The 128,384-nt window shown below is 40.6% G+C and overlaps 1 protein-coding gene and 1 pseudogene across 1 annotated transcript; both read right to left on the bottom strand.

Annotated features, from left to right (window-relative positions):
* Window positions 1-9,947: 9,947 nt before the first annotated feature.
* On the bottom strand, window positions 9,948-69,717 carry kpnb3 (karyopherin (importin) beta 3). Its single transcript, XM_072578013.1, has 26 exons — window positions 69,557-69,717; window positions 57,314-57,394; window positions 55,240-55,432; window positions 53,128-53,230; window positions 50,609-50,705; window positions 47,877-47,981; window positions 46,335-46,457; window positions 44,989-45,109; window positions 41,564-41,651; window positions 40,821-40,927; window positions 36,759-36,883; window positions 36,303-36,392; window positions 35,885-36,058; window positions 33,953-34,171; window positions 32,484-32,567; window positions 29,895-30,027; window positions 28,323-28,444; window positions 26,359-26,455; window positions 23,863-24,035; window positions 22,653-22,764; window positions 22,462-22,517; window positions 19,635-19,757; window positions 19,321-19,540; window positions 15,235-15,463; window positions 12,139-12,280; window positions 9,948-10,922 (listed from the first exon to the last, which is right to left on the bottom strand). The coding sequence occupies exons 1-26, from the start codon at window positions 69,635-69,637 to the stop codon at window positions 10,836-10,838; spliced, it is 3,285 nt and encodes a 1,094-aa protein (XP_072434114.1). The 5' UTR covers window positions 69,638-69,717; the 3' UTR covers window positions 9,948-10,835.
* Window positions 69,718-70,565: 848 nt separating this feature from the next.
* Window positions 70,566-127,228, bottom strand: LOC140481700 (10 kDa heat shock protein, mitochondrial pseudogene; annotated as a pseudogene).
* Between the last annotated feature and the right edge of the window lie 1,156 nt (window positions 127,229-128,384).

Below are 128,384 nucleotides of genomic sequence, written 5' to 3'. Positions count from 1 at the left end.
TAGTTAATTACTTACTTCGAAGATGCATGGCTCCCTTCAAGAAATTACAAGGGAAGTATAAGAGTCAGGATGTTCAGCTATCACTGTACTTGCGCTCGGGTTTGATGGACCACCTATCCAAATTTCCAATATTGCTTTCTGATTTAGTGTTAGGGTCACACAGCGTGGAAACAGACCCTTCGATCCAACTCATCCGGACTGACCAGACATCCCAATCTAATCTAGTCTACTTGCCAGCTTTTGGCCCATATCCCTCTCTACTCTTCCTATTCACATACCCATCCAGATGCCTTTTAAACCTCCACCATTTCCCCTAGCAGCTCATTCCATACACACATCACCCTCTGCGTGAAAAAGTTACTCCTCAGGTCCTTTTTAAATTTTTCCCTTCTAACCATAAACCTATATCCTCCAGTTTTGGACCCCCCAACCCCAGAATTTGACATCCAAGGAAGGTGTTGTCACAACGTAGGCAAACACATTGGGTCAGTCCTTCTAGTAAAGCCCAATGGCAGACAGCAAGAGTGGGAGATATTCCTGAATGGAAAGAAAACAGAGCATCTACCATGACTCAGAAAGTGGCTATTGGCACAGCAAGTTGGGACTCCATGAAAGGCTGGCTGATTGAGTTGGCAGAATGACCAGCATGGTCTCATAGTGGTGCTCCAGTACCAGATCCAATCTCTATTCTGGCTGGACGTTACTTATGGTGGAGAATATGGAGCTTTGAGTTGGACTTGCCTTCAGACAAGAACTCAAGAAGAACATTCTCTTCTCTCAAAACCTTCCTCGTAACCGTCTTGACCAAGCTCAACATCTCCATCTTCCAACCAATGCAGTACAGCTTGCTTTAAGCTCCTGCAAAGCATCGTAGGACCATAACAACTTAAAAAGGTGCTATATAAACAGAAGTATCTAATAATAAATTGAAAAGTAGAATTTGACCAGTGGGGGGAAAAAAGTCAACTGTGTCTTTGTGTTTCCCTGATCAGATTAATAGGTCTGTTGAATGTTTACAATGAACTGCCTTAACAGAGCTTTCATAATTATTATAATTTGACAAATTTACTGTCTGGCAGGAAATTAAAGGCTGGAATGTAATTTTCACTAAAGCACCAAATTATGTTTCACCACTTATTGTAGATCAGAGATAGTGCCTACTACTTAAACAGCTACATTTTAAAAAGGCAGTTGATTCTTTCAAAGGGTGATAACATTATCTATTTGCATCAATGATTAATATCAAAATTGCTGTTAATAGCACCTTAAGTGCAAAGCCTCATTAATCCAGCTCCATAAGCAGCCCTTCCTTCTGCTTTGGCATTCTTTGTGTTGCACCTTTGCAATCTGATCTTGTTTGCCAATCTAAATTCCTGGAGTTTTAATATTATCACTAATTGGCAAAAAAAAAAATTGCTCATTCTCAAATTTTGTTTCTCCAACTTTTGTTGGCTGTCACATTGTAGAAAGAATGATTCCTGGTATAAAAATGGTCACACTGAAAAGATCACCAATTTTATTAATCTTATTCCAATTTTTAAATGCCTCCATTGCCTCAGACTTCCCCATCTTTCTAACTGCCTCTAGCCCTAATACTGTCAGATCAGCATTCCTCCAGTATTGGCCCCTCAAACATCATGATGGAATTGTCCTCACTTGCCTGGATGAGTGCAGCTTAAAGAAAACTCAAGAAGTTGGATACTATTCAGAACAAAGCAGCCCACTTACTCAGCAACCTAATACCTTCAATTTCCACCCTCTCCTCAACTGACAGTACTATAGCTATAGTACGATCTACAAGATGCACTGCAAGAATTCATCTAGGCCCCCTCAAAAGCACCTTCCAAACTAGTGACCTTGACCACTTAGGAGAACACCAGTAGCAGATTCAAAAGGGAACACCACCATCTTCCAAGTTCTCCTGCAAACCCCACCATCCTGACATGGAACAATAATTACCACTGTTGCTGGATCAAATTCCTAGAACTCCCTCTCTTACCAGTACTGCATATGTACTTGTACTACATGAACTGTAGTTTTTAAGACTGCTCAATCACCTTCTCCAAAGTTTCTCCACTTGTCTCCCTTTAAGACACATCCTAAAACCTATCAAGCTTTCAGTCACCTATCTGTATACATAGTGGTTCAGTGTGAAATATTGCCTGATAATGCACAACCAGAGTATCTTTGGATGTGTTATACTAAATTCTTCCTCAGTCCCTCTCTCCTTGAAAGAAACCACCCAGAACTGACTTCCAGCCACTACAACACAAGTCGGTCAGTTATCAAAATGTTAGCCCTGCTGCCTCACAGCACCAGGGACTCAGGTTCGATTCCAGCCTCGGGCGACTGTCTGTGTGGAGTTTGCACATTCTCCCAGTGTCTGCGTGGGTTTCCTCCCAAAGTCCAAAAATTGGTTACGCTAAATTGCCCATAGAGTTAGGTGCATTAGTTAGGGGAAACGGGTCCAGGTGGGTTACTCTTTGGAGGGTGGGTGTGGACTAGTTGGGCTGAAGGGCCTGTTTCCATGCTGTAGGGAATCTAATCTACAACAGAGATATAAACATAGGAATCAGGACCAGAAGCAAGCTGCTTGGTCCCTCAGAGCCTGCTTCACCATTCAATAAGATCATGGTTCATCTTATTACTCCATATTCTCACTTACTCCTGATAAGTAGAGGGTGTAAGGTTATCAAGAATCTATCTGCACCTTGGAAATATTCAAGGACTCTGGAACTTTCAAAAGCAGAAGCAACCATCAAAATAAATCTTTATCTCAGCCTTGAACAGATGACTCATTTTGAAAGTGATCCTCAGTTGTAAATTTTCCCACAACAGAAAACATCCTTTCCACATGTAACCTGTCAAGACTCTGCAAGACTCAATCAAGTCACCTCTTGCACTTCAAAACTCAAGTAAATTTAAGTCTAGTATAGTTAGCCTTTCCTAAAAGAGACACTAATTTAAGGAATTAGCTTAAGTAAACACTCTCTAAAATACTTCCAACATATCTACATCCTTTCTTAAATAAAGGTGACCAATACTGTGCAAAATACTCAAGTTATGGTCTCACCAATGGCCTGTATATCGGAAGCTAACCTGCGTTCAATCCTCTTGCAATGTGTGACATTATATTAACTTTCCTAATTAACTGTTGTGTGTCTGCATATTAACCTTTTGTTATTCATACACTAGGACACTCAGATCCATCTGCATTGTTGAGCGCTATACATAATATTTTTTATTCTTCCTGGCAAACTGGACAATTTCAACTCCTTTTGCCAAATATTTGCCTACCCAGTCATCCTAAACAAAAAGTTACCTTCTGAAAGTCAAACGACTTAAGCTAACAGATTGAACTGGTTTGCTGGAAGTCACGTCTTCAGTATGTTCACGGCTGTCAGGATTTATTACTATTTTGATATTGTTTGGGAGTTCAGTTGTGGTGTATCCTGTGAAGAGATAAGACATAAAACTCAGCCTTTGCCACCTTCCTGAGGGCCTCTTCAGAATCCTGGTAGAGCATTGATAAGAAACTGCTTTCTCCTGAGAGGCCTGTAGATAAGTTCCCCATGACATCTGAATGAACTGCTTCTGAAGAGATCCTAATTATAACTGTGAACACCAAGTAATCTGTGCACCTGGACACCAGACTGAAAGCCAGCTGGAACATTTCATATCATCCTTTTCCCTTAACGAGTTAACAAGTATTTGGCTTAAAGACCTTCTCCCAATCCTCCAAACATCAATCAAATACAAGCAAGTTTCTTTATATTTCCATTACTGCATGTCTGTGTACATGAATTTGGTGACTTCAATATTTAAACTGTTAATCAGCTTTGCATATTTGTGAAACGTCTTATTTAATAAACAATTATTGATTTTAAAAAGAAACCTGGTTGACCTTTATTTGGAATCTAAAGGTGAAGGACTGATCATATTGATAACTAAATAAAATATTTAAATATTTATTGTGGGCAGCATGATGGCACAGTGGTTAGCACTGCGGCCTCACAGCACCAGAGACCCGGGTTCAATTCCCATCTCGGGCAACTATCTGTGGAGTTTGCACATTCTCCCAGTGTCTGCGTGGGTTTCCTCTGGGTGCTCAGATTTCCTCCCAAAGTCCAAAGATGTGCAGGTTAGGTGAATTGGCCATGCTAAATTGCCCATAGTGTAAGGTGAAGGGGTAACTGTAGGGGAATGGGTCTGGGTGGGTTGCGCTTTGGCAGGTCGGTGTGGACCTGTTGGGCTGAAGGGCCTGTTTCCACACTGTAAAATCTAATCTAAAAAAAATGGAAGTCAGACTAGAGTGCATCTCTTCAACCTTGACCGTAATAGTTCCTTATAGCCTCTTCACAACTTACTTCCCTGAGCTACATGCATCATTAAATTTAGCGACCATTCTTTCAATCTCTTCAAATTAATTTATAGACAGTAAATTGTAAAACATTGAAGCACTAGCTGTTAATCCTCTGATATACCATTTATGGCTTTCCAACCAGAAAGTTAGAAATGTGTTGTTGGAAAAGCACAGGTCAGGCAGCATCCAAGGAGCAGGAGAATTGACATTTCGGGCATAAGCCCTTCTTCAGGTTTATGCCCAAAACGTCGATTCTCCTGCTCCTTGGATGCTGCCTGACCTGCTGCGCTTTTCCAGCAACACATTTTCAGCTCTGATCTCCAGCATCTGCAGTCCTCACTTTCTCCAACCAGAACGTTACCCAATTATGCCTACTTTGAGGTGGTGCGTTATCAAATGCCTCCTGAAAATCTCAGTACATCTACCTGTTCCCCTTTGTTGAGTATATTACTTCATCAAAAGTAGTCCAAATACATTTTGCAAGACTATTTCCCTTTTCACTCCTATTGAAGAGGTTAGAAATCAGGTTTCTGTAGGTAATTTGTTTGAAAGGGAAAAGGGATACTACATCGGCCATCATGTCTGCACTAGCGTTTTGAAAGTGCCATGTCATTAAATTTCACTTCCACTTTTCTCCCAAGAATGGCTGCAATGCAGGGCTATGTCCAAATGCATTCCTTCAGCCATCATATGAACTATTTCATATAGCATGAACATGGTTAGTGTTAAATGGTGGGAACTATATTTAGAAAAGCACCATACTTAAAATCATTACAATTAGTTGTGGGAAAAATATACTGCTTGACTGAAAATTGGATGCTGCTATATCACGTCACAAAATAGCAAACTACTTTTTTCCCCTGAGACAAAATAATGCAAACGCTGGAAATCTGAAACGAAAACCAAGAATGCAGAAAAAAACTTAGCAATTAGGCTGCAACTATAGTGAGTAACAAAGTTAACATTTCAGGCCAATGACCTTTTTCCATCTTGGGGGAAAAATTAAAAAGTGATACATTTTAAGTGCAGGGGAAGGGCAAAAGTTAGAATAAACAGGATAGTGGAAAGTAGGAAGACAACTTACAGCAAGAGCCAAGAACAATTCTCCACTTATAAATTTCCCAAAAAAACTAAAACTCAGGCTTTTCATAAAGGTAACTTACTCAACATGAATATGAAACAAAACCATCCATGTGATCTATTCTCCCTTGTTCACCAATGGGAGATAGGGAAATCTTCAAACAGTCCCCGATACAAAGCTAGGATTCTTTGAAAAAAAAGAAATCTAGACATACTTACTCTGGGCAAAGAACAACTGGCAACTTGATGTAGGGAAAACAACAAGTTCAAACTGCTCACAAATATTTTGGTGCATCATCATCCTTGGTCAAATTGCTGAGTAAAGGATTTGATCAGATACATAAAATGCAACAGAAGCCTCGAACCAAATTTAGTAACCATACAAAAAGCTTCTTGCATATTTGCCAATCTGTTTGTAGAGTGGAAATTCTAGCCTCCGTGAAGGTCTGGTGTGATACTTTTTGTCTAAAAAGATCCTGACCCTGGATCTAAGTTCACAGACATTTCAGGGTAAAGGGAAGCCTGTAAAGGAGTGGTAACTTTTAAATGCAAGAGTTACACCCAAAATCACTGGCTCGCATTTCCAGCAACCTTTTATGCTGACTGATGATTGAATTTGTCTGGCCAGCATGGTCTACAAAACCGGCCATGCTCCTAGGTCAAAGTCTGAGAAATTGCACTGGCTGCAGTGATTCAGGAAGGCTCTTCAGATTGCATTCATCCACCTAGGCATATTTTGAAAGATCTTTTGTATAATAGAATTGCTCAAACTGAACAATGTGTAACTTCAAAACTACTGGAAGGCTTGAGAAGTCCTTCTCAATTTTAAATCCTTTATTCTTGGGACACCTTAATTAAAAATTTATTCATATAAACTGAATTAGGTGGTCACAAACTTGTAATTACATCAAAAGTATACTTTCTAATGCAAGTTTAGGAGACTACTTGACTTTGCTAAAGGAAACCTTTAGCTGTGAGATTGTGCAAATGCATTTTAGCAGAAACTTGAATTGCAATTTAAGCAAAATGTTTTGAGGAAATTGACAATGTCCAAAGGGTAAATTCCACCCCATATTTACAATGCAGGAATTACTCCAACTTGCCCTGTCAGTACAGTTCAGTGTTATTGAGACGATTGCTAAATGTAAAGTATTTTCATGGCAGCATTCAATGCTTCCATTGAAATTCCTAGTCTAGTCACCTTAGAGTTCCCTCCTTTAAAAGGCTTTGAATCACTCTGACCTTCACTTGAATAAGTTGAAAGTGATTTTAAATGCTTAAGCTTTGACAACATAATTGAGATTATTATATAATGCACAGTAACCAACACAAAGTAATTAACGCAATCCGATCCTGAGTTCCATCCTCAGATAAATTTATCTTCCTGCAGCATTACTGAAGAGGTACATTCTACCCCATGCAGACATAAATCTAACATACCTTGCTACTGTTCACATACATACATAAGGTACCCAAGCTCTACCTCACCATCATCTCGCTCATCACTTGACGTAATCACCAATTCAGTTCATCTGCTGCTGAAACACTCATTCTTGCCTTCATTAACTTTAGGGATAACATCAAACACACCCTTGGCTGGTCTCCCATATTAGACCCCAGAGTTCATCCCATACCCTGCAATCCATGTCTTAATCACAGCATGTACCATTCCCTAATCATCCCTCTGTTCACTGATTTATGTTGGCTTGCAGACAAGCAATGTCTTGATTTAAATTCTCACTCATTTCAAATCCCTCCCCTTCTCTATAGTTTCCCCCAGCTCCAAATCTGCAAACTCTATGCTCCTCTAATTGTGGCTTCTTGTGCATTTCCAAATTATAACTGTCGCAGCAATGGTGGCCAGGACATCTTGAAAAATGGCCATATTGCAGAAGAGGAAATGCTGGATGAAACAAACAAAAGAGGATAAATCCCCAGGACCTGATCAGGTGTACCCTAGAACTCTATGGGAAGCGAAATATTTTTATATCGATGGCCACAGGAAAGGTGTCAGAAGACTGGAGGTTGGCTAATGTGGTGCCATTGTTTAAGAAGGGTGCTAAGGACATTTGTGGGAACCATAGATCAGTGAGCCTGATGTCAGTGGTGGGCACGTTGTTGGAGGGAATCCTGAGGGATAGGATGCACATGTATTTGGAAAGGAAAGGACTGATTAGGGATAGTCAACATGGCTTTGTGCATGAGAAATCATGTCTCACACACTTGGTTGAGTTTTTTGAAGTAACAAAGAAGATTGATGAGGGCAGAGTGGTGGAACATAATCAAAATAGACTTCAGCAAGGTGTTCGACAAGGTTCTCCATGGGAAATTGCACAGTAAGGTCAGATCTTATGGAATACAGGGAGAATTAGCCATTTGGATACAGAACTAGCTCGAAGGTAGAAGACAGAGGGTGATGGTGGAGGGTTGTTTTTCAGACTGGAGGCCTGTGACCAGTGGAGTGCCACAGGGAACGGTGCTGGGACCTCTACTTTTCATCATTTATATAGTGTGAGGATAAGACGTACAGTAAGTTTGCAGATGACACCAAAATTGGAGGTGTAGTGGACAGTGAAGGAGGTTACATCGGATTACAACGGAATCTTGATCGGATGGGCCAGTGGGCTGAGGAGTGACAGATGGAGTTTCATTTAGATAAATGCAAGGTGCTGCACAGCATGACTTATACAATTAACGGTAAGGTTCTCGGGAGTGTTGCTGAACAAAGAGACCTTTCAGTGTAGATTCATAGCTCCTTGAAAGTGGAGTCACTGGTAGACAGGATAGTGAAGGCAGCATCTAGTGTGCTTTCCTTTATTGGTCAGAGTATTGAGTACAGGAGTTGGGAGGTCATGTTCCGACTGTACAGGACATTGGTTAGGCCACTGTTGGAGTATTGTGTGCAATTCTGGTCTCCTTCCTATTAGAAGGATGTTGTGAAACTTGAAAGGGTTCAAAAAAGACTTACATGGATGTTGCCAGGGTTGGAGGATTTAAGCTATTGGGAGAGGTTGAATAGGCTGGGACTGTTTTCCCTGGAGTGTCAGAGGCTGAGGGGTGACCGCATAGAAGTTTATAAAATCATGAGGGGCATGGATAGGTTAAATAGACAAGGTCTTTTCCCAGAGGTCAGGGTATCCAGAACTAGAGGGCATAGGTTTAGGGTGAGAAGGGAAAGATATAAAAGGGACCTAAGGGGCAACTTTTTCACAGAGGGTAGTGCGTATGTGGAATGGACTGCCAGAGGAAGTGGAGGAGGCTGGTACAATTGCAATATTTAAAAGGCATCTGGATGGGTATATGAATAGGAAGAGTTTGGAGGGATATGGACCAACTGCTGGCAGGTTGGACGAGATTGGGTTGGGATATCTCGTTGGCATGGACGAGTTGGACCGAAGGGTCTGTTTCTGTATTGTACATCTATGACTAAATATCTTGGCCTGGGCTCCAAGCACTGAAATTCTTTTGCAACACGTCTTAGCCCCTCTACTTTGTTTTCCTCCTTTAAGGCATTTCCTAAGGTATACACACCTGACCTACCTTTTGGTCATCTTTTTGTAAAGCTCTTATGATACACTTTGGGATATGTTATTACATTAAAAGGTGCTCTACAAAGGGGTGCTGTTGAGTTAATCACAAACTGACTTTCTGTTCCACTCTAACACAGGGAACGAGGAGCAGGAAGAGAAAGAAAGGACTGAGAAGCAGAAGAATGTACCATGTGATAAATGAATTAATGCTGTTGTGGGATACAATGCTGCAAAATACAAAGAAACACCATGCTATCCTTTTCAGATTTAAAGAAAAGCACATCTAAAATGCTTATTTGGCAAATGCAGATAGTCAAAGAATAAAATGTGAGCTACAAACAAACATTACCAGAACAAGACAGGTTTTGCATCATTTATTCTGAAATTGAATTACATTAAGAGTTGCTTTCTACAAGTTAGTAAAATCAAAATTTAGCAGTGTGAAAAATGAAACGGTCTAAGAAAATTAACTATAAATACTTTTAACACTGCCTGAGCAGCTATTAGTGAAGAAAGGTCTGCCAGTACCAATTAAACTTCCAGCTACTTTCAAATATTACTTTGATTCCTTTTAAATTTACTTAACTTTCTTAAAGTTGCTTAAATGTAAAGGAAATTAAGTCTGCCAGTTTTTTGTAAAACATCTCTTCATTTGCCCTAAAAGGTTTTTAACAATTAAAACTGCTTTACACCTATGTATTAAGTGTACTGCTGTTCTCTTGCATCTAAGCAGTCAGCACCATAATACCATGCAACACCAGCTCTAAAGTTTGCACACCCCAAAAAAACTTTTCAATCTACTCAAAGGAGTGCAGATGTCACTGTTTCAGATTCCGGTTTGAATTTCCTATAAAACATATGTGAAGGTGGAAGTGGGCAATGCACCGAAATGTGATTGAACATCATTTAAAGCAAATGGTTGCAGTATAAACCATGTGCCTTTTGAATGCACAGAAATTGGTGACACCAGACAATTTAATAATGCCTTTTTTATTATTGCAAGTTTGAAGTCGCATAATAAAGCAAGGTACAATCACTGATTTTGTCTTTAGAAATTCCCCAATCTCCTTTCCCACACACTGTTTGAATCAAATTTGCACTGCCCAAGGACTGTCCTTGCAGGAAGATGGTATCCTACAACAGCTCAAACACTAAGTCACCACTAAATTCATCAGATTTATCTGTTGATTGACAGTGGGACATCAAATGTAAGCTGTGTCAAAATGGATTTGCCACTGCATTTCAAGTTGTTTTATTAGACTAAGAGGTACTGCTGAACAGACTAATGAAATTCACATTTCAGAATTTGCAGGACAGCATTCAGCACTGAAAAGGAAAAGAGGGCAGGATTATCAAAAACAATAGCACAAATGAGAGATCTTGCATGCTGCTGTTTAACCGGTAGGTGAACCTATTGCCTACCTTGAAAAGGAAAACACAGTTTCCACACTATTTAGAAGTACAGTACTAGATGTATAGAAATATCTTACCAATTTAATGCAAACCAACACTAGAGCAACCTGTTTCAAAATAGTTATGGTTGATATGAAAGTTTTTGAAGTTTAAACGGACTGCATTTGTGCCATGTTCTGGTGATACAAGTAGAAAAATAATTATCAGTGCTGCATGGGCCGGCTTTCTGTTTTAGGGGCAGGATGGAGGTGGGGGTGGTGAGGGGAGATGAAGAAGATATTTCTCTGTAATATGCAGATGTCTTAACACAACATACTGAACCACAGAGCTTCCTGGTACTCACTGCGGTCTGCATAAGTGACCCACACAACAATTCTCTCACAGAAGAGGGAGAAAAAGGACAAATCATGAATGATTTTTGTTTTTTGCATGTTAATATTTAAGGCCATTCAAGCAGAGTTCAACAGATTTTGTATTGCTGCCTGCTGGGCTTCGTTAAGCGATGTCATGCATTCAGTCCACAGTCCTCCCGAACCCTGAAATCAAAACGAAAACAGGCTTTTCATCAAGGTCAACACAATATTTTCAAATAATAAATCACTGGTAATAAAGAACTTGAACACTGTTGAAACTTTGTCTTGCACTCATCAAGAAAGCTAAATTTGAAACAATCAACTTATTCAGGAAAAAAAAAGGGGTGCTGATTTGTTGGTTAGCCGAGCGACTGGTCAAGGCACTGCACTTGTGAAGGTCGACATGCTAACTATTTGACACCATTTTATCCTTCGATGTCAACTGTTGATTGTTTAAAAGTTGGCATTCTTAAGTTTATTCTAATGAATGCAAGGTCAAAAGATTTAGCAACATCTCTTTTCAGAAACATACAGCACAGCAAACGTCTTATTAACCAGCACCTGTGGCACCAAGAGTGTGCTGTTTGGTCAAGAGTTGAACATAATCAAATCAATGTGAAAACACATGCCAAGTAACAGAAACATAATGCAGGGGGGATGCACACATTCTATTTACAGTATAAATCACTTAAATTATGCAACTTTGCCTTTAATAAAATATACCTCAAAGAGCCATCTCATTTGCATCCTCAACTCTTGACATTGTGCAGATTGTGATAATACACTAAACTTCAAGTCGTCCTTCTTCACATTGGGGGAAGTTTATGCCAAAATTTAGAGAGCTGTCTTACAGACCTCAAAGTAATAGCCTCACAGCCAGATTCATGGACTCTTATACTCCAGAAAATTTCTTCCGACACGACCTTCAACACCTTGTTTAACAGTCAGGCCAGACCCATGACAGGTGGCATGTTCACTGTCTCATGGCATCAGGACAAGCAAGAAAGAAACTTCCTGCTGAATCCCACCTACTGTAACACTTCAAGATGATGGCTCACCACCAATTCCTCAATGTTAATTAGGGGCAGGCAATAAATATTGGCTTAGCCAGTGCCATCCACATTTAGTGAACAAATACATTTTTAAAAAATGTTAAGTCGTGCATCCTGCAAGCACCATCTTCAACTGAAATGCAACTGATATGACAATGTTACTTAAGTGCACATTAGAATACACATGGTCCAAGCATGCTTAGAAATGTTTGCTATAGACATTTAAAAATAGCAGCACTCAACTTATACAACATACATTTAGTTGGTACTCAGGTTTTGATACAACATGCACAATATATTTGAAAGAAAAGGCAATTCACTTGATAGCTACGCTTTAACAAACATACCTGTACTTGTCGAATTACATTTGCCAGACGTTTGCTACAGGCATCTTCGTTCTTTATAGCTTCATTCGTGATACCATCAGCGATGATAGCAAACACTCTGGGAAGACTGGAATTATTAGGTCCAAGAACGATTGGATTATTACTGTGGATGAAACATAAGAATGAATTTGCTTGTGATACAAATTATTTCAACTTTAGACTGCGCATCTTACTTCATTGCAAGGTATGACTAGCACAAAATTTACGTTTTGGCCTAACTAAACAAACTGAGCATTTAATAATCAGTTTTGCCCCGGTTCTAAATGTCATTCATCTATTGCATTGTTCCATTCTGAAAATAAATGTTTAATCTGAAATTATATCCCCCCCCTACCTCTGTTACCTCACCCAAACACTCAACCCCCAAGTGCACTGAGCTCTTCTAATTCTGGCCTCACGTATATCTTCTCCCTTTAACATTGCTCTAGTAATAACATCCACACTTTCAGCTGTCAGTCTCCTTAGCTCTGGAACTTCCTCCCTCAGCACGAAGCTCTCACGGCTGGTCTTTCTCTCCTTCACTAAAAAAGGATTTTGTAAATATAAAAAAAAACTGGTTTTTGCCCAATTTTTGATTACCTGTTTCAATACTATCATTGCTTCAATGTCAACATCTTAGAATTCCTTTCTTGACAGCACTGAGAGTGTACCTGCACTACACTGTGTGGTTCGGTGTGCCACGGTTCAAGAATGCAGCTCACCATCTTCCCTGGGAAAATTAGATTAAACATAAATGCTGCCCTAGCCAGTAAGTCCCATAGTCTGTGAAAAAGGAATTTTTAAAAACCTCAGTGGCTTGATGACAAAGTTTAACTCCAGAGATGTCTCTTGGGTGACTTTGCTACTTTAAAGACATATTAAGGTAGTTGTTCAATAATCTACTGACTCCTATTTTCTTGACAAAATATTTCTAAATTATTGCTTCTTTAGGATGTTAGAACATTAAAATGCAATTTGAAATGCTTACCAAACCCTGGGAAAATGTGGCTGGTGCTATGCATAGCTGGATACATGGTGTTGTAGCACCATCTAGAGGCTCACATGCATATACAGTAGCAATTAACTTTTAATCACTACGACCACTAGGACTTATAACAGCACACAAACCAACAACCACTCTTGAGCAAAACCAACATAGTGTACAAAATCCCATGCAAGGACTGCACAAAACACTACATAGGACAAACAGGAAGACAGCTAACGATCCGTATCCATGAACGCCAACTAGCCACGAAACGACACGACCAGCTATCCTTAGTAGCCACACACACAAATTACAAGCAACATGAGTTCGACTGGGACAACACTACTATTATAGGACAAGCCAAACAGAGAACAGCCAGGGAATTCCTAGAGGCATGGCACTCATCCACAGACTCTATCAACAAACACATCGACCTGGACCCAATATACCGGCCACTGCAGCGGACAGCTGGAACTGACAACCGGAAGCGGCAGAGACAAACCACTATAAATGCCGGAGGAAACAACACAGAAGCGCTTCACAGGAGGATCCCAAGCACTGAGGATATCACCTCGACAGGGGACAAAACGTCTGCAACACAAATTCCCAGCTTGGCGAACAGAACCACAACGAGCTCCCGAGCTACAAATCTTCTCTCAAACTTTTACTCACAATCACTTCAATTTTCAACATCCCTGTCCCATAACCAAGCAAAGGTCACAGATTATGTGCCATTAATGCAGGCAGCAATCACAAAGGAGTAAGAAACTGCTCTGAGCAGCTTGAGTACTTCAGATGATTCAAGCTCCTGTCCAAACCTCCCTGTGCAAGTCTAAACAAGGAACCAATGGTTGCCTTGTCCCATAACTTACTGATAGTCAGTGTTCTAATAAAATAGGAGGGAATACAACAACACATGCTACAGAGAGAGGGTAAACCTCTGGCCCAACCCCCTCATTTCAGCCTAGCTGCCTCCCTAAACAATTTTAAGACTTGAATCTCAGCAAAATGACCTGATTCAATGTAGGACTACCAGCACCAAGTTTCATCATTATTTTTGGATTAAGGAAATGCTTGGATAAACCAGTGAGATGTGGTCCTGCAATATAAGGTTATCCTATACATCTGACTGTCCAGTGAGAGCAATCGAATTGCATAAGGGTGAATGGACCCAGTGTAAGTAATAGGGGCTATAGACAATTTCAAAAGCATTCAATCAACATCACTTCAAAAACGTCCTTTACCTTCATCTCTTGACTACCTTGTAAAGCAGCCAAATCATTATACATCTCTAAAATTTTATTCAAAGTCACATATTGCAAACATGCATCTCCAAACCAGAGTTTTAGTATGCAATGTACAGAAGCACAAGCAAATCTCCAGTTAATGCCCACCACCTGAATACTATCAAACATTCAACTAATATACAACTAGCTGCTTCAACAATAAACTCCTACCATTTAACATTTCAGGGAAAGTTGTGGCAACTTTCCTATTCAACTGTTGCAACCTCAGCAGAAAGGCCCCACAGGTGGGTAAATACACCTCCTACTGAATCTAATCTCCCACAAAATTTCCAGAAGTTGATTGAGAAACTCATCCCTCTCCATAAAGGTGATCCCTGTTCGAACACTGGTAGAATTATATGCAAATTAAGAGCAATCTGGTTATTCAGTTCAAGTTCAACTGGTATCATTTGTGCTCTGCTCAGATTTACTTTATGATTAAATTTGTACCTTTGAATTCTCTACACAATTAGAGAAGAGCAAAAGCAATTTGTCTGCAGTTGGGGTGGAAGGCAGGCAAGATTCAATGGGCAAAGAGGTAATGGTGCAAGGCAAAATGGAATAGTAATAAGGGGTCTAAAAGAGGTGTGAATGTGATTTTTAACTCTTTAGCCACTAGTAGCTAAAATTAGTAAACAAAAATAGCATGATGCAGAACCACATAACATAGCCCATTGTGTCTGAAAATGGCAATTCTTTCAGGGAGTTATGCAATTAGCCACAGGTTTCTGCTCGTTACCCCTCAGCCTCACAAATATTTCACAAGTTAGATTTAATTTGAATCAGACAGTTAGAAATAAAACTTGCCTTTCAATAAGATCACACAAATAACTGAAAGTGTGAACTGCTTCTTCTTTGTCTTCATGCAGTGGTAGCCATGACAACCAGTGAGGTAAAATCTCATTGACATTTACACATTCAGGTCTACACTTCATGACTTTCCCAACTGCAGATATACAGTTTTCTGTTGCATTAATATTTTCTTTGGTTCTGGACCCTTCCATTTGAATAACTCCCACCAGGAGCGGAATTGCCTCTGTTGTGTAAAAGTAAAATACATTTTTATTTTGTTCAAAAATGACACACAGGAACACAAAAGTTAACAGCATATCTTTTAGCCCCCAAACCTGCTCCAGCATTGATGTAACTGTAGCTCAATTTCACTTAACCGTCTGCCCCTCATAACCTTTGACTTTCTTGCTCATCGAAAATCTAACTCAGCCTTTAATAGATTTAATGAACCAATCTCCATGGCTCTCTAGGGAAAGGATTCCACAAACAACCCTTAAGAAATAAATTCTCTACAGTTCAGTCATAAGTATGAAACCTCGAAATCTTTAAATTGCATCCCGTAACATTTGTTTCTCCTGGGGAGGCCTATCTCTCAGCATCTGCCTGAGAAGTCCCGTCAGGATCTTAAGATACTTCAATAAGATCATTTCTCATTCTTCTAAACTACACTAAATATAGGCCAATTTGGTTACCTTCCCACTTGACCCTTTGCCAGCAACCCTGTCCAGGATAATCGGACAGGGAAAATTCACACAACACCAGGTTATAGGCCAAAAGGTTTAAGTGGACCACTAGCTTTCAGAACACTGCTCCTTCATCAGGTCGTTGTGGCACAATCCAATTAAACCTGTTGGACTATAACCTGGTGTTGTGATTTTTAAACTTTGTACACCCTAGTTCAACACCGGCATCTCCAAATCAGGGTAATCTGAAGTAGACTGGGTACCATTCAGAACTAGAGGTAGTGGATATAGACCTTTCTTGAGAATTTTTGTGATTTACAGCAAATGATGATTTGATCAGGATCGCAATTATAATGCAGAATAGCTTTGATACCATGTCAGAATCAAGCACACATGGTGAGCAGATGGCTTCAGGTGCCCAGTCCTCCTCAGAAGGGAAAGGGGGCCTACAGATTTGTCCAGGTAATGCTAGCCACCTCAGGCTACAACTTTGCAGTAAACCAACATATTGTTTTCTCCAACAATTAAGAGAATGCTGCCATCAGGCCAAACCGATGTCTTGCTCATCACATAAGTGAGCCATGGGATGCAAGTAGTCCAGTGCAGGTATGATGCCAAATATAATTTTATAAGTCTCAAAGGGGGCAGACCATATCTAGCAAGACATTACATTGACCATTCACAACAGGCAGCATGTCAGTGTGCTGAACCAGCACACACTTGCAGGCCTTAGAACAATACATATTTCACCTTTGACTTCCATGCTCATCAAAAGTCTAACTCAGCTTTAATCTATTTAATGAACCAACCTCCACGGCTATCTAGGGAAAGCCTTTAAGAAGGAAACTCTCTTCAGTTCAATCATAAGCATATTGGACACATTAAATAATCTGAATTAAGAATTATACCTTAAACGAATGTTGGACTAGCAGTTTGGTTTGCAATGTTATGCACAGACATATGACAGAAGCTACATATATGAACACACTGCACCCTATTTTATGTAGGGTAAAGGAATTTGTACATTCATCCACCCTTTTCACTGGGAAATAAATAGGGGCCACGGAGACTGCCAATTTCCACTGTACCCTCATGGCAATACCCTGACCAGTCTATCTGCTGGGCCTGAAAAGAAAGATTGACAGTCAACTGCTCTTGCTGCGTCTTCATCCCAACAATGGCCCAACTAATTAGCAACCGTGTTTAATGCAGTAGAAACTGGGGTCCTTTTCTCAACCTTGTTTCTTGTATCCTATAGTGAGTGAAAGACAGAAAGATTTTACTTTATGTCTACTTTGAACGTTTAATTTCTGAACTACCAAGCAACTATTTAATTCAACAGACACCAAAGCATCTTAGAACGACAGTGTACGAATTATTCTGCAAAATATGACATCAGAACACAATATGCAACCAATGAATCTTTGGATTCAACTCAAACACAACCTATGAAAAAGATGAAAAGAACTGAACAAATTTAAGAAAATATGGTGGGATTAGAGCACATTATCTGAATTATATAACACTTATGGCTAACCATAAAGCTGCACAAAACTAGGACAGGAAGCTCCACTCACAAGACACATTTATAGAAGTTTACAATTTCAAGCTTTGTGAACCAGAATAAGTGCAACATATGCAGAAAATATGCCTGTTATTCAGATTATAGATGCTTGGGGAACAAAGCATTTATTGTACCAAACGACAATATTGCTTGCTGTAAAACTTCATAGTCAAAATGTTTAGTTATCTAGTCTAAAAGTGAGAAACAGAAATTTTGATCAAGCATATTTCCTGAAAAGGACAACGTTGGAAGAACAAATCAAATATTTAGATTATAAAGCACATATTAAATGAATATTCCATATTACTATTATGGAACCCAAAATCAAAATCACTTTTGGTGCAACTTGGAAGTTAGAGAATCCTTTTGCAACCTGCATTCATTTAAAATAACATGTCAGCAAAGCTAATATTTTAAAAAAACTTAAGTAAAATCTACACTACAGCTACTTATCAAAATAAACTAATGGATGGGCTGTAAGGGGCACTGACAGGGCCAGCATTTCTTTGCCTACCCCTAATTGCCCTGGAGATAGGTGAATGGTCTTCTGGAACCTCTGCCTCCTCCTTAGGAATGGAGTTCCATAATTTTGAGCCAGAGATAATGAAGGAAGGGCAAGATAGTTCCTAGTCAGTATGGTATGAGCGCGAGAGGAACTTGCAATTGCATGTATCTGCTGCCCTTGTTCTTGTACATTAGATGTTGTGGGTTTAGAATGTGCTGGCAAAGAGGCCTTTGTTAAGTTGCTGAAGTGCCTCTTGTAGATGATGCACACTGTTGTGATTCAAATAATCACTGAAGACAATGAATGGGGTGCCTGTCAAATTGGCTGTTTCATCCTGGAGGGAGTGGAGCTTTTTGGGTATTATTGGTGTTACACCCATCCAAGCAAAAGGGAATATTCTATCACACTCCTGACTTGTGTCTTGTAGATGGTAGACAGACTTTTGTTTTGGTGTGCACGTGCCTGCATCTTAACATAAAGAGTCTCTTAAAATCTACACCAGTTCTTTTACCATATTTGGCTAAAGACTGTAATGAAGCCAGAAGCCCAGAAAGCCCTGGTGGAACCCAAACTGAGCATCAGTGGACAGATTATTCCCTTGTAAGCCAATTAATAACACTGTCAACAATACCTCCATCACTTTGACGATAATTGAGAGTAGACTGCTATGGTAATAATTGACTGGGTTGGACTTTTCCTGCTTTTGAGCCAAGGACATACCTGGTTAACATTCCATATGATTAGATAGATGCCAGTTTTGCAGCTCTTATGACAGTTTGTAATTAAATGGCAGCACCTTTGAATCCGGCTCCCTTTCCATCACATTAAATAGTAAATAAAGTCGCACACCCAAGAAGGTAACAGAAAAATATTACCGATAGAAGTGCGCAATCTAGATTATCACTAATTTATAAACAAAGATTAGAATTTTTACTTTTGAGGTTAGATTGACACAAAACTGCACCTTTCGGATAAGACTATTCATACTACGAGGAAATACTCAGATCAGGGACTGTGATAAGATCAACAAATTGAGGTTTAAAATGATCAGTCACTTCTACAATGTCAATTGCCTCCTTAAGTGCAAATCTATGCTGAAATTCAGTAGGATGTTTTGGAAACCAATAGATACATATTTTAACCTTTCAAAATTGGTATAAAATTTGATTAAAGTGATGCTACAGGTCACAATAGAATCCTGTAGGAGGTCATTTCAATATAAATTACATTCACAGCTAAAAAGGGCATAAATGTCATGGTCTAAATTTCTGCTTTATTCTCACGTTGCTTGTAACTTTATGGTTTGTTGTTCAAGTTACAAACAGAAAGCCATAACTAATTAAACCTACCTGTACAGAATGGTCTGTAATTCTCTCCACCAAACTGCGCCATAACTCCAACGCCATATGCAGCAGCTTGCCTGACCTCAGGACTGTTGTCACAGATGTATTGCAACATGGGCCTCAAGAAGTACTCTGCGTATTTAAAAGACGTAGGACTGCAATGCTCAATTACATCATCAAAGATGCACAAACCCCACTGCTTGTCGGCCCACGGCCTGTGCGGACACTACAGAAATGAAACGTATGCATCAGTTTGAAAGCATTGGCCAAAATGAAGTTAATGACAAAGAGTCGGGGAAATTCAATTGCTTTAAACTTACGATTAGATTGACTATTAGTGGTAGAATTTGTTCAAACCATGGCAGTACTTTATCTTTGTAACAGCTGAACATCGAATGCAGTATGTCCGAAATTTTAGTCAAGATGTAAACATCACTATCATCCTGTAAGCAAATAGAACACTGCTTACAACACACAAATGATAAATTCAATTAGAATAATACATGGTAACACAACAAGAATTCAGTTTCTTTAAAAAAAAACACCCTGATCAATACATTTCGAATCATAGAATCACTACAGTGTGAATGCAGGCCATTTGACCCATCGAGTCCACACCAACCCACCAAACAGCATCCCAACCAGACCTTACCCTAAGCCTGCATTTCCTATGGCTAATTCACCTAACTGACACATCTCTGGACTGTGGGAGGAATTTGAAGTACTGGAGGAAGCCCACGCAGAGTTGAGGAGAATGTGCAAACTCCAGTCAGCAAAATCCTTCCCAAAAATCAAATTATTTTAACGTAATAGAAATTGCTGATCTTGTGCAACCCTGACTTTTGCAAACAAAAAACCTGACTTTCCATATACCTTTATACCATTATAGGTTGACTTCACTGCTAAAATAATCCAAACCCTTTGGATCAAATTATCCAATCAGCCAGAAACTTCATTCTAATCTTGATTAGACAAGAAGAAAACTCCACACTTATCTTTAGATGAGCTTTGTGCAAAATCTTCTGGGCCAGGAATCTCCACTGCTAGCAGTGGAGTGAATCTGTGCTGAAAACCCTCCACGTTTCTCAACACTAGTTGCCGTATTCCAAGATTTAAAGTCCCTGCAGTCATTTACGTTCTTTTAGCCGCTGTAAAAATGCATAAGGTACGGGAGTGAGGCCACAGGTGCCAGATGGGGGGCTGGTAAATGGCCAAATGTTATGATAAGTCAGATGGGAGAAGGCAGCAGGTTGTTGGTGCAGCAGGGGGAAATAAAAAAAAGAAAACAAGGAGTAGTGTGGCATCTCAGGTTAGAAAAAAAAATCAGGAGAATTTTGAGTCTGTGGGTCAGACAGCCCTACTTGTCAGATAATTTCCTGGGCAATATCTGTGCATGAGGACTTCCATATACAGAGGAACCTCGATTATCTGGCATTCAATTATCCAAATTTCAGATTATCCAGACAAGACCACAAGGTTCCGATGGTTGGCTAAGCTTACCTGGCATTCGATTATCTGAACATTCCATTACCTGCCCATGTCATCTGGATAATCAAGGTTCCTCTGTAGTCCTCCTCATCAGCCAGCACACTTCTGGTCTCCAACTATAAGACTGAAAAATCTGGGCCTTGACGCTGACCAGTCACTTTGTGCTAAAGTCAAAAACTGCCCTGGTGTTCACCACTACAATTATAAAGTAGCATACCATTGAAGTCAGCTATTCAGCTCCACGCATCTGTGCATTTCAACATATGTCAAGCATACCAGCTTACTGCATTCCCACCAATCCCATTTTCTCATATGATAAAATAGCAATAGAAGGAATGACATATACAGGAAAGTTAAAACTTAACTTGTTGACAGTTTATAATTTATTCACTTGTGGGATTTGGGCATCATTGGATAGCCAGCAATTATGGACTCTCTCTCATTGCCCTTGAGAATTTGGTGGCACATAGGCAAATGCAACCACACAGGAAACAATCGCTGTGAGATCACAGTCATATCAGCCATGATCATACTAATAGAGCCGCTCCTAGGTCCTAAATGACTATGCTAGGAGGTGCTTCACGTTAAGGATGGATGGGTGCTCGTGGTAAGACTACATGGCTGAAGACAGTTTGGAGCTTCCAATCAGGTGAATCAAAACATTTTTAAAAAACCATCATGTCACATTTTCAGATGGATCACACCTTATTGATGATTTTGATGAAGTTATGTGGCAAAATCATGATAATGCAGTAATTTCTATAAAGCTAAACCATTCAAAGTTAGCTTGAGAAAGAAAAACAGAACGACTGGACGATTAGTGGACAGAAGACATTCAAGGGGAGGCTGCTTCCGGGCTCCAATGTTTGCAATCCAATTTGAGCGAGTTTAAGAGGCCTAGAATGACATCAGAATGGAGACTGCTATCAAATCATTCAAGGAATGTGGGAAATGCAATACACTTAATGGGATGAGGTGATTATCTGTAAAATTAAATGGCCAGTTACAACTTGAATGCTGATTAAGGTGATAGTGATGCAATTTTTATAAAGACTCCATTCAAGCAGTAAATTTGTACAACTTATTTGGTTGTAAAGACAAAATGGTGGACATTTAACATACTTAGTCCATGGTCAGCTGCTAAGCTACATTCTTTTCTCCACTGTGAAAAGACTGAGTAAAATTATTGATTTTCGTGCACAAAAGATCTATCTCCAGGGAGCTAGTAATTTTGACTGCATTTGGAAAGGTGGGACCAATCCCTCTTGTTCCCACCTTCCACAACTTCCACCTCCAACCAAACCCTATCCTCACTCTCTTCCCACCATCTGCAAACTCCATCCCTCACAAGTGTGCATATTAGCAGATACTTATTTTTAAATGAAATTAATAAAAGCACATTTGGCTCAGTTTGTTAGATTTGGGAGCACAGATGGTGGGAATGGCCTCTGACATAGTAGCTACACTATTGAGGTAAAGAGAAAGGGCAGTTTTCAACAATTCCAAAAATATCGATCATGTATAAGTAAGCCCTTAACTTTGTTAAAAAATTTAGTCTTGTATGAATACATATGGTATTACAGCAGATATTGTATATTAAATTATCAAACATAAGTAATATTCCTTCAATAAATATACAGTAAATACAATAAATATTACTTCATCTTGCAAGTTTTCTTCAACTTGTTCATCGTAGTCTTCATCTTGTCTTTTTGCTAAAGGCAAAAACAATTGAACTGCAATGTTAGAAACCTACATTTAAAAATCTTAAAAAGATTGAGAAAACACAAGTCAGTCAGAAGAGATAGCAACATACACAGAAACATCTCGAAGATGTGACAAATGGTTACCTTGTCGTAATTCTTGATTTTTGAAATGTTCCTCTAATTTCCCCTTCATAATATTTCCCAGTTCCTCAAGATGTTCCTTGTTTAAGCAGCCTTCACCCATCAACTCTATACACTAAAGATCAAAACAGAGAAACACTATGCAACTGAATAAACAAAATAAATGTACAAAAACAACAAATGAAATAGCCCATATGAGTTAATTTCATTACAGACATTCCTGTTAAGTGACTCTAACTTTGCTGTAGCAACTGCAGTTGACATTATCGCCAAGTAGTTTCTTCCTCCCTGCCCCTTCCTCTCAAGTTCTGCACCAGCCTATTTTCAGGATTTCTACTTGGGTCACCTGCGTGTATATGCATTTGTAATGTTAGTCATTCAGGTAAATACTTCATGAACTTATGTTGTTTAGGGATTCTTTGACTTTGAGAACTTCAAAGAAAAGCAAAGAAACTGCTTTCGCAAAGATGTTGGGTTTTTTTGGGACATTCAAAGCTGAACATTCGGTGCACTAGCAGGTGGTTTTTAAACATACAAGAACAGCATGGTTTTATTTTTCTACATATTTTAAAGAACAAAGTCACCAGCAATAGCTGATATTCAGAAAGGTGCTTACACCAGATGCGCCTGAACTCTACCGGTCATTGAAGGTAGGCATGGAGGTAAGCAAGTGCTAAAATGAGAAAAACTCCAACCTGGCATGGTCTTATGTCATGTAAACTGCCCAAAGTGAGTTTATATACATGGGATTCTTAATTTTTTTGTACATATACAATCTTAAGCTTTGTTTGCATTCTCTGTCTCCCTTAACATTCAACATTGAGTATGTTTTAACAGTCTTATTTCACTGTGATTAGTGATCCAAAGATAGGATGTTGCAATTGCAAAGTTAGAGTCAAGGTTACTCAGGAAGCAACTAACAATGCAGACCGTAGTATCCTACAGCAGCATAGTCAATTATTTTATGGCTCAGACAGAGATCAATGGGTCTATGGATAAAGAGAATCAAAGGGAGGGTGATGGTGGTCAAGGCAGCAAGCTAGAGTTGTGGGAGAAGATCAACCATAATTTTACTGAATGACAGCAGACTCAGAGAGCTTTATGCTACACATCACATGATGCTACTACCAATCCAATATGATATGAATCTTTAGAAGCATCCCTTTTTCATGCAAAATAAATAAAGTTCCACTGCTCTATATAAAAAGATTACCTTCGCAAATGAATGCATAATTTCAGAAAGAACATCAGAATCTGGCTCTGTACCAATTCCTTTGATGAGGGAATCACACATAAAATGCCACATGTGTGTCACATACTCAGGTCCTTGGACACGAGCACATTCCAGTAACAGAGGCATTGATTCAGCTGCAGCAACACGAACACGTCTCAAGGTCAAGGAAGAAAACAGTATTTTTAATTAAAAAAAGAGACAAATCTAATTCACTGCCATTGGAATTTAATGTTAAAAGTATAGCTTATAATGACCAAGATAAATAAACAATACAGAAGAGAATATCAGAAGCTGGGAATAATGATAAGTGAGTTGGCAAATGACAGAATTGGCTAAGTGGTTGAAAATAAGGGAGTCAATAAGAAGATCGGAAGACGATAGGAAGATATAGACAGATTGGTTATTTGGGGACATTAATGGCAAATGGAACATAAAAGGTGTGAGGGGGATCCAATTGGAATTTAGAAAATGTTGGATTGCCTGGACAGAATAGATGTGAAAATGTTTTCACTGGTTGGAGAGACTAGGACCCAAGGGCACAGCCTCCAGTAAAGGGAAGACCGTTTAGAATGGAGATAAGAAGAAACTTCTTCAGCCAGAGAGTGGGGAATCTATGTCATTGAGTACACCTAAGATGGAGATAGATAGACAGGTTAATAGGGTAGTTCAGAAGACATATGGGACACTTACCTTTATAGTTGTGGCATAGATTATAAGAGCAGGAAAGCTATAATGGAATTGTACAAAACTTTGGGTAGGCTAGAGCTGCATGCAGTTCTGGTTACCACACTATAGGAAAGCACTATAGGGATTGAAGTAGAAGGGATGCAGAAGAGATTCACTAGGGTGTTGCGGGTGGTGGGGACCTTGTCAGAGTTGTATAAGATTATGAGGGGCATGGACAGAGTGGATAGAAAGAAACTGTTTCCCTTGGTTGAAGGGGACAAGGTGGCATAATCTTAAGGTGAAAAGCAGATTTAGAGGGAATTTGAGAAAACCTTTTTTTTTCCACTGAGAAGGTCATGGGAATCTGGAATGCACTGTCTGGGAAGGTAGTTGAGGTGGAAAACCCCAATTTTTAGAAGTACTTGAATGAGCACTTGAAATGTAACAACACTCCAGGATATGGGCTAAGTGCTGGGAAGTGGAATTAGTGCAATTTACAGCAGTTTTGTCATTACAGACACGATGGACCGAAGAGCCTCTTCTGGCTTGTGTGAATCTATGACATATCCAGGTTGGCATTTAAATAGCAGCTCTTAAAACCACAGGAGATCTCAAAGCACTTCAAAGTCAATGAAATGGAATTGTTGCTGTCAAGTAGGAAATACTGCAGTCAACTTTCACGCAGCCAAATGCTATATACAGCACTGTGATAATGACTAAATAATCTGTTTTAATGACTATGACTGAGTAATGGATATTGGTCAGGCCACGAGGGATACTTTGCTTGCTCTTCTACAAAACTGCATCAATTGTCTTTTACATTTTCCAAGACACATCGACAGTTTTGGTTTTACTCCTCATCTGCAAGCAGCACCTCTGACACTGCAGCACTTCCTCAGTGCAACAGTATAGTGTCAGCCTAGCTTTTGTGCTCAAGTCTTGGCATGGAACTCAAATCTACAACCTCTGATGCAGAGGCAAAACTGCCACCATCTGAACTACTGCTGACGTCTGGTTCTAAGTCAATTACTGCAAAAAAATGGTTAGTCAGCTTTTCGCCAAATTTAACTGAACGTAAAGGGTGTCATCCCAATTTCAACTGTATTCAAGAAACAAAAGGATACTGCAGTTAAGCCAACTCAACAGCATGTAACATAACTTTCTCAAATAGAAAGCATGAAGAAAACATTTAATTGTATATCAGAACATCTTATTTTTGTAAAATTGTTAAATGGGAACAAGATTTTTCCCTTTATCTTGTTAGAGGGAGTTTGAAAAGAAGGGCTTGCATTGATATAGCAATTCACAACCAGACTACAGGGGTGACATGGTGGTTCAGTGGTTAGCACTGCTGCGTCACAATGCCAGGGACACAGGTTCGATTCCACCCTTGGGCTGTGTGGGGTTTGTATGTTCTTCCCATGTCTACAGTGGTTGCCTCTGGGTACTTTGGCTTCCTCCCACAGTCCAAAGATGTGCACATTAGGTGGATTGGCCATGCTAAATTGCCCTGTAGTATGTTGGGCTGTGCAGGTTAGGTGGATTAGCCACAGGAGTTGTAGGGTAATGGGGATTAGGTGCAATGTGCTTTAGAGGGTCAGTGCAGTCTTGATGGGCTAAATGTCCTCTATCTGCATTTTAAGATAAACTTGCAAGTAATACCCCAGGATCCAGTGAGAACAGCTTACAACGTAACTTCTAAATGTCAAAGCACTTTACAATGAGCAATAAATTATTGAAGAGTAGTCACTGTTACATAGAAAATAACAGCCAGTAGGCACCGAGCAAAAATAAACTTTGAAAGGATATCATCATGAAAATAGAACTTAAGAAGAGGAACCATCAGTTTCACCACTTGCTCGGTGTATTCAGCAAACCCTTCCTTCAACTCCTTCGCATAACATACCTAAGGACAGAAATTATAAATTACACGTGCAGTTAGATCAGCGGAACCAATACAAATCACTATTAAAGAACACATTCACTACTTTAAAAGCTAATTATTTCACTATCTGAATTTGGAGATTTTTATTTGAAAAGAAAACTGTCACTTTTAGTTGCATTTAAGTGACTGAGATATTATGGAGTAGGTAAGTACATGGAACAGCAGTGCTGATTTACCAGGAGGATTGCTCAAAGATGCAAAAAGTCATATCTGTCTGGTTAGCACAAGTGGAGCTACTTAACAGGATGGGATTTTAAGTTGTACTGAAATCCCAAACATCAATGTCAATGCCCATGACAATCAGAGCTCAATGTTGTTTTTCAACAGCTGCAGTGCTTCCAACACTGCACACTTGGAGGAGGGGAGACCAGACAATTTATGTAATGAGTGACTGACTTTGAAAGCCAAGCCGGACTCCTGAACATGGATTCCCTGAATTTAGTCATCAAGATTGAAGTAATCAAGTTAAAATAGTACTCAGGTCTCAGACATAGGAATTCCTATGGTGTTAAAAAGTATACAGCTATGTATACAATGCTCCCGTTCCTTTGTTTGGGAGTTTTGTGCCGAGCATAGCTGTTTTGTATTTTGTTTTTTTGCTTTTCTTTCTTTTTTTGGTGTTGCTTTGCACTGTGTTAAGGTTTACTTTGTATTATAAAGTAGGTTAGCAGATAGTAATTGTATTGTAATTTGTGTTTTTTCTTTTTATTATACTGATACTTGTGATTGTTTTTTCTCAATAATTTCATATGTTTGTAAAGTTAAAAAAATTGCTAACAAATATATTTACAAAATAAAAAGGATACAGCGTTGCAGCTTGTACAATTCTTTCCATCCTTATATCCTTGGGTGCTTTTCCCAACTGTAACAGGATATGGTATTAACATCAATGCTAAGTACAACAACTTTAGATCCTGACCACTGCTCCCAAGAGTGATTGGGCTGTTACCACTTGCACCACCTCTGGAACCATCATCACTTGTTTCTTTATTTGCCCATTGTCATACAGAAGAAAGGGGCAGTAATAAGAAATAAATTCTGTTTATAATTATTTTAAATTATTTGTATTTATTTTATATGATCATTGTATTATTCCCTTTTGCCAATTCATCACTCCTACCATCTCCCCATCAAACTTGACCCCTCTTCTTTCTTTTCCAATCCCAAACCTCGGTAATTGTTCTTTTACATTTCTGGCTTTCTTCCAGTTTGGCGAAAACACCATTACCCAAAAACATTGCATATAGCACATTGCTGGAAATCTGAAAGGAAACATAATATTCTGGAAACACTTTGTAGTCAGGCAGCATTCTATGGATAGAAAAACAGTTAGCATTTCAAGTCATGAAACATTAAATCTCTCTGCAGAGTTTTCCATTAATTCTTATTTTAATAATGATGGCGATCTTCCTGATCAGATTCAGCATGCACTCCATTGACCACATGACCATTTGGGTAAGTATTGATGTTAAATACACATTTGTATTTGCTTTACAGTAGACATTTTAGTAGAAACAGCCACCCTGACAGTTTCATTATTTTTAAAACAACTACACTCTTAAAAAATGCAAAAAAAAATAAAAATTCAGGGTTTGCTCTTAAAGACATGAATTTTAAATAGCACACATTGAGTGAGCTTAAAAGGAATAAAATACCACTGTGCAATAATGTAGACTCTGCATTTTATTCCACCCACGATGTTCAACTGATCTAAACCTGATGTTAATTCTTTTTTTTAAAAAAGATTGCACAACGCACTGACTCAGCTTTTTAAAAGGAAAAATGGTTTAATGTGGGCAGCATTAATCAAAGCCAAACTACCACTCACCAGCATCTGACAAGCTGTTGCCTTCTCCTCTAAACCTGCAGTTTTGATTCCAAAGCTCTGTTGATCTCCAAGGTTTACAAACTCCCATCCATCATCCTCACTCATGTTCTCCATATCCTGGGCTGATAAAAAAAACTGCACATTACACTTATGCTCAAAAACTTGTGTTCATCTTTAAGTTATAAAAACATCCCAAGTAATTTTACCAAACAAAATATGATGCCAAGCAACAGAGATATTAGGTAGTAAAAAAAGATTAAAAAAAGTGAACGAGTTACGTTTTAAAGAGTCTTAAAAGGAGAGATTTCTTTTGAGTTGGCGGGATAGTAATTTTAGCCATCAGAATCTAGACAACTGAAGGCACAGTTGACAATGGTGGAGAGATTAAAAGGTAGAAGCCAGTTTTCAGCAACTTTGCAAAAGTCCATCATTGCTGGAAAAACAAAGTTACTGCCAAAATATCACAGCTACTTTATTACAAAACCATATGGTCACGCCTCCTTTTTGATAAAAGTTTAATGGTTAACTCAAATCGATCTCAACCATTACTTGCCTAATTTTCAAATGAAAATTCATATTGTTTCCATGTCAGAACATTTGTTTCGTGCCAGTTGGTTTATAACATCTCAACGCTCGTTCAACAATGGGATATTTCTTCCAGCATAGCCCAGTGTGATTAAATGCATGGATAGTGTTCAATGCAATCAATGATTGCTATATCTGAACTAAATAGCAGTTTTTCAAGATACATAAATGTTTAATCGGTTTCTTAAAAAATGATTTTGCTGCTCAACATTTTCATTTGACTGGAATATGCATGATTTTTGACTCCAGTCTTTTTCAATGTCTCCTGCACTTGCCTGAAGAAAAGCTGCCATGTGTGCATGCTTCCAGGTCCACGTGTGCCCACAAATCATTCCTAATCTCACTGAATTGGCATATGTGTAAATAAGGGAAAGTCAGGACTGCAGATGCTAGAGTCAACAGTCGAAAGGTGTGGTGCTGGAAAAGCACAGCAGATTAGGCAGCATCTGAGGAGCAGGAACGTCTATGTTTAAGTCCAATGCCAGCAGAGCAAGACCAATTGTTGAATCTTTCATTCAGCAAACATTCATTTACACTGTATAACCATTTTCCGTTGTTGAGAGCGCATGTTCTAGATGATTCAAACGTGTGCAGAAGCAGCTTCAGACGTTTTGATTTGCAGAATTATTTCTAGAATGATCAAATAATCTTATCTAAGCTTCACAATGTGTCATAACCTTAAAGTTTGGGACAATATCCCACAAAGATCAGTTTATGTAGGTCTTAAGTTCAAGTAAACATCTACTAATGAACTAGTATGGACTTGTTGAGCCAAAAGACCTATTTCTGTGCTATATGTTGTAATATGTAATTATTATTCACTTGCCTTAAAAAGAGTCAACATCAAATACTGGAAAGTCATCAGTGGGAACATTGTTCACAAATTAGCAAAAACACAAACTTTATGGTTAACTGATTGGCAGGTTACTTTCAACATGAAGCTTGCAATACTCGTGTGCAGAATGGATAAGGACAGGAAAGACTTACTGTCTAGGAGGGCCACTTCAGGCTTAATCGAAGCAGTCTTCATCAGTGGTCCCATAACAACAGGAAGATATTGCTGGAACTCCTTCCCAAGAATCTTGCACATTCTTGCCCAAGCAGAGATCATATAAGATATCTACGAGAAATTGAACATTAGCACCACTGACAGCCTAAGTTTCAAATCCCTTACTTCTTCCTTCTGGAGCTAACAATTAAAAGTCAGAACCACAGTATTGAACATACGTACACATTAAACTACAGCCTTACATTCGCAGATTAAAGGTAAGCTTCACAGCAATATTCAGAGGAACATTTGTGGTCGTTTATAGCAAGGTTTAATGGGCATTTGCTCCAGCCATGAGAATTAAAATTAATTTTACTTTTGAAATGGATTTATTTTAAAAATGAAAGAAATCAATATTTTGCAAAAGACTGGACTGCTGTTGCAGTACTTATCAAGCATCAGCAATGCTGTTAACCTGAACAGCTTCAATGAACACATCTTAAAAATATGAATTCTTGGGATGTGGTATAGTTGAAAAGACCAACATTTACATTGTCAATCTGGTCGTCTTATTTGAAAAATTAGATTCAAAGCAATTCACAGAAGGTTCATTTGACTCATACCCAAGATGAAGGGCTCATGTTATGAAGGTAAATGCACAGACTCGGGGGGGGGGGGGGGGGGCGCGGAAAGGGAGGTTGGAATTTAGAAGAATGAGAGGTGGTCTTATTGAAACATGCAAGATTCTGAAGGATAGAGCTTTTGGGTGGGCTTGTTTTGAGATTCGCTCCAAGGTTACTTTTGGATTTTCAGAGGTTCCCTTTCATCACTAGTTTCATTATTACATGAGGCAGACATGTAACATTATTCTCTTGACTTTTTGGGGGGACCTTTTTCAGATTTGAAAATAACAACCCACAAACACCAAAGAATTTTTCCATAAGTATATGTTGTTCAATCTTTTAACTTGGAATCAAATGACATTTTTTGCTGATTATAAATCTCCCATACTGCACTTTAAAAATGCATTCACTAAAATAAAGAATTAAATGCATACATTATGTAAAAATGATGCAACATTAATATTGATTTTCCAAGAATTACTATTTCTGTAACTAGGAAAGTGATATGTAAATAGCTTCCTGAAAATATCTACTGAAATTGAATGTAGGATTTGACTGTCTGAGGTAAACAATTGCAGAATATTCACCTCTTTGTATTCTGTTGCTCTATAATTAACACCAGAGTCACCCTGATTGCTTGCCCTTTATAGAAAAATCCTTGTGCCTTTGAACAGATGTACGGTGTCCTGTCAGCATATTGATTGAGTGGTTATGAATTCCAAAACCTTGGTCAGCAACATAAAGCTACACAATGCATAACATAAAAGACTGATCTATATAATCATAATTGGGTGAACTAATACACTGCCCTCCCTCCAACCATCATTTAGGCCCAGCTCTACCCAACTCCTCCACAAATCATGTTCTGCTACCCACATGTTCCCAGTGATAGGCTGGGCTTCAGTAGGTTTTCACTTGCTGAGTAACCCATTACCATGGCCTCCTCTTACATCGTGCCAAGGGATCAGCCAGAATGACTCCTGAAAGTCACCAAATCAGTTTCCAGGTTTCCACTTGTGCTGCTCCTCTAATCACAGATTTTTTAGACACTGGAAGAGCAGCAATTTGAGGCAGGTAAATTAAAGTTTGATGCAAGTGGAGCAACAGCATGGTAGATACAGACTCTGACTGGAGAAGCAGATCTCAGTACTCTCCCTTTCTTGCACATACAGGAGGAGTGACCAACATAGCAAAGCAGACTCAACAGTAACTTTTAAAAAGGAGTTACATCATTACTGGAAAAGGAATGATTGTGGGGATTCAAGGGCATTAACTTGATAGCTCTTTCACAGGGACAGCACAACGAACCAAAAAGTTTCTTGCAGCATGGATAGTGGCCAATGAATACATTTTGTTCCAGAGACCAAAGTTTTAAAAGAACAACCATTCTACATCCCTCTCACACTCAGATGTGTGAATGCCCTTGGTCAAGCAGCTGTTGCTCAAATGATTTAATCAGACATCAAACCAAATTTTGAAGCAACACCAAAGGTTACAACACCTTCCTTACTTATACTCTTACCCATAATCTCACACATATACTGACAGTTACTTTAAAGAGGTGCCTTTGAACAGGTGCACTGTATCCTGCCCTCTATCAGCAAGTTGAATATTGATTATGAATTCCAAAAACTTGGTCAGCAATGTATAAAGTCACACAATGCATAAAAGACTGTTACTGACAATAATAATGTGGTGAACTAACTTTTTTAACATGCTATATTATAACAGGTATTTTAATGAATGGGAAACAGCAGTAGATAATACCCAATTTTGTCCTTTTGCTGCTTCCCAACAGCTGTCACTGCCTGAGACCAACTCAGATGAAGCATTTTGCTTTAGGATTATATACTATATACTAGAGTATACACAATGGAAAGTGATTTGCGACACTTGCAGATGGACAATGAGCACTCAAATATTATATCTTCAAAATCACAAGGGTCATAAAACAAGCTACCATACCTGTGGGTCATCATCCTCCAATTCACTGGAATCAGTTTGGGTTTTTAGGAGCAACTGCATCACATCCGAGGCATCTTGCATAAACTACAACACACAACTTGCATTAATGGAATGACAATTCTGTTGGAAGCCCTGCCTCAGTGAGGTGACCTGCCCACCTTTTACAGATGGAGGAGGTGAGCAGCTTTAATAGGGGCAAAACAGCTGGATTGATTCTGGAATTCACCGAGATTATAAACATACAAATTTTTCTACATGGATCAAGGCAGCAGATCGGAGTCACTATTAGGGTTTCAGGAGTATAGGAAGAAATTGGGGTTGGGATATGGCAAGATTATTACTTATTTATTGGAAGAGAGTCAGGTCACTATTTACTGTCTATCTCCAACTGCCCTTAAGAACATGATAATTGGTGGCACATGTGGTTACAGCTTTCCCCAGCTGTTTTAATACAGCTGAATGGTTTGCTAAGTCATTTCAGAGAAATTAAGAGTCACATGTTGGCCAGACTGGGTAAGGACAGCAAACTTCCATTCCTAAATGGCATTAATGAACCATAACTTGGAGATACTAGTGTTGGACTGGGGTGGACAAAGTTAAAAATCGCACATCAGGTTATAGGTCAACAGGTTTATTTAGAAGCACTAAGCATTTGGAGCACTGCTCCTTCACCACCTCACCAGCACCTGATGAAGGAACAGCACTCCAAAAGCTAGTGCTTCCAAATAAACCTGTTGGACTATAACCTAGTGTTGTGTGATTAATGATCAAGATTGATTTTTATGAAGACCCAATAGTTTCATGGTCACCATGACACACTCAAGGTTTCCATTCTCGGTACATTCAGTTCATTGTTGTATAGAACATTGGTGATGCCTCTTCTGGAGTGCTGCGTGCAATTCTGGTCACCCTGTTATATGAAGGATATTAGTAAATTGGAGACAGTTCAGAAAAGATTGACTAGGATGTTGCTGGGAATAGAGTATTTGAGATATAAAAATAGTCTGGAAAGGCTGGGACTTTTTTCACTGAAGCGAAGGAGGTTGAGGGGTGACCTTATCAAGGTTTATAAAATCATGAGGAGCACGGATAAGGTGAATGACAAGGGTATTTCTCAAGAACGCAGGAGATCAAAACTAGGTGGCATATTTCTAAGTTGAGAGAAGATAGATTTAAAATGGGCAGAAGGGGCAACCTTTTGTTTAAAATACGGTAGTTAGTGTGTGGAATGAACTGCCAGAGAAAGTGGTGGATGCAGGTTCAGTTACAAATGTTTAAAAGATATTTGAATATGTTCATGAATAGGAAAGGTTTGGAGAGATATGGCCAAGCGCAGGCAGGTGGAACAAGTTTAGTTTGGGAACATGGTTGACATGGATTGGTCGGATCTAAGGGCCTGTTTCCGTACTACACAACTGTGCAAAAACAATACAGAACCAGAAACCGTTTTGAAACTTTTAATAAGTTACCTTATCTTTGCCGACAGCGAGGCCTATGAGGCTAATGCACTCAATAGTTTTCCCTCTCAGGAGCCGAAGCTCTTTCTGCACTCCATTTTCAACAATGTGCTTCAACGACGGCATGAACAAGTCGTAGTACGGGACAAATTTCTCCTCTGCAGTATCAGCCACAGAAGCAATGGATGTCACAACTTGCTCCAATACCAGCTTAGTACCTTTCTGTACCAGCTATAGACAGGATGGGGGTGTGGGGAGAAATAAATTTAAATATAGGTAAATAAGCAACGAGACAAATTAAAAATGTGCTATAGAAAATGTTTTAGGAAAACAAATGGAGCTAAAGACCAAAGAGTCATTTGACCTGATGGGTTGCATTCTAGGTTACCAAAGGATGTGGCTACAGAGAAAATAGATGCACTAGTGGTAATCTTCCCAGAATCTTTCAACTCTGTACTGCCCTCTGGTAATTAGGAATGGGCAATAAATGCCAGCTTTGTCGGCAACACCCACATCGAACGAACAAAAAAAAAACAGTAGAAAAGTAAAGATTAAGCTTCAAGCAGTATCAGTCTCCTTATTTAAGGAAGACATAAATACACTGCAAATAGTTTACAAAACAAATATAAGAAATAGATCAATTATCTTTCAGGAAAGATTGAATAGGCTAAGCTTACATTCACTGGAGTTAAGAAGAACAAGGGGCAAACTGATTGAAACAAGATCCTACAGAGGTTCTGATGGTGGACGTAGAAAGGATGTTTCCTATTCTGGGGGAATCTAGAACTAGGGGTCACTGCATAAAACTATGGGGTTGCTCATTTAAGACAGTCATAAACAGAATTTTCTTCTCACCAGGTCCAGAGTCTTTGGTACACCCTTTCTCAAAAGCGGTGAAAGCAAACTCATTGTATATTTTTAAGACAGGAGGTAAATAGATGCTTGATACACACGGGGGTGGAAGCTTATTGGGGGATAGGTGGGCATATGTAGTAATGATTAGCCATGATCTATTAAATGGCAGAACGACATGTTTATGGATTAGTGGTGCTGGAAGAGCACAACAGTTCAGACAGCATCCAAGGAGCAGCGAAATCAATGTTTTGGGCAAAATGGCTACTCCTGCTCCTAATTCACGTGTTTATTGCAACACAAGTTTATGCACCCACCTTTACAACTTTCAGTATGCACCAATTAACAATGCTCTAATATCAATTGGTCAAATTTGTACTGTGCCCCCTCCAGGGGCCAAGGGCACTAGTTTTACATGATTTTGGACCTCAACAAAAAAAGTCCTTGTCCCTGAGTCTTGCCATTAAGAAAGTGTTCTGAATTTGTCTGTCAGATTGTCTTTCAATCCCCTGCATTGAATTCCATCTGCCATACTTGTGGTTACCCATGCAAGCTTTCTCCATTCTTATAACTTCCATCTGTACAACTGACCAGCACCTGTGAACTTGGATATACATCTCATACAAGTCATTAACAGAGAAAGAACTCAAGAAACAGAAGTAAACCATTCGACCCTCTGAGCATGCTGTGACAGTAAGATAGTGACTGATCCAAACAGCTTTAACTCCACTCTCCTGTCAGGTTCAGAACCTTCAAATCCCTTACCTTGTCAATCAAAAGCCTTTCTCACTCAATTTTGAATATATTCAATGATATAGCATCCACCACTCAACAGGGAACAGATAAGTTATTAATAAATACATTGTGAAAAGATCCCCAGGGAACAACATTGCCACATACTTTTAAAATATTTCCTACCTCAATGACAAGCCTTATTATTTCAACTGACTCAAATTTTGACTTATGTTCCACTGCAAGTCAGGTCAACATTCATAAGAGGTATGATGTTTTTCAATGAAGTTTAATCTATTTCTAGAAAAAGACAGAAATGGACTAACTAAAAATGCGTATTGAAGTACCAAAATTACTTACCTCCTGCAATTTAGCTACCATGATAACATGCAAGTGATTTACTAGATTATCAAGATATGGGAGTAGCAGTGATTTGGGGCAATCTTCAGTGAAGTTAATGAGAGCAGCAGCGGCATGAGCTTGAACTCGTGGATTTGTCTGATCTTCCATCGTCTGTAAGAGTGCTGAAATTACCTATTGGAAACAAAAAATAAAATAAATATTGACACCTCAACACATGAATTTTACATTCCAATTACTTCGCCATATTCCTGAGAAGAGCCAGGCAGAATGAAAATCAGTTATAATTTTTGGCTGTAACTTCAAAATCTGAATAAAAAAGAACTGAACAGACTAAAGGCAGGGGAATCAAACTGCCAGTTGCGTTTATATTAGCACAAAGAATTTACACTTTCATGTCCCAAGAGGTAATGCTTACTTTATCATGAAACTTCCTCTGGAAAGTTGGTGCAAAGTCTGTCGCCATTTGGCCTATTGCATTGCAAGCTGCATATCTAACTCTTGGGTGCTGAAACAAAATCAAAAAGGAAATTATATTTCAAATTCAGTTAATATTCCTGCAGCACAACATTAAAAAAATGGAAAGGTTTCAATTTGTAGAATACACAGTTATTCACATAACTATTGCCTCAATACACAACTAAAAATGAGTTATCAATTAGATGCATTGCACACTGCTTGAAGTAGTCGGTTTGTTTTACATTTCTACCAAGCAAAGATATATGAAAATCATCCTCCCTCATCTAAATTCCTTTAGTCACCAGAGGAATGTGACGAATACTGGGTCACACGAAGCAAAATCTCTCCGCAAAATGGCCAGCCTTCAAATGTAAGCATTCATCATTGGGAATTAAGAATATTTTATTTCACTTACTGGATCTTGAAGAAACAGCAAAACGAAATTCACGATCTCATTGAGGATCCCCTCCATTTGCTGATGACAACCTTCCCCAATGGCAGACAAGGCCATCAGACCCGCATGCCTATATTTCCAATCAGCTGCAAGGAAACATCACAACATATATTCAATACACAATTACAGTAACTTTACTGTCAGATATCGTATTAAGACACTCCACGGGAGTGCAATCAATCAAAGAAAAACTGAGCACACCAAAGTCAGTATTTAGAGAAGTGACAAAAAGCTCAGGCCAATATTTTGGTTTAAAGGCTTATTTCAAAAGGGGCTGAGAGGGGTGGAGGAGTTTAAATGAGGAATTCCAGCATTTAGGATCTAGATGAATGGAGATTTGGCAAAAATAATAGAAGTACTTTTTAGGGGTGTAGTGTTAAGATTATTGGAATCTAGAAACCCCAGCTAATTTTATGGGGATAAACAAAGAACTGCGAATGCTGGAAATCTGAAACAAAAACAAATTACTGGAAAAACTCAGCAGGTCTGTCAGCATCTATGGCAAGAAAGCAAAATTAACATTTTAAGCCCAGTGACCCTCTTCAGAACAGATACTAGCTAAGAAAAGGTGGTTTTTAAGCTGAAGATCAGGTTGGGAAGGGGAAAACATAATAGGCAAAAATGGCTTGGCTGTGCTGAAAGCAACCAATGTCATGAGAGCTTAAGGTGTGGGGGTGTGTAAGGAACATGGAACATAGTGTTCAGATTCTAAAAAATCACTGAATTGAATACGGAGTCCAGAAGGTTGCAGGGTCTCCACGCGGAAAATGAGATACCGTTTTTCTAGCGTGCACTGAGCCTTACTGGAACACTGCAGCAGGCCGCGACAGAAATGTTGATGAGGGACCACAGCGGTGGGTCAAACTTGCAAATGACTAAAAGCTCAGAGTCATTCTTACAGACAGAGCATAGGTATTCCAGAAAGAGATCGCCGAGTCTGCATTTCCTCCCTCTAGTGTATAGGAGACCACATTGTTAACAGCAAATACAGTAGATTAGATGGAGTGATTTGCAGGTGAATCGCTGCTTCAGCAATGGTACCCATTATTAACTTTTCTTTGTCCTGAGCATATTATTATCTATCCCTCTGTCTCCCTAACTGTTGCTTTCTCTAGGCTCTATCTCCAATTGTCTGCTTGCTCACTCTGCTCTCATCTTCTCCCTCCTCCCTCCCACCCACTGTCTTTACCATTTATATCATTTTTTTCCCCAGGTACTTTCAGTTCTGAAAAAGGGTCACTGGGCTGTAAACGTTAACTCTGGTTTCTCTCTACAGATTCTGCCAGATTGGTTGAGTTTCTCCAGTAATATCTATTTTTGTTAATGCTATGGGGACATGGATAAAAAAAAAAATCCTGTGGCAGAATACAAATTCAGCACAAGGATAGAACCTAATAAAAGGAGAGTCTAATGGCAGCCATGAAAACATTGATAGGTTTTTACATGGTTTGACAATGTTCTTTAGGAAGGATACCTGCCATATTTAACATGTGACTCCAGACCAACAGCAATGTGGTTAACTGGCCTCTGGGAAGTGAGTGGTGAACAATAAATTTTGGCCTAGACTAAGAACACCAAAATGCCATGAACAAATAGATAAAAATCACTGTTACACTAAAAAGCTACTCCATACAAATGGCAAAGATAATAATGGCCTGCTCTTTTGTCTTAGTCATGTTGCCAGTAATATAAATACTGTCTGGTCTTCCAAGTGGACTCTTGACAAAACTAGGTTTGTGCTAAAACAGTCTGAAGTTAGGTCACAAAGCTAGTCCCTTTTTTTCTAAAAGTTGTTCCTTGGCTCAAGCATACTCTGTCCTTGATTTTTTTTCGCAGGGATAATTAATCAGGCCGGGGTCCAATCAGACTGGTTTGGTACTGAGATTAAAAGGATTTTGAGGCCTTTTGTTTATATGTAAACAGATGAGACTTTAGGCCAAAGTGGTCATGTTTTAGAAGTGACCTGTAGAATGAAAGGGGAGTAGTCAGCGCTCAAGCTGAGCTGAGCAGTTTAATTCAGATCAGAACTGGTTGGGTGTTCAACAGTGAGCTGTGTGGAAACTCTCTTTTGCCCTTCTAAATTCAACCTGTAAGCATCTGACCCTTTTTGGTACTGTTTTTTTAAGGGGGGGGGGGGGTTTGCTTATTGGGACTGTTGCGTATATTCGGAACAGTATACTTAAGTCTAGTTTGGATAGAATGAGTTCTGTAGGGGTTCTTTATCTTGTGTTTCATTGTATAATTTTGTTTTAAACCTGGTAGTCAACCCCACTAACTTAATCCAGGTAATTTTCACTGTACACTTACTGAAACAAATTGCAAAGTTATGGTCTGGGCTGCCTGCTTAAGAACGTTTTGAGTGGTCTGGCCTCGTCCAAAACACATGAACTGGAACAGACGGCAACTTGTTGACAAGTGCAACATTTCATTCTTCCAAGAATCACAAATGATTCAGTCAAGGGTTGAATTTCCACAGATAAACAAGATTGGAAAAAAAGGATCAACAGCACAGCAACTGTCCCACAAGCAATACGGCGTTTCCAGTTGATGGATTACTTGAGAGTTAGAACAGCTTTCATAACATCACAGCTTGAGCCGAAAACAACAGGACAATAATTTGGAGGGTGAGAAATCAACGTGCAGTAACTTGTTTTCTCCAAGCCAAGAGAAGGGAGAGTTTGCAGGTTAAGACCTCTTGAATACAGTCAGTAAATAATAGTGGTGTTGGTTCTCACAGAACAAACAATACAGCTTAGTGCACACTTTCAGAATCCTTTTTTTCTACCAATTAGAAAACATACTGTGCCCATGCCAAAACAAACAATAGAGCATAGGAGACAGAGACCTTCTTTCCCAGGACTCTTCCATGGTACTACCAAAAATTTCCATTTTTGATATAATCCTACAACACACAACCATCCTTGTTTTCACAGGTGCTGTTCTCTACTTCCAGCATATTTTCATTAAAAAACAGATTATCAGATCTGCATGAAAATCCACTGGAATAAAGATGATGATTTTCAATCATTCGTGGTGTGTTTTGGTTTTTGAAGTGTGAATATACAATAATTCATGTCTGTTTCTGTTCCTAATTATAGGAGCCAAGTTAAAAAAGCTAACTGCTAATTATCTCCCTAACAAGACTAACACGTGGCAGGATTATTTTAGATTTAATTAAATAGCTGAAATTAAAATATTCATGAGAGCAAATGTGGTATAATCTACACACTATAGCCACCATATTGGCAACCTGCGTACAAACTGACATAGCATATTCTACTTAAGCCCTTTCGTCTCAAATGCAAAACGGTACTGGACTTCAATCTCAAAGAGCACTAAAGTAGATTTTTTTTTAAAGTTCAGGCTGCCAAGAAGTAGAAGTACCTGGACAAAAAGTATCAGTGAAACTTTAAGGGTGTTTGAGAAATATTGCTCCTTGTCCTCCCATCCAACTTCCAGATGGTAGGGATAGCAGCTTCCAAATCCGCAATCGAAAGACAGCTGAGGCGAGTTGCTGCAATGCACCTTCTATATGATGCAGGGTGTTGTCACTGTGTTGGTGATGCACAGTGAAATGTTTAAGGTAGTGAATGGTGTTTTGATCAAACGTTTCATGGAACCATTGCTAATTATAGATGGGCAACAGTTATAACTTTTTTTTTTGGAAGTGCTTGAAAAACGCAGGTTAGTTCTTCTAAAAAAGGTCACAACCTGAAACTTGCCTCTTTTCACGTGTTGCCGAACCTGCTGTGCTTTTCTCGCATTTTTATTTCAGATTTGAGGAACTGTAACATTTTGCTTTTGTATAGGCAAATACTTGACCTAGCTTGGAAACCAACTTTCAAGAGGGCTTAGAGTGTGGACAATGACCTTCACTCAGCAATGTTCACTGTCCCTTTGAGGCAGTGTCTTGTGAACTTGTTAAAGTACCATGTTAATGGGGAAAAAAAAAAATCAGCTAAGCCTGAATAGGGCAACATTTTTACATAAAGCAATTTAAACCCCAGAATGTAACATACTCACGGTTTTGTAACATTTGCATGATGTGTTCTTTTATCAGTGGAAGCACTACTTTACCACCAAGACCACAGGCTATTCTGTCCAGTGCACTTTCACCAGCAACAGCATTGCTGTGTTAAAACAAAATGGGAGAACAAGTTTACTGAAAATTTCAAGGAAATTTGTTAAAATAAATGAACTTGGCAGATATTTTTTAAAAAAGTAGTATTTGAATGGCAATAACTGATTGAAGAAGTCAAACAAATAATGAATTGCCAATGGGCTAAACTTCAAGAAATATATCATCCACAGCTGTGGAGAAAGGGAAAACAATAAGAGAATTCCAGAGATCAGAGACTTTTGCAGCAGAAAGCTCAGCTGCTGATAGTGGAATGATTAAAATTGAGGTGAGCAAAAGGCCAGATTGGAGAAGCACCGAGCTCAGAGACTCATAGGAGTTTCCACAGCTAGGGATGAGTGTGGTCATGGAGATGTGAAAGTATGGATGAGAATTTCAAAACTTTCATATTGCTGCACTGGAAGCTGAAGTATGTCAGTGACCATAACAGGGCGAACAGGACTTAGTGACAGCATGGGTACAGGCAGCAGAATTTTGAATATAGCCCAGAAGATATGGAGAACTCAAGTGCTAAGTTATTTCAATGTTGCTTTGCCAATCATTTTTAATTTCATACTACACTATTTATCCATGGTAAATGAATTGATATAGAATTCAAGTAAGCTAGTTTTCATTAAATGCAAATTACCTGTCAAAGTCATCATCTTCAAGTTCATCTGAATTTGACCAGTTTTCATCATTCTCTAAATCCACCATCATTGCCAGCATCTGTGGAACTGAATGAAGATATTTTTAAGATAAAAATACAATAATGAACTTGGTTGACTTTTACAAATTAACACCTTTTTCAGGAGACAAGGAAACCTTAGACCGAAGCACTCACTTTAAAAAGATGCTCACTACCAGTACACCAGTCTACATGTCAACTGTAGCTTAGTCGATAGAACACATCCCTCTGAATCAGAAGATCTCTTGATTCAAGTCCATTTCTGAGTTTGAGCACAAAACTTAAGTCAAAGACTCCCATGCAATGCAGAGGGGGTGGGGCAATATTGAAGATGCTAACTTTAAGGCCGCATCCACTTGCTGAAGTTGATAGAAAACATTTTCACTATTTTGAAGCACAGCAGGGGAATTGCCCTGGTGTCACTGTGACATAGATGGAGGAAAATATAGATAATGAAACAGAGAAAGTGAGGACAGCAGATGCTGGAGAGAGTTGAAAAATGTGCTGGAAAAGCACAGCAGGTCAGGCAGCATTAGAGCCAATGTTTTGGGCACAAGTCCTTCATCAGGATGGGCTTCTGCCTGAAACAGTGACACCCTGCTCCTCGAATGCTGCCTGACCTGCTGTGGTTTTCCAGTGCAGCACTTTTCTACTCACAAAGAAAGACGATCTAGTCAACAGCCTATTGTTAATTGCAGGAGTTTGCAGAGCTCTCATATTGGCTGAAACCTTTTTAGCATTACAGCAGTGATCTCACTTCATAAAAAAGAAAAATGCTTTGAGATACCCACTGGTCATGGAAAGCACTCTAAAGAACTAAAGTCTGTGTGTCCATTACACCTCACCAAGTCTGCATGCTAAAACTTCAGGCCTACTGTTCCTGGAGTCCTCACAAAAAGTAAAGAAGATTTTATTTAAAAAAACTATTTCCCAATTTACCTGTCTGTTAGGCCTAAGCCGACAGGAAGCATGCACAAGGTTTCCGTGTTCCTAACAAGGATTACTATTGATCACAGATAAATAGGTTCCAACTAATAATAGGCAGTTATGAACCGTCAACATATCATCCTACTTGTTAAAACTCTAACCCACCTATAAACTACCTGCTTCACACACACATACAATCAGGCACAAAAAAAATGTGTCATGGGCAGATAAAGACAGTGGCCCCTGTATACAGGGTTTGCTGAGAAGACTGTTTTGGCTTGTCAGAATCTACTGATCTTTGATCTTCTTTCTCCAGGACAGTTCACTTGCCTGTAGGAGATATAGGGTTATTGGTTCACACTGGTGTCTCCAACTTATTAAGGCATAGCTTACAGCAACTGATGAGGGCAAATAAAGTGGCTTTCTTCAGAAACAAAATCAAATTGCTGGAAAAGCTCAGCAGGTGGAGCTTTGCGTTAATGTTTGCGTCCAGTGACCCTTCCTCAGAACTAAAATTGCTGGTTTCGATGAGAAGCAAGGGTGGTGGGGAGGAAGTAAGGAATAAACGATAAGTGGAGACAGAGCCCAAAGAAAGAGAAGATCAGTTGGACAAAGATCAGTTGGACAAAGAATTGGAAAATGATCCCCTAAGAGGATGAATAGATACTAATGGAGTTGTGAACAATGGTTGTGTGTAATAGCAGACTATGTGATAAGGCCTAGTGTGCAGGAGTTGGGGTAAGGACATGAGGGGAAGGTGCTTCAAGTCCTAAAATTGTTGAATTCAATATTGAATCCAGAAGGCTGTAGTGTTCCCAAGTGGAAAATGAGATGCTATTCTTCCAACTTGCACTGATCTTTGCTGGAGGACTGCAGCAAGATCTTGGCCAGGGAACAAGGTGGTGTGTTGAAGTGACAGGAAACTGGAAGCTCACGGTCTTTTTTGTGGATGGAATGTAGGTGTTCTGTGAAGTGGTTATCCAGTCTACACCTTGTTTCTACAAAGTAGAGATAACCACGTTGTGAGCAGCAAATGAATTTTAGGTGGGATAGCTCATGTTGACAGAAAACATTTTCACTATTTTGAAGCACAGCAGAATTGCCCTGGTGTCATTGTCTATATTTTCTTCAGTCAATGTCACAATGAAACAGAAAGAAAGTGAGGACTGCAGACACTGGAGATCCTGCCAGGTAAATTTCAGCTCCTTCCCTGTCAGATGTTCCATGGTTTCTGCCCAAGCATTCACATCCACAGGCTGTTCAGCAATCAAAGGGCTTTGTCATTGATAACTAATCATCATTCCCCAGATCAATCAGCTACTTGTTGCTGGCCAGATCACCATTCATACACATCCCTTGGCTCCAGTTCAGCTGCAATGAGATTTCCTCCACTGCTTAAACAGACTGCTGTATCAACAGCAATACAAAAAGCACCAGGTAACATGCCTTTAAAGAGTGCTGCAATCCTGGGTTTTTAAAGCAGTCTTTTGCCCACTTCAGTCCATAATCAGAAACACAAAATTGAAAATATACAATCACAACTCAGACTGCATTATTTCACAGGGTATTAAAACCAGTACACTATTAAAATGAGCCAACTAAAGCCAGGTGTAGTTTATTCATATTGTAACTGACAGTTCAGTAATTTTAAGCAATGGTGTGTAAACTGTAGGAAAGCATCTTAAACTCAACACAATGAATTTCATACCAAACCCCCAAAATTTGACACTGAAGCTTGTAAGCAGATGTTTAGGAAGATGATCAAAGTTTGTTCAAAGAAGTGGGTTCTTAAGGGTCATTTAACAAAGAGAAGGAGATAGAGTTTTAGAAGGGATACTTCAGAGCTTAAGCAAGGGGAATCATGAATTTGCCAGAGGCCACAATTGGAGAGGGGGGAGGGGGGCGCACACACACACACACACACACACACACACACACACACACACAGTCATGTTAGAGTCACAAACCAGAGATAAGCAAACTCAACGGTAAGGACTGTCCATATGAATTAGCACTGCACCCTCCTCTGTTTTATAATAGGAACTCTGAGCTTATTGAATGTTTTTTTAGAAGACTAAAAAGCTAATGAACGAATGACCGTTGTAGGTACAGTATATATGTATGAGATATAGGTGTATATCCTGTAAACATAACGTAAGAAACAGGAGCAGATGTAGGCCATCTGGCCCCTCGAGCCTGCTCTGACATTCAGTAAGATCATGGGTGTTCCTTCTCATGGACTGAGCTCCTCTTACCCACCTACTCACTGTCAACCTTAATTCTTTTACGGTTCAAAAAGGCTATCTATCTTGCCTCCCAGCGCATAAATGCTGTCATGGAATGGTTGGTCTGAATAGTTAGCGTCCATGATGCAACTTCTGCATTTAGCACCTTGTACATGCATGAAACCCAAATCAAAAGGAGTTATGAAGTTCCAAATAATGCTAATAGTTACTTACTAGCTTGTGATACAATATTGCTGTGTTTTCGGAGCATGGCAGAAGCTGTCTCAGACAAAGTCACAATCACTTCCAGTGCCAGCTGACGCTGCATGTTTTGCAGTGTCGTATCTGCACAGAGCTATAGTTTAAAATAGGTAAACATCAAAAAATTAGCAATAAGTATATTCTTACTATTACATCAAGTACAGTCATTCAACATGTCTGGATTAAAAGCTAACCAGAAATCAAATAATGCACACAGACAAGTTCACCTGTTGTAGACATTGACCACCCAATTTACAAGTCCTTTCCTTACTCCCACACCCTACAAACCAATGACCCTCCCTTCAGATTCAACATTTACTTACCCACTAGAATTAAAACTATCCTAAATCCTTCCACAGCCCTGAAACAATAACATTTTCTTTTCATTGTTGCTGCTTGAGTTGCAATGTATTTTCAGCATTTCTGCTTTCATTTCAGGTTTCTAGCATCTGCAGTATTTTACACTTGTAATTAGAATATTGCTGCAGAATAGAATGTCTCATACTAATAAGAAAACATAAATAGAACACAGCTATTGCACATCTTTTGACAGCACTTTACAAACTTGTAATCACTATCTCAGCAGTCAAATGGAATCACCTGCAAGCTCCCCTTCACCTCACCTTGACTTGGAAATTCCTTCACTTTGTGTCAACATCCTGGAACTCTCTTCGTAATAGCACTGCAGGTATATCCACAATGCACAGACTGTGATAGTTCACGGCCAATTAGGGATGGGTAATAATGCCAGCCTTGTCAGTGAGGTTTACATCTACATTAAATAATTTACAGTGTCATTGCAACTTATAAAATACTGATAGGCTTGGATAGAGCAGAGGTGGAAAGATTTTTCCACTAGTAGGAGAGACTATGTCACAAGGGCACAGCTTCAGACCGAATGGACGACCCTTTAGAACTGAGATGAGAACGAATTTCTTCAGCCAGAGAGTGGTTAATCTGTGAAACACATTGCCACAGAGGGCTGTGCAGGTCAAGTCCTTAAATGTATTTGAGACAAAGACATAGAAGTTCTTAATTAGTGAGGGGATCAAGAGTTACAGGAAGAATGCAGGAGATGGGGTTGAGAAACAGATCAGCTATGATCAAATGAGCAAAATGGGCTAATACTGCTCCTGTCTAATGGTCTTATTAACTGAATTGCCTCTCACTATGATTCATTCAAAATATTTATGCTGAAACAAGTGATCAAATGACTAATATCTCGCAGAACATTAGCCTTAAATTTGACTTTATTCAAATTCAAATTTAAACTACATTTATATAATGGGAGAATAAGCACAAATCTGTGCAAAGCTTACCTTCAGGCTTAATGTTAAGGTGGGTTCAAGATGAGGACGTAAATATTTTGGTGCTGTATCTGCAAGTTCCACTAATGATTTCAGCACTGAATCATCATTTTGATAACAGGAATCATTGACAGCCTAAATCACAGGACAAAAAGTGAGCAATTAAAAACTGCCTTCAATAAAAAAACTTCAATATTTTAGGACATTACAGCTCACAAAAATGTTCGGGATCAAAAATTCCAAGTCAAAAGACAATTAACATATGAAACTTCCACTTCTGTTCAAAATGGGGTGGCATGATGACTCAGTGGTTAGCACTGCTGCCTCACAGCACCAGTGACCCAGGTTCAATTCCCGCCTCAGGTCACTGTGTGGAGTTTGCACATTCTCCCAGTGTCTGTGTGTGTTTCCTCTGGGTGCTCTGGTTACCTCCCACAGTCCAAAGATGCGCAAGTTAGGTGAATTGGCCATGCTAAATTGCCCACAGTGTTAGGGGAATGGGTCTGGGTGGGTTGCTCTTTAAAAGTGGGCGGCACGGTGGCTAGCACCGCTGCCTCACAGCGCCAGAGACCCGGGTTCAAACCCACCTCAGGCGACTGACTGTGTGGAGTTTGCACATTCTCCCCGGGTCTACGTGTGTTTCCTCCGGGTGCTCCGATTTCCTCCCACAATTCCAAAAAGATGTGCAGGTTACATGAATTGGCCACACTAAATTGCCCGTAGTGTTAGGTGAAGGGATAAATGTAGGGGATTGGGTCTGAGTGGGTAGCACTTTGGCGGGTTGGTGTGGACTTGTTGGGCTGAAGGGCCTGTTTCCACATTAAGTAATCTAATCTAACCTAACAAAATACAAAAGCAATGCAATTAAATCACATTCACGTTGCAGCAACAGGGATAGTAGAGGGATCAGTTAGCTCAGTTGGCTGGACAGCTGGTTAACAAAAAGTGATATAATCCCCACACCAGCTGAGGTTATTATGAAAGTTCCACTTTCTCAACTTGTCTCACTTAATGCAGCAACCCTCAAGTTATTGACTCTAACGAGAAAGCAGCCTTCTGATCTGCTGAGACTATTGCAACTTCGTCTTTACAGCACAGCAATACACCAATCGGTCGGTTTCAGTGTTCATTCACACAAAAGCCACCCTCACATCCCACTTTAACTTGAGGATACCCTTCTATTCCTTTCTTTTTATATGCTGATTTAACTTTCCCTGAAAAATATATTATTAGTTTTGACTACTCATGCTAGTGTTAAGTCTTCTAATCAGTATCTGATACCTTCAAGTCTCCTTTTAATAGTGACTAATTTTATGAATTTAGTTGCAATTGAAAACATCTCAATGTCTCTCCTACAAAACCCTGAATAATTGCTTGCCAGTTGCCAAATTACACAAGAAATAGCGAGCTCACCCATTACTTACTGGCAATTAAGAATGCAACTCAATTCTAAGTTCATGAAAATAATTATGTACATTGATGAGGTTGATTTGAAATATATAAATGCACACTTTGATGTAAATTTTCTCAACTATTGAAAAAGAGATCCCATACCTGCAGGATACCAGGCAGCATGTCAGCAAAATGCTTTTGCAGTGGAGTATTATTCTCATTAGCCAGTACAAATGCTGCTGCAGCCCGGGCAGCGAGCATTCGAATCTGTCAAAAACAGCGAGTAATAACTTTAGAATATATTTTCGAAAAGTCTTAGACCTCTTAACTAAAGAAAAATAATTCACATTGCAGAAAACTACTTCACAGATGAACACAATTAAGAGTACGCTGGTATACGACATATTCTCATTAGATTTAAGAGTGTTATTTTTTCAATGTATCCTGATACTACCTCTGTAACCTTATTCAGTCCAACATGACAAGACCTCTATGCCACACTAATTCCAGTGTATTGTCAATCTCTTACACCGTCACTTCACCATAGCTTCAGTTACTTAGGTTCCAAGTCTTGCAATTCTCTTCCAAGGTAGAGAGTGGGGTGCTAGAAAAGCATAGCAACATCCGAAGGGCAGGAGAATCGCATTTCAAGTGCAAGCTGTTCATCAGGACCTCTAACCTACATCCAGTAAGATATTTGGTAAAGCCTTGTCCTAACCAGACTTCGGGACACATGCCTCAATAATTCCTCACGTGGTTTGGTATCAAAAATGGTTCGATAATGCTCCTGCAAAATGCCTTACTACCTTAAAGACACTACATAAATGCAGGATGCCCAAGGTCTTTCAGGTAGCTTCAATGTTGCACACACCATGACTTCTGTTCAGATTTGTGATCAAACGTTTTAAATTTTTTTTTGGAAAGTAGATGGTAAGCTCAGGTATCACTGAAGACTTTAGGGTGCAAAGACAGACAAATGAAAATAGGGAAAGTCCTTTTTCAAAACAGTAGCTTCCATATTTATCCAAGCTTTTAAAAGGATCCGTGCCTTTTATTGAATTGAGTGTAAGTGAAGTAGGCATGATGGATTTGGGGGTAAAAGGAGCAAAAGAGACAGAAGGGGAGGTGGTGAGAGCTGCAGGAAGCAAGGAGGGGCCAGGGTGATGAGACAGTGAAGGGCAGAGCCTGGGGAAGAGGTAGATGATGCTCAATTGAATCATGTTGGCTAATCAACGAGATATAACAGCTATTAATTATCAAAATATTTGCAGGATAGGTATACAGGTCAAATGCACACAACTGCGACAAGTCTCTCTATTGAGTTCACTGTCAAAAATACTCATATCCAGGACAACAAAAATCAGCCCAACAGAAACTTAAACTTCTGGGCAATTATTGCACCATGTGCATACATTCAGACTTCTGAGAGGCACAGATGTGCACTTCTGACTTATGTCTAATTCCAAGTAATCTGGACACTGGAAGACTTGTTAAAAACACTTAGGTTAAAGACTGGAAGACTTGTGCCAATGATTTCAAATTTGCAATGCTCCACAATCATGCAGTTTTACTACAATCCATGTTCTAAATTTGTAGGTGCATAACGCTGCTTATATTAAAATTTTCAAACAAAATCCCTGCAAAATTTTAATTAAAATTTTCCTGTGAACCTATGGGTGTGATTTTTTCCCTTCAATTTAAATGTATTTCAAATACATGGGAAACTCCTCTTATTTATAGTTTGTCCCATGTGGTTTTAAATTTACCAATTAAAATGTGTTGAGGGATCTCAAGTAAAAATAAACAAGAAACAGTAGTTCAATTCAACATAAGAAACCAAAACTATTCATATTTCTGATGAATTAGTCTGATCAAGAGCCAGATGTCAGAGTAATTATTTATACCCTTCAGGACTGCTCCACTATAAGACCATGGCTAATCTGATTGTGGTTTTACCTCCATTTTCCTGCTACTCCACAATCCCAATCTCAATCCTCAACTGCGTTACAGATCACAAATTTATCTAACTCAGCCTTGAAGATATTCAATGACCCAGCTTTCAATGTCTTAGCAGGACAGATTTCTAAAGATTAAAAAACACTAAAACAAAAAATTCGTCACCTCAGACTCAAATTAAAATTCCTTATTCTAAAACAGTATCTCCTAGCTCTTGACTTTCCCATTAGGGCCATCATCCTCTCAGTATCTCCCATGTCAAGTCTTAGTTAGCTTAGCCAATCCTTCAACTATGCCACCATCAATAACATTGGCTCTTATATTAGTAACTTTTCATGTGGCATCTTAACAAATAAACGTCTTGTGGAAGCAACACAAAGCCCAAAGCATCAATCAACAGAAGCCCGTTTTCAAAAAGGCAAGAAAAAAATGCACATTTACATTGACAATGAAAAATGTGCAGCAAGGGAATCAATTCCATTATCCATATTGCTTCCATTTTGCATGAAGAATAATAAGAATTCTTTAGCAGTAATAGTATTGTTCATTTTATATCTGTGGAATTCCCTGCTCAGTGAAGATTTGAGGCTACCTCATTGAATGTTTTTAAGGCAAAGATAGATAATTCTTTTACGGTTCAATTTGGCTAAGGTTGAAAGTGAGTAGGTGGGTAAGAGGAGCTCAGTCCATGAGAAGGAACACCCATGATCTTACTGAATGTCAGAGCAGGCTCGAGGGGCCAGATGGCCTACATCTGCTCCTGTTTCTTACATTATGTTTACAGGATATACACCTATATCTCATACATATATACTGTACCTACAACGGTCATTCGTTCATTAGCTTTTTAGTCTTCTAAAAAAAACATTCAATAAGCTCAGAGTTCCTATTATAAAACAGAGGAGGATGCAGTGCTAATTCATATGGACAGTCCTTACCGTTGAGTTTTCTTGATCTTGCATGCACTGAAGTAACATTCGTTTGATAACGTCAAGATAATGCTGTTGCTGGTTTCCAAAAATTCCTGGGAAGTTCCTGTTAAACACAGATTGGTATTAAAATCAAATTATAGTCCAATACGGAGTTAACTAATAATTAATTATTTTGGAATCATCATACCCTCAGGGTTAATCAGTAGTTGCTTTTAAAAACTAAAATTAAAAAAAAGTGTACATTAACAGTATAAACACCAACAGAAATTTATACAATTTCGGCATCTAAACTGCCTTTGTTTTATGTGCAAAGTAATCATCCCTCAAAAATTCCTTGGGCTCCATTAAACACTGGTTAGCCTTACACAAATTCTGGTGCCATTACCATCTGCATGCGTGCATCAGCTAGTCACTCCAGTCTCTCCATCACAGCTTTTCCTGTTTCTGTACTCATTAGAAAGTTACTACCTCTCTAAACTTACTTTACTCTGGCACAAAGTCATCTACCTGAAATGTGAACTTCTGCTTTCTGCAGAGAAGCTACCTAAAAACTGGTGAATACTGCCAGAAATTTAATTGAAGACTGGAAGGAGGTGGAGAAATGTGCCTGGAGATGAAATTCCACTTGCCTTTCAAGTATGCATATGGAGAAAGGTTTCCATTTGAAATAGATCAATATGAGTAACAAACTACAATCTCAATGGGGAACGAAGGCCTAATGAAAATCACGTCGGAGAAAACCGCTGAAATTTTGCAAGCTTTCAGATGTCCTAGGGTTTCAAGATGTCAATCCCATTTTCAGTTGAAGATAGAAAGATTTCACTTTTCCACCTGATCTTCTATTCATTCCAAGAAATGGAGTTAGTATTAGAAGGAGCAGTGCACAGTAGGACACTTGTCAAGATCACATTTCTGCAGGTTAATATTGGAAACAGTGCACAACAGATAGAGTAAATTTAGAATATCAGAAGCATCACCACAGATGACTTTCAAAGCATAAATCTTAATGTGCAAGATCTGAACCAGCAGATTTTAAGCAATAGTTATAGAATTAAACTCCATAACTAAAGGGGAGGCAGAAGCATTGAGGATTTCACTGGACTTGCGATTCAGAAGCCATCTACCGCCCTCATTCAAATTCCACCATGGCTGTTGATAGAATTTAGATTGAATTTATATAAATAGAATACTATTGGTAGGTGCAAAATCCACGTGGTTCACTAATGTCCGGTTGGACTGGATATCTGACCATCTTTACTTGGTCTGGTCTACATGCAACTGCAGATCCACAGCAATGTGACTGGACTCTTAAATGCCCTCAAAAAACAAGTGAAATTAGGGAAGAGCAACAAATGTTAGCTTTAACAACAACAATATCTCATGACAAAGGAAATAAAACTCAAATCATACAAAAAAAATCCATTTAACCCTATCAGATTGATTTGGATTTAGCCATCTCAGCTCACTCAGTCAGTCATACAGCACGGAAATAGATCCTTCGGTGCAACTCACCCACGCCAACCAGACACTAGTTCCAGGATTTGACCCATATCCCTCTAAGACCTTCTTATTCATGTACGCCGGCTATAAGATGGTGGTCGGCTACGAGGAGGATGTTATCAAATTGCAAAGGGTGCAAAAAAGGCTTACAAGGATGTTGCTGAGACTAGAAGGTTTGAGTTATAAGAGGATGCTTGACAGACTAAAACTTATTTCCCTGGACTGTTGGAGGCTGAAGGGTGACCTTATAGAAGTTTATAAAATCATGAAGGGCATGATAGGATGAATAGCCAGGATCTTTCCCCCCCCTCATCTCGCCCTAGAGTAGGGGAGTCCAAAATTAGAGGCCGAGATTTAAGGTGAGTGGGGAAAGATTTAAAAGGAACCTGAGGGGCAACGTTTTCCACAGTGGGTGGTAGAGGCACTTGAACCCGAGTCTCCTAGTTCAGAGATAAGGAGAGTTATCACTGTGCCACAAGAGCCCTTTACTGAAATTGATTTTTAAAAAACATACATATCAAACACTGAGACACAACTGAACTTTTTTTGTTTTGGTATCTTTTCATCTATTACCCACCACCAGAAAATGACCATGCTCACCAACTGATTAATTTACATGCAAAGCCATTAAGGGCAATTCAGACCACGAAAGGTGAGGTGGGGGGGGGGGGGGGGTGCGTGTGGGTGAACAGGTGGGACTTGAAACCAGGCCTCCCGGTTCCTGGGGAGCAACACTACCACTGCACAACAAAGGATCCCTTTGAACTTCAGTAGTTGTTTTCAAGAACAAACACCTACTGGCTGAATGTCTTGAGGCTGCAAATTCTTAAGAATTTTAAACTGCTATCATTGAACCAAACCGGTACTTTCACATTCCATGGTAGTAGGAAAACTGAGAAGACATTAAGGTACTGATCTTTTGTGATTGTGCAGCACTCACCCACACTGGTGTCAGTTCTGTGACATGTTTTGATCCTTTAGCTGCACAAACATCAATTTGGCAACAGTCAAGAAATGGGACTTACCAGAAAATGTGCAAAGCAGCTTCACGCAACGCCACATTTTGGGAGCTGACAGATTCAAAGAGAAATTTCAAAATTTCTGGCCATTGGTTGTTTCCATCATCATCTAAATATAAACAAGCAACATCTTCAGTCTGAACAAATTGTTCAGGAATTTTTTTTTGGTAAGTCATTTATTTACTTTGATTAGTCTGCTTGTCATCCAAATGAAAGTTTGATTTCATGAATAGAATCTACAGTTCAGGAAGAGCCCATCTTCTCTCAATAATTTGAGGAACCACCTCTGATTCCACTTGTAATCCTATCAATTTGCTTTTACTTCTTCCTCCCTCACGTACAAGTGCAGTTGCATTACTCACTGTACAAGTGCAGTGCTGAGTTTCATATTCCAAAGACTGAGTAAAGTAGTTTGTCCTGTATTCAATATTGAAGACTCTGATAATTACTATATCTCATTTGTTTTTCCTGAAATTAGAGTATATTCTTTGCACCATTGAAATTCTTGCCTAGTTAGTTATCGGTTAGATGTGGGTTTACTTCAGAACACCAGAACATAACTTGGAGTAGTAGGCAATTCAGACCCTCGAGGAGCTCTATAACTTAATGCAAATCATGGATGACATCATCTCAGCCTCAACTTCACTTTCCTGCCTTCTCCCTATAATTTTTAACTAGTTACTAATTAAAAATCTTTCCTTAAAAATTTATTGCATCCACTTCACTCTGAGCTAGTGAATACAATGAACTCACAAACACTTTAGAGAAGTAATCCCTCATCTGAGTTTTAAATCTGCCTCCTCTTCGCCTAAAACTTCTAGATTGCTCTAGAAGGGGAAACATTCACTCTACACCATCAATCCCCTTTAACATCTCACATGCCTCCCCCCATTCTTCTAAATTCCGGTGAACACAGGCCTAATCGGCTCAATCTGTCTTCATAAGGGAAACGTCCCTCAGGCTTGCTTTCTTTGTTTTTATTTTTATTTCACTCATAATGTTCACGTTATTGCTAATCATCAGATGTCATTAATATTGCAAGGAGCTCAGCCCTTAGAACTACAAACCTCTATGCTCCATTCTCTGCTCAACATATGTTTAGCTTCACAGGTACCTGTAATCTTCCAGTATATCCTATAACAATTTTATATTTACAAGCTTCACAGCCTATTACTACTGTGTCCATAATCTTATTTGATCACTATCAAATGCCCATTTATTTCACTACCATCACCAACAGTCAAACGTATGGATGGTGTAAAGTACATTATCACAAATAAAAAAAAATGTTAAATATCGTGGGATAAATGAAAAGACTTGGATTTACAGAGTACTTTTCGCAACCACCAGACATCTTCAAAGCACTTCACAGCCAAAAAAATACTTTTGAAGTGTAGCCAATGTCGTAACGTTGGAAATTTAGCTCAGAAAACTCTAACATCAATGTGAAAGTGACCAAACAATCTGTATTTTGCAAAGTTCATTGATAGGTAAATATTGAACAGGATACCAGTGATAACTCACAAACACTTCTTCACAACAGTGCTCCAAGATTTTGTTTTCTATCCACCATGAAACAGGCAGATGGGGTCTTGGTTTAACATCTCATTTGACAAACAATACCCATCAGTGCAGCATTCACCCAATGTTGCACTGCAGTGCTAATCTTAATTTTTGTGCTGAGTCTCAAGAGTGTGATTTGAACCCAGAATCTTGTGACTCAAAAGCAAACGTGCTCTGAATCACTGCTGACACCAAAAGAACGTGTGTCCGGACTCTATTTTGTTTACTCAGTGAAGGGATGAGAGTGTTGCTGGAAGGAGTAGCATGCATATCAATCAGTGCTTTTCACAGAGCTGTACTTAACAGTTTGGATATCCCCACACAGAGTGGGGGAAACCAGCCCAAACTCAAGCAACTTTCATACCTTAGACGAAAATCATTGTTCCAATTTAACATTAGCACATGATAGTGGGGCTTGAGAAAAAAAAGAAAAAAAAAAGATGCAAACATGTTCTATTTATAGACTGGAATTCCCACTTGAAAGTTGCAGTAAAATGCCATTTCTAAGAAACATTGAAGCTCAATAAGAAATTAAGGATATTACAAGTTGCTAACCAATTAGATTCCTAGAGAGCTCTGCTGCAATATCACAAGTCTTCTTCCTGATGTTAGATGATCCCTCCATTTGGATACCCAGAAGCAGTTCACCTTTGACCGCATTCTGCACATCGGGTGCTAGACTTGGGAATACCTCATCAAAAGATGCAGAAAGCATTCGCCGCATTAAAACAGCAGCCATCTGTCTTACCTGTACAAAGAAAAATGCAATTAACACCCTCTCAGTTTATAAATAACGCAGTGACTTTTAGAAGTTTAAATTGACCATAGATTAACACAGCCTGATCTTTGAAACAGTTACTCAAATCGGGCCCCTGCTCCTTCCTGATAACAATGGATAAGTTTCCTTTCCAGTTTATATTTAAGTCCCAGGTAAAATTTTATTATTTAAAATTTTATATCAACACAATGCACCGAGCAATAAAAATTCACCTTTAGTTCCTTTTCCTTAAATCTAGGTCTGCTAGTACCAACTTTCCTACCAGTGGAAACAGTTTTGATAAGATAAATAAAGGGAAGCGTTTCACAATCATACAAGGACAAGTCTTTATTTTGAGAGTTGAAACAGTTCTTTTCTGGATACACTTATATCAAATGCCACACAGCCAGATACAGGCACAATGATCACAGTAAACTGCCCTGCACCCAGGAGCGAGTTATTAAACCTCCCATAACAAGTACTTCGGAACACTAAAATGTTAATGTCCATTCACATTACATCACATATTGAAAGCTCAACCCTTCAACAACTCCAACATACCAAAAATAAGGATGCAGAATTAGGTGAACTAACTTTTTCAAGAAAACATTCATTTTTGACTGGCTGTTGGTTTGTTGAATTTAAAGTCCATTAGCTGCCATCACTGGATGCCACGTCCCCAGAGCATCTGCCTATGGATTACTAGCACAATGACTTATCAATACGCCAACGTGTCCCTCAGAACCTCAATTTCATAGAAGGCTGCATTTTGCACAGTGGAAAGAATGCGCTTTCCATTACATTGTTGTCAAACCTACTCACTGTTTTCAACCATCAGCTCACAAACTTGTACCTTGAAAAACTGTGAAATCAGGAATTCAGTTCAGTTCTGGAGGAAAGTTTAAAGAAGTTCACTGAAAACAAACTTCCTATGAAAGAGATAATGTTGGCAAAGGCAAGGTCACTAAACTTCATCAATTCCTTTCTTTCCAAAGTTAAGCACCTGCGCAGTTATCCCCTCAGCTGCCTGAAACCTGCAGAATAAGTCACTGCCTTTTAATGTTCTTATGCCATGTTCTTATTCCATTTTCGAAACTCCCCAGTTTGAATTCTGTCCTTCTCATTACAAAAACTGCTGTGGCAAAAAGCACAAATGGCATTCCTGCCAAGTGCAATATCCCTCTGACCTTTCCATATTTTACTGCATGGCACCCCTTAAAACATATGCTCCAATCACAGGACTGTACTCTATTTGCTGAATTTCTCCACCCACATTAAACATTGACATCAGTGATGTTTTCTATGGAAAATGCCTGCGCACCATCACAATTGTAAAATAGTGAAATGCTCAAGAACTAATGCTTTCAACTGCTAATTGCCTAAACTTTGAAATCCTCTCAAGCTCATCACCTCTGAATTAAGATAGCCCGTTAAACCTATCACTTTTACAAAGCTTTAGGCCACCGTTATATCATCATAAGGGGCTTAAGTCAAATTCTATTTCATAATGACTAAGGGCTTTGGTTTTACTATGGTATCATGGTTATAAAAACAAAACTCGTCATAAATCCTATTAAAATAACGCAATTAGTCTTTAACATACCTCCAATCTGAAAAATGCAAATGAAGGTTAGAAGTCATAAACAGTGGATGATAAACTTTTTTGGTTGATGTGAAACAAATGGAGACCCTGCTCACATTGAGATATAGCTTTAGAATCCCAATTCAATCCTTTCATACACTCTGTGAAAGAACTAAAACAAGTTTTGACTACTCATCCTGCACTAAATCAACGCAAATCTTTTTTGCTCTTCATCCACTAGGCATTATTCAATGTTGAGCTGAAGAGAAAGCAAAGGTTTTGATAATTACCTCTTCTGCAGCTGCTGAATTCCTGAGTGCTTGCAAAAGAAACGTGACCTTCGATTGGCCAGGGATATTCTCATAGGCTTCCTGAATAACAAAAAGATTAAACAATGTGACATTGTTGAAAATTCTCTTTTTATATACATTTACATTGCCTTTTAATAATGAAGTCTCTTTAAAAAAAAACTTCATAAAACTACTGGCTACTTTTGAATCCTAATTAGCTTTGAAATATTCGTGCACGGCATTGTCTGCCATCTATACTAATCTGCAGAAAGGGTTTAGGGATTTGGTGCCTCTAAAACAGAGAAGAAACAAAGATTCAAAAAGCTCAAGAATTATTTTAAAAATGTAGCAAACTATGAGATTATCTTCATTCCAAAGTGTTGAGCACTAACATATCATTGACTGCTTCCTTTAAAAAGAGGAGCAACTCAAATCTGAGAGCCACCAGATAAATATTTGAATTGCCAAGAGAATCCAATAAGAGGAAAAACATTTGACAGTTTAGTTGTACATTGGAGGCATTTATAGGTTATCCCTGATGAACTTGGCACCCAAACACATTAACTGGCATCACACTTGAATCAGACAAACTTGTTTACCTCAATGGAGCAAAGCTTAGATTACCAAATGGGAAGACAATCCTGCTTGGAACAGCCAGCTATTCCCCCAACACCGACAGATTCAGTCACAAAAATACACACTAATCATTGCTGAAAGCCTCACTGTCATCTTGGGGGTTACTACTGACCGGAAACTGAACTTGACTAAAGATATAAATATTGTGGCTATAACAGCAGCTCAGATGCTAGGAATTCTAAATCATCTGCCTGCCCACTATCTACAAGGTTCAGGTGAGGGGTCTAATGAAATATTTTCCACTTGCCTGGATGAGTGCCATTCCAACAATACTCTAAGCTTGATACTATCCAGGAAAAAGCAATTTGACGGACACCCCATTTAATACTTTCAAATGCGCAAACTCAGCTTAGATGCACACCAGCAGTGTACATCATCTACACGCACTGCAACAACTCATCAACGCTCAGCAGCTTCCAAATCCACAACTATCGTGTTCTAGAAGGATAGGGGCAACGGATAGATGGAAATAACTTCCTGCACATCTCCCTCCATGCCACATTTTTTCAAGATCAGGATCTATATCACTGTTCCTTCACTGTCACTGGGTCAAAATTCCTAACAGTACTGTGGGTGTACCTACATGGATAGACAGCAGCAGTTCAAGATGACAGCTCACCACTATATTCACTGGCAACTGGCAACAAAAGCTGGCCACGCAGTGATGCAGTCTACCTGTCAATGAAATAAGATCTGCTCCAAGCAGAAAGAAAAAGCTGATACAATTTTGTCTTTACATCAAGGAGATGAAATTAAAACAGGGACAAAAGTTAGGTTACAGCTTTGAAGCTCTTTTATAGGGCTATATTCAAATCTGGGCACTGCACCGGAGGAAAGACTTATTGGCTTTAAAAGGCATAGCGCTGGGAATCATTTGCCTCACCAGGCAAATGGTTTGGACCCTGGTGGCCAATATTGTTAAGCATCATCTGGTCTTGCTCAGGAATCCCATTCTTGGAAGGCAGTGTCTGCTCCATTTACTACAGAGGAAGATAATGGGGCTAAAATGGCCTGTTTTATCTTCTCAAGCTAAGATTCAAGTGTGTGTAAATCGCTTCCGAGACCATTCCTGCCAGCCTCTAGAGGCCACAGCCGAGTATACAGCATTAATGTCAGCTATCTTCATATCTCGCTCACAGTTGAGGTAAAGCAGTTCGAGACCCAGTGGCCAGCTCACTGTAAAGAACATTATCGGGTACATGGCACTTTTCCATCTGTTGAATGTGGCCAAGGCAGTGCAGGTGTCATTGGCTTAGCAATGAGGGTATACTGGAAATACCATGAGCCCTGCCCTCAGAGTTGCTAAGGATATATTGAGACAGTGAAGATGGAAACTGTTCAGCTTTTTCTCCTGAGCATGTGCTGTCCATAGACATGGAAGCAGAGACTATTCAGATCTTTGACTCTGCTCCGTTGTTGATCAGAGAATCATGTCCAATTTCCTGTCTTTTCTCCATAATCCTCAATTCCCTTATCAGTTAGAAATCTCTCTCAGCCTTGAGTATAACTAACCCAGCCAGCACAGTGCTCTGGAGTAAAGAACTCCATAAATTGTCTACCCTCAGAAGAAATGCCTCATCTCTGCCTGAAACAAGTTACCCTTTATTTTGAGATCATGCCAACACTCCATTTGCTTTCCCGATTTGTTAAACCTATATGCAAGCTTTTGTCATGCATGAGGATTCCTAAATCCACGTGCTGTAGCTTTCCGCAGTCTTATTCCAGTTAAATATTCAGCTTCTCCGTTCTTCCTGCCAAAGTGCATAACCTCAATTTCTCCACTTTATGTACCATGTCAAGTTTTTATCTACTCCCTTTACTTGTCCATATCCCTGTTGAATCTGCACAGCATCCTCACTATTTGCCTTCCCACCTTTTTGTACCACCCACAAACTTGATTATTCTGCATTCACCTTCCTCATCCATGTCATTAATAGAGTGTGTAAATAATCGCGGCTCCACCACTGTTCAATGTGGCACCTGCTCCGATTACAAGCTGCCATACTGAAAATACCATGCTTATCGCAACTGACTTCTATTACAAACAAAGTTCTGGAGAAACTCAGCAGGTCTGGCAATATCTACAGACAAAGAATTAATGCGTCTGAAAAAGGGTCTTTGGGTTCAAAAGATTAACTCTGCTTTTCTCTTTTTACAGATGCCATCAGACCTGATGAGTTTCCCCAACATTTTGTTCTTGTTCAGAATTCCAGCATCCCCAGTTCTTGGTCACTGCTTCTCCAATATCTATGCTGTTTGCTTCTTCCTCAAAGGATGCTAATAAATGTGTCATTCAATTTCCCTTTTGTGAAGTCACGCTGACTGCTTGGTTTTGTGTTTGTAAACACACCATTACATCCTTTATAACAGACTCAAACATTTTTCCCCAATGACAGACGCTAAGCTAACTGACCTTTTTTTTAAAAAAAAAATCGACGCCCTTTTTAAATAGAGATATCTCACCATTAGAGGAGCGCTTTGACACCAAGGGCTTGGTAGACTTGCAATTGGGTGTTCTCAATCAGGTTGCTCTTACTTCACACAGTCCTAATCAACTTGGATATAAAAGTTACAGCCTTTGAAAAGTGTGCGTTGTTATCAGCATCAAGTGACAGATTTCTACTGATTCACTCTTCTCAATGTGAAACTACCAACAACCTTCAGTAACACGTTGTGAATGATGATAGATGACATTATAGCAATGTCCTGGAACAGGACATTGGTCTTCTTGCTGCTGATAGCTGAAAGAAACTCCACAGGTATGAGCAAGTATGTGCATTTGATACTACAGGTTTTCCTCAGCAGTAAATGATAGCTGGCCTGCAATCAAAGTATGCGCTAGGATGAATAGCTTTCCTGCAGCCTGTGACAGAACCAGAAAAGGACATTAACAATGTCAATTTTGTCCACAACCTGAGCTACAAATCTTCTCCAAAAATCAGTCAGTGCTAGAATACAAACTTGATTGATCCTAATGTGAATTGCAAAAGGCTCCAATGTTACTGTTATAGCTGTTCTTTTACACCATGTTACGAACAGAGAAGATTCACAGCGAGCAGTTTCAGAAAGCAGCTAATTTTCTAACCAGTTTAAAATGAGTACAACTCAAGATAGTGTTTCAGTCACCTGTTTATTTCTATTGATGACTTCCCAGCCTTTGTTTTTAAATGGAGCTTTTTGCCCTCCGATGGATTGGTTGCCTCTTTGACATCTTCATACATGTCCCTGATATTCCATGTTGAGACACATCATGGTATTCTAACACTTATAACCAGTAATCATTAACACCTATCTAGCAGTGCACTGATTTAACTTTGAGCAACTGTTTGTACATTCAAAGTTGTTTTGTTTGATCCCTCTAGTAATTAATGAATCATCACTTGGCTTCAAAGAAATTAGAATTGTCATAAATATTAAAATTAAAGCTCAGTCATTCAAGGAATATTAAAAAAGCACCTCTTCAAACAAAGGATAATGGAAACCTGGAACTTTCTTCCCTAAAAAGCTAGCCTACAGGTGCTATCATTAGACTCTTAACCCAATGACCCAGATGGGCGGCACGGTGGCACAGTGGTTAGCACTGCTGCCTCACAGCGCCTGAGACCCGGGTTCAATTCCCGCCTCAGGCGACTGACTGTGTGGAGTTTGCACGTTCTCCCCGTGTCTGTGTGGGTTTCCTCCGGGTGCTCCGGTTTCCTCCCACAGTCCAAAGATGTGCAGGCAAGGTGAATTGGCCATGCTAAATTGCCCATAGTGCTAGGTAAGGGGTAAATGTAGATGTAGGGGTATGGGTGGGTTACGCTTCGGCGGGGCGGTGTGGACTTGTTGGGCCGAAGGGCCTGTTTCCACACTGTAAGTAATCTAATCTAATCTAATCTAATCTAATCTAATAATGTTCTGGTGACCCAGTTTCAAATCCCTTCAGAGCACACAGTGGAATTTGAATTTATTGAATATCTGGAATTTAAGAGTCTAAAGGAACTGTCATTGATTGTTGGAAAAACCCGTCTGGTTCACTAATGTTCTTCAGTGAAGGAAATCTTCCATCCTTACTTGGTCTGGGTATTCCAGATCCACAGCAATGTGGTTGACTCTTAACAGACCTTTTGGCAATTAGGAATGGGAAATAAATGACAGCCTAGCCAGTGACGCCCACATCTTGTGAAAATAAACTATTGACCAACATTCCTAAGATATTAATGAGATGAAACAGATGGAAGTTCACCAGATGAAGTCATGGTTTAAATCTGCTACTTATGCAAATTTAGAGCATAACCAGCTTGGAATTGTGGCGTTTGATTTACAATCTCAACTGCTGTTTCCACTGCCTTCCCTCACAACAAAAGGGATGGGTTTGACTTGACAGGATTATGGAGCATTACACCTGAGGAAGGAAATTATATTTGGAAATGAAAAATGTTCCTGATTAAGTGTAAAAGCCAAAAAATACATCCGGATTCAACTGCATCCCTGCTGATTTATCCATCTTCTTTCAGGCAGCAGAGCCAGAGCTACAACTGGCCTCAATATCTGACAGGCAAGAATCAGAAATAAACATAGCTCAAAGCTCTTCCCTTTGAGCACTGCATCCAATAATCGCTGCTATAAAGTCTCAACTTGGAGAGAACAAAATGTGTCTATGATGTCCCTATTGAGGTACACACATTGATGTAAGGGCATTAAGAATGATTGCTAACAAACAATTCAGATCACCAATAGCATTGTATCTCCTTTCACAGTTGTTGCACAGTCCAGTGATTGCTGCTGTTAACACTGCACCATAACACAGAATAAAAGATTTCAGAACAAATGAAATCTCCCATCTGGATTACAAAATTCAATGAACATTAACTTATCTGTTTTTCAGATTTTAACCAATTGTCTTTTAAGAATGAATGTGCTGATGTTTAGAAGTGTTGCAACTGATAAAAGACTGGCTTTGATGACCATTCAGCAGTCAGAAGCTCCGCTCTGACTAGACAGATGAAGTTTATTGAATCCATAATGGAATTCCCCACTAGGCGTAAGAATAGAAACGCAGGCATTTTTAAGAATGAATGAACAAACTGAATTACAAAGGCTCTCGTATGTAATACAAAGGGTCTGCTTGGAATGAAGCAAAGCATTCTGTCTAGTTTGAGGCTGGCACCATAATCTAGGCCAATGCTCCCAGTGCAGTATAAATGAGGTGTTAGAGGTGATATCCTTTGCATAGAAAATTACACTGATGCCCATTTGCTGCATACAGTGGGACAGCATTATAAAAAGAATAGGGATTTCTTAATGTACTTTGTAAAATAGAGGTCCCTCAGCTAATATTGTCTAGTAGATTAACTAGTTCTGAAGGACAGTTAGTGACCCAATACATTAATTATGCTTTCTCTCCACAGATGCAGCCAGACCTATGATTTCTTTTCAACAATTTCAGTGTTTATTTCCAATTTCCAGCAACCATAGTTCTTTGGAATTTTGTTTAGGTTAACCAGTTATATTCACTTCATAAATACAGATTGCTGATATAAAATATCTATTAGTATGCTCTCACTTGAAATGCAGGTCACCATGTGAGTTTAACATTTTCACCAGTAGTATTGCACAATGGGTAACTGATCAGAATATTTTCTGCCTTGAGTTTCAGTCATCAGTTGTGACTGTCATAGGCTATATGCTGTCCCTAATCATCCTGGTGAAGTTGAGGATGAGCAACCACTGCAGTCTAACTGGTGCATGTACACCAACATTGCTGTTCATGGAGGGTTCTAGATTTTGACCCAGGAAAGTGAAAGAACAGTAATCTCTTCCCAAACCAGGATGATTCAAGCACTAAAGAGGAACTTGGTTGCACTCCCATGCAACCGCAGCCATTCTCCTTCTAGGTAGTAGAGGTTACTGAAGAAGCCTTGATGAATTGCTGTGGTGTATCCGGTCATCCCATTGCAGTAGAAGGCGTAGCTGTTTAAGCTGGTGGAAGTGGGGAAAAGCTTGGTCCTAGATAATGCTGAGTACCATTGCGGCTGCACACAATGAGTATTCTACCTCAGAATTTTGTAGATGCTTGCAAGGCTTTGAAGAATCAGGACATGAGCCATTCAACTCAGATTGCTCAAAGCTTGACCCAGCCTTAACAGTTACAGCATTTTTCTTACATCCGGCCCAATTCCAGTCAATGGAAACCTCCACAAATATTGATGATGGCAGGAGCTTCAGAAATGGAAAATATCAAGTGTAGGTATTTAGATTCTCTTGATTATTAACTCTAGTGCTACTAATTAAAATCCAGTATTATATGGACTAAACAAACCATCTTCAAAATTCACACCTACTGAAGAGGGTGAATGAGCAATATGCCACAAACAGCCAGCCTACAACAGAAGTACCATGGCTCTGCTGGTAGGACTGGTACCCAAGTTGCAAGGTTGTAGATTTCAGGAGCTTCAGCACAAAATCAAAGCTGACACGGCAGTACAAAACTTCAGAGCACCTCCTTGAATTAATGATCTGTGCCCCCTCCTGAGGAGATCTTGCCGCTCTCCAAGTGCTGCATGGGAGTGTCAGTCAGGGTTCTGGAGTGTTGAACTATGACTGGCATTGCATAATTTGGAAATAAATCCTACTATTATTTAACCTTTTAAACATTTTATGTCTCAACTTCAGTAAAGTACAACCAATTTGAATAAAGCGTACAACATCCTTCTGAAAGGATGGGGAACTGGTCAGATTAGCAAATTAAGACCAGTCTTTCAACTTGGGAATTGGATTCGAAACAGTGAAACTCTGCTTGGGTTACTGAAAGAAAACCCACAAATCTGTTACTATTTTGACAGTTCTTCACAAAAGTACCAGGTGAATGAATCTAAGGAGGGATAACCAGTTATAAAATACGGTGTAGCACAGTGTGTTTATCTGCATTAAAGGCGAGGTAATTCGGTTCTTTGCTCAACCCCACACAATCTTAAAGCAGACTTTATGCACTTAAAAAGGTGCTGAAACATTTTAGCTATCCGCTACAGCATTCCTCACACCTAAATTAAATGCAGACTCAGACATATTTAGGACAATCATATTCCCACAACCTTAACACACACCGCAGGACAAATATAGCCTGACAGACAACTTTAAATGGCAGAAGTTGCAGCACACTAACGTATTGGAAACAAATTGATATTTGAAGTTGTTTTCATTGCCTAATCCCAGAAGTGCCATTTACAATAACCCTCAAGAGAAGTAATTTATACAAATTACAAGTCCCACAGCACATTATATGTAAACTCTATGAAATGAGAGCCAAATATCATTCCCCAGATAGTTTTCAAAAGAAAACTAGCAATCTATGATCACATTATATAAAACTAAAATACAGATATACTTTCTCGGAGGGGAACAATGGAAGGTTAATGCCAATTTCACAATGCTTAAAGGGCAAATGGAAAATAAATTTTAAAATTACAACTTAGTTCAACAAGCACATTTCGTTTTCTATATTTCTAAATACTCTTGAAGGTAAAAACTTGGATTTCTATGGGACCTTTTACAACCTCAGGCTATCCTAAACCGGTTTACAGCTGGTTACTGACAGCTTTTATTTATACAACATCCCTTTCTTAAAGCATCACAAAGCATTTCAGAGTCATCAAGATTTGAATTATATAATGCAATATTGGACAAATAGAATAGAATTCCTACAGAAAGAGTTCACTCAGCCCATTGATTTGGCACTGACCTTCCGAAGAGCATCCCAACCAGTCCAAAACCCACACCCTATCCCCGTAACCCAAATTTACTATGGCTAATTCATCTAACCTACATATCCCTGGACGCTACAGGGCAATTTAGCTTGGCCAATTCACCCAATCTGCACATCTTTGGTCTGTGCGAAGAAACCCACGGGGAAAATATACAAACTCCATACAGTCAGCATGTTAAAAATCATACAACAGGTTATGGTCCAACAGGTTTATTTGGAAGCACTAGCTATTGAAGTGATGCTCCATCAGGTGCACAACCACCTGATGCAAGGAGCACTGCTTCAAAAGCTAGTGCTTCCAAATAAACCTATTGGACTATAACCTGGTGTTGTATGATTTTTAACTTTGTACACCCCAGTCTAACACTGCATCTCCAAATCATAACAGTCAGCATGCTAAGGCTGGAAAACTGAAACCAGGTCCCTGGCACTGTGAAGGCAGCAGTGCTAACTACAGAGCCACTGTGCTGTGTCTTGACGAGAGGTAGTAGAGAAACCAAGAGGTTGAAAGAGTGAATTCCAAAGCTCAATACTTTGGCAGTTTAAAAGCTTTATAGAATCAGTGTGAACACTGGGGCACAGACAGTCTCACACAAAGCAGCTCACACCTTCAAATGTTTTATCTGAGACAACATGGCATCTATTTTTAAAGTTCACTTAAGAACGTAACTTTAAAAAAAATGAAAGAACCAAAACCAACATGGTCCTTTTAAAAGATCAGAGACTTAAACAATCCAGGTCTTTTTCAATGTATAATTTCAGTTCCAGCACACTGCAAACGTTTGCTATAAACTGTGTCTTACGAGCTTATACTCCACAACCATCTGATGAAGGAGCAGCATTCCAAAAGCTAGTGCTTCCAAATAAACCTGTTGGACTATAACCTGGTGTTATGAGGTTTTTAACTTTGTAAACCCCAGTCCAACACTGGCACGTCCAAATCATAAGAACTTTTGAGATGCATTCATTGTTGCAATGCAAAAACAAATAGCCTATTTGTGCACAATAACTTCCCACAAACAGTAATATAATGATATATCTGTTTCTGTGATGCTTGCTGAGGGGTGAACATTGACTAGAACACCAGGCAGTTCTACCTTGCTATTCTTCAAAATAGTGAGATGCTATTTCTAACACTCACTTGACAAGATGGGTCTTCGGTTTAACATCGCATCTGAAATACTGCACCTGATTGTGCAACACTCGCTACTACCCTGTGAACAACAGCCTTGATTTTTATGTTCAAAAGTCTGCAACAGGATCTAAAAGCATAACCATCATTGAGATATAACTGATACAGCAGTCTTCCTTGTAGAAACAACCCTCAGTACTGAATAGTCCACCAGTACAAATTTAAACAACCAAATGATACATCAAGTTCTGAGCTACTTGTTAAATAGAATAGTCAAGAGCAGAGGCTGACAACAAGTCTAATGATTCAGATATGCTGGCCTATGTAGAAGCAAGGCATTTTTCTCACATTACTTGAAGATATCATCACTGTGGTATGGTCCACCTTCTCTTCCATTAATTGAATCATGTCACCAGCTCCGATCTGCACACCATGCTGGTGTCCATAGGAAGCATCACATCTAATCCAACCTCAACCCTATCCTCACTAACCTTCACTGACACATGAAGCAAGAAACAGCCTTTAAAATGACAAGATTTTAAAATCACATCTGTCCTTCTGAAAGCAATCACTTTCCATTAACAAGTAATGGCTTCACAAATATAAAAGGCAATACAAGAATACATAAATTGTGGTTAATTAAACAAATCCATTAAATTATCAACTTATATATCACCATGAAAACCTAAGATTTCTCAGCACCCTTGAAAAGAAAGTTGTTAAAAGTTAAGAACAAATATACAAGAATATGAATGGGAAGATTTTTATTCGCAGAAATTTTGGTAATATAAATAAAAGCATCAAAAGAGGCCCTGTATTTTTATAGTTTCATTTAAAACCCTCCAATACCCAAACACACATGAAGTACCAGATAGAGAGATAACATTGATATTTGAGCTTGCAATTCATTGAAGGGTCTTTATTTAATCCAGCCAACAAAAGAGCAATTCCAATGAAACTGGCATCCCAAACACAAGTCATCTAGCAGACAGGAAAAAAGCCATTTGGCCCATTTTTTCCACATTAGTTCCTTGAAAAAGCTAACCAATTAATTCTACTCTTTCCAATAACCTTGTGTTACTTCCTTTTTGAATATTTAATCAATTCCCATTTCAAAATTATTGCATATTATCCATCCTTTCAGACAACACATTCTAGAATATAGCCAGTACTTGGCCCATATCGTTTCTATTCATGTACACCCATCCAGGTGCCTTTTAAATGCCGCAATTGTACCAGCCTCCACCAATTCCTCTGGCAGCTCATCCCATACATGTACTAATCTCTGAGCAAGTTTCCCCTTTAGGTCCCTTATAAATCCTTCCCCTCTCAACCTAAACCTATGCCTTCTAGTTCTGGACTATCCCATCACAGGGAAAAGATCTTGTCTATTTCACCTTATCCATACCCCTCATGATTGTATAAGCTTCTATAAGGTCACCCCTCAGCCTCAGACATTCTAGGAAAAACAGCCCCAGCCTATTCAGCCTTTCCCTATAGCTAAAATCCTTCAACCCTGCCAACATTCTTGCAAATCTTTTCAAGTTTCACAACATCCTTCAGATAGGAGACAACCAGAATTGTGCACAATATTCCAAAAGCGGCTTAACAAATGCCCTGCATGGCCACAACATGACCTTCCAACTCCTATACTCAAGGTAAATGGGACTAGATTAGGTTAAGGATATCTAGTCGACATGGATGAGTTGGACCAAAGGGTCTGCTTCCATGTAACTGACTTTACAAAAAAATCCCTGAATTTAAAACAAAACTGCTCATCTTCCACTTGTTTGTTTGGCATTTTAAAAAAAAATCTATATCAGCTGGTCGTTGCCTCCCCTGCCATTAGAGTCACAATGTCACAACACAGGAGGCCATTCACTACATAGGGTGTGTACTAGCTCTCTGCAAGAAGTCAGTTACATTCTACCATCTTTTCCCCACAGAGTTGGAAATGATATTTCTTAGGTGCTTATCCAATTTACTTTTGAAAGTTACAACTGAATCTCCCTCTACCCAAGCTTCTCAGATCCAAATAAACTGTGGCATAGAAATATTTCTCCTGTCACCTTTGAATCTTTGGCAAACCGCTTTAAATTGGTGGCCCCGGTTCTCAATCCTGCTGATCAGTATAGCTTCTCCCTATAGATTTTGTCTACACCACACATGATTTGACCACAAAAATTCGCTCATCCTCCTCTTCGAGCAGCCCCAGTTTCTCCAATTAATCCATACAATTTTGGAAGTCCCTCATTCCTGGAATCGTTTTTTCCCCCCAAATCTTTGCTGCATCACCTCTAAAGCCTGCATGCCCTCCTTTAAACTGAAATTCCCAGAATTAGAGAAGTTTAACACTCCAGCGATTCAGGGCAAACAAGCCTCTCCTCATTTACTCTATCCCGATTTTGACCACCTTTAATCAAAATCACAACGCCTCCTCTCCACCTTAATCTTTCCTGCTCCAAGGGAGAAGACTCGCAGCTTCTGCTAATGCTTTAAGAGGCAGGCGCATAGAGATAGGCACATGGGTTGAGGATTTACCGGCAAAGGCCGGCTACACGTGGGCCGCTGCCTCCACCCCTCCAGCCCTGCGCTGGGGAGACACTCCCTCGTTAGGGCCCAGGGAGTAGGCCAAGCTCTCTCTCTCTAAAGCCTTACTCGAGTGGGTGCCTCCTGCTCCTGCACCAGCCGGAATAAAACAACGGTGAAGTAAAGAGACTGCCGCAGTTACCTCGGCCTGCTTCCTGACAACGTTGTCAGGGCTCAGGAGATTGCTGAGCAGGAGATAAAACTGCTGCTGCTGCTCCGCCATTGCGCCGAGTGTGTGTGTGTGAGAGAGAGAGAGAGAGGGATGGAGGGAGGGGGGAGAGGGAGCAACCGGCTCTGCTGACCTTTGACACCTCGCGGGGTGCGCGGGCGGGGCCACTACGCCGTGGACTCTGACGTACAATGCGTGCCCGGGTGACTGGCGACGAACTGCGCACGCTCAGCCGGGCGCGTGACGACACCACAGGGGCTGACGGCGCTGCGCATGCGGACCTCCCCTTCTCCGCCGGCTGGACCCAGGGGGCGGGGCGGCCGCCGCGTCCTCTGATTGGTCGGGGTGGCCAGAGCGCCTAAAGTGACGTTCCAGCCATTCAACAAAAAAAAAGAGAAGTGACCAAAGCGCGGGCGCGGGAATAGCGATGATGTAATTACGGTTCACTCAGAGCGCGGGAAATGGGTACTGCAGCTTTTGAATGAATGGTGCGTCTGCCACCTGGAGGTCCCAGGCAGGATATGTTAATGAAATGTTCAAGCAAAATACTGCGGATGCTGCACATTTAAAACAAATTGCTAGAGAAACTCTCAGCGTTCTGGCAGTTCCTGTGGGAAGAGTTAACGTTCCGATTTCAATTACGAGGCGGACACGTTATTTATCCATGAACTGATCAGTAAAAATACAAACAAAGATGATAAACCTTCGCTCGCCAGTGCAAATCAGTTGCTTCAGCCTGTCAATGTTCGAGGTCAAAGGTCACCACCAGAACACAAACTATGATTTAAACAGAAAGTGCTGGGTAAACGTAGAAGGTCTGCCAGTATCTGTGAAGTGAGAAACAGCTAATGTTCAGGGTATGGTATGACATTTTCAGACCTCAATTGAGTAAAGCTCAAAAATAGTATTCAAAGGCTGATACAAAAAGACAACCTTTTCATGAATGGGCCACTTTCTTAAAACTGAAAGTGACATCCAGTATTCACGCTGTGTATTTTTCAAGAATATATCCATCTTCAAATAAGTAGTAATCCATATCATCCAAGACAACTTCAGGCCCTCCACATTCTGGGATTAGAACTGTTTCACCAACTTTTATATTATCTGGGTGGGTGTCATCATTCTTTACTCATTTGCAAGGTCTGACTGCTACAACTGTTGCCCTGGGATTTTTCTGGAAGTATGAAGCCACGCTTTATTACCTTCTGTGCTGCAACCCTTTCCACCAAATCATGGTCAGAGGGGCAGAAACCTTTGAAACGCTTAACCTGCCAGGCCTGCTGCTGTTTATAGAGGGCACTTGTTTCATGCAGTTACTGTTATCTGAACAGGTGAATTTTGATGGCATTCTCACTCCTCTGCCTGCTCTCACCCTGACCAGTAATTATTTTAAAATGTTGTGTGGATTGGCAGCTTGTACTGTCATTGTAAATTTTTTTTGCACTCCTTCAAATGTGTGGCATTTAAGCAGAACAAGACCTGTGCAGTTTCTTCCCAGGCTGCTGCATAACTCTGCATACATTCAGAGGAATATTGACACTGACCCATCTTTGCTTGGCCACCTATACTGTTCCAAATGCAGCTCAATGTAATATAGCTGTTCACTTTCAATTATGAATAGCACTGTTTTCTGGATACACTTAACATTGAGTTCAACAGTTCCAGATTGTAATCTCTGACCCACTCTTGCATTTTTATTACTTTGCTTGTTTTGTGTGCTTTGTTTTTTGGATAGCAGCCTTTTTCCTATTCACACTCATCTTTTGCTTCCAGATTTGTCTCGTTTCATTTCCATCCAATTTTGCCACACAGCACCATCCCCTTACTCAACACCATATCATAGAATCTTCCATTTGATTCCCCTCCCATTTTTCACTGCTCATTTACTTAAAATCTGTGATGCCTCAGCTTGAATCCACTTCTGACAAAAGGCCACAAAGTGTTAACTGTCCATGGTAAGTATCGGTAGGAGTGACTATCACACAGCCTTTGTAGGGACAAAGACCTGCCTTCACATTGAGAATACCTTAAATTTTGTTTTCTGCCATTGTCCTGTACTAAATGGACAGACTTCAAACAGATCTAGCAGCTCAAGACTGGGCAGCCATGATGCACTGTGGGCTATCAGAAGTTGAATTGCACTCTAGCACAATCTGCAACCACATGGCCCACCATACCCTCCACTCCACCAGTACTATCAAGCCAAGAGAGAGAGATCAACCCTGGTTCAATGGAGTGTGGCAGGAAGGCATTTCCAGGAGCAGACAAGGCATACATGGAAAGTGAGGTGTGCTGAAGCTACCAAACAGCACAAGCTGCAAGTGATATACAGAGCTAAGCAATCCCCCAATTGATGAATCAAATCTAGGCTTTACAGTCCTACCACATCCAGATGTGAATGGTGGTGAACAATTAAACATTAGCCTGCAGTAGTGGGTTTCTGCTTGCTTTGCAATGTGCATGTGTTTGCATTAAAGTAGTGCCTATGAATAGCATGTCATATTTGCTTCAACTTGCAAATAATTAATTAGCAGTAGGAACTGCTGTTGGCTGGGACTCTTTTTATCCTGGAGCGTCAGAGGCTTGTGTTTATAAAATCATGAGGGGCATGGATAGGGCCATAGTCTTTTTCCCAGGGTAGGGGAGTTCAAATCTAGAGGGCATGGGTTTAAGGTGAGAGGGGAAAGTTTTTAAAGGAACCTGAGGGGCAATGTTTTCACACAGAGTGGTGCGTGTATGGAATGAACTGCCAGAAGAAGTGATAGAAGCAGGTACAATTTGAACATTTAAAAGGCACCTGGATGGATACATGAATAGGAGGGTTTAGTGGAATATGAGCCAAATGCTGGCAAATGGGACGAGTTTAGTTTAGGATATCTGGTCGGCATGGACGAATTGGACCTAAGGGCCTGTTTCTGTGCTGTATAACTATATTACTCTAAACAACTCACTGGAGGAGGAAGCTCCATAAACACCCCCATTCTCGGGAGATTCAAGATGGCAGCGCCTAGGAGAATCACGTTGCTGGGCTCCGTGCTGCTATACAAGCAGGACAGAGCTAAAGCCCACCCCAATCAGGTCATTTTGACCAACAAAACAGTAAAACGGCCATAGAACTTAAACATTCTACTTACCTTTGTTTTTGTTGAGGGGAAATGCCGAAGAAAGGAGGGAGCCCGCCAGAGGCTGGGACCATGACTCAATCCACCAATAAGGCGGGCCTGCTTACTAACCAGGCCTTAGTCACGGAGCTCACCAAATCTTGCAAGGTGCTGGGAGGCAGATCGAGGGAAAAGCTGGCCCATCTTTGCTATGCTCCAAATGCAGCTGGGAGACCTCGGTAAAAGGTTGGATGAGGTCGAATGCCGAGTCACAGTGGTGAAAGCTGAGAGTGATTCATCCAAGAGCCAGATTGAAGCCCTGAAAACAAGGTCCGCGGTTTAATTGATCTGGTTTTTGACCTTGAGAATAGGGGCAGGAGGAAGAATCTTCGTGTTGTTGATCTGCCAGAGGGGAAGGAAGGTGAGCAACCAGTGGAATGTTTTGAGAAGTGGTTACCCGAATTCCTTATCTTGAAAACTGAAAAGGGAAGAATAAAGATTGAAAGACCTGACCAGGTCACGGTGTGGAGGCCAGGTATGGACCAACGCCCTATGCTGGTGCGGTTCCATCATTATAAAGAGAGTCACAGAAGTTTCCAGAGCCCAGGGGAAGGATTGGAGGGTTTTCGTTTGCAAGGGCTCCAGGGTCAGGCTATTTCAAGACTTGTCAGCGGCGATGATCCGAAAAAGGAAATCCTGTGATGGCATCAAGAAAAGACTGAGAGAGTTCGGAATCCAGTACTCCCTAAGGTACCCAGCAGTACTTTGGCTTACTTTTAATGAATCCATACACTTATTTGACTAGCCAGAGAAAGCTAGGAACTTTGTTGACACACCAACTTAAACCGGACAATTGAATAGGTACAGATAGTAGCATTGTTTGGATTTGTCCTACTTAAGGGAGGTCTTGTTGGGTCTCCTTTTTGTTGGTAATAAGTTGTGTTAAATTATGTTCAGGATGGACAGAGCATTTCACCTTTAGATTCTAAGTTAAACTATATTAGGGGATCGGTGGCATATTTATTTTTAACTCATTTGTTTATATTGCTAAGTTTCCTTTTTCTCTCTTCTTTTTCCTTTTCTTCTGGTGTTTGTGGTGCAACCCAGCTAGGAGGAGTCAAGAGGGTGGGTGGGATGGCCAGTAGGGTTTTGGGGTGTGTAGGTGCCCCCTTTGAGCAGGGGATAAATTCCTCTAATCAGTGCCATTGAAGCTTTGTATGTGGTATTTTTCTTGGTTTTTAATAGACATAGTTTTTCCAAGTTTAGTAGGTTTATTAGTTGTAGCTGTTTTAGTCTATGTAGTTTCTATGCTCTGTGGATTTCCTTTCATTGAGGCTCAATGACTTGTAATTTGAATTCTTCCTCTCTGGAGTCTAAATTTTGCTACATAATATTATGGCTAAAGAGATGCTTAAATGGTGTAAGGGGAGCTACTCGCTGGTCAAGAGGAAAAAAGGTACTCTCCTGTCTTACAAAAGAAAGGGTGAATGTTGTCTTATTGCAGGAGACACACCTAGAAGATAGAGAACATTTGAAATTGCAACAAAATAGATATGACCAGGTTTATTTTTTCATCTAGGAGCAGGGGAGTGGCCATACTCCTTAGAAAGTATCTCCCATTTATGTTGTTAGAAATCACACAACACCAGGTTATAGTCCAACAGGTTTAATTGGAAGCACACTAGCTTTCGGAGCGACGCTCCTTCATCAGGTGATTGTGGAGGGCTCGATCGTAACACAGAATTTATAGCAAAAATTTGCAGTGTGATGTAATTGAAATTATACATTGAAACATTGATTGTCTGTTAAGCCTTTCATCTGTTAGAATACAGTGATAGTTTCACTTCTTTCATGAAGTGGAACAACACTAGCATCTCCAAATCATGCCCATTTATGTTGTTAGAGTGTAGTAAAAACGTAGGAGATTTGTAATCCTTAAAGCCCTGATAAACGAGGAAGAATATGGTATCTTAAATGTTTACTGATCCCTGGCCCATCCCCATAAATTCCTGATAGATGCATTCTCTAAATGGATTAGCCTTGCATTTCAGCATATTATCATGGCGGGGGGGGGAGGATTTTAATTGTCTAATAGATCCTACGGTAGACAGATTGCCCAAAGGCCCCCTGATATCTTCTTTGCGATCTAAGCAACTAAGGGATTTGTGTGCTCAACTAGGATTGGTGGGCACCTGGAGGCAGCTCCACCCTTCACACAGGGATCTTGCATTTTTTTCCAGTCCGCATAAGTGTCACACCAGGATTGATCTCTTTTTGTCTCCTGCAGCACACTTGGGTTCGATGGTGTCCTGTGTAATTGGCAATACCGCTATTTCTGATCATGTCCCAGTGTACCCAGTGGTCAAGAGTAAGGGCACTATAGTAGGTTCAGGGCACTGGCAACTGAATCCATTCATCTTTAAGGATAGCAAGTTTATTGAGTACTTTTCCAGTGAATTCAGGGCTTTCTTACACATTAATTCAGGCTTGGCCAGTAATTCATCCATTCTCTGGGAAACCTCTAAAGCCTATGCCGGGGGTTAGTTATTTCCTATTCTGCCAGTAAGAAATGGCAGAAGGGTGAGCAGCAACGTTTCCTCAAAACACAGTTGAAGGCAGTTGAGAAGGCACACTTTGATAGATCCTGACTGGCTAAATTACAGAGGTTCACAGCGCTTCAGTCCACACTGAACTCCATGCTCACACAGACAGCTAAGAAGGAGCCTACTTTTGCAAAACAAAGGTTGTTTGAGCATGATGATAAACCGGGCAAGTACTTAGCATATCTTGCCAGGAAAAAGAGTGCCCCTCAAGGTACTGGAGACCTAACCTGTGATTCTAAAAGTATTAACGCAGCATTTTGAAGATTTTACTCCAAATAATACCCGTCTGAGGATGGGCCGGCTAGGATGGAGTCCTTTTTCAAGAATTTAGATCTCATGGGTGTAAAGCCCGAATAAGAGTCTTTCCTTAGTGCAAGAGGTGCAGGAGGCCATGAGGCAGCTCCAGAGCAGAAAGGCACCTGGTTCTGACAGACTTCCCGGTGAATTTTATAAGGAATTTATAAACATTCTGTCAGAACCAATGATCAATATGTTCAATGATTCACAAAAGGTCTGGCCTCCTCCCGCCATCTTAAACAGAGGCTAATATCTTTCTTATCCTTAAAAAAGGAAGGTCCCAGAGAACTGTGCTTCCTATAGGCCCATCTCACTTTTGAATGTCGATTTCAAAATCCTATCTAAGGCTCTTGCATTAAGGCTAGAAACTGTAATGCCCTCCACTATTAAGGAGGACCAGATGGGCTTTATAAAGGGCCACAGATCGCCTAATAATGTAAGGAGGTTACTCAATGTGATCCAAGCATGTCAACAACGATCAATACAGGGGTTAGTAATCTCTCTAGATGCAGAGAAGGCATTTGATCGGGTTGAGCAGCCATATCTTTTTGATACTTTAGAGCGCTTTGGCTTGGGGGAAGTCTTTATCAGGTGGGTAAATGTATTTTATAGTGACCCTCTGGCCGCGGTTCTCACCAATGGTGTGCAGTCAAGCAATTTGACAGGGCTGTCCCCTATCGCCGTGCTCTTCATATTGGTGAGAGAGCTGCTGGCGGATGCCATGCATAGAGATCCCACTATATCTGCTCCCCAAGTTGAGACAAAGTCACAAAAGATTGCATTGTATACAGATGATGTTCTTGTCTTTTTGTCAAACCCAATAGTTCCAGTACTTATAGAGTCATAGAGATGTACAGCATGGAAACAGATCTTTCAGTCCAACCCGTCCATGCCAACCAGATATCCCAACCCAATCTAGTCCCTGCTGTCAGCACCCAGCCCATATCCCTCCAAACCCTTCCTATTCATATACCCACCCAAATGCCTCTTTAATGCTGCAATTGTACCAGCCTCCACCACTTCCTCTGGCAGCTCATTCCATACATGTACCACCCTCTGCGTGAAAATGTTGCCCCTTAGGTCTCTTTTATATCTTTCCGCTCTCACCCTAAACCTATGCCCTCTAGTTCTGGACTCCCTGATCCCAGGGAAAAGACTTTGTCTATTTATCCTATCCATGACCCTCATAATTATGTTCATTTGATACGATTTGGCATTTTTTCAGGTTACAAGGTCAATTTCACAAAGTCAGAGGCCATGCCTATGGCTGGTCTCCTGCAAATGCCTGGTCCTGAGGACGAATCTCTGATCTCCCTTTAAATGGTCACAGAAGGGTTTTCTTTACTTTGGTATATTTATTTTTCCCGTCTTTGATCGCTGTTTAAAACCAACTTTGCCCGTTTATTCGACAGAATCAAACAAGACTAGCGAAGATGGGAAGCACTTTCAATTTCTTGGTTAGGTTGGATAGCCCTCATTAAAATGAATACTCTCCCCCACCTTTTGTACCCTATGCGAATGCTCCCTTTGATCTTTACTAGGCAGACATTCAGGAGACTGAATGGCTGGTTTAGTGCTTTCATCTGATATTGCAAGCGACCCCTTATTAAATTGACTAAATTACAGCTACCCCAAAGATTGGGAGGAGTGGGCGTCCTGGATATTAAAAATATCAATTAAGCAAATTGCTGGGACCCTCTTCCACTATGGTTAGACATTGAAGCTTCTCAAGCAGGGTGCCCCTTTACTAGCTTTCTGTTCTTGGGCAACATGAGGACAGTTAAGCAATATTGCTGTAACCCAATTGTTATTATACTGTTAAAGCGTGGAGGGCAATGCAGCAGAGTGAAGGCAACATCATTTCTTACACCCATAGTTAGTATGCTAGGTTTTCACTCAGGGTTTAAACTGTGGGCAGCTCGGGGTGTGTCTTGCCTGGGTGACTTATTTGAGGGGGACACATTGATGTCTTTTGACCAGTTAGCTCGGAAATACAAGTTGCACAGTAAGGACCTCTTCAGTTTTTTTTCAAAGTAGGGACTTCATTAAAAAAAACCTACACTTTTAACTGATTCCTATAGATCTGACACAGAGGAGAGGGTGCTTAGTGCTAAGTACACATTTTCCGTCAGCAATCTCTATCACTTGTTGGGAGAGGGCCCCTCGGATGAGACCGATTGGCTTTGTAAGGTATGGGAGAGGGAGCTGGACATTGAGATCTCCTCTGGGACATGGGAGGATATCTGGCAAAATGCAAGAAGGACCTCAATTTGCACTAGGACCCATGCTTGCAATTGAAGATTCTCCACAGGATCTACTTGGCTCCGGATGATCTCTCTAAATTTAAAGTGGAAGTATCTTCAACATGTCCTAAATGCAAAATGTGTACGGATACTCTCACTCATTGTCTCTGGTCCTGCCACAGACTGCAGTCATACTGGAATGCTGTGGTAAGTGAAATAGAAAGGGTCTTGGGGACAGAGATGGAGATGGACCTGGTATCTCTTCTTCTTGGCCTGGCTAGTGTACTTCCTTTAGATGCACACAAAAAAAAGCTTTTCAGTACCTTCGCTTTTTGTGCAAGAAAGAACATTCTGTTCGGGTGGATGTCTCAAAATCCCGGGCTGGTGTAATTTTCTTGTGATTTTCTCACAAGTATGATGCACTATGGGATGTGGGGGAAATAATGTTACTTCTGCAATTCCATTTTACAAAGTAAATGAACTCACACCAGTGTGTAATTGTTTTAGCCAAGAGCTGAGTCAACAAGAATGGAAACGATGTGGAGGAAATATATAATTGTTTTTGTATTAGCTAAAATTGTATGTCAGAATGAGATGTGCCAGCAAAACAATGGTAGACATTACGGGCAAGTAGATAAGATGTTGTGAGGGGATGAAGTTAAGCTAGATACGCCTGTACAAACAGTAGGTATAAACATCTGTTTCCCACTTTTACAGAGACAGAGGAACAAACCCCAATTAAAAAGGGTCATAGGGATCAGAACGGCCTCAGGAAAGGCACAGATGGAGGGGGTAGATAATGATGAAGAAAGAATATGCCTAACAATGACCTACAGCAGGATGAGGTCAAACAGCCTTGTGAGGCCAGGAATAAGCATTTTGTCACAGACAAGGCCGGATAAGGCAAGAGATAAACAGGGGTAATGGGGGCCGGTCTTAGGGAAGTGGACGATGTAAGCAGGGGAGGAGCAATGTAAAACAAAAGACATCAAATCATATAAATATTATGTATGAATTGAATTTGGTGTGTGTATGTCCTCTACCTTATAGGCACTGGACATCTCACCCACTTGCAAGTGTAAAATAAAGGACACTGCTGATTCAGATCTTGTCTCGGACTGAAATTATTGAAGTGAGTGGGCTTTGTTTCTCACATGCACCATAAAACTAAGAATTACTATAAGATGTGGTGACCCTTTTTGGACTACCCTGGCACAGATTTGTCTGCCACACTCATAAGAGCTTTTATATAGTCATAGCAATTGTGTTTAATGAATCCATTATCCAGAGAGGAAGAACTACGAATATGTATAAATTTATGCTCTCAATGGTTGAGAGCTATTGGGTTGTTTCACTGAGCTGTGTTATTATTATTACTTGTTGGTTAGTTGTTAGTTATTAGTTACTTATTTATGTATTTAGTGGGTTCTTTTCCCTTTTTATCATATATATATATATTTATACACAAGTGTAGATCTATGCTTTTTCTTTGTACTGTTTTGGATTGTCTTGTGTGTTGTAATATTTTAAAAAAATATTTTTTCAATAAAAATATATTTTAAAGAAAAGTCCCCATTCTCTATGACAGAAGAGCCAAGCACATCAGTGCAAAAGATAAGCCACAAGCATTCACAAAAGTTTTCAGCCAGAAAGACTGAGTGGATGATCCATTCTCAACCACCTCCAGAGATCTCCAGCATCACCGATACCTGTCTTCAGTGAATTTGATTTACTCCATGTGATATCAAGGAATGGTTGGAGGCACTGGATACTGCAAAAGGCTAAGGGTTCGGACAACATTTCGACAATTGTACTGAAGAGTTGTGCTTTAGAGCTTGTTGCTCCCTTAGCCAAGCTTTTCCAGTACAGCTACAACATTGGCATCTACCAGACAATATGGAAAATTGTCCAGCTATGTCCAGCACACAAAATAAATCCAACTCAGCCAATTACTGCTCCATCAGTCTACTCTCAATTATCAGTAAATTGATGGAAGGTGTTAGTGCTCTCAAGTTGCACCTGCTCAACAACAACCTGCTCCCTCATGCTCAATTGAGTTCTGCCAATAGGACTCAACTCCTGACATCATTACAGCCTTGGTTCAAAGATGGACAAAAGGGCTCAAATCCAGAGGTGAAGTGAGAGTGACTGCTCTTGCCATGAAGGCCACATTTGACTGAGTGCCTAGAAAAAAACCTGAGTCAATGAGAATCAGACAGAAAACTATCTGCTGGTTAGAGTCAGACCTGTCACATAGGAAGGTTAATGAGTTTGATGGAGGTCCAGGACAGCTCTGCAGGAGTTCCTCAGTGTTCAAGGCCCAACTATCTTCAGTTGCTTCATCAATGCCTTTCCCTCCATCATAAAGTCAGAAAAGGAGATGTTCACTGATGATTGCACATTTTGTACTTCTTAGATACTGACGCATTCCATGCCAAAGTGCAGAAAGACCATGACAATATCCATGCTTGTGCTGAAAAGTGGCTAGTAGCATTTGTGTCACACAAACAGCAGGCAATGACCATCCCACAACTTCAATGGTGTTACCATCAGGGAATCCTCCACTCTCAACATTTTTTGAGTTACCACTGACCTGAAGCTGACCTGGAACCAGCCATGTAAATACAGTGGCTACAAGCACAGGCCAAAGACTAACAATACTGCAGCAAGTAACACACCCCCTGACTCTCCAAAGCCTGTCCACTCTTTAGAAGGCCAATTTTCTTTCTATCACATGGCTGACCTGGAATTGCATGCACTCTTACCACCTCCAGCTGGTGCAAGTTACAAAGATTTACAGGTCAAACTATCTATCTGCGTTATGAACACACCTTCCTTGACCATTATAAACAGATCTTCTTTGACTATCAAATCCTGTGCCAGAATTTGAATTTGGAGATTTTGATTCGGAGCCAGGACACTATCCAATGCACCACAGGAATGTAATGGGATACTCTCCACTTGTGCAGCTCCACTCAAGAAGCTTGACACCATCCAGGATAAAGCAACCTGCTTGATTGGCACCACAACCACATACACTTACCTTCTGCACCACTGATGCTCAGTAACAGCAGTATATACCATCTAAAAGGTATACTGTAAAAATTGACTAAAGTTCCTTAGCAGCCTCGATGGCCATTATCATCGTAACAGGCAAGGGCAACAGATATTGGGAACACCACCACCTCAAGTTCCCTTCCGGGCCACTCACTCAAAGTTTTCAGAGTCAAGATTCTATTCCATAAGGGACAAGAAGCTGAATGTCGAGCAGCATACAACCCCTCGGGACTCTTTTTGACCATTGAGGCTGATTGGAATGAGAGAAAGAGAGAGAGAGAGACAATTATTACAGAAGCCAAATGTGGCTGGCAGAGCTGTCACTGTTGGTGCAGGTGGGGAGGTGTCACAAGTGAGTTAGTAGGCAGCATGGAGTGGCATACAAAGTTAATGGTGCAGGACTTCAGGATTGTCGAGAGTGAGTCAGGCAATAGTGAGAGTAATAGAACATGAGCCATGACGGGAGATGGGTACAGTTGTGGAGTCTGAGTGTGGGGTTTCAGAGAGAAGATAATGGTGGAGCTTTATCCTATATTGTTCCTTCAGCTGACTGAGATTGCTCTAACACAGGTAGTAACCTCGGATCAAGCTGATGTGATCTGGTATCAAGCCTTCCACTGTTATTACTGATGGAAATGCAAGCCCTGCATCTGCAGCATCCCCTCCAGCAGAACCTCCATGCTCCTCCCGGCCAGTTTCCCCGTTTGCCATTTCCAGGGCAAATGTCAGAAATTGTGTCATTATCCTCACAGGCAGTTCCACACATGTGCTGTAGTCCAGAGTTATGAATAGTTCTTTTAAAGGCTCCAATTTTCTTTCTATCACATGGCTGACTTGGAATTGCATGCACTCTTACCACCTCCAGCTGGTGCAAGTTGCGAAGATTTACAGGTCAAACTATCTATCTGCGTTATGAACACACCTTCCTTGACCATTATAAACAGATCTTCTTTGACTATCAAGTCCTGTGCCAGACTTTGAATTTGGAGATTTTGATTCAGAGCCAGGGCACTATCCACTGCACCACAAGACCTGGTCTCTTATCAGGAGGATTGACCTTTGGAGGAGAATTCTGAAGTTAGCACAACATTTTGCTGAGGAGGAGTGTCAGCCTGGTATAAATTGTAGTCTCCATGACAATTAGCAGCAGATTGGCAAATTTCAGATAAAGGAAACCAATCAACCAGGAATTATTGTATGTAAATAAGTTATTGTTATAAGGCATTGTATTTGAAGTAACTAGATGTCTAACATTGAATAGATAGTGCTCACTGTTCAAGATTATAATAGCAAACTATTAATACAAGGTTAAAAAATTGCACTAGAATACTTATTTTTATCTTGATTGCCATTTCAGTAGAGGACTTTTATTCACATTAGCTGCAGTTGTTATTCCACAAAATGCCTTTTTGTTCTCTCTGAAACTTAATAGAATCCAGAGGATTAGCTAGAAATTGAAGATTTCAAATGAATTTAACTAGGGATGTTGGTAGACTGAGGTTAATATGTTGGTCTTTAAATTCTAAATCCAGCTGGCATCATTGGATTTAAAGTCTCTTCACTATCAGTCCACTTAAGTAAGATTGAGTAAGGTCAGTCCATTTGAGTAAGATCAATATCAACCTAATTCCACACACGAATTTATGTACAAAACGGTCACAAGGTAATCTAAATTGCTACCAAATTTTAAACTCAGGTAAACAGTAAAGAAAATGTTGCAAAAAATGGAGAAATAATTAAATCACACTGACGCAGAACTTCAACAGAACGTGAGTCACCGAACTCAAAATATTAACTATGTTTCTCTTTCCACAGATGTTGCCAGACCTGCTGAGTTCCTCCAGCAATTTCTGTTTTTGTTTCAGCTCTCCAGCATCCGCAGTTCTTTATTTTACTCTATATGAGAGGAAATCCTCTCTTTTGTACATTGCTGACTCAGAGCATGGTGAGAATACTAACGGGGAAAATGGCCATATTTGTCGTTTAAATGCAACCTAAATTGTTTCAACATTTCCTTAAATATGCACAGCACTGGCTGTGTTTGTTTTCAACTTCTCATTGATCATATCAGAAGTCCTTGGACCCAGAGCACACTGACAAGTTGGTATCATGAAACTTAGTGGTTATCCAACATAAACACAACATTTGACATGGCCAGTAATCTGAGCAGATTTTTCTTTTTTTTTGTGAGGTAAAGTGGAAGTGGATGTAAAAATGGGAGGGACATCTACTAAGTGATGGGTTCGGTTTCCCACATTCTTCTCACAGCATTGTAAAATTTTATGGGCAGGCAGGAAGTCCCTCAAATTCTGAGTGCAATATCTAAGAGACACCCAGACAGGAACTCAGGGGCATCACTCAACTTCTGATTATCAGCCCATCCTTGGAGATGTCAGAGACTTACCTAAAGGCAGTCCCATGCTTCAGTAACACCTCCCTAAATGTTCTGTTGCAGGCCACCTGGGTGAAAAGGGATGTGCTGTTCCCAAGGGATGACAACAAGATTCCCGCCTCAGGCGACTGACTGTGTGGAGTTTGCACGTTCTCCCCGTGTCTGCGTGGGTTTCCTCCTGGTGCTCCGGTTTCCTCCCACAGTCCAAAGATGTGCAGGTCAGGTGAATTGGCCATGCTAAATTGCCCGTAGTGTTAGGTAAGGGGTAGATGTAGGGGTATGGGTGGGTTGCGCTTCGGCGGGGCGGTGTGGACTTGTTGGGCCGAAGGGCCTGTTTCCACACTATAAGTAATCTAATCTAACCAAAGATGCCATCCTAAATGATCATGTCACCCTGGACTGGGGCGGCTACAGATAGAGTCATACAGCACAGCAAAAGACCCTTCAGTCCAACAGATCCATGATAATCCCAAACTAAACTAGTCCCACCTGCCTGCTCATGGCCTCTATCTCTCCAAACCTTTCCTATTCATGCACCTATCCAAATGTCTTAAATATCGTCATTGTACCCACATCGACGTTGGCATCCATGACAAAAGACTGGATCCAATGCCACAAGAGTATGAAAAGTCTGCTGTGCACCACCAGGGCATATCCCACAATCTACTCAATGTTCCTGTGAGTAAAAGTAACTACTACACTCAACAGCTGATACACCATAAATTCAGTAGCTTTTCATTACAACTAGAAACATAAAAAAAAAGGAGCAGGAGTAAGCATTCAACCTTTTGAGCCTGTTCCACCATTCAATATGATCATGGCTGATTATTGACTCAATATCCTAATCCCATCTTCCACTCATAACCCTGATGCCTTTAGCCACAAGAGCTATATCTGCCTCCTTCTTGAAAGCACCACCATCTTTTAGCCTTGACCACTTTCTGTGATAGTGAATTCCACAGTCTCACCACTCCCTGGGGAAAGAAATTTCTCCTCATCTCAGTCCTAAAGGTTATTTCTTATCCAAATCTATGACCCCTGGTTAAGACCATAAGACATAGGAGCGGAAGTAAGGCCATTCGGCCCATCGAGTCCACTCTGCCATTCAATCATGGCTGATGGGCATTTCAACTCAACTTACCTGCATTCTCCTCATAGCCCTTAATTCCTTGTGACATCAAGAATTTATCAATCACTGCCTTGAAGACATTTAGTGTCCCAGCCTCCACTGCACTCTGCAGCAATGAATTCCACAGGCCCATCACTCTCTGGCTGAAGAAATGTCTCTGCATTTCTGTTCTGAATTTACCCCCTCTAATTCTAAGGCTGTGTCCATGGGTCCTAGTCTCCTCGCTTAATGGAAACAATTTCCTAGAGTCCACCCTTTCCGAGCCATGTATTATTTTGTAAGTTTCTATTAGATCTCCCCTTAATCTTCTAAACTCCAATGAATACAATCCCAGGATCCTCAGCCGTTCCTCGTATGTTAGACCTACCATTCCAGGGATCATCCATGTGAATCTCCGCTGGACCCGCTCCAGTGCCAGTATGTCCTTCCTGAGGTGTGGGGCCCAAAACTGGACACTGTACTCCAAATGGGGCCTAATCAGAGCTTTATAAAGTCTCAGTAGCACAATGGTGCTTTTATATTCCAACCCTCTTGAGATAAATGACAACATTGCATTCGCTTTCTTAATCACAGACTCAACCTGCATGTCTACCTTTAGAGAATCCTTGACTAGCACTCCCAGATCCTTTTGTACTTTGGCTTTATAAATTTTCTCACCGTTTAGAAAGGGTTCTGGACTCCTCCACAACCCTTTCTGCATCTAACCAGTCTAGACCGGTTAGAATCTTATAGCTGCCTCTGAGATTTCCACTTAATCTTCAAACTCTGGATTAATATAATCCTACCTGAAATAACTCCACAGAGACTGGTACCCCATCACCAACTCACCCTTTATTTACAAGTGGAAAGTCCTAGAGACTGATCCAGCTCCCTCAGAGCCAGCTCTCAGAGTGAACAGGATGTCTGTTTATGTTTTCTTTGGCCTGGAGACCAAGGCACACAAGTTGTGGCCAGCCTGCTCAAGAGTCAGTTCCTCACAAAGAAATAAGATGAAGTACAAAAATCCACAGTAATACACACTCGCTGTGTAGTCAGTCAGCTCAGAGATCAGTTCTCAAAAAATAGTAACAGTAACTCACTGGCTGTAGCCCAGCCAGCACAGTAATCAGTTCCCCAACAGTAATACACTGCATACAAACAAATTACTGAGGATGCTGGAATCTGAAACCAAAAGAGAAAATGCTGGAAATTCTCAGCAGGTCTGGCAGCATCTGTAAAGAGAGAAAAGAGCTGACATTTTGAGTCCAACCTACCTTTTGTCAAAGCTAAAAAAAGAGGGAAATAGGGAGGTATTTATAAAAGGAAAGCAGTGAAGGTGGACGGGGGGAGAGAGAGACAAACGAAAATCCTGTCGGAGAGAAGAGCAGTACTTCTTCAGGGTAGGCATTCCTGGAAGAGAGGTGGCAGTGGGTTAAACACTGGATACGAGCAAATTACTGCGGATGCTGGAATCTGAAACCAATAGAGAAAATGCTGGAAAATCTCAGCAGTATAATAGTAATAGTAATACACTAGCTGTGGCCAGACAGCTTGGAGTCAATCCTCTGAATTCATAAGATTCTAAAGCCCTTGTCAATATTTTAACCCTCCCCACACTACTGTCAAACAGTGGTAGTGCTAATTTCTCCCCAGCACCCATGTCGTGTGCATGTAGGTGCAGGACGCAGTGAAGAAACATCTAGTGCAGAAAACTTCTTTTCATATTCCACCACCAGAAAGAAAACACACCTGAGTAGCCTGTGACAAGCATGTCCTGTTCCTTAAGGGAAAAGCACATTCTTGTTTATATCTGTCAGCCAGGGTTCCCTGATTGGACCAGGTTAACAGCCTCAATCAGGGAACTCATATAGAATGAGGTCCAACTGACTGACCTTGTCACAATCACTACACTAACCAACTCAAACGCTCCTCATACATCAGTCTCGCCATCCCAGGAATCAATTTGGTAAACCTTCCTGTACTCCTTCAACAGCAAGAACATTTGAGGAGACCAAATAAGAGATCAGAAAAGGAAATCAAAAGTGCTCATAATATTCCAGGCCTCATGTATAATTGTGGCAAGACATCCGTGTTCCTATACTTGAATCCTCTCGCTTTGAAAGCCAACACACAGTTTGTCTTCTTTACTGCCTGCTGCATCTGCACACTTACTTTCAGCAACTGGTAACAGGGACACCCAGGTCTCATTGGACATTGCCCTCACTCAATTAATAGCCATACAAATAATAGTCTGCCTTCCTATCTTTGCTACCAAAGTGGATAACACCACATTTATCCACATTACACTGCTTCTGCCATCACTTATCCACTCATTCAGTCTGTCCAAATCACGCTGCAACTTCTCTACATGCTCCTCACAGCTCACTCATACCCCCCAGCTTTGGTGCCATGTGAAAATTTTGAGAAATTTCATTTAACTCCCTCATCTAAATCATTAACATATATTGTGAATAGCTGGGATCCTAATAAAGATCCGTGAGGTATCATACTAGTTATCGCCTGCCATTCCAAAAAAGACCCATTTATTCCTTGCCTTTGTTTCCTGTCTGCTAACCAATTTTTTATCCATCTCAAAACACTATCCCCAATCCCATGCTCTTTAGCCATTACACCGTGACACTGACTGTGAGAATACTCTTCCCAGAATGCTTCACTATGACACTGTCTGCGAGGACACCCTTCCCAGAATGCTTCACCATGATACCAACTGCAAGGACACCGTTCCCAGACTGCTTCACTGTGACATCAACTGTGAGGACTCTCTTTCCAGACATTTTTAATTCAAAAATATACTTTATTCGGAAAGAAATCTTAATACAAACACATAGTTATTAAAGCAGTTTGAATCTGTGCAGTCTTTACGTATGGAGAACAAATAAACCCAAGGCGTTTGTTACTTATTCAAAACTATATTTACATACATTTGAGGCATAGGGAGGGCCTCATAACTGAATGGACCCCCATTTCCGCAGAAAGGCCTTAAATGTTGGTCTTTCCCCACTGTGCCTTGGAAGCAGCTGCCCCAAGCTTCAGTGCATCCCTCAACACATAATCCTGGACCTTGGAATGTGCCGATCTGTAACGCTTAGCCAAGGTCAGCTTCTTGCTCTGGAAGACCAACAAGTTTCGGGCAGACCCAACACTGTCTTTTACCAGGTTGTTGAACCTCCGAGCACAGTCAATGTTTGTCTTAGTGTGCATCCTGGGAAAGAGCACATAGAACACAGAATCCTGTGTCATGGAGCTACTCAGGACGAATCTCGACATAAACCACTGCATCTCTCTCCAGACTTTCTTTGCAAAGGTACATTCCAGAAGGAGATGTGTGACAGTGTCTACTCCACCACAGCTACTTCAAGGGCAGCGTCTGGTGATGCAGAGAGTACGGACATGCAATTAAGGATCTGACATGCATTGTTCTTCTCACCACCCTTCCCCGCAAGGACTCCCTTCTAGATTTCCCGCAAGAGTTGCTGTAAGCTCTGATTTTTGAATTAATAAATCAGAGACACTTTCCATGCATATCAGTCACCTTGTACTTACAAACCAGTGGAAGCTTCCGGAGAAAGACATCTATACATCTAGAGTCTGGCCTGAAGTGTTGGAGGCTGAGGGATGACCTTACAGAGGTTTATAAAATCATGAGGGGCATGGCTAGGGTAAATAGACAAGGTCTTTTCCCTGGAGTGGGGACTCCAGAACTAGAAGGTATAGGTTTAGGGTGAGAGGAGAAAGATTTAAGAAGGAGCTAAGGGGCAACTTTTTCACACAGAGGGTGGTGCATGAATGGAATGAGCTGCCAGAGGAAGTGGTGGAGGCTGGTACAAATACAACATTTATAAGGCATTGGGATGGGTATATGAATAGATAGGGTTTAGAGGGCTGTGGACCAAAAGCTGGCAAATAGAACTAGATTAAGTTATGATATTTGGTCAGCATGAAAGAGTTGGACTAAAAGATCTGTTTCCATGCTGTACATCTCTATGACTCTATGACTACCTTAAGTATAATCATCTCAACATCAGAACAGGGAATAATGACCACTGAACTGACTTTCCAGTTTTTCTATTTCTGCCAATAATCTATTTTACCTATTTGTTTATTTATGTATATGTGTGTATAAGAGGAGATGTGAAAGGGGTTAGATTTTTAGTTGGTAATATTATATACCAATGGTTTATATGTGTTCACTTTTAGTTATAGTCCAATTATTTATAATAGATAATAATTCTTGTTCAATACAGAAATGTGATCTGTGCTTTCTGTCAATCTCAGTCTGAAAGTCAGGTAAATTGGGGTGAATATGTGAATTTTAAACAACTATTCTGGAGACTCTGCTAAGGATAGTGGTCTCAGACACTCACTGGGGACTGACCAGCCTTGTCAGCTATTTTTTCATTTTGTTTTTTAAGAATCCTGGATCGCTTTCACTTGCTGCTCCAGTTGCTGTTTAGTTTCTTTCATTTTCTGCCTGAGTTCTTTCACTAGAGCGTCATCACTGGCATTTAATCATTCTGTAATTTATTTCTGAAAGGTCTGACTCTGTGACTGTGATTTGGTACAATGTGTGCTGTGCATCTCTACCTGTATTTGCAGGTCTGTCATTTTCTCCAGGATTGCTCGGACTTCAAACTGATATTTCTATTCTGTTGTGTTTCAATTGCTCCATATCTTCCCGTAAACCAGCAATCCTTTCACTGGATTGACAAACCAGAGCCATAGTTCATTTCTTTTAATGCTAATTCACTTTTGTGAGCTGAGCAGAAGTATCCCCTAAAGATTTCATCAGATCAAAGATGGTATTCTCAGGTAGTTCAGTCTTCTCCTCTTGAACATTAATTTTTCCTTCCACAGCAGAGAGCCAAGATTCTTACTGAGCTAATTCAGAAGAAAATGAAACATTCCATTGTTCTTTCATATTCAGTTCTGCAAGTGTTTCATGAATAGTCAGCTGCTGTTTCAGTTGTGTCTCTGCTATCTGACTGGTTCCATGGATTGCACTTAATGTTAGGGCACAGGATACCAGTAGACCTGCAATTGTCGTTGCCGCAGGGTCTATGATCTACAGCATGTACAACACCCAGGAGAATTGATTGTACTTACAGTCCAGCACTATTGATCCTGATTGTGGAATTGGTGGAACATTGTCAGCTTGACAGTCTTACATTTGGAGGTATCATTATGGCTTTCTGAATCTGTGGGTACATGTTATTTTAGAATTTGCAGGGCTAGAATATAGACATTCCTGTAGCAATCTCAGCCAATAATAAACAATATAACAGTTTTCTGAGGCCAGGGAACTGGAAATTTTAATAATCCACTTTTGATTGAAATAACATTGATGTTTTACAAAAGGTTCACACCGTCTCTATCTGTCTCGTCATGTGTAGCATCAGATTCTGGTTTGATGATCGCTTCATGTTATGTCTCTGGCAGGATACTAGATGATATTTATCGTTCATGAAAATATTCCTTTTGTGTAGTCTGAGTCAACGCAATGTTCTGTATAAATGCATTGGCCTTAACTCTAGTGCACTACGTCTGCAAAGGTCTTTTACTGCCACATTCCTTGCAAAATTGGTCAAACTGGGGCATTTCCGCAGTGCATGCAAAAGGCTACACTCTTCCCATGTCTTGTTGTTTATAAGTGGTCTACTGGTTGAGTCAACCGTTCAGTTTGTATTTAGCACCCATAAGCTTGATTGACTTGTGAGGATTGCTCCATACTAACATGAATCCTTCAGTTGCTCTTTTCCATTGTAGTGGATATGGTCGCCAATTCAACAATTCTAAATGCTAGCTCTCCATCTGAAAAAAAATCACATAATGAGTCTCTTGCTATGCACCTGCTCTTGAAATGGTGTATGGATTCTATGAGCTTCTGTCCAAATGACATAATTTCTAAATGAAGAATATGGAAGTTTGACTTGGCTCTGACTTGGTCCATACTTTTTCGGGATCTTCCAACTTTTTGGTTGTTAATCTTGATGTGTAAGTCTGCATAGATCTTCATTTCCAATTGCTAAGCAAATCTTAAAGGCTTGTTTATCTGCATTTGGCACACCGAAATTCAATAATCATAGCTCTGAATATTGTTCAAATATCTTAAATTCTGTTAGGAGGTCTGTTGTGTCTCAATTTAAACTAGGGAATTATTTGAACATACCTTTGGTCTTGCTTCACTTGCTGTCAATTCAGCAGATATTCTGATCACTTGCCTTTCTTAAGTAAGCAAAGTGAGCCCCTCAGTAAAGATTTGTCGGTTTATCAGCAAGCTGTACTTTCAGTACTCACCAAAGGTATAATGTACAGATGTAATTGAACATTATTTAGTACTGTCAACAATGTTTTTTCTCCAGTAGACTAAATTGCTTTGTAACTGTTCAAAAACAGTAGTCCTCATCAGCACAATGTTACCCATTATTATTCATCATGTCTTGTTAATGAAAATGGTTTAATAACCAATTGCTCAACACAGATTGATTAACACAGTGGAGTTAGTTCTTTTTAAAAAACAGTAAAAGGGATTACAAGTTATAAAGCAGAAATTGCAGCACAACTAATTGTATTTTGAGTGTGCAGCTTCTACTAAACAACAACAGACTAACAGCCAGGCGGTCACAAATTTGTATATGTACAGTATATGGAGTCCTTAAAGCAAAACTCTCCTAGTTTAGGAGAATGTTCGACATGGACTGAATGGGAAGAAGGGCCTGTTTCCATGCTGTATGACTCTATATTCTCTATATCCTAAAGTAGACATAAAACAGTGAGTGCCTTTCCTGAGTGATCTAGGCAATGGAAGAGCATCTTCAGAAGACCATTTATCAACCTGATAATGGTTGTCATGTGTGTATTAATGCGCTGTTTGGTATTGGTCTGAATGTTGTGCATTGGAGTCATTAGCCACACTTATGGGGATACTAATAGAGGGTACAGGAATGTGCTGGCAGACAGCAAGCTGGTTTGAAGTGTGTCTACTTCAACGCTAGAAGTATCTGATATAAGGTAGGTGAGCTTGCAGCATGGATAGCAGGGACGTCTATGTTGTGGCCGTTTCGGTAACATAGATACAGCAGGGTCAGGAATGGATATTCCAGGTTCCAAGATTCAGATCTTTCATTAAGAACAGGGAAGGCAGTGAAAGAGGGGGAGGTGTGGCCTTGTTAGTCAAGGACAGTATAATGGTGGCTGAAGGAACTTTTGATGAGGGCCTTTATTGGTCAGAGTATTGAGTACAGGAGTTGGGAGGTCATGTTGCGGCAGTACAGGACATTGGTTAGGCCACTGTTGGAATATTGTGTGCAATTCTGGTCTCCTTCCTATCGGAAAGATGTTGTGAAACTTGAAAGGGTTCAGAAAAGATTTACAAGGATGTTGTCAAGGTTGGAGGATTTGAGCTATAGGGAGAGATTGAATAGGCTAGGGCTGTTTCTCCTGAAGCATCGGAGGCTGAGGGGTGGCCTTGTAGAGGTTTATAAAATCACGAGGAGCATGGATAAATAGACAAAGTCTTTTCCCTGGGATGGGGGAGTCCAGAACTAGAGGGCATAGGTTTAGGGTGAGAGGGGAAAGATATAAAAGAGACCTAAGGGGCAACTTTATCACACAGAGGGTGTGTATGGAATGAGCTGCCAGAGGAGGTGGTGGAAGCTAATACAATTGCAACATTTAAAAAACATCTGGGTGGGTATATGAATAGGAAGAGTTTGGAGGGATATGGGCCAGGTGCTGGTCGGTGGGACTAGATTGGATTGGGATATCTGGTCAGCACAGACGAGTTGGACCGAAGGGTCTGTTTCTGTGCTGTACATCTCTATGACTCTATGACTCATCTACTGAGGTGGTATGGGCTGAGGTTAGAAACAGGAGAGGAGAGGTCACACTGCTGGGAGTTTTTTATCGGTATCCGCAGAGTTCCAGGAATGTGGAGGAGATGATCGGCAAAACGATTCTGGGTCGGAGTGAAAGGAACAGGGTGGTCATTATGGGGTCTTTAACTTACCTAACATTGACTGGAAATGTTATAACTCTAGTATGTCGGATGGATCAGTTTTTGTCCAATGTGTGCAGGAGGGTTTCCTGACACAGTATGTCGAAGGGCCGACAGGAGGGGAGGCCACACTGGATCTGGTGCTTGCTAGATGATTATAAATCCTATCTCTTGTAATACTTTCCAAAACTTTTCCTACAACAAACGTAAGGCTCACTGGTCTGTAATTACCTGGGTCATCCCTACTCCCCTTCTTGAACAAGGGCACAACGTTTGCAGTCCTCTGGTACTAAACCTGTAGATAATCTTGATTTAGGCCAGGTGTTTGATTTAATGGTAGGTGAGAACTTTGAAGAGAGTGACCATAATTTGGTTACTGGATTAGTGGTGCTGGAAGAGCACAGCAGTTCAGGCAGCATCCAAGTAGCTTCGAAATCGACGTTTCGGGCAAAAGCCTGATGAAGGGCTTTTGCCCGAAACGTCGATTTCGAAGCTACTTGGATGCTGCCTGAACTGCTGTGCTCTTCCAGCACCACTAATCCAGAATCTGGTTTCCAGCATCTGCAGTCATTGTTTTTACCATAATTTGGTTACGTTTAGTTTAGCAATGGAAAGGGATAGGTACATGAGCAAGAGTTATAGATGGGGGAAGGGCAATTGTAATGCAATTAGGCAAGACTTAAGGTGCACAGAATGAGGTAATAAAATGCAGGGATGGGGACAATCGAAACAGATATTCCTTATTATCTGTTTAAAGAACAGATATTGCATGTCCTTGATAGGTATGTCCCTGTCAGGCAGAGAGGAAGTGATAAGGTAAGGGAACAGTGATTTACTAAAGGAATTGCATTTCTTGTTAAGCAGAAGAAGGAGGATTATGTGACGTTGAGACGAGATGGTTCAGTTAAGGCAATGGAGAGTTGCAGATTAGCCAGGAAGAATTTCAAGAGAGAGTTAAGAAGAGCAAGGAGAGGACATGAGCAGTCTTTAGCAGGTAGAATAAAGGAGAACCCTAAAGCTTTCTATTGGTATGTGAGGAATAAAAGGATGACTAGGGTAGGAATAGGGCCAGTCAAAGACAAATGGGAAGTTATGTGTGGACCCCGTGGAAATCAGAGAGGTGCTAAATGAATATTTCTCATCTGTTTTCACCCAGGAAAAGGTTAATATTGTAGAGGAGAAGAATGAGATATGGCATATTAGACTAGAAAGGAGTGAGGTTATAAGGAGAAGGTGTTATCAATTCTAGAAGGAGTGAAAGTAGACAAGTCCCCTGAGCCAGATGGGATTTATCTGCAGATTCTCTGGGAAGCTAAGGAGGAGATGTTGGAGTCTTTGGCCTTGATTTTTGAGTCGTCATTGTCTCCTGGTTTAATACCAGAGGACTGGAGATTGCGAATGTGCCCTCGTTCAAGAAGGGGAGTAGAGATGACCCAGGTAATTATAGACCAGTGAGCCTTACGTCTGTTGTAGGAAAAGGTTTGGAAAGGATTACAAGAGATAGGATTTATAATCATCTAGCAAGCAACAATTTGATTGCAGACAGTCAACATGGTTTTGTCAAGGGCAGGTCATGTCTCACAAACCTCATTGCGTTTTTTGAGGGGGTGACCAAGCATGTGGACAAGGGTAGGGCAGTTGACATGGTGTACATGGACTTCAGTAAAGCCTTTAATAAGGTTCCTCATGGTAGGCTGTTGGAGAAAATGCAGAGACATATGATTGAGGGTGATGTAGCAGTTTGGATTAGAAACTGGCCTTCTGTAAGAAGGCAGCAAGTGATGGTTGATGGAAAATATTCAGCCTGGAGTCCGGTTACTAGCAGTGTGCCACAAGGATCTGTTTTAGGACCACTGCTGTTTGTCATTTTTATAAATGACTTGGACACAGGCAAACGTGGATGGGTTATTAAATTTGCAGATGACACTAAAGTCAGTGGAGTAGTGAACAGTGTGTAAGAATGTTGCAGATTGCCTGGGGATTTGGATAAACTGCAGAATTGGGCTTAGAGGTGGCAAATGGAGTGTCATGCAGATAAATGTGAGCTGCTTCACTTTGGAAAGAATAACAGGAAGGCAGAATACTAGATCAATGGAAAGATTCTTGTAATGTAGATATGCAGAGGAATCTTGGAGTCCATGTACATAGATCCCTGAAAGTTGCCACCCAGGTTGATAGTGCTGTTAAGAAGGTGTGTTAGGTTTTATTGGTAAAGGGATTGAGTTCCAGAGCCATAATGTCATGCTGCATATATACAAAATGCTAGTGCAGCTGCACTTGGAGTATTGTGTACAGTTCTGGTCGCTCCATTACAGGAAGGATATGGAAGCATAGGAAAAAGTACAGAGGAGATTTACCAGGATGTTGCCTGGTCTGGAGAGAAGGTCTTATGAGGAAAGGCTGAGAGACTTGAGTCTGTTCTTATTGGAGAGAAGAAGGCTAAAAGGGACATAGGGACCCAGAAGATGATCAGGGGATTATATAGAATAGACAGTGAAAGTCTTTTTCCTAGGATGATGACGTCAGCTTGTACGAGGAAGCATGGCTACAAATTGAGGGGTGATAGATTTAAAACAGATATCAGAGGCAGGTTCTTTACTCAGAGAGTGGTATGGGTGTGGAATGCCCTGCCTGCCAATGTAGTTAACTCAGCCACATTAGGGGCATTTAAACAGTCCTTGGATAAGCACATGGTTGATGCTGGGATAGTGTCGGGGATGGCCTTAGATTAGTTCACAGGTCAGCGCAACATTGAGTGCTGAAGGGCCTGTTCTGCATTGTATTGTTCTATGTTCTATGTACATCTTGTTGCCACAAGCTAACCTTAGAGATAATGCAGTGGGTAAACATTTGTGAATCTGGGAGTTTTAGAGAATGTTAGTGTTGTGACAGTTCCTGGGATAGCAGGAACACACCTGCAAGAATTACTACTGACTGTGGTCACAAATTAGCTACACATTGTGGGAGTGAAATCCTTTTCTGTTCATAAATATGGCTGGATGATGCCGTGGAGCTCTGAGTGTCGCATGCGTGCAGTCTTGTATCTGAGGGAATTCAACAATGGCTGCAAATCAGATGGCTTGGGAATATTGACTCTCTAGAACTGGACAAACTCATTGAACTGGACAAAGTTTATAGCTTTTCTGTAATTAGCATTGGTGAACTCATGAATGAGGACTGATAACTGGCAGATGCCATAAATGTCCCAGTTAATGTTTGAAAGGTGCGATTGCAAGGAAATTCGATGTTGCTATGATCTTCAGAGCCACCGTCTTCCAGTCCTCGTGGCTGCAAAAGTCTCTGGGTGAAGTGACAAGTGTCAGTGTTAGCTTCTCTGCCCATGCAAAGATTTCTCTGGCACTGCCTCTCATTCAGCTGCAGGTAGCTGGTTACATCTGTACACCCTCATTAGACAGGTTGATGGTGCTGAAAACACTGGATCCTCTCTTCATCCACAGCTGCAAACCACAAACCTCTTCTTTCTGATCTTGCTGTTGCTCTCACCTTCTCCCCCCCTCTCCTTCTTCATCTTTCCAGTTTTAGCAAAACAAAGGCAGCTGATTGGTGAAGTAAATCGAACATTTGGCATGAAAGTACTGATCTGTGAAGAAATATCACGAACGAGGCATTTGAGGTGTTGACATCGTCAATATAACCTTGAGATCTTATAAGGCTGTCCATGTGTTGGGTGAAAGCCTAGCGTACAGCCACCTCTGGTATGGTGTGATGCATCCTCCTTGACCCAAGACTGGTTTTCCCCTTCCTGACACTGTCATGTGCAAGGTATTTGTAGCCTTAATCTTTACCTTGGTTTCTGTGGATATTGCAATTCTTCCAGTTACCTCGCCAAAGTGCTTCCCCAATTACAGGACCACGATAACATACAGAATTTGGCTAACCAATGGCAAGTAACATTCATGTCATATAAACCACAAAATTTATCATTTCAGACAAGGGAAACTCCAAACAATTCCTCAAAATCTTCCTCCATCAGTGTGTAGAGATAGCTATAGTGACCAAAAATTTGGATGTAGATTTGCTTGCTGAACTGGAAAGTTCATTTCCAGACGTTTCATCACCCTACTATGTAACATCTTCACTGGGCCTCAGGCAAAGCACTGCTGATAATTCCTGCTTTCTATTTATATGTTTGGGACAAGCCAAACAAAGACATGCACGAGAATTCATAGAAGCATGACATTCCAACCAGGACACTATCAATAAACACATCGAGTTAGACTCCATCTAACACCCCCTGAGAAAAGGAACAGGAAGTGACTTCATCACAGGAAATGACATCACCACAGGAAATTACACCATCAACCCAAAGAAACCCAAACATATAAATAGAAAGCAGGAATTATCAGCAGTGCTTCGCCTAAGGCCCACTGAAGATGTTACCTAGTAGGGTGATGAAACATCTAGAAATGAACCTTCCAGCTCAGCGAGCAACCCTACATCCAAAACGTCAACCTGAGCTACATATCTTCTCAAAACTCGCTATTACCAGAAATTTAACTGAAGCATTACATTAACATAATTTCTACTGTACAGACTGTCCTTCTGTGATGATTAGCTCAACTCCTGACCACCTCCAAGTCACTGCACTATCCACTGGGCTCAAATCAGGAGCATGGTCTCTGGATGTGCACATCAACACTAATACATATTGTGGCTTATCAAAGGTGGAATACGTGCATTGGCAATGGACTCAGCATTTGCCCTTCCCTCATAATGGCTCCCACTGAGGCAAATGGCCCCTCCAGTTACCAACATTGCTAATGGTATGCACGTGCGTGCGCCCGCGTACACACACACAATTTTAAATAAAAAATCAAAGACTGCAGCTATTGCAAACCTGTAATGGTTTGTTAACTTGCTCTATTATCACCTACTTTTTCCCTTCCCCATTATCCTCATTGTCATTCCATCTCCCTTGCCTTCCATCCTGTCCCTGACCTCCCTTTTTGTTCTCCCCTTGCCCTTTACCCTGCCTTACTAGCTTAAAAGCTGATATCGCTCTAACTTTTCCAGACTGTCTAAAGGTCACTGATATGAAACGTTAACTCAATTTCTAACTCAACCTAACTGAACTGACCTGCTGAGTGCTTTCCAGCATTTTCTCTTTGTGTTTCTGATTTCCAGCATCTGTGCTATTTAGCTGTTATACTAAGTTCGCATCCTGCTCACTTTTCAATATTCACTCCTGAATTGGCATTTTAGGTTAAAGATAATGTTAGGCATCTGCAAAAGAGTTGCACTGTTTGTGATCAGCACACATCGCCTTAAAAAAGCATCATTCGTCACCAGGTTATCAGGGCATTTGAACCATCACAGATTGCATGGATATTCTGTGGAGTGACAAGCCTTTGCATATCAAGAAGAGATTGACTCCATGATTTCGAAAGAGATAGTATTGAAAAACATGGCTGTTTTCTTAAACATGCAGACTTCTTTTAAGACTACATTTACTGTGCACGATTCTGATTTTCAAGTGATAATAAGTATGTGGAGGCATTGGAGAGAGAAAAAAAATACAAGGATGTTGCGAGATTTAAAAGGATTTAATTTTCAGGAAAGACTGACGAGGCCGGGGCACTTTTCCCTTGAACAGTTAAACTGATGGGTGGTCTGATGGAAGTCTTAAGGTAATACAAAAATTCAATAGTCAGGTGTTGGAGGAGAACAAAACCAGATAGTCACTGATCTGTAAAAGCCACAGCTCAAGTATTAAGATGTTCTTCTTGGAAGTGTTATCAGTCAAAACTTTGCATTGAGCCACATTAGGTGACATCAGAACAGGTGACGAGAAATTGGTCAAAGAAGTAAATTTTGTGTGCCATAAAAGAGAGAGACAGAGGTGGATAGAAAGCTCCAGAGTTCACCGTCATAACAGCCAAAGACATGGCTGTCTATTGTGTAACAGTTAACATCAGGAACCCTTCTGAGAAATACTGGGGTCACAGAGTGTAGTAGGGCTGAAAGCAAGTTACAGAGATGGAGGGGCATGTTCCAGTCCCTATCACTCCATGTGCTCACTGACCTTTCTTATGTCACAGTCAAGCAACATCCCAATTTTAACATTGCTCATCCCTTTTATTTTTTCTGCACAATTCTTTCAAAGTCTTTATCATGCTCATAGGATGTTCCTGGGTTTACCTAGCTATGATCTTCTTATTATTTGGCATTGTATATGTAGCTTCACCATTCTTATTGTCAACACCACAGCCAGACATTTATTACTATGTGGTTAGACTGTGTAATTTAATAAGGTAACTCAATGCGTGATGCTTTTACCTTGGAGTTGTGGGTTCAAAACCTCCTTCAGAAACTGAAGCACAGATAATTTAGGTTGACACTCGGTGCAGTTCTAAGGGAGTATTGGGTAAGCTGAGATTTCTTTCAATTAAATATTAGGGAGATTGAAGTAATTGTTTTTGGCTTCCACATCAAATTCAATTCCTCAGCTACTGACTCCAGTCTGTTTAATTGTTGTTGTCACAGATGATCCAGAGATGAACCTCCAACCTCATACTTATACGGCCATTCAAATCAGGGATTTCCACCTCAGTAACATTGCTTGGCTTTAACCCACCTCAACTCGTTTGTTATCAAACCCTCATCTATGTCTTCATGAATTGACTGCTTCAATGTGCTCATTGTTGGCCTCACACATGCTACATTCTGTCATTTGAGAAACATCCAAACTCCTGCTGTCCATGTCTTAGCTCACAGCAGGTGCCATTCCCTCTCACTCCCTGTGCTCACTGACCTACCCAATGTCCTGGCCAATTAATATCCCAACTTTAAAATTCTTCATCCTTGTTTTCAAAAGCCTTCATGGCCTCATCCCTTCCCTTTTTTCTGCTTCTTCTTTCATCCCCTCTAAAATATTTGAGCTTCTCTAATTCTCTCCTCTTATTTATCCTTAATTTTAACTGCTTCACCACTGAAAAGCCATCTCAAGATCTAAAATGGTGGCAGTCTGTTAGGTCCGCTGTGCTGGGGCTCTACATCAAAACCCAAGTAAGGTGGGTTTTCACCCCTCACCCCCGTTAGTCATTCACAAGAGAAGTCTGTTAAAATAACATAAAAAGTGCCTAGAACCTTGTAAATTTGGAAGTTTAAGTCTAATAAAGGAAAGGGAGCCAAAGGAACGCAGCCAGTAGGCACTCCCCTACAGGGCGGGAGGCACCTGCGGCCACGACCCAGACTCCAAAGGTGGTGCCTTTGAACCTGTTAGACAAACAGAATCTAATTGCGGAGTTTGTTAAATTCCGAGAGAGAATTGACACGGCGCTGGAACTGATCTCTCCCATACTAAAAAAAGGCATAAGCAGAACATCCAAGCACTGGATTATCGCATCGAGGAGATTGAACAAAGGACCACGGCAGAGAATTCAGAGGGGCCGTAAAAGGCAAAATCCCCACAATTAGGGTGGAGACATCTCCACACATCCACCAGACCAGGTTTGGACCCTGCTGGATCAGGTCAACGACCTCAAAAATCTGAGGTCTGAGGAAAGACTGACTGACTGTCAGGCTCCAAGAGCATGAGGAAGGTGAGAGCCTGGTTACCTTCCTGGAACAATGGCTCCCTCAGCTCCAGGGGCTGGAAGTCGAGTCGGGCCGGGTGTGTGTGGAGTGGGCTCAGCAGATCATGATTCACAGGTCCGGGTCAGATCAGCATCCCCACCGGTCCTCGTGCGACTCCAGTGCTATAAAGAGAAGCAGCTGATAATGGAAGCCTCCAGAAGACTGGGAAGAGATTGACAGGCCCTGGTGTAAAAAGGGTCAAAAATTATGTTTTTACAGAACTTTTCTGTGGCCATAATCAAGAAGAGGAAATCCTTCTATGAGATTAAGAAGAAGTCGAGAGACTTGAATATCCAATATTCTTAGAGGTACCTGGAATTATTGGGCTTTAAGCATGGAGGCTCTGTTTATAATTTTGACTCGGCAGAAAAAGCAAGGAACGTTTTGGACTCTTTGAAATAAGTGATCCTGGTTGGGGAAAAAAAACAAAGGCAATTATGGACAATGGTGAGGGGCAGTTATTTCTTTTACGGCAGATGAACGGGGTTGATGTATGGAGGGGGGGGGCAGGGTGGGCACCCACTGTTAACTCCCGTGTGTGTCAGTAATATGTTTTTTATGTCTTGGTATTTCTTGGGTCTGGGGCATGGCCTTTGCTGGAAGGAACCAGGATGGTTGTAAAGTTTGGGACGAATGGCCCTAAGGGCGAGGGGGGAAATCCCCAATGGTTTGTTGTTTATATGTTTGTTTGGTTAAGTTAAGTATAGTGGTTAGTTTTCAAGTTCTAACAATGTTTGTAGGGATAATTTTTAGATCTTATAAATTCTGTGTTTTCTCCACTCGGCGTGCCATGAATAAGCTTCTACTTCTCGGGGGGTCGCGGGCTGTTGTGTGCGGTCATGGCTAATGGTTCGTTTAGATGGTACACCAGGAATATAAAAGGGGGCCGCTCTCCGATTAAAAGCAAGATAGGGCTCTCAAACCTTAGAAGAGGAAGGGTTGACATCGCTGTGCTGCAGGAAACACACTTAATTGACAGGGAACATGTGAAGTTGCAACAGGGAGGATTTGGTAGGGTATTTGTCTCCTCTTTCAACTCCGAAAGTAGAGGCAAGGCCATACTAATACAAAGGAACCTCCCACTCCAGACAGTAGAACAAATCAAGGATGAATACGGGTGGTTCATCATTCTCAACACCTTAATACATGGGGAAGAGTATGGCACCCTGAATATCTATTGTCCTCCGGCGCACCCCCTTAAATTCTTAATTGACACTATTTCTAAATTAATGGCTTTTGGGGTGCACTGTATGATCATACGAGGAGACTTTAACCATCTCATGAACCCTGAGGTGGACAGGATGCCAAGGGGTCTCTTGGGTATCTCCCTGCAATCTAAGCAGCTGGTGAACTTGTGCAGGTTGGGACTGGCGGATGTGTGGAGATGTCTCCACCCTAATGGTAGGGATTTTGCCTTTTACTCCAACCCGCACAAATGCCACACAAGAATTGATATATCTTTTGTTTATTGGTCTGTTTAGATTTGGTGTTGTCTTGCATGATTGGGAACATAGCTATCTTGGACCATGTGGCAGTGTACTTGGATGGCAAGATTAAAGATAATGGAGTAGACATATGACACTGGCGCATGGAGCCATTTCTTTTAAGGGATAGTAAGTTTATAGAGTATCTCAAAAAGGAGTTCGGGGCCTTCTGGGACATCAAATTGGGTATGGCTAGTAATCCATCGGTGCTTTGGAAGACCGCCAAGGTGTAATTACGGTATTTGATTATCAAATACTCAACAACCATAAAAGGCAGGTAGGAGAGCAACTTTCCAGGCTGCTCTGAATTCAGTACTTACACAGGCAGCAAAGAAGAGAGGTTTTCTTTGTGAAGTGAACGTTATTTGAATACAGGGATAAGCCAGGTAGGTTACTGGCTCTGAAGAAAAATGCTCCACAGTCTATTGTGTCCATTAGGGAGAGAACTGGTACTATTACTCGTGAGTCAAGAAAGATTATTGTCATAGTTTGGAAATTCTATGCAGAGTTATACCACTCAGAGGGCTGTGAGGATAGGGTGGCAAGAATGGAATCCTTTTTCAAGATCCTTTTTTTAAGGATCTCTCCCGCATAATCGCAGAGCAAGCCTCCCTTTTAAGTGCGCCCCTAAAAATACAGGAGATGCAAGAGGTGGTAATGCAGCTCCAAAGTAGTGAGTTCTACAAGGAGTTCATAAACATTTTGGCTGGCCCAATCCTGGGAATGTATAATCACTCATATAACCAGGACTACCTTCTGCTGTCTCTTAGAGAGGCCAATATCTCCCTCATTTTAAAGAAAAGACCCTGAGGACTATGCTTCGTGTGGACATATTTCGTTGCTGAATGTAGATTTTAAAATCCTGTCAAAGATGCTGGCCCTGAGATTGGAAAAGGCACTGCCCACTATTATAGAAGAAGGTCAGATAGGTGTCATTAAGGGCCATAGCTCTTCCAATAACATTTGGAGGGTGTTTAATATAGTGCAGATATGCCAGCAGAGGTTGATTCCGGGTTTGGTGGTCTCCTTGGATGCAGAAAAGGTATTTGATCGGATAGAGTGACCTTATCGTTTTGGTGTCCTCGAACTCTTGGGGGTTCTTTTGCTAGGTGGGCAGCAATGCTATATAGTGACCCCAAGGCGGTGGTTCTTATGAATGGCGTTAAGTTGGATAATTTTAGCATTGGAAGAGGCAGCCGTCAAGGGTGCCCTCTCTCGCCACTATTATTTACCTTAGTAATTGAACCATTGGCAGAGGCCATTCGGAAGGACCCTCTATATCACACTTGTAGGGCTGAGCCAAGAACATGGTCTTTCTCTGTATGTAGTCCCTAAACTGGAAATAGTCAAAGAGGTCCCTACTAGCTAGCCCATATTTGTGACTTAATTGATTGAAAGACATCAGGACCTCTCTGTCAAGTGGCTCCAAAGGTAGGGACGGGAGAGCTCTAAATTACTCTCTATGCTGATGATGTTCTCCTATTTTTGGCTAATCTGGAAAAGCTCGTACCTCGATTAATACAAAAAAATTAAACTATTCGGTATTTTCTCGGGATATAGAATGAACTTTACGAAGTCGGAAGCTATGCCCATGGGGGGGCTTGGTGGGAATGCCTGACCTGGAGGATGGAACACAGTTTCCTTTTTGATGGTCGCAAAAAGGTTTTCTTTATCTGGGTATTTTCATTACCCCCATTTTCCATCAGCTGTGCAGAGCTAACATTGTGCAGTGGTTTAATAGGATAAGACAGGATCTGCAGTGGTGGGAGGGGTTACCAATATCATGGTTAGGCCAAGTAGCCTTCCTCGGCTACTATAGCCTATGGGAATGCTTCTGCTGTTGTTGCCCAGACAGGTGTTGCAGAGACTAAATGGCTGACTTGGGTCCTTTCTCTGGTGTCACACATGCCCTTTCATTAAATTTACTAGGTTGCAGCTCCCACAGGGTATGGGGTGGGGGGTGGGGGTTGGTGGTGGGGGGATGGATCGCCCAGATCTGAAGCAATATCAGATTGTCATATAGGGGTGACTGGGTGCACAAGGATCTGGGGTTGATATGACTTGACATCGAGACTACTCAGGTAAGGTGACCCCTCATTAATTTATTGTTTATGGATAGGATGAAATCCGAGGCTGAGCTTTGTAAAAACCCGATTATTTTAAACATGGTCAAAGCATGGAGAATGGTGTGGTAGGGCAAGGGAAATTCGCATAAGACCTCACTGTTCACCCCTTTAGTTGGAGCCCCAGGTTTTAGGTTGGAGTTAATGGACTCTGGCTTTAAGGTATGGGAGGACAAGGGAGTCTCCTGTTTGGAAGATCTACTTGAGGGAGAGGTCCTGATATCTTTCAACCAATTAAGTCACAAATAGGGACCTCTTTGGCTATTTCCAGATTAGGGACTACATACAGAGAAAGACCACGTTCTTGGCTTAGCCCTACAAGTCTGATATAGAGTGCTCCGATGTGTAGGCACTCTCTTGGTTAGTACCCTTTACCACTCTCAGAGAGGGGGCGCCCTGGAGGATATGGAAAGACTTTATGGAGTCTGAAGTCAGGAACTAGGAGAAGAAATTTCATTTGAGACATGGGAGGACATTTGGGAGAATGTGAAGAAACTTTCAATACGCAATAAAGCACAGGCTATGCAGTTGAAGGTTCTTCGAAGGGTCCATATGGCTCCAGAATGGTTGGCAAAGTTAAAGAAAGGAGCGTCTCCAGGATGACTTAAATGTAAAATTGGCACAGGCACCCTTACGCATTATTTATGGTCATGTTACAGGATCCGTGAATATTGAGATGCCATAGTTAGTGAGTTGGAGGGGATTCTGGGAATTGAAGTTAAGGTGGATCCAGTATCCCTTCTTTTAGGATTGCCAAATTTGCCCTTGTTGGATGAGCACAGGAAGACATTATTTAGCATTCTCACACACTATGCAAGGAAGAACATTCTAATGTACTGGATCTGAGAAAAACCTCTGGGTCTCATGGGGTGGCGTAGATTGGTGATGGAGCACATCCCCCAAGATTCTATCATAAATGTGGTGCACCAGAAAAACCACCATTCTATAAAACGTGGCAGCCCTTTTTAAATTACATCAGAATGGACTTGTCGGCAATACTGACCAGGGCCTTTATATAGCCTTGGGGGCCAGATGTGGTGCTCCGGGAGCCTGGGGGGAAGACTTTACAACTGATGCTCCTGTGGATGGGAGCCTCGGTGGGGGTGCGGCAAGTGGTGGAACTGAATTTAATTTAATTTAATTTAATTTAGTCTAGTTTAATTTAAGTTAATTTGAGTTAAGTTAAGCTAATTTAAGACTTTTTTTTGATAGTTTTGGTGTATTTTATATAGTAGTAGGTAATTTCCTGTTAATGTTTATGTAATATAAGATTGTTATATTGTTTTTCTTTTTTGTATTTTTATACTTTTGTAAAAGAATTTAAGCTTCTTCTAATAAAAAGAAACATATAAAAAAGAAAAGCCATCTCAGAAGCTGAAAGTTGGACCACATTATATTGAATAAAAAAGTCTTGATTAGATCCAAATACAGCAGTTTCAGTGATCAGGAAATCTTAACATTTGTTGAGAACCTAGTCAGATCTCTATAGGAAAATTAAGCACACCACAGAACCAATGCCTTTACCCAACCCTTCAACAGTGGCTTCACACGCAATACCTGTAAGTCAGATCCACAAATCAAGATCTGATTTAATATCACATGTGGGACAGCACTAACCTAGATGGTGAACAACTGGTCTCCTCGCTGAACCCTAATCATTGAAGGAAATATACCATCGAACCCATCTTTCTTGTGGTGTATTACCTCATTAAAATGCCTGAAAAGATTAGTTGTAAATTTAACCGGTCTATGGGAACCATGGATTAAGCTACCAATTTTTTTAAAGTCATATTTCTTGTACTTCAATATGGGAAGATGGGTTTGTACTTTTTGCAGTGGCATTGGACCAAAATTATCTGTATTATGGCTTCAGTCCTTCAGGGGGTGCTCTTGCCCACTGAAAGTCAGAACAGTAAAGGAATGAGATGAGTGGAAGCATTGATCACTGTCACATGAGCAGTACAGTTTGGCAACTTGCCTTACTGGGCTCTCATTTACTATCACAGTTACAACGTACATCAGCACAAATCAGAAATAGCTTTCATATGGTCATACCTCATTGACAATGGTGATTAAAATAACACAAGAACAAATGATACAGGACTGTCAGAGACAACAGCCAAATAATAAAACAAAACTATGGTTTGAATGGGAGCCTATTGTAACCAAATTCTTTCTCAGGCCACCAAATATTAATTTAATTATCAACTGATATATCTTGTGGTTGATAGAAGTTCAAAATAATCCTACTTCTAAACTCATTACTTTATCAGATGTATTTCTCAGATCACATAATGTGCTGCACTGATAAATTGTTCATTCACTGCACAGATTGTAGTCCATTAGTGAGTATGAACACGAGTACAAATGAACATATTGTTCTTTAATCATATTGGAATAACAACACTATAATAGCAACCTTTGATCTAGATGCAGATGAGGAAATGTTAACAGTTTTTAAAATATATTTTAAAGAGCTAAGTTATAACTTTATTTAGCACACTAGCATTTCTGTCCATTGTGATTGTGGCAAATAATTAATATTACCTAAATCTTGCTAAAAATATCAAAGCATACTTGAATGAAATACTGTCGAAATAAGTGTTTAACAAGCCAAGGGTTAAAGGACTAATAAATGTTTCTTACGTTGCTCAAGTTGCATAATCTAGACTTGTATTCCCTCAAATTTAGAAACTGAAAAGATGACCTATTTCAAACAAAGGCCAGTGAAAATCTAGAATCCACTGCCTCAAAATAAACATTTTGGCTGAAAAAATGCAAATTTCAAAATGGAGATTGATAGAGGCTGAATAGGCTGGGGCTGTTTTCACTGGAGCGTCGGAGGCTGAGGGGTAACCTTATAGAGGTTTATAAAATCATGAGGGGCATGAATAGGGTAAATAGATAAGGTCTTTTCCCTGGAGTGGGGGAGTCCAGAAGTAGAGGGCATAGGTTTAGGGTGAGAGGGGAAAGATATAAAAGAGAATTAAGGGCAATGTTTTCACAGAATGTGGTGTATGTGTGGAATGGGATGCCAGACGAAGTGGTCAAGGCTAGCACAATTGCAACATTTAAAAGGCATCTGGATGGGTATATGAATAGGAAGAGTTTGGAGGGAAATGGGCTGGGTGATGGCAGGTGGGACTAGATTGTGTTGGGTTATCTGGTCGGTATGGATGAGTTGGACCGAAGGGTCTGTTTCCTTGGTGTATGTCTCTATGACTCTATCTACAACGTGGAAGCAGGCCATTCAGCCTATCACGTCCAAACCTACCGTCCAAAGAGCATCCCACTCAGACCCATCCCATTCCTATAACCCTGCATTTCTCATGGCTAACCCACTTAGCCTGCACACCCCTTGACACTATGGGCAATTTAGCACGGCCACTCCACCTAACCTGCACATTTTTAAAAATCACACCAGTTTATAGTCCAACAGGTTTATTTGGAAGCATTAGCTTTCGGAGTGCTGCTCTTGTTGTGGAGCAGGATCATAAGGCACAGAATTTAAAGCAAAAGATTATAGTGTCATGCATATATTGAACAAACCTAGATTGCCATTAAGTCTTTGTAGAATGAAAGTCCAACACTGGCACCTCCACATCATGGCTGCACATTTTTAGACTGTGGGAGGAAACCAGAACTTCCAGAGGAAATCCACGTAGACACAGGGAGAATGCGCTAACTCCACACAGACTGTCATCTGAGGCTAGAAATGGATGCAGGTCTCTGGTGTTGTGAGGCAGCAGTGCTAACTACTGAGCAGCCATGCCATTCCAGAATAAAACAATTCTAAATATAAGTCTAGCAGTCCAATTTTCTAGCATTGATAAAAATCTTTAACAAATATTTTTAGGAAGCAAAAAAATCTTGTTCCACAAAGACAACCTAAAATTATTGGACTGTCTAATTGGAAAAGAGTTATCTGGACATGAAACGTTAGTTCCCTTTCTCTCCATGGATGCTGTCTGACCCACTGTTATCTCCAGCCTTTGTTGTTTACAGTACGGATTCCAGCATCTGCAGTAATTTGCTCCTACATTCTTTAACTGGAAAAATTACTTAAAGGTAGGGTGAAAGTTCACTTATCTGAAGTGACTTGAAAATCTCTTGTTTGCAAAGAAATTCTTTCTCATTTAAGTTACTTATATAATTATCTGTCCATGGAGATGTATTGAAACAACATGGTCCTTGAAACCTTTATGGGGATCATAATGGGAATTCTCCAGTAATGGGACATAGTAGCAGGAGTAGACCATTCAGCCTCTTGTGCGTGCTCTGTAATTCAACTAGATTATGGCTGTTTTTTTTTACCTCAGCACTATCTTCTACCTCAAAACCATTTCCATCCCCATATCTATTGATGTCTTTAATATCTTGGAATCCATCAATCTCTGTGTTGAAGATACTCAATGACTGTGTCCCTCAGCCTTGTACAGCAGCGTATCCCAAACATCCACCATCTCTGAGTGAAGAAATTCGCCCTAATCTTCGTCCTAAATGCACTACCCCTTATTCTGAGACCACATCATCTGGTTCTGGAATACCTTAGCAGGGGAAATACCTTTCCTGCATCTAACCTGTTGAGCCCTGTAAAGAATCCCTGTAAAGAGCTTCCTCTCAACTCCACATAATACTGGTGCAATCTCCTCACTCTGCCCTCATAAGAAAATCCCATCATCCCAGGGATCAATCTGGTGAACATTCACTCTTTTAATGGCAAAAACATTCCTCCATATGGAAGGTAAATCTGGACACAGCACAGTATGGTTTCACTAAGAATCTATACAATTGCAGCAAGACATTTTTACTCCTTACTCAAATCCTCCTACAGTAAGGGTCAACATATCACTTGTCTTCCCAAGTGTTTGCTGCACCTGCATTTTAGTTTTGAGTGACTCATGAATAAGGACATCCAAATCCCTTTGGAAATTAACACACCTGTCGACATTTAAGAGACAATCTGTATTTCTGTACTTTCTACCAAAGTGGATAACTTTACATTTTCCACATTCCATTCCATCTGCTACCTAGTCACCCATTCCCCTAGTCTCTCCAAATACCCTCGAAGCCTCATTTTGTCCTGTTAACAGCTCACATTCCAATCTAGTTTTGTGTCATTAGCAAATTTGGAAACATTGCAATTAGGCCCTACATCTAACTCACTGATATCAAATGTGAGTACCTGAAGGTAAGAGCCTGCCAACCAGAGAATGACCTGTTTCATCTTACTCTTTTTTTTTCTGACTATGAATCAATTTTCAACCATCGCCAATACATTACATCTGATCACATGATATAACTTTGTTTATCAATCTCTTATGCAGGACTTCCTTGAAAACTTTCTGAAAATCAAACTGCACCTCATCCGCAGGCTCTCTCTTATTTATTCTGCTAGCTACATCCTCAGAAACACCCAGTTTTATCCAAGATGGTTTATTTTTCATAGATCTATGCTGACTCTTCCTCTCACTGCCATAATTTTCTAAATGTCTAGTTACCATATCCTTCATTATAGATGCCAGCATTTTCCCTACTGCTGAATTCTGGCTAACAGGTCTGTAGTTCCCTGAGCTCACTCTGTTTCCTTTCTTTGGTAGAAGGTAGCATTTGCTATCTTCCAGTTTGTAAGAACAAGTTTGAGAGTATGTGGAATCTTGAAAGATGACCACCAATGCATCCATTATCTTTACCTCTTTAAACAGACTGGGATATAGATCATCAGGTCCAGGGGATTTACCAATTGTCAGTCCCTTTAGCTTCTCCAGGACTACTTTTTAACTGAGTCTAATATTTTAGTAATTGTCAAAAAGTCTAATTGACACATTGCGCAATAAGACGTAGGAAGGCAAAGATTGGAGCAAAAGAATTGCGCAACAAGGCTGACAATAGATTAATTTCATTTAAGAAAAGATTTGCTTTACTTCTGCTAATGGGATCAATCACTGAAAACATTGGACATTGACAAGCTTTTGTAACCTTTTGTCACACAGATGTGATTGTACTAATAACTCCTTGTGACTTAGCATTTAATTGAAACATAAATGACTGTGGCGCAGCAGTATGTCAAACACAGGTTGTGATAAGCTTTTACAAAGGTCAACCACTTTATTGATTGGAAAAACAAATTCCTGTTACTGATATACAAAGCTATACAAATGTCAAACATTGCAGATTCTGGACTAATAAGTGTATATAGTACTTTGTTATGATTGGGCCCAGAAGGGAGTGGTTACTCTATGTAGGAGTATAGTATTATACTTATTTGGGACAGAAATGCAATATTATACTAATGCACATCCTGGCTTGTCGTAGTCATGTGACCTCTACAAAGTGTGCTGAACATTTAAAAAATGTAACATTTGGGTTGAAACACATATCTGGCGATGTGTTGCCAGGATACACAAACAAATCCAAAATCTGGCTAATCAGTTTACATGATGTCCCAGATACAAAAGTCCAATCGAACTTGAATCTTACTATTTTGGATGACATCAAACCAATGAAATGATCCGATGTTTTGGGGTATAAATATCAAACATTTTGAACAGTTAGCCGGAGTAGCAAAGAACAGTCAGCACCAATAAGACTACTTGCAGAAAGATCTGCTCTCTGAAAGGTACCTTTATCTATCAAAGACTTAAGAAGCAGAATCCTCAAGAAGAAAAGAAGACAGGAATACAGAGAAAAACTAAAAGCTACCTGGTTTTAAATCTCAAGTTTTTAAAAAAAAAACTTTCTTATTGGACTAATATTGTAGAGAGGGAGGTAAAAGATAGGTTTAAGAGAAAGGAGATGTAAATATTTATTAGTTAATATTCTCTGTTGGACTTCAAGAATAAAGTTGTTAATTTTTACTTTAAATAGTGACTTTTGGGATAGTACTTTGCCTCTTGAATTTTAACATATTACAGCATGGGGTGAATCTTTTCTGTGTTGCTGGTTTAAATTAGCAGAGGGATTTACCCCATGTCATAACTTGAGACAGTGAGAGATCCTTCTCCTCTCCAGCATTTGTTTTTATATAATTTCCCAATGATGCTGAAAACTACTTGATTTATTCACATGTTTACATTGTTACATCTCGGTGAAGAAGGATCTTTGGCTCCTCTCTTTTTAAACCCCATTCAGTCACAACAACCTTGTTTAGCACGTAGCTATCATATTTAATTTAAACTGTTAGTTCAATCAAAACGAAGGAGCTAATTTTGAGGTTTGGTTGAGTAAAAGAAAGAGGAATTTTATTATCAGTTATGATTCCAGCTGATGGTGGACTGATAACAATTCAGAGTGAAAACTGACTTGATAGACCCAAACTTTAGCCTTTTTTAGCCCATAGCGTTCAGTTACTGATCACATTCCTAAGAATCTGCCAGTATACTATTCACACAAAAAAAGAAAATACTCAACTATATTACATTAGACAAAAGGATTAGAAAGCTTTCTTTACAAACACCAGAAAGTGTTTCAAACTCTCACTCTTCTGTTATCTTTTCCTGGATGTTTGACATATAGGTTGGAAGTGCAGTTTTTGGGCCTTTTTCTTTAATTCCTTTAAAGAATCATCTCACCTCATGTCCATATATCAGTTCAATAGGATTGAATCCCATGAACTCAGCAGGGCATCCCTAATGACAAGCAGTCACAATAGAATTCCATTATACAAGATTTGCTTAAACGTTTGTAGCTCGGATGCTAGTGGTCATAGTTGTGCGTATGTTTGTCAGGCTGATCTGCAGATGTTTTGTCCCCTGTCTCGGTGACATCTTCAGTGATTTTTTTTAGTGCTTTGGAATCTCCTGTGAAGCGCTGCTGCACTGTATCTTTTGGAATTTATTTGGTTCCATTTCTGCTGCTTCTGGTTCGCAGTCCCAGTTGTTTGTTGTAAGTAGCGTTGCTAGTCCCATGACCTAAATCACTAACCACTCCAGCTTATATAAAGTTAAAAATCACACAACCCCAGGTTATAGTCCAACAGGTTTATTTGGAAGCACTATCTTTCGAAGTGCTGCTCCTTCATCAGGTGGTTGTGGAGCAGAATCATAAGACACAGAATTTATAGCAACTGGATTGCAATGTCATAGAACATAATATTGAACAAATGTAGCTTAAGTCTTTCATCTTTTATGACGATCATATTAGTTTCAGTTCCTTAATATGTAAATCCCTGAACTTTTTAAAAAGTTACATTGTCCCAATGTTAGGTCAGACTGATTCTATTTCTAAAGTGAGATTTACAGAATCTTACATGGATTTACACAGTATTTGAGCAAAATAAAATGTAGTTCTGCAAGTACAAATTCACCCCACAAATGTATATGTGTGTGCATGCAGGGGAGACTGAGTGAGTGTGTGCATGTGGGTGTGTGTGGGGGGCAGTGGGGGGGAGGGTGAGGGTGTGTGAGAGAGTATGTGTATGTGTGTGAGTGTTATGGGGTATACGTCTGTGAGAGGGTGCATGTGTGAGTGTGGGTGTGGGAGGTTTATGTGTGAGCGTATGAGAGAGGGTCTGCATGAGTGTGTGGGTCTATAGGTGTGTATGTGTGTGTGTGTGAGACAGAGGGAGTGTATAGCATAGAGGGGTCACCTGTAGTGTGACATGAACCCAAGGTCCTGGTTGAGGCTATCCCCATGGGTACCGAACTTGGCTATCAGCCTCTGCTCAGCCACTTTCCGTTGTTGCCTGTCCCAGTGTGGACATTCCATGATGTATGTGGCAGGTAGTCATGTGACTCGGCCAATGTTGTCTATCTTCTACCCTGCAGGCAAGGATGCCCTGAGGCACAGTACATTGGCAAGACCGAGCAGAGTCTACGGCAACGGATGAATGGGCACCGCTCAACAATCACCAGACAGGAGTGTTCCCTCCCAGTTGGAGAACACTTCAGCGGTCTGGGACATTTGACCTTGGACCTTCAGGTGACCATCCTCCAAGGTGGACTTCAGAACAGGCAACAACGCAAAGTGGCCGAGCAGAGGCTGATAGCCAAGGTCGGTACCAATGGGATGGCCTCAAATGGGACCTAGGGTTCATGTCACATTACAGGTGACCTCACTGCACTATACACTCTTTCACACACACACACTCAAGTGTGCATGCGCACACACACACAAACACACTCCTACAGACCCACACACTTATGCAGACCCTCTCTCATATACAAGCTCTCTCTCATACACTCACACGTACACCTCCCACACTCAGATCTACACATATACCCTCTCACAGACTTATACACCATTACACTCACACACATACACACACGCACACTCTCGCACAGATACTCACACCCCCACATGCACACACTCATTCAGTCTCCCCTGCATAAATACACACATAAGTTTGTGGGGTGAAGTTGTACTTGCATCATTACATTTTATTTTGCTCAAAAACTGCATAAATCCTTGTAAGGTTCTGTAAATCCCACTTTAGAAAGAGAATCAGTCTGTCCTAACATTGGACACAGATAGACCTTAACCTCACACCTTCAATGCATTATCTGAGCTGAGATGGCACCTTGTTAAAGCTATCTTGACAATGTAACTTTTAAAAAAGTTCTGGGATTTACATATGAAGGAACCGAAACTAACGTGATCATTCTAACAAATGAAAGACTTGAGCTAAATTTGTTTAATATTACATTCCATGACTGTAATCCTGTTGCTATAAATTCTGTGTCTTATGATTCTGCTCCACAATCACCTGATGAAGGAGCAGCGCTTCAAAACCTAGTGCTTCCCAATAAGCCTGTTGGACTATAACCTGGTGTTGGGGGATTTTTCACTTTGTCCACCCAGTCCAACACCAGCACCTCCAAATCATAACTTACATAAAAAAATCTTGGAAGTAAAGGCCAGGCTTCTCTGACCACTTGGATCCATGACAGCTCATAAACCAACAGCCACGTTCTGACAACACACCAGAACGAAAGACCCTATACCCATCATGTTCAAGACAAACGTAAATTGCAGGATTCCACGCAAAGAATGCATGAAACACTATATAGGGCAAGCAGGCAGACAATTAGCAATCCGTATTCATGAACATCAACGAACCACCAAACACCCCAACCAGCTGTCCCTCGTAGCCACACACACAGGTGACAAGGACCACAAATTCGATTGGGACAACACAATGATCATAGAGCAAGCTAAACAGAGGACAACCAGAGAATTTCTAGAAACATGGCACTCAGCCAGACTCCATCAGCAAATACATTGACCTAGACCCAACATACTGGCCACTACAATGAAAAACCGGAAACAACAGGAACTAAACGAAATAAATTCCAGAAGACACAGCACAGCACTGTTTCACAGGAGGCTCCAAAGCAATGAAGCTATCACCTGGACAGGGGATGAAACATCTGCAAATCAACTTCCCAGCTTGGAATTCCTTTATTCCAATCATTAGGACATTCCTGACAATAGCTGTAAAAGAATTTAACGCTTGATGATATCTTTCTAATGTTCCTGTAATTATGGATGATAAGCTGAACATGTAAATTAATCTATTCCCAACTATTCAGTATTTCTTGAATATTTCTAACTTATAGTTTAAGCTTGATCTGAATGTACTTCCTTAGGTAATGCATAAAATTGAGCTAATGTTTTACTACTATAACTGTCATAACTTTCCCAACAGTACTGCTTCTGGAAATGTTGTTGAAACACCAATAATTATTTAAAAGATACTGCTTCCTCCTTCTGGTTTTAGGTACGTGTCCTGCACAAACTTTTAAAACCCTGTTCAACCCTTCTTCAAAAGATTATTATCAGAGTTAGGAGTGCAGGTTCAGTTGATAATTGAAGCTTCCCCACAATCTGAAACATATAGTAACCCTCTTAAAATTTAACCATATTCTTATGGCACCCAGACTAATAAAAATGTATTTGTATTTTGGCTTCCGGATGCCTAAGTGACCTGTCATTGGATTTTCATGAGCCACTCCTAACATTTTGTTGATACTGAGATGCAACTGCCAACCCATGTGTTACTGCCCTTTCGTCATTGGCTGGCATTTGAGGTTGTCTCCACTTCCTCATCGGCATTTTGTTTTTCGACTGATTTGAGAGGAGTGGGTGGGCTGAGTTCCTTAACCCAGGCAGTTAGCATCACCAAGAGAAAAGGGCAATTTGAAGATACAAAGACAGGCAGTCAGCATCATTGAGCACAGTTCGTGAGGTATGGACCCAGAAACAGAGTTTTTGCTGAGGTTTGTCCTCAGGCAGCTCTGTGATGTGGGACTCTGTGCTGTATTGGCTGTTCACCGGGATGCACACCAAGACAAACATTGACTGCACCTGGAGAACCATGAACTCGGTGAAAGATCCTCCTTGGTTTGTCCGCAACATTGTCCTTCCAGGACAAGGAGTTGACCTTGACCGAGTGTTGGAGGTTGGCACATTCCAAGGTCCAGAGCTACGTGCTGAGGAATACACTAAAGCTTGGGGCAGCTGCTGCCAAGGTGCAGTGGGGAAAGACCATCATGTAAGGTCTTCCTGCTGATGTTAAATGACTGTCCGTGTGCCTCAAATGTATGTAAATATAGTAATACATGTGTAAGAGAGGGCTTTTGGTTTTTTATTGGATTGAGTCAAACTCCAATGTTTGTTTGTTTTCTTGATATACTACTGTACAGAGGGGCATTTGTGACTCTGTATATATACAAAGATTTTGTCATGCATAACATACATTTTTGAAATAAAGAAAACCTGCAATGGACCTATGTGGGACTCAACAATAGTGGTAGCAAGGTTAAAAGCAACATTGAGAGTGGACATGTCCCAGAATCAGACAAACCAGCAGTGGAGCTGTGTGATCATTGGGAGCAGTGACAATGAAGTTTTTAGGAGCAATGAGACAGTGAGTCTATAATCAAGAATGGGATGACTGTACCCCTTGAAAAGTTCATTTAATTAGGGAGATCCTGCATGGATTCATGATAGGTAGGTCATGTCCGACAAGCCTCATGCGGTTTTATTTGAAGAAGTGACTATAGATGTCTATGGATGTTATTTATATGGGTTTCCTGAAAGCATTTGATAAAGTCCCTCATACGTGACTGTTAATTACGATAAACCCCACTGAAATGAGAGCAAATTACTGATTTGGCTGGGAAATTGGTTGAGTGGAAGGTGACAGAAAGTAGGGATATTGGGTAGGAACTCAAATTGGCAGGATGTGATCAGTGGTATCGCACAACAATCTGTGTTAGAGCCTGAATTATTCACATTATTTATGAACAACTTGGACAATAGCAGAGAAAGTCATTTTTTCAAATTTGCTGGTTACTCAAAGTTAGGCATTGTAGACAGTGTAGATGAGAACATAAAATTACGAAGGAATATTGAATGAGGTTAGTGCAGGAGAGAGCAAGAGAAAGAAACTGACACCACCGTGAAGCTGCGCAGATACTGCCTTTGCTGTTTGAATTCATGTATCACTGGACGATAGTGAGGAAAGAGATCAATTTGAGACTGGTTCAGTTGAAAACAGAAGCGAGTCAAACAGTCAGGGCAGGCAAGGACAAGGTAGGACTAATAAATTAAACTGCACTTATTTCAATGCAAAGGGCCTAACAGGGAAGGCAGATGAACTCAGGGCATGTTTAAGAACATGGGACTGGGATATCATAGCAATTACAGAAACATGGCTCAGGGATGGGCAGGACTGGCAGCTTAATGTTCCAGGATACAAATGCTACAGGAAGGATAGACAGGGAGGAAAAAGAGGAGGGGGAGTGGCGTTTTTGATAAGGGATAGCATTACAGCTGTACTGAGGGAGGATATTCCCAGAAATGCATCCAGGGAAGTTATTTGGGTGGAACTAAGAAATAAGAAAGGGATGATCACCTTATTGGGATTGTATTACAAACTCCCTAATAGTCAGAGGGAAATTGAGAATCAAACTTGTAAGGAGATCTCAGCTATCTCTAAGAATAATAAGGTGATTATGGTAGCAGATTTTAATTTTCCAAACATAGACAGGGACTGCCATAGTGTTAAGGGCTTAGATAGAGAGGAATTTGTTAAGTGTGTACAAGAAGATTTTCTGATTCGGTATGTGGATGTACCTACTCGAGAAGGTGCAAAACTTGACCTACTGTTAGGAAATAAGGCAGGGCAGGTGACTGAGGCGTCAGTGGGGGAGCACTTTGGGACCAGTGACCATAATTATATTAGCTTTAAAATAGTGATGGAAAAGGATAGACCAGATCTAAAAGTTAAAGTTCTAAATTGGAAATAGGCCAATTTTGACAGTATTAGGCAAGAACAGGGTGGCACAGTGGCTCAGTGATTAGCACTGCTGCCTCACAGCACCAGGGTCCCAGGTTCGATTCCAGCCTCAGGCGACTGTCTGTGTGGAGTTTGCACATTCTCCCTGTGGGTTTCCTCTGGGTGCTCTAGTTTCCTCCCATAGTCCAAAGATGTGCATGTCGGGTGAATTGGCCATGCTAACTTGCCCATAGTGTTAGGTGCATTAGTCAGAGGGAAATGGGTCTGGGTGGGTTACTCTTCGGAGTGTCGATGTGGACTGGTTGGGCCGAAGGGCCTGTTTCCACACTGTAGGAAATCTAATCTAATCTAATGTAAAGACTTTCAAAAGCTAATTGGGGGCAGATGTTCGCAGGTAAAGGGACGATTGGAAAATGAGAAGCCTTCAGAAATGAGATAATGGGAATCCAGAGAAAGTATATTCCTGTCAGGGTGAAAGGGAAGGCTGGTAGGTATAGGGAATGCTGGATGACTAAAGAAATTGAGGGTTTGGTTAAGAAAAAGAAGGAAACATATGTCAGGTATAGACAGGATAGATCGAGTGAATCCTTAGAAGAGTATAAAGACAGTAGGAGTATAGTTAAGAGGGAAATCAGGAGGGCAAAAAGGGGTCATGAGATAGCTATGGCAAATAGAATTAAGGAGAATCCAAAGCGATTTTACAAATATATTAAGGACAAAAGGGTAACTAAGGGTAACATGAAGGAGAAAAGGGCCCCTCAAAGATTAGCAAGGTTGCCTTTGTGTGGAGCCCCAGAAAATAGGGGAGATACTAAATGAGTATTTTGCATCAGTATTTACTGTGGAAAAGGATATGGAAGATATAAAAAGTAGGGAAATAGATGGTGACACCTTGCAAAATGTCCATATTACAGAGGAGGAAGTGCTGGATGTCTTGAAATGCATAAAGGTGGATAAATCCCCAGGACCTGATCAGGTGTACCCTAGAAATCTGTGGGAAGCTAGAGAAGTGATTGCTGGGCCTCTTGCTGAGATATTTGTATCATTGATAGTCACAGGTGAGGTGCCGGAAGACTGGAGGTTGGCTAACGTGGTGCCACTGTTTAAGAAGGGTGGTAAGGACAAGCCAGGGAACTATAGACCAGTGACCCTGATGTCAGTGGTGGGCAAGTTGTTGGAGGGAATCCTGAGGGACAGGATGTACATGTATTTGGAAAGGCAAGGACTGATTAGGGATAGTCAACATGGCTTTGTGCTTGGGAAATCATGTCTCACAAACTTGATTGAGTTTTTTAAAGAAGTAACAAAGAGGATTGATGAGGGCAGAGCAGTAGACGTGATCTATATGGACTTCAGTAAGGCATTTAACAAGGTTTCCCATGGGAGACTGGTTAGTAAGGTTAGATTTCATGGAATACAGGGAGAACTAGCCAGTTGGATACAGATATGGCTCAAAGGTAGAAGACAGAGTGTTGTGGTGGAGGGTTGTTTTTCAGACTGGAGGCCTGTGACCAGTGGAGCGCCACACAGATCGGTGCTGGGTCCTCTACTTTTTGTCATTTATATAAATAAAATTTGGATGCGAGTATAAGAGGTATGGTTAGTAAGTTTGCAGTAAGATGACACCAAAATTGGAGGTGTAGTGGACAGCGAAGAAGGTTACCTCAGACTACAACAGAATCTTGAAACATTGGGCCAATGGGCTGGGAAGTGGCAGATGGAGTTTAATTCAGATAAATGCGAGGTGCTGCATTTTGGCTAAGCAAATCTTAGCAGGACTCATGCACTTAATCGTAAGGTCCTAGGGAATGTTGCTGAACAAAGAGACCTTGGAGTACACGTTCATAGCTCCTTGAAAGTGGAGTCGCAGGTGGACAGGATAGTGAAAAAGGCGTTTGGTATGCTTGCCTTTATTGGTCAGAGTATTGAGTACAGGAGTTGGGATGTCATGTTGCGGCTGTACAGGACATTGGTTAGGCCACTGTTGGAATATTGCGTGAAATTCTGTTCTCCTTCCTATCGGAAAGATGTTGTGAAACTTGAAAGGGTTCAGAAAAAATTTACAAGGATGTTGCCAGGTTTGGAGGATTTGAGCTGTCGGGAGAGGCTGAACAGGCTGGGGCTGTTGTCCCTGGAGTGTCAGAGACTGAGGGGTGACTGTATAGACGTTTATAAAATCATGAGGGGCACGGATAGAGTTACTAGACAAGGTCTTTTCCCTGGGGTGGGGGGGTCCAGAACTAGAGGGCATAGGTTTAGGGTGAGAAGGGAAAGATATAAAAGAGTCTTAAGGGGCAACGTTTTCACACAGAGGGTGGTACGTGTATGGAATGAGATGCCAGAGGAAGTGGTGGAGGCTGGTACAATTGCAACACTTAAAAGGCATTTAGATGTGTATATGAATTGGAAGGGTTTGAAGGGATATGGGCTGGGTGCTGGCAGGTGGGACCAGATTGGGTTGGGATATCTAGTCGGCATGGACTCTGTGACTCTATGTCGAGGTCTGGAGGACACAGATGCAGAAGCAACCTGCAGTTATACAAAACTCTGGTTAGACCTAACTTGGAGTACTGTGAAAAGATCTGAGAAGCACTTCTTAGGAAGGTTATATTGGCCTTCAAGGGAATACAATGTAGGTTTACAAGAATGATGTCTGGACTTTAGGGGTTAAGCTATGAGGAGAAATCAGACAAAATAGGCCTGTTTTCCCTTGAATTTAAAAAAATTAATGGATGATCTGATTGATGAAGACCTTAACAGAAAAAGACTGGTTGGGAATTCTAGAACCAGGATTTTAGAAACAGGGGCATAGTCTGAAAATTAGAACCAGATGTTCAGGAGAGATATTAGAAAGCACAGTGGTAGATATTTGGAGCTCTTTTCCATGAACGAAAGTGAATGCTGGATCAGTTGTTAATTTTAAATCTGTGATAGATTTTTTTTGTTAAACATAGGACTAAAGGAATTTGGGCCAAAGGCAGACATGTGGAATTAGGACACAGATCAGCCATGATATAATCGAATGGTGCAGCAGGCTTCAGAGGCTGAATGGCGCACCTCTGTTCCTATCTTCCCATGTTCCCGTGTTGCTCTGGATGAGGTCCCGGGAGCAGATGAACCAACGCCAAAGCAACTTTAACAAAATCAAAGGGTGATATCACAAGAGAGCAAGTAGGTAGCTGTTAGGATCTTGGTGACTGGATGTTGGTTTAAGTTAAGAACATAAAATCCTTAACATAGATAATTAATATTTTAGAACTGCAAAAGTAAATTTCTTTGCTTGATAGAGTTAAGGAGTTCTGGTTGCTTATTTGCCATAAAACGAGAAAAAGAATTTTCTTGTCTATATTACAGTGAGGGTAAGGGCAACATAAAATCCTTAGTTTTAGTATTTGATTTAGTATTTATTTTCTATTCTATTTATATCTGCGGAGGTCAGGCCGGTACACCACGTGGGAAATCTGAGACGCCATTGGCAGTCTGGATGACCGTGTGTGCAGGAGGTGTAGCAACTCAAGTTCTGGGCTTTGGAACTTAAGCGGCTGTTTAGGGCACAAAAGTGGCATCACGAGACTGATTTGTGGATAGCACATTTCCTCCCCAGCATTCCCTCCCCCACCTCAACCCACCCCGGTAGTAGCATGGTAAATAATGAAGAGGATATCCATAAACTGCAAAAGGATATCAACAGACTAGTCAGGCAAACAGAGCATTGGCAAATGGAATTCAATCCTGAAAAGTGTGAGGTAATGCAGTTGGGGAGAGCTAATATGGTAAATAATTACAGTATGGCTGGTATTGTCCAGGAGAGGACTGGCGATCAGGGGGACCTTGGTGTGCTAATCCATGCATTCCTGAAGTTAGCAGAGCAGACAATTAAAAATGCATTTAAGGCATCCGTTACAAGAGTGTTAGGCTATGCAGTTCGTATTGTTCCTAAATTGCTTATGTTTTTCTACTATCAAGGAAGGAACACCCCCAACTCTGATCTTGTTTCTGAGAATATAAAATCTCTGCCTATTTCTAATTCCACAACACCAGGTTCTAGTCCCAACAGGTTTACTTGGAAGGACAAGCTTTCGGAGCACTGCTCCTTCGTCAGGATCAGAGGATACAGAATGTATAGCAAAAGATCACAGTGTCATAAAACTTAAGTCATCTCGTGAATGTGACTTGAAAGGAGTTCTGGGATTTACATATTAATGAATTGAAATCTGCAACCCATTCTAAAAGATGAAAGACTTAACAGCAACCTAGTTTGTTCAATATATCATTTCAGTTGCATGCCACTGTAATATTTTGCTATAAATTCTGTGTCCTATGATCCTGCCCCCCCACTAGCTTCCTGAAGAAGGAGCAGTGCTCCGAAAGCTTGTACTTCCAAATAAACCTGTTGGACTATAACCTGGTGTTGTGTGATTTTTAACTTTGTCCACCCCAGTCCAACACCGACATCTCCACATTATTTCTAATCCAGCGAAGCAAAGGATTGGCTCAAATAGAAGTACTGGTGTGTCCACATCACTAATGGACAGAATAGAGGCCATACAAGGGTTTGTAGAATTGCTTAACAAAGGTCTTTCAATAGAAACATCAGAGACCTTTTGATGTACAGAAGGGTCTTGGGGTTCAAGTCTATAGTTCCCTGAAAGTGGCCACACAATAGATAGGGTGGCAAAGAAGGTATATGGCATGCTTGCCTTTATTAGTCAGGGAATGGAGTAGAAGAGTCAGGATGTCATATTGCAGCTTTATCAGTCTCTGGATAGGCCACACTTAGACTATCGTGTTCAATTCTGGTCTTCACATTACAGGAAGGATTTGGAGGCTTTGAAGAGGGTGCAGAAGAAGTTAATCAGGATGCTGTCTGGATTAGAGGATGTGAGCTATTACGAGAGGGTGGTAAAACTCAAATTGTTTTCTCTGGAATGGAGGAGGCTAAGGGGAGACTTGCTAGAAATCTATAAAATTATGAAATGCATAGATAGGGTTGACGCTCGGAATCTTTTTCCCAGAGTTGAAATGTCTAATACAAGAGGGCATGCATTTAAGACGAGGGGAGAAAAGTTCGAAAGAGATATGAGGGGCAGGTTTATTACACAGAGAGTGGTCGGAGTTTGGAATGTGCACTGGAATGGTAGAGGCAGTGTTAGGGGTGTTTAAGGGATCTTTATGTGCAAGGAATGGAGGGATGTGGACCATGGACAGGCAGAAAGGATCAGATTAATTTGGTATCATGTTCGGCACAACATCGTGGGCCGAAGGGCCCATTCCTGTGCTGTACTGTTCTATGTTCTATGTTCAATGAGACCACAAAGTGACCTTGAAGTGTTCCTGTCAATCAACACCAAACCAGGAGCGTTTATCAGTGTTGAGACATAGGATATAACAGCAGGAATCCAGGCAAGCTGACAATACTCAAAAGACCAGTTGCAAACCCTAGGGGATTAGATTGATATCATTTGAAAATTGCATAGTGTTGGAACAGAAAATCAAAGTCTAGAGGGATGAAGCTGTGAATATTGTTTAGAAAAAAATAAGTAGGACATGTTTGGGATGGCATCAGGAGAAACTGAAAGGAATCAAAGTGTGCACAGATCAAATTTGCCACATATACTTAGAGTCATAGAGTCATACAGCATGGAAACAAACTCTTCAGTCCAATTAATCTACACTGACCATGTTCCCAAACTAAACTAGTCCCACTTGCCTGCATTTGGCCCATATCTCTCCAAACATTTCCTATTTGTGAACTTATCCAAATATATTTTAAACATTGTATCTGTACCTGTATCCATCACTTCCTCTGACAGTTGATTCCACACACAAACCACTCTGCATAAAAAGATCCCCCCTCATATCCTTTTTAAAACTTTCACCTCTCACCTTAAAAATAAGCCCCTTGGTTTTGAACTTCCCCATTTTAATGGAATACAAAAGAATTTGCAACAACTTCTGTGCTTGAAATCACTGATCACACATCTTTCTTTGTAAATACTACAAATATCTGATTATGTTTCTTTCTCATGGTTTTAAATTTTAATGATTGACTGCAGGGAAAAGCTCATGAGCTTTGAGTATTATCCTCTGAACAACTTAACAGTCAGCATACTGCTCTTCTGACATACTGATGCACACACTCATAGCTGTCCTATCAAGACTCTCTGTAATATCTTATGGCCATTACATCTTCACAATGATCTTTTCAAATAAGATGAAATAACTTCCCAATCTATCCTCTGTAAATTGAGTCACTAAATGAAGATTTTTATTTAAATCAAATACTTCAGTAGAATTAGAATCAGCCTCTAAACTAATATTTCTTCTCTCTTCCTTATCTTTACACTTTTCTTCAGCCAAGTCATGTTCTGATTTCTCTCTCAGGCTCGAGTTCAAACTTTTGCAGTTTCATTTCTCTTTCTTACCAATTTTTTTTATTTTCCATTGTTCCTGCTCTTGTTTTTTCTGTCTGCTTTCCCTTTAACATTTCCTTTTTCCCCTCCAATTCAACTTTTTCATTTGAAATGGAACCTTAGATATGATGCACCAATTTTTGGTTTCTCTTCCTTTCGTTCTAAATGCTGGGTAATCATTTTAATCATAGTGTCCTTCTAAAAGTCTGATTTTAATTCTACCTTCAATTTTTCTGCTAAATGATCTCATTTGTTACATCTTTTCAGCCCACAAAAGTTTTAGCAACAGTCAACGTTATTTTGAAATTCCAATCTGTGCAATTTACTTCACAGCATCACATGTTCCTATGCTCATTTTGTTAAGGGTTCATAAATTCCCCTTAAATTCAAGTAGTTTTGATCCCTGATGAACCATCACATTTTTATGACCCAACTAAATACTGGACAAGTCAGACCCCAGAATGAAGTCTGGCTTGTTAGATCCGAACTTTTGTTTCTTTTTAACTATGGAGGTCAGTTACTGAATACATTCATAAAAGGCTGCCTGTATACTTTCAAAGCAAAGATTAAACGTTTATTAACAAGGAAAGAAACATAAACTATATTACACTAGATAAAAAAGATTGGAAAATCAAAACACTAGAAAAATAATTCAACTTCACACTATTCCTTTTATCCCAACAATTTTCTTACAAACACCCAAATCCCAAAACAAGGAGTCACCTCCAGTTCAACACAAAAGCTTCTTGTTCAGGCTGGCAGAGCTGTAACCAACAAATTTCTGTGCATTAACTGGTCGCTATTTTCTTAATCAGGTATCCCGCCCTGAGATAACTAAAATAAGCTAAACTAAACTCACTACTAATTGACTTCAACCAAACCCAGAAGCTCCCTAAACACTGTTTCAGCAGGTTTTGTGCAGGATTTCTCACTAGAGAGCCTAACAACTCCACTTCTACACATATACACAGACTCACTGACTTTCTGGATTGCTCTGTCTCTGCATCACTAGACTCTGTCATTAGGCAACAGCCCAAGTTTTCCTCTGAATGTTTTGCTTTAATGCACTAATAACACCAAGCTGCTCAAGTCAAGATTGTAAAACATCTTTAAAATGCAGGTAAACAATAGGCTTCTGTTCCCTTCTTCACTAAATCCAAAGGAATACCCTAAAATGAAACAAAATGGTTTCTCTCACCTTCTTAACACACAAAATACAAAACATAAACTTAACCTTATAGATATGCATTGTTTTTAATACTATCAGTCTGAAAAAGATGAAAACATGGAAGCGCAGGTTCAAAGAGAAGCACAGGTAATAAGCTTAAAAAGAAGGATGGGGTATGGGGGCATGGAGTATGGTGCCCATGGAGTATGGTGCCCATGGAGTATGGTGCCCATGCAGCCAGGAAGGTAAAACAGCTGCAGTCAAACATTTGGAGTGTCCTGGAGTGTTAGATTTTAAACCTGAGTCCCAACTGTTTAGTTGTTGTCTTGTTCCTTCAGCAATTGTATTGAATTGAATTGAATTGAATTTATTGTCACGTGTACTGAGGCACAGTGGAAAGCTTTGTCTTGCGAGCAATACAGGCAGATCACAGAGTTAAATAGCATAGATAAGTAAATAATAGGTAAACAGCAGCAAAAACAAAAACACAGGTACAGGCAAATGTTAAGAGTTTTTGAGTCCATTCAGTATTCTAACAACAGTAGGGTAGAAACTGTTTCGAAACCGGCTGGTGCAGTGTTCAGGCTTCTGTACCTTCTCCCCGATGGTAGAGGTTGTAGAAAAACATTGTCAGGGTGGGATGGATCTTTGAGAATGCTGGCGGCCTTTCCTTGTCAGCAGGCCTGGTAGATGGATTCTATAGATGGGAGGTTGGCCTTTATGACTCTCTGGGCTGAGTTCACCACACTCTGTAACCGTCTCCGATCTTGAATGGTACTGTTGCCATATCAGGTAGTGATACATTCAGACAGAATGTTCTCGATGGCACACCTATAAAAGTTGGCAAGGGTATTCGCCGACATGCCAAATTTCCTCAGCTGCCTGAGGAAGAAGGGATATTGTTGGGCCTTTGTAACCAGTGTGTACACATGAAGAGTTTAAGAAAGGTTGTAGTGGATGACCACTCACAGGACCTTGACACTCTCCACTCATTCCACCTCTGTGCTGTTAAAGTGTAGGGGAGCATGAGTAACATCCTGCCGAAAATCAATTATGAGTTCCTTGGTTTTGCCGACATTGAGAGCTAGGTAGTTCTCAGTGCACCATTTTTCCAGGTCTTCCACCTCCCATCTATAGTATGTTTCGTTGCCATCTGAGATTCTACTGACTATGGTGGTGTCATCAGTGAACTTGTAAATGGCATTAGTTTGGTATTTGGCGAAACAGTCACGGGTATACATGAGTACAGTAGGGGGCTGAGTACGCACCCCTGGGGGGCTCCAGTGTTGAGTGTTAATAAGGATGAAATATTGTTCCCCAGTCTTCAATGACTATGGCCTGTGGGTCAGGAAACTGAGGATCCAGTTGCAGAGAACAGGGCTTAGTCTGAGATCACTAAGTTTAGTAATCAGCCTTGAGGGGATAATAGTGTTGAAGGTTGAACTGTAGTCAATGAGTACAATTCTTACGTAGCTGTTCTTGGTGTCAAGATGTTCTCGGAAGGAGTGAAGGGCAAGTGATATGGCATCTGACGTAGATCTGTTGGTCCCATAAGCAAATTGGAGTGGGGAGGCTGGAATAGATTAAAGGACAGTGGCCTGCTGCAGGGAGAGTTGAAGATGTTCCAGAAGACCTCTGCTCATGCTCTGAATGCGCGGCCTGGCACTCCGTCTAGTCCCATTGCTTTCCTTGGATTCACACGAAGGAAAACTGATCTGACGTCTGATGCAGTGACTGTTGGAATAGGTTCATCGGAACTTGTCAGAATAGGTGTTACCTCTCCACCAAAACTCTGCTCAAAGTGAGCATAGAAGGCATTGAGACGATCTGGGAGGGATATGTCATCGTCTGCTATCTTGCACTGTCTCTTTTTAGAACCTGTGATGTCATTCAGTCCTTGCCATAGTCACCAGGTGTCTGGGTCTCTAGTTTGGATCGGATTTGGTCCTTGGCTATCTTAATGGCTCTGCGAAGATCATACTTGGATTCCCTTTATTTGAGTGGATCTCCTGATCTGAAGATCTCACACCTGGTTTTTAAGCAGGTTCTGTATGTCCTGATTCATCCAGGGTTTCCTGTTGGGGAACACCCGGGTTGACTTCCTCAGTATGCAGTCCTCCACACACTTGCTGATAAAGTCTGTGATGGTGGTGGCGTACTCGTCCAAGGTACCTGCGGCCTGTTTGAACACGGCCCAATCAGCCGATTCCAGACAGCACCGAGTTGATCCTCTGCCTCCTCCAACCAGCACTGGACCTGTATCCGCGAGGGGGTCTCTTGCTTGAGCTTTTGCCTGTAAGCCAGGAGAAGAAACATGGCATTGTGGTCAGAGTTCCTGAAATGAGGGCAGGGGATGGAGTGGTAGGCATCTTTAACAGTGGTGTAGCAGTGGTCTAAAATGTTCGGGCCCCTGGTGGGACAGGTAATGTTCTGGGGATACTTGGGCAACATTTTCCTTGATTGGCTTGATTGAAGTCACCATTTACAATAAACAGGCCCTTGGGGTGTTCTGTCTCGAGTGTGTTAGTGATGGAGTACAGCACATCCAGAGCTTCCTAAGGTTTGGGGAGCAATGGCTGCCCAGGGTTGCAATGTCTGTGCACCACAAATTGTTGATTAAAAAGCAAACCCCTCCACCCTTTGTCTTACCCGAGGACACTGTACGGTCCATACGATGGATAGAAAAACCATCAGCCTGAAGTGCGCAGTCAGGAATGGATGGGTTGAGCCAGGTTTCTGTGAAGCAGAATGCACAGCAGTCCCGCAGTTCATGCTGGAAGCTGAGCCGTGATCTGAGTTCGTCCATCTTGTTCTCCAGAGATTGTACATTTGCTTGGAGTAAGCTAGACAGATTTTGCACGCAGAGTGGTGCTGGAAAAGCACAGCAGGTCAGGCAGCATCTGAGGAGCAGGAAAATCAACGTTTTAGGCAAAAGCCCTTCATCAGGAATCATTGTGATGAAGGGCTTTTGCCCAAAACATCGATTTTCCTGCTCCTTAGATGCTGCCTGACCTGCTGTGCTTTTCCAGCACCACTCTGATCACAACTGTGGTTTCCAGCATCTCCAGTCCTCACATTTGCCCTAGATTTTGAATGCAGATTGCTTCTTCTTTGACTTCAAATGCTTAATAACCTTCAAACCCGTCCAAAAGCTTTTGAATTGCTGATCAGCGACCTCTGAACTGTCCTGAGTGACATATTGAAAAGCTTTCAATAAGCCCCTCCCTGATTGCTAGTAAAATTGAATCTTGCCACCGAGTACTCTGGAACCGAGTGTGTTCTGAATGTTACATTTCGCAGCAAATGTTGACCTTCTCAGTACAAGAAAAGAATGCAATGAAAGGATTTTATCCCAGGTGCAAAACATCAAAAATTGAAGGATACTTTGATTGGAGCGTGGGAAGAAGTTAGCATTGACCATATAGGTCTGTTTCTGAGCAATTCCATATAACATAACACTATCACTCTGGAGATAGGTTCGGTCGTTGACAATTGTATGAAATTCTCCTGCTACAGCTATTTTGTTGCTCAACCATGTAATGAGAAATGATCTGGAAGATGAGTTATGATTGTGCACTCTGATGGACTTGTTCAGTGGGTACAGCCGGTCTACAAATATAGAGCAAAATAAATCATAAAATACAAATAAATTCTAAAGATCCTTCTCAGCTTCATCGACTCTAATCTGTTTTTAAGCAAAACAATGGAAATACTTTTACAACCACTGGCTGTTCATAATGTTCTGGGTTTCAATGCCTCACTACTGGAAATAAAATCAACAATTATATATCAAAAACAGGAGTAATTCACTCCATTTGTCTCTACTGGATTTATAGAGTCATAGAGATGTACAGCATGGAGACAGACCCTTCGGTCCAACCCGTCCATGCCGACCAGATATCCCAATCCAATCTAATCCCACCTGCCAGCACCCGGCCCATATCCCTCCAAACCCTTCCTAT

The sequence above is a fragment of the Chiloscyllium punctatum genome, chromosome 9, assembly GCF_047496795.1.
Source record: "Chiloscyllium punctatum isolate Juve2018m chromosome 9, sChiPun1.3, whole genome shotgun sequence".
Taxonomy (NCBI): domain Eukaryota; kingdom Metazoa; phylum Chordata; class Chondrichthyes; order Orectolobiformes; family Hemiscylliidae; genus Chiloscyllium; species Chiloscyllium punctatum.
Note: the sequence above shows the minus strand (reverse complement) of the source record. Positions and strands in the feature narration are given on the sequence as shown.

Bases quoted from the DNA above. Each gene is read 5' to 3' on its own strand.
- kpnb3 (XM_072578013.1), bottom strand. From the start codon at position 69,637: ATGGCGGAGCAGCAGCAGCAGTTTTATCTCCTGCTCAGCAATCTCCTG. The intron at 57,395-69,556 runs GTAACTGCGGCA...TTTGTTATTCAG, and splicing joins TTGTCAGGAAGCAGGCCGAG to GAAGCCTATGAGAATATCCC. The intron at 15,464-19,320 runs GTAGGTTTAATT...TTTACACAACAG, and splicing joins TTACAGACCATTCTGTACAG to AGGCAATTCCGCTCCTGGTG.